The sequence below is a fragment of the Benincasa hispida genome, chromosome 1, assembly GCF_027475165.1.
Source record: "Benincasa hispida cultivar pf3 chromosome 1, pf3_genome.v1.1, whole genome shotgun sequence".
In the NCBI taxonomy this organism is placed as follows: Eukaryota; Viridiplantae; Streptophyta; class Magnoliopsida; order Cucurbitales; family Cucurbitaceae; genus Benincasa; species Benincasa hispida.
The window spans coordinates 23,217,819-23,321,229 of NC_143478.1; the positions used below are offsets into that span (position 1 = coordinate 23,217,819).

General features: G+C 36.1%; 2 protein-coding genes and 1 long non-coding RNA gene across 9 annotated transcripts; all 3 read left to right on the forward strand.

Annotated features, from left to right (window-relative positions):
- The first annotated feature begins 8,931 nt into the window (after positions 1-8,931).
- On the forward strand, positions 8,932-81,810 carry LOC120073223 (uncharacterized). Of its 7 annotated transcripts, none has more exons than XM_039025949.2 (24): positions 8,932-9,375; positions 36,080-36,160; positions 36,307-36,406; positions 36,618-36,702; positions 36,784-36,833; positions 62,416-62,495; positions 64,486-64,545; positions 65,256-65,355; positions 65,445-65,522; positions 73,703-73,770; positions 73,898-73,966; positions 74,040-74,117; positions 74,192-74,287; positions 74,577-74,647; positions 75,149-75,226; positions 75,333-75,426; positions 78,129-78,227; positions 78,674-78,888; positions 78,999-79,113; positions 79,588-79,719; positions 79,810-79,917; positions 80,005-80,114; positions 80,197-80,298; positions 80,677-81,810. In XM_039025949.2, the coding sequence occupies exons 1-24, from the start codon at positions 9,331-9,333 to the stop codon at positions 81,227-81,229; spliced, it is 2,667 nt and encodes an 888-aa protein (XP_038881877.1). In that variant the 5' UTR covers positions 8,932-9,330; the 3' UTR covers positions 81,230-81,810. The 7 variants fall into 7 exon arrangements, with proteins under 7 accessions (XP_038881877.1, XP_090164135.1, XP_038881870.1 ...); XM_090308009.1 differs by having other exon boundaries at positions 8,951-9,375; positions 62,416-62,507; positions 74,192-74,383; XM_039025942.2 differs by having other exon boundaries at positions 8,951-9,375; positions 62,416-62,507.
- Positions 81,811-84,292: 2,482 nt separating this feature from the next.
- Positions 84,293-96,107, forward strand: LOC120072661 (uncharacterized). The gene is made up of 3 exons (XR_005480563.2): positions 84,293-84,863; positions 84,972-85,083; positions 95,881-96,107. It is a non-coding gene; the product is annotated as an uncharacterized LOC120072661 (long non-coding RNA).
- A 3,421-nt stretch (positions 96,108-99,528) lies between these two features.
- Positions 99,529-102,217, forward strand: NRPB9A (RNA polymerases M/15 Kd subunit). Its single transcript, XM_039024153.2, has 4 exons — positions 99,529-99,871; positions 99,962-100,037; positions 101,308-101,466; positions 101,812-102,217. Exons 1-4 carry the CDS (start codon positions 99,843-99,845, stop codon positions 101,890-101,892), a joined length of 345 nt encoding a protein of 114 aa, XP_038880081.1. The 5' UTR covers positions 99,529-99,842; the 3' UTR covers positions 101,893-102,217.
- Positions 102,218-103,411: the final 1,194 nt, after the last annotated feature.

Below are 103,411 nucleotides of genomic sequence, written 5' to 3' on the forward strand. Positions count from 1 at the left end.
CATTTTACTTTATCAACGTATTTTTACTTCAATGCAATTTACATTTTTGTACAAACCAAAATTCTTTATTCATTATTAAAACGGTCGAATGTATCATATAAGTATCGCATTTAACGACAATAATCCCCGTGTTCGACCTCGGATCACTTTGAGAAACTTGTGTTAGAATTATACTTGGTTTCAGCGCAAGGAAACTTGTGACATGCACTACTTCATCGCATACTACGAGCATATCACTATCAATGCATACACATAGAACTAGTATCACATAAAATTTCTTTATCGCAAAACACTTGAGCGCATATAGAGCATCATTCATTCATTCATCAGTGCAATAGATAAATATAGCATTCCATTTTCACCGTTACAAGTTTATGGCAACATGAGCTTGTGCTACATTCATCCATCAGTAATGTGTATAAGTGATACAAAACATAACACAACATAACATTCACATTGTCCATATGCTGGAAAAACTTAATTTTCGTCCTCACAAGTTTATGACACCGTTGCCGGGGATTGGTAACGGCTAATGTTAAATACTTTTGTGGTATTTTGCAGGATAGATCTATGTTGTACTGTCTGTTTATCGCGAAGAGTAGACTGACGGTTTATGAGTACTGAAACTGATCCAGAATTCGAAGCTGACCCAGAGATCGAGCGTACTTTTCGCGCGAGGGCATGCCAGAACAGAATCAAGCGAAGAAGAGTAAATATGGCTAATAACGAGAGGCCCGAAGGAAATCAAGGGGCGAATCGGCCAAGGCAAGATCCTGTCTTTCTTGCTGCTGACTGAAACATCCCTATGAGAAACTATGCGAAGCCGAATCTTTACGACTTCTCACCCAAAATTTCACGACCAATGGTTAAGGAGAATGCACGTTTTGAAATTAAGCCGGTCATGCTCTAGATGATACAAAATGCGGGGCAATTTGGAGGTCTACAAGGTGAAGACCCGCATGCTCATTTGACCAGCTTCGTAGAGATGTGCAACACTTTCTCCATCCCTGGCATCACCCCTGAAGGAATTAGACTTTTCCTTTTCCCATACACACTGAGGGATGAGGCAAAGAGGTGGGCTCATTCGTTGGAGCCAAATGAAATCACGTCATGGGACTAGTTGATGGAACGGGTCATGAAGAAATTCTTTCCTTCAGCCGTCAACACAAAGAGACGAAAGGATGTGCTGAATTTAGAGCAGATGGATAATGAGACTCTAAGCACTACTTGGGTGCATTTTAGAAGGTTGGTGAAAAATTGTCTGTATATCGTGATTCCCGATTGCATTCTGATGGAGACATTTTATAACGGCCTGAATCGATCAACACAAGCTGTTGTTGACACCTCCGCAGCAGGAGGATTTATGGATAAGACCTACACGTAAGCCAAGGTCATCCTTGATCACATTTCGCGAAACATGGATGACTGGGTGGATGACGGGTATGGAGGAAGAGGCCCCGAGAGAAGAAGAACTGACAACGCCATTGTACCAGCAGATACAATGACAACCTTGGCCACACAAATGGCCACGGTGACCTCTCTCCTACAAACGATGGCAATTAATCAAGGTGCCCTCTCTCAAAGTTCAGCGCAACCCAATGCGCCGATGCAAGTGGCCGCAATAAGTTGCGTACAATGCGGAGGTGGCCATGCTACAGAGATGTGCCCATCGAACCTGCAGTCAGTGTTTGCTATCCAAAACAACCCTTATAGCAACACTTACAATCCAGGTTGGCGGAATCACCTAACTTCGGTTGGGGAGGGAATCACAACCAAGGGGGCCCAAGTAATCATCAGAACAACAATTCGGGGAATCGAGGAAATCCTCCATCTTTTCACCAGAATCAAAATTAGAGTTATCAAAGGCAACAACATAACCAACCGAGACAGAATTAAACTCACTTTCAAAGCATCGTGTTCTTTGATCAGTAGTTTGAGCACTAGAAAGTGTCAAACTTATGGGATACAAATAGATATTTGTGAGGAAAATAAATGAAAATAATGTGGTCGTAAGATATAAAGCAAGACTAGTTTTACAAGGTTTTCCACAAAAAATTGATATTGATTATGAGGAGACGTATTCTCTGGTGGTGAATGATATTACATTGAGATATTTAATTATCCGACTGTGTATAACAATCTGGGCATACATATTATGGATGTAGTCACAACATATTTATATGGATCTATTGATAGTGATATTTATGTGAGAATCCTATAAGGATTTAAGGTACCTGAAATATATAAATAAAATTCCCAGGAATTGTATTCAATGAAGTTACAGAGATTATTGTATGGATTAAAGCAATCAGGACGAATGTGGTACAATCGCTTAAGTGGATATTTGCCGAAAAAAGGATACCAAAACAATCTAATATGTCCATGTGTTTTTATAAATAAATCACAATCAGGATTTGTTATTATAACTATATATGTTGATGATTTAATATAATTGGAACTTCTGAATAGCTTTTAAAGGCAATAGAATATTTTAAGAAATAATTTGAGATGAAAGATCTCGGAAAAACAAACTTTTGTCTTGGCTTGCAAATTGAGCATTTAGCATATTAGACATTTGTTCATCAATCAACTTTTACAGGAAAATTTTGAAAAGGTTCTTATGGGGTTGTATGTCCTAAAACTCACAATTTGTAAGATTAAACATATTATATTTTCAATAAAGATGTTATTGAGGTTTTGTTAAATAAAACTGTTATTGAATATGTAAATTGCACAAAATCCAATAAACTAAGACTCATGGTTGTTACATGAGTACTTGGAGTTTATATGGAGATATAAGCATGGATCAAGTTCAAGTAGATAGCCAAAACGATCTACAAGTATACGGATAAAGCTGGGTATCTTATTTTGGAACCACTATCGAATGCAACCCACTTTGTACTCTGTACAAACGATGTGATCCTGAATCGTTCATGTGGAGACATGCAAGTGGAGGCGTCCTATGCAAAGAGTTTGTATAAGACCGGACTAAGAAACATGTCACTCTTACTTTATAATTATGTTTACTATTTAAGACTAACTATTTCAGAGTGATGACCTAGGTAACTTGACCTTGATCATGAGCTAACTATGAACTCTTATTTATTCAGAATTATCCTTAGATTTGCATGGGTGAGGGTTGGCTCAATAAGCCTCCTATTTCAGGTGTAAGATCGGGTAGATAGTTAGGGACATAGGATGCAAAATGAAATTCACTCATACCGGCTTCTAGAGATAGTAGAGAGGTTGTTCCCTTCAGTGCTAAATCCGAGTCTTGAATAAGGGGCCCCACCTCTCTCATTGGCCTGAAAGGATTCGTTTTGGTGATTGGATCACAAACCAATTGTTCATTAGAGAATCAGCGGGACTTAAGAAACAAGATATAATCTCGGGGGTAAAACAACTCTTGACCCAACCGTTATTATGAACAAACTGTGACGGGTTAACTTACTGATTATGGTTAAATCAAACGAACAGAAATATATTCACGGTGAAGGGAGTGCAACTATTGGGCTTTAATGGAGTGACTCAATAGTTAACGAATGTTAATTATTTCAGTTTAAAGAGTTTAGCCAATTAATCTCGGATTATTAGAGCCCATAATCTGTAGGTCCATTAGGTCCCTACTAGCTCACAAACGGATCAAACCTTAGAATAGTATGATGAGTAAATTTGAAATATTCAAATTCGAATTAAGGAAATTGTATACGATATAATTACACGTTTAGTTGTCGAATTAAATGAAATTGGAGAATTAGATAATATTTAAATAGGATTTATATATTTAGTTACATGAATAAGGATTCATATTAAGAATTGGTGTTTAATTAACTCAATGTTTGATATTAAATTAATATAAATAATTGAATTGTTTGATTAATTATTTATTGAGGATTGATTTTATTTGAAATTAATTATTGAATCAATTTTGTATGAAATTAGTGAAATTTTATATAATATTAATTATTGAATTGATATATAAATTTATAATTTCATATTAATTTTTGAAATTTTGATTTCAAAATTTTGAATTCAATTTGAAATTATGAAAATCTCACTGAGTGGATTAATCCCACTTTGAACACCAAATATTCTATTTAGCCTAATTGTTTGAGGTGTCATTCCTATGTGAAATCTAGTGGCATGAGTGGGTTGAATAAAATTCCTACTCATTTTAGAATCCATCTTCCAATCTAAGATCCTAAAGAATAGTAGAAAAGATCAAGTGGTGGTTTACGAGCATTTGAGTAGAGATTCGTGTTAGATTTGAAGTTTAGAAGAAGTTCTTCAAAGGTATATCTCAAAACCCTATTATCTTATTATGAACAATGCATGTTTCTATGCTACAATTGATGGAATTATAGTGTTTGAGATCTTAATAACTTCCATTAATTGCATGCTAACTCAATCAATTCTATATGAACAAAGAACATCCATTGAACATTCAAATAGAAGTTCGTTCACTGGATGTGAAGAAAGATATATTACGACCTCGAGACGATAATCAAGAACTTCTTGGTCCTGAAGTATCATATATTAGTGCAATTGGTGTAGTTATGTACCCCGCTAATAATAAAATACCAAATATTGCATTTTTCAGTAAATTTATTAACAAGATTTGGTTTTTCTCCAACAAAAAGACATTTGAATGAAATTAAGTATATACTATGTTATCTCCGAGGAACGCCACCATGGGTTTGTTTTATTCAAATAAATCAAATTTTGATATAGTTGGTTATGCATATTCTGGATATTTATCTGATCCACACAAAGCTATATCTTAAACAGGTTATCTATTCACATGTGGAGGAACTGCGATATCATGGCGAGCAGTGAAACATACCATAACGGCTACTTCGAATCATGCTGGAATTATTACAATTCACGAGGCTAGTCGAGAATGTGTATGGCTAAGAACAATGACTTAGCACATTCGTGAACACATGTGGTTTGTCTTCTAATAAAAATCTTCTAACAATATCATACAAAGACAATATATCATGCATATCCCGAATCAAATGAGGATATATTAAAGGAGACAAAACAAATATATTTCACCAATGTTTTTTTTACACTCATGATCTTGAAGAAAATGACAACATCACTGTACAACAAATTTGTTCGGAAGATAACATGACAGACTTATTTACAATGACATTACTGGTGACATCACTAGTGCATAACATTAGAATGCGACGACTTGGAGATTTCAAGTGATGTTTCCACGAGGGGGAGTAAATATACTTTTTATGAGTATAAATTATATGAAATATGTACTCATTTCCATTCATTAGGATTTCCCCCCATTGGGTTTTATCCAAGTAAGATTTTAACAAGGTATATTTCATATATATAATGAACATCTAAGGGGGAGTATTATAAATATTATGACAATTGATACCTACTAGATGCCCTTGCTTAGTGTCTATCGACCATGTGTCATGTCATCGTTTCCCAAAGTGTTGTCCATGCGTCTCAACATTACACATTATTAGTGTTTATGTAATCTATCTTGTACTTGTCAAATTGCTTATAAATAATGGCATTTGGTGGGTTTTGGAAGACACACATTGAGCAAATCCCATGAAAATTGGACAAAGTAGGGAATTTAGAGAAATTTCTTATTTTATATTTTGCTAATTTATTTTATTTTGGTCATTTATGTATTATGTTTAATTTATCTTCATATTATATTATTGTTATATTATATTTTCTCCATATCCGTGTTCTCGTTGTGTTCCTCAAATTCACAACACTTCATACTTTCTTATTTTTCATGTTTAGCTTTTCTTTTTATTAATTATTATATTATCTTTATTATTTTTATATTTTTTACTTTAATTTTCTCCCTCTTTCATTCACAACCATCTCTCCCCTTGATTATCTTATTACATCTATTCATTTTAGGTCTCTCACTATATATATATATATATTATCTTTGTATATCGTATAGTTTATATTTTGTTTTTTTTTCTTTAGTCCATAATCTCAATCCTTCTTTACCTCGTCTTTTTTAATTTTGAAATTAGATTTTACTTCTTATAATATACTGAAAATACATACCTTACCAATTTTGATGGTAAATTAGGCCATTAATTCACTTGATTATAAACTCTAAAACCAAATATTTAGTTCATAATCATTTTTTAAATTTCTACTATTTTCATTATCGATCATATTTGACTTCTTACCTAGTCACTTTTTCCTATTTATTTTAAAGTTTTTTTTCATTACAGCTCACTCCTCTCTTTTCTCTTCATCTTTTTTTGCTTTTTATTTTCTCAATATCTTTTCCGTTTCATGTCCTAACTTTTTATTATTAATTATTATATAATCGATACTTCTAAATAAATTTAATTTATAGTTATCTCCCCTGTCTATTCTCTTTTAATCTATTCGTTATTTTAGTTTTCCACTTTTGTTTACATTATATAATATAATTTATATTTTGTTTTGTCATTATATAATGTTGGAATATCCCAATAACATCATATTATTATTGAATTTGAATTATTTGTTGATTCAAATTTTAGTTTATAAATTTATCAAGTTTATTTTTATTAGTACACCTGACATTCATTTTGTATGACCTAAACTTTATTAATGAAATATTCTATGTACGATAATTTTTCGTCTTCACTGTTTTTATTATTTTATCATCAATCATATTTGGTTTCTAATTATTGATTTATATGCTAGAAACTATAGTTTATCACATAAATGAGTTTGTTTTAAAATTTTATTAAAAGTTTTACAATATTTTTATAAATTTTTGTGATATCTATAATTATTTTAAAATATCCATTAATATTTAAATATCTGTTGATATATCTATAAATCTGAGTTGTCGTTATTTATATCGACAGAGATATTTTCGTTCTTCATTAAACCCAACTAACATTCACATGACATCTCCCAAAACCCATAGCCAAAGGCAGCGTCATTCGTTATTCTTTGCAATCATCTGAGTGGTCGCCAATGATTGGACAGAATTTTCATCCATCCTCTTTCTCCAATTTTTCACGTGCCAATTTCTTTTCTCACGTGCGATCCACCCTCGGAGAGTCACCGGTAATGCCATGGGACCGGGCCCCACGCCACCTCCCTTCCCCATTTTTAATTTGATCTTCAAAAGAAAGCGCGTGAAATTTCATAAGGACTCGACCTTATCCAAAACCGTCCTTCTAATAAATTATCATTTTTTTTAATATCATGATTCTTTTATTTATTTTTTAATACTGTTTTTAATATAGAAAATGATTCGACTTGTTTATATATATAGTAAAATATTATGATTTCATTTAGAAGAGTGTTATAATCTATATGGATAAACATTTGGTTATATTTAAAAAATACTTCAAATAGATTTATCATTTAAAATAAATTTTTTTTTATCTATTTTAACTTATTTAATTAATTGTTTTTTTCTTAAGTTTACTTTTAATTTGGTTTCTAATTTCAAAAAGTTATAATTTTATCAATAAATTTGAGTTTTGTTTTAATTTGGTCCTTGAGTTTCAAAATTTACATTTTAATCTCTATTTTCACTAAATATACACCTTCAATAATTAATATTAATGTTTATTAGTTAGGGTCGTCTTCATATATAGAAAAATTAACAAACTTATTTACAAATATGACAAAATGTCACTGTCTATTAGTGATAGATATTGATAGATGTCAATCACTGATAAACAGTAACATTTTGCTATATTTAAAAATATTTAGAGCAGTTTTGTCATTTAAAATAATTACTCTATTAGTTAACCTCAAGTAATTATAATTTTGACTTCTAAATTTATTTTTAATAGTGGTGGGAAATAGTAAGACTTAATCAATTGTAATCTTTTAAATTAATCAATAGACATTCATAGTGAAGGCGAAAAAGCAAGTGTTTAGAGAGAATTCGATGTTAAAAGTTTAAATTTTGGAACACAAGGACAAAATTGAAACAAAACTCAAATTTTGATGATAAAATTGTATCGTTTTGAAACTTATAGGCTAAATTGAACTAAACTCAAAGTTTAAATAGTCAGAGTGTAAGATTTTTACACTTGATGATAAAATGGGAACTAGACCAAAAACATAAGGACCATAAATTTTTTTTTTTTTTTTTTTTAGAGTTTAAGGTGCTCAAGTTAGCATATATTTTAGTTTCTCATACTTTTATTTATTTATGAGACTTAATTTGTATATTTTTAAAAGGTTCACTTTGACACATAAGATTCAAGATTTTGTCTCATCGTGTTTGTAAAATTCCAACAAAATTCAACCATCAAATTTACACCAAATAGAATAAGATAAAAAAAAAATGTCAAATCATCAAATTGAGAATAATTCTTTGTACTAAAAAAAAAAATTAAATAATCAATTTTCATTAGAAATACATGGACTAGACCTTAGATGTTGTTATATCGATCAAAATAGACATCTTATTTGGTTTAACAATACATGAGAATGAAAATTCGAAATTTTGACTCTCATGTAACTATTGATAGAGGAGGATGATATGTTAACTCCAATGAAATATGTGATGGAAGAAAATATGTCCATGATAACTCAACATGTGATTCAATTTCGACATGTTCAATGTTTCTCAAAATGTGGTGACTGACAATATATCCCATTGGACAACGAATGGGGACGAGTTTCATTATTAGTAAAATATTTTTTCTAAGTATTTTTGTCATTTGATTGATATGACTTTGATATCTTTGTGATTGTTTGAAGATTGATTTTCTTAGAAAAAAAACAATAATATGTATATTAATTGATCAAACTATTCTAAACTTGAATATAGTCCATCTAACTAAAACTCCTCTTGAGCCAACGACTCGATTCTCCCTCCCACGATTTTTAATTAAAAGAAATAAAAGAAAGAAGAAGATTTAAAGCTCATCATTATTTACTATTATTACTATTTTAAAAGTTGTTGCGTAGTAGTTCGTTTGGACATGGAGCGCCCGCACTACACAGAATTGTAAATTCCAAAATTTTTAGAAACAATAAAATAGGAGAGAGAGAGAGAGAGAGAGAGAGAGAGAGAGAGAGAGAGAGAGAGCGAAGGAGGGAGAAAATAGCCGCGAAAGAGAGAGAAGAGAGTTGCGAAGCTTCACACTGCTTCTTCTTCGTTCGTCCTCGGCTGTTTCTAGGGTTTTATTTCGACAACCCCTCTCCCCCGTCGACGTCTTCTTTCTCTTCCAATTCCCTCTCGCCACTTCTCCTTCTCTAAACCCTAATTTCGACTTCCATATTCCTTCTTCCTTACTCAATTCCCTCCAACTCGTCTCTGAATTCGAAACTCCGAGCAAAGTTTTTGCAGGACACACAATGGGCGCGCTGGAGAGATCACAAACCAACTCCAATTCGATGCAGGTCAGCTTTCATTTACTCAACTGATTAACTGTACTTTAGCTTATTGCTATTATACTTAGTGTACCCGACTTCAATTTCCTCGTTTTGGAGCTCGAGCTGGTCTTTCAGTAGCTAATTGTAAATTTTAGTTTCTTTTTTCTTCTGCTTTTTTGCGCCGGGGAAGAATTTAATTTTCTTCGAACTTCTAAAACTTCTAAGTTTTAATACGATTTAATTTAGAATTTTACTTCCAGTGCAAAAGCTGTTCGCGAGCGGTTAGAGGGTGGTATTTGTGTGGGGGCGATATGTTGGCACTTCCCAAAGTTTGTATTCGATCGATCGGGGTTTTAATTAATTGTCGCTGGTTGAACTATGGATGCTATTTTGGGTAGTGAAGATGGGAGAGGGTTACTCATTGAGGAATGGTCAATTACATTTTGCTTCATTTCTCTCGTGAGAATTTTTCAGTTGGAGGCCTTTATGTACAAAACCATTGGTTGCTGTTAGTTTTTTTTTTTCTTTAGAACGCTACTCATTTGAATTTTGAGATACTTCTTAAGATCGTTATGCTAGGTGAATTGGTTAGCAATAGTGGGACAAGAGTCGAAGGCCATTGGGTTAAATGTGATGTCAGCAATATTGGTGTTAACGTCGTTAATAGGTGGAGAGAAATGACACTCTACCATTACTCTCCCTCTTGCCTTCTCGTTGCAGTTCAACTCAGTTATGCACTCCCTCTATTTCTCTTTCTTGGCTTGAATATTGTGGTTCTTCTTCAGGTTCTTGTTTTCAATTTCAAAAAGGAGCAAGCCAAGCCTTAATGGGCTTTGTCTGGAATTTTTTTTTTTGTCATTTGGTTTGAAGATGCTTAGGAAATTTGGTGATCATTCAAGTATCACAAGATCTTCATAGAGATAACGTGCTTGGTGAAGAAAAAATCATTAATATGCATGGTTGTTTTGCAAAAGTAACAAAAGGTTACCAAGTTGGGAGAAAAAGCAACTTGGTTGGAGTGATTTTAGTGCGTTCTTAGACTCTTCCCTTGGGGCAATGATTCCTCACATTACTTTGATCCCTGTAGTTTTCTCCAGGATTGGTCTTTTGTGCTAGTGGATAAGGAGCTCTCATGCTTGAATGCCATGAAAGTTCATTTCAGGTCGTAGTTGAGACTTATATTAACTAGTTTTGCGTCAAACAACTTTTAGCATAAAATGGGTCTTTAACATTATTTGGGAAATTACCTAATGCCCAATTTGTTCATAGGTTTTAAGAAGGCTTCTGGCAAGGATATAAAAAGCCCATGTTTGTTTCACGGTCCACGGATGTTTACTTTTTAAAACCTAGGTAATTATTATTATCCCCCTCGAAGGTTGGACTTTTTTCCTTGGAACGAATAGGTAAGAGGGGAGGGGAAATTACTCACTAATTATTAGTTTTAATTGCTTTAAATTATTATTCATTTATGTGATTAAGAAAAAGAACCTGCATATGATCAAGAAGAAAGGACAAGAGAGAACAACCACAACTTCCCTTCGGAGAGAACAACAATTTATTTTGTCAGGGAGAAAAATGCAAATTCAACAATTAAATTTGCAAAAAAAAAAAAAAAAAAAGAAAAAGAAAAAAAGAAACAACTTGCAACATCAATGAAGAACACTAAAGATAGAATTATATATTGCAATATCAATGAAGAAACTACAATATACCATAGCCTTTCGAGAGGGCTAGTTTTTCCAAAATTCTCCAAAGGAAATCCCACAAAATTCTTCACACTCTTGCTCCCAACCCACTCCCTCTATTTATAATTAAAAGACCTAGCAAACTTACTATCTAATTACTAATAAGCCCCTTATAATAACCATCCTAATATTTGCTCAACTAGGGGTCTTACAATACTCTGTCCTTTAAAGACACCTTGTCCTCAAGGGGTGCTCAACAAAATGAAAAGATTCTCTTCAGCCTTGAAAGAAAATGGGCTTTAATTTGTTTGGATTAAGCTCCTTAAGCAGCCCATAAGCCAAACCCATAGGCTTCCACATCTTTTCCAACTTGTTGCTTTAATTCGTTTGGATTAAGCCCATTAAAGTGCCCATAAACAAAACCCATAGGCTTTTGCAACTTTTTCCAACTTGTTGACCCCTCCACTTGACACATTACTTGGGCAAAGATTAATTTTCCCAACACTTCATGAAATTGCAACACTTCCAAGCCTTCATCTCCATCCACCTTCCTCTGCAATTTTTAGGGCATACCACCTCTTCTTCTTTGTTTGACTGTAATTGATTATCAGCATAACCAACTTCTTCATCTTCCTACCTTCATTGCACTTCATGACCATTGATGATATTTTCTTCCCCTCAGTGTTCCCGCCGCTGGTCGCCTCACGATCGCCAAATAATCGTCGGCATCTTCCTCCCCATCTTTTCCCGCCGTCTTTTATAGCTCCCTTCAACAACTTCTTCATTGTCTCAAGCCATCCAATTATTCGTTGCTGGCCATAGCTTTCGTCGGACCATCATCTTTCCTCCATTTTCCAACTCAGCTTCTTCTTCCTCTTTCTTGTAAAATTTCCAATGTTGAAGTCATTTTTGCTGCCACCTCCCTCTTCCTTTTTCATTTGGCCACCCATCCTGTTGATAGTTATTCTTGAGACATAAACAACAATTCTCCCTCGCAACTTAGTCGATGTCCTTCATTTTGTTCCTTGATGTCATAACACCTCTACCTCCACTTTCCGCAACTGGCCTCCTCTATTACCTGCCTCTTTTCCCACCACTGCATCTGTTTTTTTTTTGCTCTATAATTTTATCGTTGTTGTGCCCATCCCCCAAGTTTGTCGAAAGCCAATCATCACAATTAACTAACGAATCAAGATGCTTACCTCAAGGATCAACGGGTCACTGTACCAAACTAACTCTCCAATGTCGAGTTGTTTGTATTCTATCGATTGGTTGGAAAGAAGATTCATGACGCAAAAGGCATTATTCCGGAACCTCAGGTCTTCATCTTCATGAGTACCAAAATTCATACTTTGGCTGACTACCATATTCGAACATTGTTCTTTGATTTTGTGGTGACACACCGCCTATTCCTCTTTTCACATCCTACGACTCCAATGATCATTGTGGAGTTCTCCCTCCAATGTTTCCTTGTCAGTCTACCACCTCATGTTCTCCTCGGTAATGTTTTAATCTTTCTCTCCATTGCTTCTATCTCCTTTAATTGGCATTTCCACTTCCACCAAGTCCTTGTCTCCAACCATCTCACCCTTCAACGCTGGCCACGACCACAATCTATCAAATGTCGTTTCTTCTCTCGATTTTCTTCATGACCCTTCTCCTTCGATACCTCCATCTTCAAGTCACTTTTTCTTTTTCTTTTTCTTGTCCGCTGTGGAACCTTGTAATGCCATCACCCTTTTCTTCCTTTTCTATCCTCTGTATCTCCTTTGTAGTGGTCCACAAAAATTCAACCATCGTGTTTTTCAACCTTCCAACCATTTTCTCGTTTCCTTCAAAACCATGACCTCCAATAAATACTGTGTTCTCTCTCCACCTTACCTTCCAACCAGTTTGTTTCCTTTAATCCCCTTATTGTTATCTTTTATTTCTCTCTTCTTTTATGGTGGACCTTCAACGGAGATTTTTGGTGTACTCCTTTTCCCTTCTTCCTCGATGCTTGTCAAGGTTTGTGAAGGACCTTCCACAAATGAGATTTCGGTTGTAAGCTCACTAGAAGTTTGGGATTCAACTTCTTCTCCAAGTGTTTCCTATTTTTCTTCCCTTGGAAGTATAATTCCTTGGATTTCACCCGCCAATTGTTGGATATGTTGAATTATGGACTGTATCATATCTTTGATCTCAACCTTGGTTCTGTTGATACCATCCAACCTCTCTTCTATTGTTTTTGGACCATTTTTTTCCAGCCTTCCTAGAGAAAGAAAGAGCTCCGATACCAATTTGTTAGGATACTTCCTAACAAGAATATTCAAGAAATACAAAGAATCTAGAGATAGAAATATATATTGCAATATCAATGAAGAAACTACAATATACCATAGCCTTTTGAGAGGGCTACTTTCTCCCAAATTCCCAAAGGAAATCCCACAAAATTCTTTACACCCTTGCTCCCAACCCATTCCCTCTATTTATAACTAAAAGCTCTATCAAACTTACTATTTAATTACTAGTATGCCCTTTCTAATAACCATCCCAATATCTCCCCAACGGGAGTCTTACAGTATCACCATGAGTCTGGCTCTTCAGTAAGGAAGATTAAATCAGGAACCAAGGAAATAGAAGATAAGAAGGTAGATTCATAAGCCAACAACAAACTTTGGGAAGGATGGGCAATAATTTTTGTTCTGACAAGGAAATATATCGTTTCATTAATGAAGAAAAGAGAACGAAAGTAATAAGATCAGTGTTTTAAAAAGCTCTCTCGAGCGCGCGTTTAGGCCCAAAGATCAAAGCCTGTGCCTTGGGGCTTTTCAATTATTTTAAAAAATAGTAATAATTAAGGATTTTCGTTCTTTATTAACTAAAAGGATCAAGTTTACCAAACCTAAATGCAAAGTTTCTTGTGGTTGGGGTCCCCTTTTTCCATATTCCCACTTCAATTATACTCTCTCTTTTTAATGTAACATTTTTATATATAGTGCGCCTCACAAAAAAAAAAAGTCCACGCTTTTTTGTGCACCTTGCGCCTAGGCTCCAGAGGGCCATTGTACCTTAAGGCGCCGGGCATTTAAAAACACTGAATAAGATAGACCGACTACAAATGTAGACCAATAAAAGTAGAAAAAAGATAAAAGAAACTAAAACAAAAGGATAAATACAACCCACCTCCTGGTTATTACAAATATCTTGAAATGAATAGCTTGCAAAAGCTTTGAATAGTGAACATGTAAAACCTCCAATAGTCTACACCTATAAAAGGAGGGGTAAAAAGGGAAGTTCACAAATGAATTCGGTTAAGGGATTAGTGGAAGGGGGTGAAATGGTTTCAACAGAAATAAGAAGGAAGGATTTCGTTGGAGTAGGGACCATGGGAGAGTAATAAAAAAGGGAAGGAGGACGACATCGAGAGGGAGGAAAAATATTCTGAATTAGGAAGAGGCACTCTTCATGGAGAGATTTCCCCAGCATCTCTTGAAAACCAGCTGGGTTATTTGATCTCCTTTTATTTTCGAAGTACTATGTTTTTCTTCTTTTTTCTTGCTGAAGGTGAAGCAGTGTAGTGTGGCTGTCTGAACGTTGGGAGATTAATAAGAAGTTTGGAAAATATTTCGTCTTTCGGTTCTTCCTTTATCTTCTTTATTCTTTAGCTTACTGTCTGTGTGGTTGTTCGAAAAGGGAGAACAAGTTGCAGGATCTTAACAACACACTAGCGAGAAGCTTTTATCTTTATTAGTTTGAAATCGTCTGAGCAAGGATATCCTAAAAAATTCTTTGATATCTTCCAACCTGAGAAGCTTGGCCTTAATAGAATGCGACAATTTTGTTGAGAGATGTTTTGTTTGTCAAAGAATTAGAGAAGGGCTCTATGCACCTTTATTGATTCCACATTCAATCGGGAAAGATTTGTTCATGGATTTTATCCTTGGACTGCCAAAGACCCAACTTGATTCAACTTTGTCCTTGTTGTGGTTGACATATTAGTAAAATGACGCAATTTCGAGCATGTAGAAAGATGTTAGATGTAAGATACATTGCCAATTATCTTTTATAGAGAAATCATTTGCTTACATTGTATTCCAAAAAGAATTGATTTCTAACCAGGATGTTAAGTTCCTAAGCTAATTTAAGAGAGAATTTTGGAGAAAATTTGATACAAGTCATGAATTCTTTATTATTATTATTATTTTGGTAGAAACAACAACTTTCATTGAGAAAAAAATGAAATAATACATGGGCATACAAAAGACAACCCACAAAAGGAGACATCCCTCTATAGGAAGGGACTCCATCTATGCAAAATAATACCTATTGAATCTATAATAGTTACAAAAGGTCTTCAAAATTGAAGCCCACAAAAAAACATGATATCGAATAAGAGACCAAACTTCATTAGGGTCCCTAATCATCCCTCTAAAAGTCCTATTATTCTGCTCACCCCACAAAGTTGATAAGATCATGCATACCCCAACAAGCCGTATGAAGGGACCCTTCTCCCCGCGAGGTGTCGAGGAGGAACTCCTCGATAATACTGCCAGTATCCCTCTGACGAGTATACAAAATGTCAACGTTTGAAAAATAGCTCCCAAACAAAACTTGCAAACTCACACTGCCAAGGATATGATCGAGATTTTCTTCCACCTTCCGACAAAGAATACAACATAATGACTCCACAAGCGAAGGTAGCTTTCTCACAAGTCGATCCATCACATTAGCACGACCATGAAGAACTTGCCAAGTAAAGAATCTCACTTTTCTAGGAATCTTAATCCCCCAAGTAATTGAGAAAACCGAGTCACCTAAGGGAGAATGATCAATCAAACTATGCAGAGGGGACTTACATGAAAACCCCTCCAAAGGACTATTTCTCCGAACTCTTACATCTCTTCTCCCATGTCTAAAAGAGTGACCCTCGAGTAAAGAAAGAAGCGAGGCCATATCCGACGCTTCCCTATTGGAAAGAGAGCTGTGGAACCCAAACAAAAAGGAACACAAGCTCCCAAACCAAACAAAGAAATCAACAATAATGCGGTTTTTGAGAAAAGACAAATGAAAAAGTCTAGGAAATAAGGCCCAAAGAGGTCTCTCCCCCATTGAAGGATTTCCTAAAAATACGTATCCCTCCCCTTCCCCACCACACAATGGACCAAGTGAACAAAAGAAGGGAGTTCTTTCGAAATATCCTTCCACAAATTTTGGTGAGTACCTTTAATCCCCTTAGACAACCACTCAAAAGGATGGAGGGCCATGTTTAGTTACAATGATCTTATGCCAAGGGGCATTAGGCTTAGAGGAGAAACACCAGTACCACTTGGCTAATAAGGCTTTGTTACCTAACCTAAGATTCCCAATCTCAAAGCCCCCCTAGAGATCGACCTCTCTATAATCTCTTACCTTTCCAGGTGGGAACCCTTACCTTTCCCTTCATGGACCCATTCCTAAAGGAATCATGCATCAATCTCTCAGATTCTCCAAGCTCTTATAGACCTTGTGGCTCTGGAAAGGGAAAAGAAATAAACAGGATTCCCGCTCTAGATGTCTTTGATCACGTTAAGCCTTCTCGTTTTAAAGAAGAATCCTTTTCAAAAAAGACTAACCTACTCTTCACTTTATCTAACACGAGATCCCATGCGGTGATCAATTTGGGATGGCTTCCAAGAGGGAGACCAAGATAGGAAGAAGGAAGACCTCCAATCTCACAACCCACCAAATCCAACCACCTTTTAAGCTTCTCATCTAAACAATTAATCCCTATAACATTACACTTCCCCCAATTAATCCTCAAGCCAAAAATCTCCTTAGAAAAAGCCAAAATATGATTTAGAATCAGAAACGAATTCTCATTGCCAGATCAGAAGAAAATCTTATCATCAACAAATTGGTATCATCATAAACAAATTCTTAATTGTTTTATTGTAGCTTATCCTTAGTCCTGCACTTAAAAGGAAAGTGCACAATTTTTCACTTTCTCAGATCATCGGGGATAATACGTTGAATCTCGATTGTGTTGAAGAAAATGTTTCTAGTCTTTTGGCTCTATCTGCCAAGAAAGCTATTTCTCGGCATTATCGTGGACAAGAATTTACTATATTAGTTTCTGATGGTGTCTTCACTAAAGGAGCATTTCCCTTCTCTCATGTTATGTTGGAAATGTTGATGATTGTGATACTGGAGTTAGTTTGAGCAGTGTACAATCTACTTTTAAGTTAAGCAAACTATTATTGACTATATCGGTGCATGGGATTCTTTTGGTAATAATTTAGCATCACTTTTTCAAGAAAGTGATAAACAAATTACCTACTTTCTTCCTTCACCCGTGCCAAGCAAATTTGCTTCTCTTATTGAAACTTGTGGTTTCGAGATGCTTGATATTTCTCCCTTCAATTCCCAAGGTATTCGCTGTTGATGTTTGTTTGCTCTATTGTGTTTGCGATTTGGGTTTAGTGGTTCCTGCTTGTTTGTTTTGGGGCTTAGTTCTATTTCTTGGTGGTTGTTCTTTTGGGTTGGGGCTCAGACCTTTGAGTTTTTCCTATTTTATGTCCAATGCTTTTGGTTCTTAGGTGTTGTCTTTGGTTCAATTTCCAGGGTATAGTCTTTTGTGTTGAGTTTGGTCCTTTAGGCTCTTTATTTTCTAAATTTTCTTTTGTTCAATTCGTTTGGTGTTTCTCATTGTGGAAGTTCTTTTTTTTTTTTTTTTTTTTGTATTTTGTTTTTTCTTTTGGTTCTTTGTAGGGGTTCTTGTGGTCTGTGGTGTTCTTTCTTCCTCTTCTTTATAAAGCCGGTATCTTTCAACACTAGTCTCCTTCCATCTGATGAATGGGAAGCTTTATCTCTTGAAAAAATTGAAATGATCTAGAAAAAGTGACGATTTTTGGATTAAGAGTCGAAATCTAAAGATTAGCCAAAAATGGGCTAGGTGAACAAGAGATTGAATGCTATTATTTATTTCTTCTCAAGGGAAATAAAAGCTTCAAGGGAACTGAGACCAGAAGATCTTGTCTCTTCTTCTTCACGTTGAATAGGGCTGTGATTGTATCTATAATCATGTCGTGTAAGGTCTGCAATTGGGAGTAATACTCAACAATCTCACCCTTGCGGATGATATTCCCATCTTTAGTGATGGCAAGGAAGAGAAACTAATGAATGCCAATTTATTTGGAAACCTATTTTGAAGAAAACCTTAAATCACCCATTGACCCAAAAGCTTAAGCTGATGGGCAAAGGCAAATTTAATTATATATCACTAACACTCCCTCACTTGTTGGCTTGAAATATAAAAAAGGTCTAACAAGTGAAAATCAATATTAAATGAGAAGGAAATAACATTGCAGACGTTTGAACATGAGACCTCCCTGGACCACCTGCTTTGACACCATCTTAAATCACCAATTGATCCCAAAGCAAAAGTTGATGGGTGAAGACAAATTTAATTATATATCACTAATAGAAAATTACAAAGAATAGTATTGGTACTAATCATAATTATATAAAATCTAAAGTAGATTTGTTGACGTGCCTATCTAAGGTTGCCAGGATCCTAATAAAACCACATTTTGGCTCCAATCATCAATAATGTGCAAAATTGATAAATGGAATGTTTTCATCTCTAGAATGTTAGCTAACCTTAATAAAACCGGTTCTTGCTAGCCTTCTTTATCATACTTCTTTGCGGTATTTTAAAAAGCCTTCTTGGCTGCGCCCTAGGCACAGGCCTGGCTCACAAAATAAGGCGTGCATTAGGTGCATGCCTTTTGGGAAGTCTCAAGCCTCAAAGTCCTAGGCTTGGAGCTTTTCCATTATTTTAAGAAAAAGGTAATAATTAGGGTTTTCCCTTCTTTATCAACTAAAAAAAAATTGTACTTAGCCTAAATGCAAAATCCCTTTTTTTAACTCCTTCCTTCCTTCTTCTTTTTCTCCATACCTCCACTTCACCTACGTTTTCTTTATATATAGTGTGCCTCTTAAAAAAAATGTCCGGCTTAAGTCCCAGAAGACTATTGCGTTTTATTGTACCTTGAGCTTTAAAAACCACTATGCCTTTGTTTACGCCTCTAGCCAATGTTTTGAAAAAAAGCCTCGTCAGACTATTGAGGGTAGATTAACTTATGTTTAGGAAAATGGAACATGAAGGTGGAAGAACCGTGCTTCTATTTTTATTTATTTATTTTTTGTTACAAGGACTTCTCCCATTTTTTATTTACAAAGCTTTGTGAAAATCAAAAGTCCCAAAAGAATCAATATTTTGACATGGGTTTTGTTTTATGGTTCCCTTGATTGCTCACTTACTTTGCAACACAAGCTTCATAATAAACTTTTATCACTCTCAATATATCCACCCTGTTTAGCCAATGGAGAAGATTTGCAACATTTGTTATTTGATTGCTCATTCTCAACAAATTGTTGGTGGAAATTATTTTCTTGCTTCGGTTTGCAATGGGTGTTTTTTTTTTTTTAACAAGAAGCAAACCACTTCATTAAGATAATGAAAGATGTTACGAAAACACTAAAAAATAAAACAGAGGATCAACAAATGCACCAGGACATCTCAACTAGGTTGACACCTTCGTAGCATTCTCATCATATCCTAAAAAGTAGAGCGAAAACTCTAAAACTGAGTACAAATCTGACTGGTCCATGCCTGAAACAAAGGCTTACACCAAAAGAAAATCTGAAAATTAAACTGTGGCCAGAATCTAAGCAGTTACAATATCAAGAAAGCGGAAAAATGAAGGCGTTCCAATTGAGACTGATGTCTTGAATGGAGAAATCTGTAAAATCTTTGGAGAGAGAGCACCAAGAGGAGGCATTGATATGCGCGGTATCAAATTTAAAGGAGCGAAGAGATGCTTTGTCATGAAACACTCTTTGGTTCCTTTCAAACCATAGTTCTGATAACAAAGCTTTGACTGCATTGACCCAAAGTAATCTTGGCTTCTTCTTCAGTTTTGGTCCAATAAAAAGCACATTTGCCTTAAAATCATTGTAAAAAATCCAGCTGACATTGAAGCAATTAAATAAACGTATCCAACAGTTTTCTGCAAAAACACACTGGAAGAACAAATGTGAAAGGGATTTTGAACTTGCCAAACATAGAGAGCAAACCTGTGGAGAGATATAATGAGTAGGCAGCTTCCTTTGAAGAATATCTGCACTGTTAAGCAAGCCATTCAACATAATCCAAATTAGAATATTTACCCTTCTAGGGCTCTTGGATTTCCACAATGCTGATTCTAATGGTGTTCCAATTGGGGAAGAGAAGGATAGGTGCATTACGAGAGATTTGACTGAAAAAATCCCACTTGGTTCTAAAATCCACCTTCTTTTATCGGGAAGCAGATTAAGTTTAGAGTGGGAAAGCTTTTTAGTCAGGAGCTGGAAATTTTCTGACTCTTCCTTTAGCAATCTTTGGAAATGGAAAGACCAAGAATCTAATGCCTCGTCCCAAAAATCATGTATTGTACCATCGGGTTTGGTAGAGATGATGAAAAGACTAGGAAAGGAGTCTTTTAGAGGAACAATTTCCAGCCATGGGTCAAGCCAAAAAGCTACCCTTTAACCGTTATTTACTTTAAAAGCTGCCAAAGATTCTACTTTTAGCCAAGTTCTTGAGATGTTGACCCAAGGACTTCTAAGACTCCTGGTAGTTTTACCATTAGTGTGCCAACCAAACTTACTTCTTCCATAGATACTTGTAATTACTTTCCTCCAAAGGGAATTCTCCTCATTGATGAACCTCCACCCCCATTTTGCCAGTAGGCTTTGATTTTTGAGTTTCAAACCACCAATACCGAGCCCACCATCTTCTTGAGAACGAGAAACAAGATCCCATTTTACCAAATGGTTTTATTTACTTCCAGAATGCCCTTCCCAAAAAAATTTCTCAGAAGTCTTTCTATAGTTCGAACCACCTTTTCTGGCATCAAGAAAAGTGACATATAATAAGTAGGGATATGAGAAAGGACCGACTTACAAAGGGTGGAGCGTCCTCCTCTAGAGAGATTGTATCTCTTCCATTTGTCCAATTTACTTTGAATTTTATCAATAACTGGCTGCCAGAAAGCCAATTGTTTGGGGTAGCCACCTAGTGGAAGGCCGAGGTACATAAATGGGAGAGTGACAGCCTTGCAATTCAGATTGGCAGCTTCTGATTGTAGCTTTTTATGATCAATATTGATACCGTTTATAGCTGATTTTTCCTAATTAATCTTCAGCCCTAAGCACCACTAAAAAAGTTCAATTGTTTTCTTTAGGTTTTCAAGCTTTTCCTTGTCATCTTGGCAGAAAATTAACGTATCATCAGCAAATTGCAATAAGGGGACATGAATTCTATCTTTGCCCACTATAAAGCCTTCAAACTTGCCTTTATCATGAAGTCGGGACAGTAATGCACATAGAACTTCACGGACTAATAGAAAAAGGAAGGGAGAAAGAGGGTCGCCTTGCCTTATCCCTCTTGTAGCTTGGATTCTACCACGTGGTCTACCATTTATAAAAATTGAGAATTTTGTGTTAGATCCACAACCCATCATCCTCATTATCCATCTTGAATCAAAATTCTTTTCAACAAGGATCTTTTCAAGAAACTCCCAATCAACATGATCAAAGGCTTTTTTTAGGTCAAGTTTTAAGATCCACCATTTTTTCTTCTTGGAACGATAATCTTCAACCACTTCATTGGCTATGAGGATTGGGTCTAATATTTGCCTTCCTTCAATAAAGGCACTTTGTGAAGCATCTATTATACTTGGCATTACCTTTTTTAGCCTCTCCACTAGTACTTTAGCTACTACTTTATAAGTCAAAGTAGTTAAACTTATTGGTCTAAAGTCACATACCCGGACAGCATCCTTTTTCTTTTGAATAAGGCTGATGAAGTTTTTCTTTGTACATGAATTCAGCTTCCCATTGCCATCAAAATCTTCAAGGAGTTCTAGGAATTTATCCTTGAAAAAATCCCAGAATTTGAGGAGAAATTCAGCTGTAAAACCATCCGGACCAGGGGCCTTATTTTTGCCCAACAAGTTTAAGGCAGATCTGATTTCAGCTATGGAGAATCTTGCTGTCAGCTCTAAATTCTCTGAAGTAGAGACTTTGGACCATTGGAAGTTGATAGGTACAGTTCTTTGGCCGGGAGCCTTGGTGTACAACGTGGAGTAGAAGTCTAAAATTAGGTCTTCAATTTCCTTGAAAGAGTTGGTTGCTACACCTTGGTCATTTATGAGTTCGGAGATTAGATTCCTTTTTTTTTTTTTTTTTGCATCCAAGAATTTGTGAAGGAATTTAGTGTTTTCATCCCCTAAGCTTAGCCAATTGAGCTTGTTTTTTTTCCTTAGGTTTCTTTCATCAATTTTGTAGAGGGAAAATAACTCAGCTATCAAAGAGATTCTCATACTCCTTTCTGTTTCTAGTAAATCATGAGCTTTTACTTGCTGGTCAAGCTTATCTATTTCTCTAAGTAGCACTTCCTTTCTTGATTTCCTTGCTGTTTCAAAATCTGAATGCCAAGATTTTAGAGCTGATTTGACTTTCCTTAACTTGATGGAGATTACAAAATGGGCCCAACCTTGTTGAACTCCCAAATTTAATTTGTCTTTAATAATTTTACAGCTATCTACTATAGATAACCAGCTGTTACAAAATCTGAAAGGGGATGGTCCCCATTCGAATGATCCTGCTTCAAGGAGGATTGGGAAGTGATCTGAACATAACTGTGCCATTCTTACTACTCTGGTATTTGCAAAGATATCATCTTAACTATTAGAGATCAAGAATCTGTCAAGAAGTGAACAAGAAGCTGTAGGACCTTCTCTTGACCAAGTAAATTGGCCATTACTAAGGGGGATATCCATTAATTTTGTTGAATCAATGAATTTGTTGAACTTTTTCATCCTTTTTGTTGGTCTCCCTGTTGGAAACCTTTCTTGAATCCTTCTTGTGATGTTGAAATCTCCTCCTATACACCAAGATTCGCAGCAATATCCTAAAAGTGAGTATAATTTTGGCCATATATGTTTTCTTTCTTTGTAATCAGTGGGGCCATAAACATTCGTAACCCAACTTGTTTTCTTACATATGGTGATGCATTTAACTGATAATGAATAGCCTCCTTTGAGAACCTCTATAACTAAAATTTTACTTTCATCTCACATGGTTAATAAACCCCCTGATCTGCCTTGCGCTTCCACAAACTCCCACCCTATGTCTTTGGAGCTCCAAAGCTCCTTTATAAGTCTGATATCAAAAAAGTCCTTAGTTTCTTGGATTAGGACCAAATATGGATTGGTTTTCTTGATGGTTCTTCTTACTGCCAATCTTTTAGAGGCATCACCCAGACCTCTTGTATTCCATGATATAATTTTCATGATGAACTCTTGGGATTAACCCACGATCAAGTCACAATCTTCCACAAGCAAGATCAAATTGTTGGGAATATCTTCTTTGTCGATGGGCTTAATGAGAGGGATGATGTTGCTAGCCGTTTTGAGTTCTTCTTCTGATTGAAAGAGGCAGTGCAAATCTTGTTGTTGGTCCTTACCGAGATAATCCTCATCTTAGAGGAATTCGGGGGCTATGCTGCGCTGATACTAAGCAAAGAGTCTTCATCAGAGTCGTAGTTTTTGATAGCGGCTTGAAAGGGTCAGATATACCTCGCATAAAAGCCACATTTGAGTCTCCAACTTTGAAATCATGAAATGAGAATGAGCAAGGGTCAAGCGGAGAAGGAACTGACCTATTGATTGGGCCAGTGGGTATTTGCACCATAATACAACAATTCTCCAGAAAGTTTGCGTTTATCATGGAAGTCCAGCCATTTCGGAAAGAGGTTTTCTTCCTTGTGAAATGTTTTTGGAAAGGTTTTAGAATAGAAGGCTTGCTTGTGTTGTTTGGAAGATGACCGGATAGAGATGAGGGAGATATTTTGGCCTAGGGAGGGTCTTTTGATAATAATAAATCAAGAATTTGGGGGGGGGGGGGGAAGACCCTTGGACTTCCTTATTGAATGGTATTGAATTTATTGCAATGGGATCCAAAATATCAGGGCACGAGGGGGCGACGATAGGACTTCCTGCCTATCCATGGCTAATATAACGCCACTATCAGATTTTTTAGACTGTTGGTATTCCTCTAAAAAAGTGATGTTATCCTGGCTTTCATTTGAAATAATTAAAGTTGCAGTTGGTGGAATGACCGAATGCACACCTGTTGGACTTCCCCTGGGAGGAGTTAGAGCATCTATTGGCTCTCTTCTCATTAATGATACTTCCTTCTCTCTTCTTAAAGACATCTCTTCCTTCTCTCTCTTTTTGTTCACACCAAACCCGATAGGAACTTCGGGACAATTCGAATTTGATTGGTCTTCAACAACCCTTACTTTCGGTGGACTGATCACTTTTTCTTCCATTTGAAAAGTCCCTTGAACCACCTCTTCTGGCAAATAAGTCCCTTGAACCTCCTTTTCCGATGAACTATTAATTTTATCATCCGTTTGAATCTTCAAAGTCCTTGAAAACAGGGGATGTCTTGTATTGTTCTCTTTTAAGTACACATCTCTTGTACTTTCTTTTTATGCATTAATAAAAAGTATGGTTTCCTTTTAAAAAAAAAGATTCACTACTGTTTTAAGAAAGGACCATTCTTCAGACTCATTTGAATTAATTAACCTTTCATCGATTATAACTTGGTTAAAACGAGCCATGTCTTCAGGATTTGAGAGATCCTTTTCATTAAAAATCTTCTTGACCTTGTCTGGAGGGTCCAAGAACTCAATATCTCCAAAATGTAAAAATATGCTTCCCCTGTTTTCCTCTGAAATTTCTAAAGTTGCTGGCAAAAATCCACATAGATTCTTCTTTACTTGAATTCTAGCTTCAGCCACATTGAGAAGATTTAATGTTTCTATTGCAATGGCTTCTAACCCTCCGAAATATGAACTGATAGCTTCAAAAATTTGCTTGCACCAAAACTCCAGTGGTAGGTTTTTAATGGATATCCAGCCTCTATAACCTTTAATTGACCTTGGTCGGCTGTGTAATGTAGTATTCCACCTTTCAAATTTCAGATGAAGATGTCCTATCCTTTGCCACACTCCAGGTGGTTCTATCATGTCTTCCAATTTCCCTTTTCCAACTTTATTAAAGCGGATTCTGCTGAGAGAGGATTGATGATAACTTTAGATTTGCTTTACTTCCTTCGAGACTTCCGACCAATTATTGAATTCAAATAACCTAGTGACTACCCATAATTTGTTGAAATCTTCCTTGAGGACATCTTGGTTTTTTTGAACCCAAAACTCTGAGTTGCTCTGTTTTTTGATAACTTGAGGAGGAATATTTCGACCACTGGGTCTTCCGTCGACCTCTAAAAGAAGAGTATCTCCCCTTCTTTTAGAGGTGACTACCCAGGGATCTGCTTTCACAATTTTTATTCCTCATTATTAGTGAGCTCTTTAGTATCCTTATATCACAAATACACAAGAATGGACTGTTTCAAGGCTTTGCGATTGGAAAAGATAAAAGTCCACATTTCCATTTTACAGTTTGCAGATGACACCCTCCTGTTTTGCAAATATGATGATACAATGTTGGATTTGCTTATACAAACAGTTGGCTTTTATGAATGGTGCTCGGGGCAGAAAGTAAATTGAGAAAAATCAGCCCTTTATGGAGTTAATATTCAAGAGTCTACTCTGATTTCTACTGTTGCACGTTTGGGTTGTAAGGCTGGAACGTTTCCGTTCATTTATTTGGGGCTGCCTGTAGGGGGATACCCCAAAAAAAACATGCATTTTGGCAGCCTATAATAGACAGAATTCACTTGAGGCTTGATCGTTGGAAGATATATAATTTATCTCGAGGGGGCGAATTAACACTTTGTAATGTTGTATTGGCAAACCTTCCAACATACTACATGTCAATCTTCCACATGCCCAGCTCGGTTATTGCTGAATTAGAAAGATTAATGTGCAATTTTTTCTGGGAAGGACAAAAAGGCAGCAAGATAAATCATCTAGTCAAGTGGGATATAGCTTCAAAAGCATTGTCAGATGGTGTTCTTGGGATAGGAAATCTGAAAAATAGAAACTTGGCATTGCTTTTTTAAATGAAGGAGCCTGATGCATTTTGGCGCAAAATTGTACAAAGTATACATGGTGTTGATACTTATCATTGGCATACAATTGGAAAATTTGGATCGAGTCTACGCAGCCCATTGATTAATATTTAAAAAATCTGGAACAGTTCCAATAAATATGCAGCTTACATTTTGGGAAATGGTTTGATTATTTCTTTTTGGAGTGATCCTTGGTGCATGGATTGGTCCTTCAAGGGAACATTTCCTCTTCTATTTCGGATTGCCTCCACCCCAAATGATAATGTAAATGCTCATTGGGATACAACAACTTCCTTATGGAATTTACTCTTCCGTCGACCTCTAAAAGAAGAGGAGATTTTAGAATTCTAGCAGCTGTTAAGTAATTTGGAAGGGAAAAGATTATCCCAATCACCTAATTCTAGAATTTGGTCTTTGGAATCATCGGGCAAGTTCACTGTTAAATCGCTTTCCAAACATTTAATCGCTTCATCTTCTATGGATAAGGGCATTTTTCGGGCTTTATGGAAGTCTAAGAGCCCCAAAAGAATTAGATTCTAGTATGATCCATCTACGACACCCTCAATTGTGCAGCCACATTACAACATAAGTAGAAAAGTCATTATTTATCTCCTTCCATTTGCGCTCTTTGCTTAGCATCCAGTGCGGACCTACAATATTTATTTTTTCAATGCCCATTCTCTAGTAAGTGCTGATGGAAGTTGTTCTAATTTTTTAACGTGTCTTGGGTTTTTGGGAATTCTTCTTGAAATAATGTATCGGAATTGCTAAGTGGTCCCTCACTTTCACGCAAAACCCAAGTTCTATGATCAAGTGCAGTTCAAGCTATATGGTCAAAACTTTGGTTTGAATGGAATGAAAGTCTTTCATGACAAACCCATTGATTGGTTAGAGCATTTTGCTTCGGCATGACTTCTAGCATCCTCATGGAAAAGGTATCACTTGTCCAGAGGAGGTCGCTTAACTCTATGTAATGCGGTTTTGGCCAATCTTCCCACTTCTACATGTCCTTATTTCTAATGCCTTGCTTTGTGATTTTTGAATTGGAGAGAATTTTACGTAATTTTTTCTGGGAAGGCCATAAAGGCAGCAAGCTGAATCATTTGGTAAAATGGGAGTCAGCTTCCAAATCTCTAATTAATGGAGGCCTTGAGATTGGTAATCTGAAAAACAGAAATACAGTGTTGTTGTTTAAATGGAATTGGAGGTTGCTAAAGGAACAAGACTCCGTATGGTGCAAAGTTGTTAAAAGTATTCATGGAGTTGACCCACATCTTTGGCACACATCAGGCAATTGTGGTTTAAGCTTGAGAAGTCCTTGGATCAGCATCTCAAGAACATGGAGTGAATTAGGATCCCTCGCTAAGTTTAAACTAGGCAATGGAAGGAATACTTTCTTTTGGACAGATTCATGGTGTACAGAAATACCTTTTAAAGACTGTTTTCCTAAGTTGTTCCGATTAGCTTCTACTCCAAAAGGCAGTGTCAATGATCATTGGGACCCGGTTATTTTTTCTTGGAACCTCTCACTTTGAAGGCAACTAAAGGAAGAGAAGATCATTGAAGTTCAACAACTGCTAAGCAAGATTGAGGGTAGTAGAATTTCACATTTACTGGATTTCAGATTGTGGTCTTTGGATGCTTCAGGAAGGTACACGGTTAAATCTTTGTCAAAATATTTGATTGCTTCTTCTCCAATTGATAAAGCATGTTATAAAGCTCTTTGGAAATCAACGAGTCCTAAAAGAATAAATATTTTGGTGTGAATTCTTCGATATGGTTCCCTCAATTGCTCATCCACATTACAACTCAAGTTACAGAACAAACTTATTTCACCCTCAATATGTCCTCTTTGCTTAGCTAACGGGGAAGAAATGCAACATCTGTTTTTTGATTGTTCCTTTTCAAGTAATTGTTGGTGAAAATTATTTTTTTGCTTCGGTGTGCAATGGGTTTTTGGGAATTCAGTTAAGGAAAACATTCTTCATTTGTTGGTTGGCCCTTCTCTTGCCTACAGAGCTCAGATATTATGGGCAAATGCAGTTAAAGTTTTGGTTTAAACGTAACCAAAGAGTTTTCTATGATAAATTTATAGATTGGCCTGACAGATGGGGTCAGCCTGACTACTAGCTTCTACTTGGAGTTCACAATCCAAGCATTTTGAAGATTATTCTATCTAGGATATTTGTCTAAATTGGAATGCGTTTTTATTCTTTATGTAATCAAGACAAGTGTTTAGTTTGTTCGTAATCTCTGAATTATTGTATCTCGTATTGGAAATGATGAGGGTACTATGAGGGTGTCGACATAGTTGAGATGGTCGGGTGCACTTACTGATAATTAGTTTTTAATTTTCAGTTCCTGTTTGCTTTGGTTTGATATTTTGTCTCTTTGTATTTTGTCTCATTGTAATTGAGCTATTGCTCTTTTCATTATATCAATGAAAAGTTTTGTTTTGGTTAAAAAAAAAAAAAGATTACACAAGATATATGCCTCAATTGGAGTGACTTTATTTCTAACGCTTAATTATGTTGATTATATTTAAGTCTCTGTGATGTTTTGTCAATGACTTATATGTCCCATTTTGAGGTTATTTTGCAATAGGAAATGATGAGGGTGCTAAGATTGTGTCAACCTAGTTGAGAGTTGAGATAATCTGGTGCATCTAGTGATCCTTATTTTTCTTGAGTTGTATGATTTCTTTATTTCCTTGTAATTTGAGCACTTGTTTCTTTTCATTATATCAATGAAAAGTTTGTTTCCGTTTCAAAAAAAAAAAATAATAATAAAAGAAAATGACCGCCATTAGCATAAGACTGGGAGTAGGGTGGTTGGCTCACTAGTCACCACCAATAACCAACATACTAATATGATATATGGCCAAAACTTTTTTCTCAATATAAAATTTGGTTTAAAAGGTGCTACAACTTCATGCTAGGTATAGGAGATCATAATAGATTTTGTGATAACCATTGGTATCTCTCTCTCTCTCTTCCCTTTCTTTTTTCTTCTTCTTCTTCTCGGGATTTGTTCCGAAGGAGGAACGAAGTCACAAAAAACGGAAGAGAGAGTTGTCATAAAAGAGTTGCTTTGAAAATTTGATTGAAGAAGTAACAACTTAAGATGCTGAATCAGAAGAGTGACTTTCCCTAAACAATATCATAGGAGCTTTTATTATTTTAAAGAGACGAAGACGAGGATCTGGTATTTGGAGAATTCAGATAATTTCTTGCTTAAAAAGTGTGGCATTAAATTTTGTTTTCTCAGGAGAATCAAAGAAATTTGGGAACAAATCATGTTCGACATTTCTTTCTTTCTTTCGTTTTAAAGAAAACCTAATTTTTCATTGAATTAATAAAAAGAGTCTAATGCTCCATATACAAGGGAACAAAATATTCAAAGTAAAACATAAGACAAACATAATATCAAGAACAACATTATAAGACATAAGACACGAAATAAGCTAAGCTGAAAAAACAAATGTCCCCCAATTTAGTCAAATATCTTGGATGAAAAAATTCCCAAAGAGCTTAGAAAGAGAGCATCAGGTAGAGGCATTGATCCTTGCAATTTCTTCTTCTTCTTCTTCTTCTTTTAGGGAAATATAACTTTTTATTGATAAAATAAAAGGAGACTAATGCTCAAAGACACAATAATCTTCAATAGGATAGAGAAATTGGGGAAAAAAAGAAGAAAAAAATACTATTGAGATTCAAGGAGGAGAAGACAAAAAAAGCAAACTCTTAAAACCTAACCAACCAGCTCCAGAAAGGAAAGCAAAACTAGAGATCACATAAATCAAAAAGCCAAAGTCGATAGAAGTCCGAAAAGCTAACGAGGTAAGAAATCCAATAAGGTCGGAAGTGCAAGGATCAAACCACAAAAAAAACCAACTTCTAAACTGTCGCTTCCAAGAATATAGCTACTAGGAGAAGAAAATGCAACTTCTTTGGTTTATGAGAAATCCAAAAAAAAAAAAATAGTACAATCCTTGGGCAAAACCGTCAAACTATGCTTTAGCTGAAGGAGAGCAAGGAGGAATTGATTCCAACTTTCTTTCTTGGAACAAAAACAAACTTTTCATTGATATAATGAAAAGAGAAAAATGCTCAGAGTACAAGGAAACATAAAATCATACAACTCAAGAGAACTATGGATCAGGCGATGCACCAGATTATCTCAACTAGGTTGACACAATCTTAATATCCTCATCATATCCTATTGCTAAATAACCTCAATACAGGATATATATAAGTCATTAAATGATACATCAAAAAGACTTAAAACATAAAAATATGTTTAAAACATAAAAACATAATGAACATAATTAAGTGGTGGAAATAAAGGCGTTCCTGTTGAGGCATATGTCTTGTATGGAGTAATCAACAAAGAACTTTGATTGTGAACTCCACGAAGATGCTAGAAGCCGTGCTAAAGCAAAATGATTTGACCAATCAATGGGTTTGTTATGAAAGACTCTTTCATTCCGTTCAAATCAAAGCTTTGACAGTATAGCTTTAACTGCATTCGACCATAAAACTTGGGTTTTGCGCGAAAGTGAGGGACCACCCAACAACTGTGGAACATTATCTCAAAATTAATTCCAATTGAAAACCACATTTTTCAATCAAAGTGGAGAACTTGGCAAGAATTGTAGGAGACAATTCTGCTTGAACATTTTCACCCTTCTCAAACAAAGTATCAAAACCATCTATAAAGTAAGAGTCTCCTCAACAAAAGCATCTTGCGCTAGAGAATCCAAAATATCCTCACTGCTTAAACTAACATATGAATCTCCATCAGAATCGTAACTAGAAGGAGTGTCCTTAGGAGGTGTATGACTATAAACTCCTCTTACAAAAGAAATATTTGATCTTGGAACTTTAATGGTTGATTGGCTGAAGATCGATCTATAAGACACAGGATGTGTCTGTCGGTTGTGAATCAACTAATAGGAGATGTGTACCAGACTCCTCCAAAACATATGAATTGAACTCAAAATATTCTTTTGCGGATGACTGCTTCTTTTTTGTTCGACTGTCAGAAATAGGATAATAAGAAATTAGGGGGGGGGGTGCTCAATTTAGCCAAACGGATAGTGCCAGAATCATCCCTGAATTTTCTCCGGAAAAAAGTATGGACTGGAATTTGCAGAATTTCAGCTAAAGAGTTTTCAACCCAACTCAGATGAGAGAAAGTGAGAGGTATTGGCATATTAAATATTTCTTATACAGCAGCTCAAATAATCCATGACACTCAAACTGAAGTAATAGAGGGATAGACTGGCCAACGTAGAGGGGGTAGGACACAAGCAATTAGCAGCCATAGAAAAGAAGGGAAAAACAAGGAGAAGAGAACGGGGGCAACAAAGGGGAAAGATGGGGAAGGAACAGACGGGTGAAGGAAGAAAGATGAGAAAAAAGAAGGGAGTCGGAGGTTGTTTGGAGAAGAAGAAGGTGGGTTAAAAGCATGGATAAAATACTGCTAGGGCTGGGAGAGAGGTCAGGGCGAAGGTGGTTGGAGGTTGGCCAGAAAGGTATGGAGAGGCTTGAGACGAGCGACGATCGGAGAAGGAACGGAGGGACAGCTAAGTCATTTTCGGGGAGAGAGGACGGAAGATCCGGGGGAATTCAAAGTCACGAGGTTTACCTCCATTGATCCTTGCAATTTCGAAACGATCTACTATTGAAGGATTTATCATAGAACACCCTTTGGTTTCTTTCAATCCATAATTCAGCAAGCAATGCCTTGATAGCATTAACCCATACTAATCGAGATTGATGCTTCAAAGAAGGACCAGTTAATAATTAATAATTGAGATTGGTGCTATGGGTGTGTCAACCTAGTTGAGATAGCTAGGTGCATCTGTTGATCCCTAGTTCTTGTTATTTCTTAGTTTCTTGTAATTCGAGCATTAGTCTCTTTTCATTTCATGAATGAAAAGGGTTGTTTCCGTTTAAAAAATAGAACCGATTAGTATGTGAAGAATGTTGGCTTCAAAGAAGGCTCCAAAAACCGAATGAAGATGAAAAATAACCTGAAGCTTCTTCCAGCAAGCAAGAGAATAGCAGCAATCAAAAAATAAATGTTGAAGATCTTCACTGGCAGCCATACATAACGGAAAGATTGATGGAGAAAGGGAGTGAGATGGAAATTTTCTTTGAAGAACTGAAGAACAATTTAAGTATCCCAAGAGCATTATCCAAATAAGAACGTTAATTCTTTGTGGACTATTCAACTTCCATAAGCGTTTTAAAATCTCCTTATCCATACTTTCTGCTGCTGTTAGTTTCTTGACAAGATTTAACTGGAAAAATTCCAGATGACTCCAAACCCCACCTTCTAGAATCTGAGACATTCCCCACTGACTTACTGGATAACACTTGAAGAAGCTGCTGAAATTTCAGAACTTCTTCTTCTTTGAGTAATCTTCTAAAGTAAACAGCCCATGACAATGTTCAGAAACTGAACCGTTTGGAAACTTCGCTACTCTGTAGAGCCGAGGAAATCTCAGGCTAAGAGCTGAATAATCAATTCGTGGGTCATTCCAGAAAGAGATTTGATTACCATCACCAAGTTTGAAAGAAGCAAAACCTTCTACTTGCAACCATGTTATTGAAATACTGATTCATGAACTTCTAAGGCTCATACTACTTTTTTCAGTTGTATGCCATGAGTAAGAGTCTCTACCGTAAATGGCATATATTATTTTACTCATAAGGCATCTGATTCTTGAAACTACGAAACTATACTTTGCTCCATAAGGTATTTCCTTCAAAAGGAAAAAACGAAATCTGTGGACAAAAGGCTAAAGCGTCCATTCTTTAGGATCTAAGGTTGGAAAGGAACATCATTTGAGGGAGGGTTATGTAGGCAAATTTGTGACTACCCTTTTTGGTTATTTGGTGCTAATTGGTTGCTTTTGTATAAGCTCTTAGGTGAGTTGTGAATAGGGTGTGCAAGATTTGAGTGGATCTAACTTGCTTGGTCCAAGTTCTTAATTTTTTTTTTTTGGTTTTCTCAGTTTAATATTTTAAAAAATAGAAATTTTCTGTTTGATTATCCGTTTCCCTTTTAAAAAATAAAAAAAGTTCTGCCATGCTAAAATTTTCAATTAACTTTAAAAAATCCTCTAAGCAAAGATGATATCTTGAAAGCTTGTTTCTCAAAACAGAAAGAAAAAACTTTAAAAAATCCTCTAAGTTTAGCCTACCGCCAAATATCCCAAAACCCAGCCCGTAGTCCAATCTCATTTTCAAACCCTGAATCTCTCATCTCTCTCTTCCTTCCAATTTCCATCAAACTCTCTTTCTCTCTCCCTTTCCCTCTCTCTCTCTCTCCTCTCCTCTCCTCTTCAAGTTTTCAAATGTCAGCCACCTAATTCACTTTTTTATCCTCCTCTCCATCTCATTGTTGTCGATGGCTCACTCTCTTACTACCACCTACCAGTGCTGCCTCGCTTGGGAGGCCCCTTTGAAATTGTCTCACTGTTCTCATTTCCTCACTTTATACCTCTCTCACCGGCTGTCTTATGGTTGCTTGCTGTTAGGTGTAATGTGAAAGCAAAAGTCGTCTAAAAACCAAACCGAACTACTTGGTTGAATTTTTAATCGAAATTGAGGCAAACATTAGTTTCCTTGGTTTATGACACTTCACAATTGTGGTATATGTTCGGTTATCAGTCTTGGCGAAAAATGGCTAAACTAGACTGTGCACATCCGACTTGTGATGATATCTTTTCCTCTCTTCTGTTTTTTATTTTTTTGTTTTTATTTTTATTTTTAAATAATGCTGTTCCTTGTAAAAAATGTTTAGTTGCATAGAATTTCCAATATTTGTTATTGTGATATAACATTGTTTATAATATTATTGCCAGTGTTTTCTAAAGCTGAAGGTGCAAAAAGAAATGTGGTTTTTTTGAGAGACACTATATAAAAAGTACTACATAAAAAGAGAAAGCATAGTTTTTGTGGGAATATGAAAAGAGAACCTAAAATAAGGAATTTTGCATTCAGGTTTTGTAATTTTTTTTAGTTCATAAACGAGGAAAATCCTAATTATTATTATTATTATTTTAAAATAATGAGAAAACCCCAAGGCTAGGCCTTTGGGCCTTAGGGGTTCACATAAGGCGCGCACCTAATGTATGCTTTGCTTTTTCAACATTCTATCTCACTTGTGGGCTTGGAAATTTATAGAAGGCCAACATGTGGAAATCAATATTAATTGGGGAAGAAATGTTTCATTTTCCCAGATTGCTAGCGGACTACACGGATTAGATCTCCTCGGTTTAATTTAATTTTAAGCCACTTTTGTATTTGTTTGTTCGGTTTTGTTTAGTTTTGGCTTATGTTAAAACTGTGTAATCTTGTAACTCTTTTGTATGGGCTGAATTTTAATCTTGGTCTTATTGCTCTTGAGGATAGTTTGTACGAAAATGATGTGGGTGCTAGGGGGGTGTCAACCTAGTTGAGATGCTTTGGTGCACCTCTTAATCCATAGGCCTTTTAGCTCTTTGTATAATTCTCTTGTATTTTGAGCACTAGTCCCATTTCATTAATATTAATGAAGAGGCTCGTTTCCATTTTTTTTTTTTTTTTTTAAAAAAGGAAAATTGGGGAGGAAATGACTTTACATTTAAACACAAGTCCTCCTATTTTGATGCCATGTTAAATCACCAATCAACTCAAAGGCTAAGTTGATGAGTAGTGGTAAATTTAATTACATCAATACTTCAAAAGAATACAACAATTGGCTTCTTGGTGGGGTTCAAACTCATTAACTATTAGAAATTGGAAGGTCTTCGTGTAGTAGACCTTCTTGGGGTTCTCTCTAACCTGCATTTAGGTTGTATCATGTAGGGATGCAAGTTAAAATTGTCAAAACTGCTCGAAACCGCTGGTGGTTCGAGTGCGGTTTGGTCCTTCCAGTTGCTGACGGTCTGATGGCCGGAGAAATTGATGATAATTGGTTGGTGGCAGTTCTATTAAACAATACTCCGAATGAAACCGAATCAACCGATTACTCGAACAATGAAACCAAATTGACTTCGTTTCATCTTCTTCTTCCATTTATCGCATGTGATGCAACTGCAAACCTCATGACTCACCATCTTCTTCTTCAATCTTCATATTTTCCAAGTAGAGAGTCTATAGAGAAAGATGTTTGAGAGAGAGAAACCAAAAATGAAAAACAAAAGGAATCAGAGAGATGAGGGAGAGAATTGCAAAGATAGCTGTTTTTACCCCTTAATTTCAAAATTTCCATTACCCTTACAAGTTACTAATTTACCCAGCGCTTAGGGTCAAGTAAAATGTTGTACGTTTACACCAGTGCATGTGTCAACAAATAATTAATGAAGTAATTTTTGTAGATAAATTAATGAAGTATTTTTTCTTAGAAGAAAAAAGAATAATAAATTGTATTTTTCAATGTAAATCGTCAATTGTACTTCTTTTTGAGCCAAGTGCCTTTGCGTGTGTCAGTCACTTAATGATGTAGTTTTCATTGAAACCTGAACAAAAACATGTAACTTTTGCAAAAATAAAAGTACGTGCTGGTTGCTGTTCGGTTTGGTTTGAGTATTAGGCGGTTCAGTGTTGGTTTTTCTAATTTTATTCTCTGAATTTTTGGTTCGGCACCGGTTTTGCACAATAATTGAGCCGAACCGAACCGCTTGTGCCCCTAGTATCATGTATGCTTTTGTGGCTTTTGTACAATCCTCACAGTTGCTTATAAAGAAAGCTGGAGATGTACAATTCAAATTGAAATGCTTGATGTGGCCTTTGGTTTATAATTTTTAATGGTGTGCATGAATTGTGTTTTCTTGTTCCTTTTAATATCATTGAGGTCTTATCGTCTAGGATGCCTTGCGTCAGGATGAAAATTGCTACAAACCCAAGTAATTAAATTAATTTAAAATTTTGTAAATATTTTTTCAGCGTGTTAAGGTTTACCGTTTGAATGATGATGGCAAGTGGGATGACCAAGGAACAGGCCATGTCACTGTTGACTACGTGGAGGTTTGTCTGACTTCTTGATCTGATTGATGTTTCTGAAACAATGAAGGGCTTGATCCATACAACTGCCCTGCATTTTGTTATAAAATTTGTAATCATCAGAGAATTAATTTGGCACTTTTGTTTAAACTTATATGTTATTATCATAGAGGTCAGAGGAGTTGGGGCTGTTTGTCATTGACGAGGAAGACAATGAGACATTACTTCTGCATCGTATCAGCTCAGATGATATCTACAGGAAGCAAGAAGGTACTACTGAATTATTCCCTGACACTTAAATCACTTCGATAATGGTTTGGAGGTTTGGCCTCTTTTGCAACTTCTTCCTATTAGGAATATTATGTTTCTTATTCAAAAAGCAAAGGAAAGAAAAGAAAAATAAGATGCAGACCAGCAGCATGATTTCAAAGAGTTAGAGTTAAATATGGAATACACAATTTAAAAAATGTTTACACTGCAGATACTATTATTTCATGGAGAGATCCAGAATATTCAACAGAGCTAGCACTTAGTTTTCAAGAGGCTACAGGATGCTCTTTCATTTGGTGACGGCTAATTTTCTGATTTTACTTTGTTATATTTCTTCTCTTTGCATTAAGTTTAGGTCTAATACACTCCTTATACAGGGATAATATATGCAACGTACAAAGGAATCTTCAATTTAGTAATCTTAGCAGTAAGTGTGTACAATCTTCATATGTAGCCTTTAATTCTTGAAACTATTCATTAATTTATCTGCATGCTGTAAAGTCACCACCATTTTAGTTGTTAAAGCATGCATTTTCAATTGAATGACTCAGGTTGATCTAGTTAATGTCTATCTGATGAATAGGTTTTAACTTTTACTTGATGGTTATGGTTAGTTTATTTTATTTTCACTTCCTCTGGGAGTTTGTTTCCCTTGAACAATTTTTCTTTTCATTATATCAATGAGAAATTGTTTCGTGTTCGAATAAAAACTTGATGGATTGGGGTGGTTTAGGTCTTACAGGATGTTCACATCTATGCCACCCTCGTAGGATTAGAATAAAATATCTTCTTTCCTCGGGCCTTAATATTTTTAAAGCTCCATCAAGATTCAAAAAATATGAATTACCATGATGAATTACAATTTTATGGGGAGAGAGAGAACAGAGTGTTGTGTTTAGAGGGGATGAGAGGGACCCTAGTGAGTTGTGATCCTGGTTAAGTTTTATGTCTCTCTTTGAGCTTCAATTTTGAAGACTTTTTGTAACTACTCCTTAGGTAAACATTTTGATGGGGTTTCGTAGGTTTGGTTATTTTTTTTGTTTAAGCATGTATTCTTTCATTTTTTTTTCTCGGTGAAGGTTGTTATTGCTATATAAAAAAGGAAGAGAAATTAGTATTCTGACCTTAGATATCTTTTTTTTGGGGGTTCTTCAACTTTTCTTAGATGATGTCTGTCACGATGCTGACCTTACTCTACCTTCCAACCCCACCTCTAATGGCTCCCAAACCTTAACGTTGCTTCCATAGCAGTCTATAAGCCCACCATTGCAACACCTATTACTAGTATAGAGCTAGTTTGTAGCACTCACATTCATGCGTGGTAGTAGAACTGAAACTGGCAGACAGTATTGCTAATTCTGATTCTTATAGGGTGTTTGAAGTGCTAAGTTGGTTATTATTATTATTTTTTTTGAAACAGAAACAAGACTTCATTGATATAATGAAAGAGCCTAATGTTCAAAGTACATGAGAGGAAACAAAGTATTAACTTCAAACATGCCAATACAAGGCAATGGCCAAAATACAACATAAAGATGAATACTCTCAGGAAAAATTAAAACAATCCAAATGAACACATAACAAAAGAGAAATCCACTATCCAAATGAACACTTAAACTTGAACAAGCCCGAAACAAAAAGATGAAAAGCTTGCAAGGTTGAACTTGAAACTAATGAAGACCGACTAAGCATGATTGCTGAAAAATCAAGCCCAAAGAACAATAAGACAGCTGCTGCAACAAACCAAATGTTGATAAGGAAGAACTCTGAACTTTGAGCTTGATAGGGCAAGTAACCACTGCTGAGGAGCCTAAAAAATACAACTTTGATGTTGAGCAAAAAAAAAAAAAAATCCCATGACATGAAATCCCAAGCCAAAGATAAGGAAACATTCGCAAAGATAAGAAATACTGAAGCCACTAGCTGATAAAAGCGAAGAACGTTGCTAAATAAGCTTTGAAGAAGAAATGCACCAAAAGAGCTGGGATGAAAATCAAACTCCCATCACAGAATCAAACACTTTAAACCAATTTAATCAAAACCAGCATCTTCAGAAGAATAACCACAGAACTTTTCTGGATATAGAAGAAACACCGAGAATTCAAAATCTAGAAGAATTAAAGTGAATTGTGATGAATAACCCTTCTGTGCTTCAAACCATGAGCTTCAATTAATAGTCCATGGATTACAATGTTTCAAAAGGCTAAAGGCGCCTGAAGCATTTTCTCATAGAGAGACGAGACGTAAGCCTCAAGGCGGTATGAGGCGTAAGCCTCATTTTAAATTAAGAAAATATATTTAAATCATAAAACATAAAATCTCATATATTTTTAACATTATAATATTCCTTAAAAGTACATAACATACTAAAAAAAAATCAAGATATAGAAAAAAAAATCTCAATATTCCACCAAAAAAAAGTACAAAAGATGTGTACTTGAATAGGATCGATACAAGATACAGTATCAAGAGACACACCCGGGCATCTCAACTAGGTCGACACCCCCTTAGCGTCCTCATCATATCCATAGAACTCAGACAAAGACGGAAAATATGAAGCTTACAGAATATTTGAAAAAACAGAGAAAACATCCTCTTTTTTAAGGCCAAAATACAAGCCAAAAGGGAAACAAGAGAATCATAAAATAAACCTAGCTACTTGAGTCTTCAAAATTGGGTAGTAATGATCCTTCTCCTTGAAACATATTCAAACTGGGAAGATGAATGCTTGCCAATTCAAACATAAATCTTGAAGTGAGTAGGCTTCAAAGTGCTGTGAAAGAGAACACCATTGAGAAGCATTAAGTTTGGCGGCCTCATGGTGGAAGAACCAAGTGTGTTCTTTATCTTGAAAGATTCTTTGATTTCTTTCGAATCAAATTTCAACTAATATTGCTTTTACTGCATTGCACCAAATCAGATTTGGGGCTTTTTTGAGGATAGGACCAGTGAGTAACTGCTGAACATTCTGTTTACAAGTAAAGTCGAACACCCAGCTGATATTGAAGGATTTAAAAAGGACTAACCAACAATTTCTTGCGAAGAAACAGTCAAAGAACAAGTGTTGCAAGTCATCCCCTGCTGATTTACATAAAACACATTGATTCGGAGAAATAAAATGGGAGGGCAGCTTGTGTTGCAGAACTGATGCACTGTTTAAGGATCCAAACAGCAAGATCCAGACTATAATGTTCACTCTTCGAGGGCTATTGGTCTTCCACAAAGCTTTTAAAAGGTGGGTGTCAATAGGTGAGGCCAAGGCAAGATGGTTAGACAATGATTTTACCGTGAATGAACCACTTGCTTCTAAAGACCAAGATCGAGAGTCAGGTCTGGAAGAAGGCTTTATGCTGGAAATCAAGGAGAGCAAAGTCTGAAATTCTGGTATTTCTTCTTTTTTTAATAGTCTTCTGAAGGACAGAGACCAAGAAAGTGTTTGTGAATCCCAATGGTCCATAATAGAACCATTTTGGTTGGAAGCAACTCTAAATAAAGAGGGAAAACTGAGTTTAAGGGGTGAATTACCAACCCAAGAGTCGTGCCAGAAAGAAAATCTGCTACCATTTCCCAGTTTGAGGACAGCCAAGGCTTCTACTTTCAACCAGATTTTTGATATGCTAATCTAAGGACTTCGAAGGCTACAAAAGGACTTTTCGAGAGTGTGCCAATCACCAAAACTTCTGCCATGAATACTCCTTATTACTTGTGCCCATAGAGAAGAATTTTCATGGAAAAAACGCCACCCCCATTTGGCAAGAAGAGCCAAATTTCTGTTTTTTAAACCTCCTAGTGCCAGCCCCCCATCTTCAACTTTTTTTGATACAATTTCCCATTTTGCCAAATGATTTAGTTTTCCTCCTTTATGTCCTTCCCAAAAGAAATTTCTCATGATTCTTTCCATAGAAGAAATGACCTTTTCTGGCATTAAGAAAGAAGACATATAATAGGTCGGTAGATTTGAAAGCACCGAATTGCATAGAGTTGCTCTACCACCTCTTGAGAGGTTGTACCTTCTCCATTTATCGAGTTTACCCTGAAACTTGTCTAACACCGGCTGCCAAAAGTCTATTTTCTTTGGATAACCACCCAAAGGAAGACCTAAGTATAAAAAAGGCAGATTTACAGCCTAACCTTGATGCCACAGCTTCTTGCTTGGATTCTTCAATATTAATTCCACATATGGCTGACTTTTCCCAATTTATTTTCTGACCGGAGCACCATTCATATAATGTAAGAGTTTTCCGGAGAATCTCTAACATTCCGTCGTCGTTTCTACAAAATAAGAGGGTGTCGTCTGCAAATTGGAGAATTGAAATATGGATATTATCCTTTCCTACCACAAAACCTTCATACAAACCTTTTTCATGAATTCTTTTGATCAAGGCTGAAAGTACTTCACTTAAAAGGAAAAGAAAAGGAGAAAGGGGATCTCATTGTCTAATTCCTCTTGATGGCATTATTCTTCCTCTAGGCCTTCCATTGATGAATATGGAGAATTTAGGATTGGATATACAGCCCATAATCCAAGATATCCATTTTGAGTGGAAGCCTTTTTCATGGAGAACTTTTTCAAGAAACTCCCAATCAACTCTATCAAAGGCTTTTTCCAAATCAAGTTTTAGTATCCAACCTTGCTTCTTTTTAGCTCTATACTCCTCAACAGCCTCATTGGCTATAAGAATTGGGTCTAGGATTTGTCTTCCTTCGATAAAGGTGCTTTGAGTGGAATTTATTAAGGTTGGCATGATCACCTTGAGCCTTTCCGCAAACACCTTAGCTATTATCTTATAAATAATAGTAGAAAGGCTTATAGGTCCAAAGTCTCTTATCCTTACTGCTTCCTCCTTCTTTTGAATTAAGCAAATAAAATTCTCCTTAATACAAGAGTTGAGTTTACCGTTGAGGTAAAATTCCTCGAAGACATCTCTAAAACCATCCTTAAACAAATTCCAGAAATGAAGAATAAACTCTACTGTTAAACCATCTGGTCCAGGAGCCTTGTTTTTACCTAAGGCTTGAATAGCACTTTTAATTTCTGCCATGTTGATTCTTGCAATCAAATGAGTGTTATCTTCAGTTGAGACTTTTGACCAAGCCATATTTAAAGGAACTGAACGAGTACCTGAGTCCTTTGTGTATAAATTGGAGAAGAAATCCAATATGATAGTTTCAATCTCTCTGTAAGATTTGGTTGGCAATCCTTGGTCGTTGAATAATTCAGCAATAAGATTCTTCCTTTTTTTAGCTGCAAGGAAACGATGAAAAAAAGAAGTATTCTCATCACCCAAAAGAAGCCAATTCAGTTTGCTATTTTGGATTAGGTCTCTTTCTTCTATTTGGTAAAGAGATATTAGGTTAGCCTTTTAAGGATAGTCTCACATCTTCTTCTACTAAAAGGTTCTCAAAGCTATCGGCTTGGAAGTATTTTTCATTGATTTCTTTCAGCAGGGTTTCTTCTCTGATTTTCTGTGTTTTTTCATGCTCTGTCAGTTATTTTTTAACACTCTGTTTTACTCTTCTTAGTCTGGAATATAAAGCAAACCCAACCCAATCTTGCTGCCCTTTTATCAACAAAGAATTTTCAATTATCCGACAACATTCCTTATTTTTTAGCCAACTATTGCAGAATCTAAAAGGGGAAGGGCCCCACTCAAAAGTACCAGCTTCAAAAAAAAGGGAAAAATGATCGGAAATGGTTCGAGCTTGTCTTGATACTCTTGAATTTTCAAAGAATTCATCATTGAGAAACAAAATATCTGTCGATGAGGGATCTTGATGGCATTACTCCTTCTCTTGACCAAGAGAATTTTCCATTGGACATACGGATTTCAATTAAACTTGATTCTCAAATAAACTTATTGAATTTTGTTATTTCTCTTGTAGATCTTTCTATTGGAAATCTTTCCTGTCTTCTTTGGAGGCAATTAAAGTCCCCTCCAAGGCACCATGGCTTATCACAAGATTCTAATGTGGAAGACAATTCAGCCCAAAGGCTGTCCCTTTCTCTGTAGCAATTCGGACCATACACATTTGTTATCCAACAACTTTTTCTACAAATTGTTTGACATTTTAAGGTCAGAGTATGATGCTTTTGAAATTTCTGAAACTGAAATTTTGGCTTCATCCCACATAGATAGAATACCTCTTGCCCTTCCCGAAGCTTCCACAAAAGCCCAACCTACTTCTTTAGAGCTCCATAAGCTTTTAATAAAAGGTAGATCAAAGCTGTCTTTCTTTGTTTCTTGGAGAAGAACTATATCAGGGTTTATTTTTTTCAAAAGTCTTCTGATTGCCAATCTTTTATTTCTGTCACCAAGCCCTCTGATGTTCCATGAGATGATCTTCATACTGCTATTAAGGTTTAATGAGCTTCAGACAATGATTACTCAAAAGTAAGTTCACATTTTTCAATTAGAGAATTGAGCTCCTGAAGTATGCAGTCTTTGTTAATTTCTGTTGAAAACAGTGGAATCTTCTTTTCAATCTCCTGAACTTCCTCTGCTTGGAAGAGAAATTTTAAAGCATCCCCACTACCAAAAAGGTCTTTTGCTGAGATTTGTTCAACTTCTTGAATATCTTTTTCAATTTCTTCACTGCGTACACTTGTTATTGATGTGTTTTCGAAATCATGAGAGAGTCCATGGAGTGGAGAGTCTTGTAAAAAAGAGGAACTTGGGTCTGAAGAATTGGAAGATGGCTGATTTAAAGGAAGCCGAATAAAAGAACAACTATCTAACCTTTTTGATTTGAAGTCTGGGAATTGTAGCCTTATGCAACCGTCCTCAATTAAATCCGAATTAGAAATGGAGGACCATGACTTGATAACTGACTTATTCCTTCGCACAAAATGATTGGGGTAAGGTTTGAAAAGATGTGAACCCTTTTCAGAGGTTGCTGGAGCTTCAAAGTCAATATCTTCCTTATGATGTTGAAGGGGTGTGACTTGTGTAGGGCTGACTGAAGAGGGATTGGCTGCAGAAATGGCTTCAAAATCGAAGTTCTTTGCTGAAATTTCCCCTGTTGTAACTGATTTGATGAGGTTTAAATTGTCAAATGTAGGAGAGAGAGTGCAACGACTCCTATTAAATGAGGGAGAGCCGTTTTTGTTTTGACTTTTCTGCCGAACAAAGGGGGGATTTGATATGTATTAATTCCATAGGTTCCTTCCCTTTCCTCAATAAATGTGGCTGTTCAGATTCTTTATCTACAATTTCTCCAACCGGCTGTATTAATAATTCCTTTTGCTGTAAAAAGAGTGGGAACTCTTCTACTTCCTCTGACACATTCGAGATCTTCTGAAAAGGGAGATGAAAAGACTTCTCACTCTTAAGCCGAGGTGACTTTTGGCCTTCTTCTTGATAATTTCCTTCGCGGGCTTTTGAGATATTTAAAACTTCCTTGGGGTTTTGAAGTGTCTCTTCGAATTCTTTTGCTATTTTCTTGCATATTGAGTGTGGATGTTGCTTCAAAGTTTGTTGATCGGGACTCTTTAATAAGGCTACATATGGATTTCTTGCAAATTTCGGCTTAGAATCTGAGGAAAGAAGAAAGGACCAATCTGATCCAAACTCTTCAAATTCTGCCCCTTCGTCTTTCATGGCTTGTTGGACTCGATATATATCAATTGGATTGGAGAACTGGTTGAGAATAAGATCTCCTTTGCGATTTTTGACAAGCTCATCACATTGTATATCGCCAAAATTTAGAAAAATGTTTCCACACTTTTCATCTTTAATTTCTATGGTTGCTGGTATGAAACCATAGCTATTCCTTCTTACTTTAATTCTTGCTTCCGCACAATTGATGAAATTAAGAGTATCACTTGCTACACTTTCAAGTCCTCCGAAATATGCTCCTATAGCTTCAAATGTGGCTATGCATCAATAATCCAAAGGTAGGTTGTTTATTGAGATCCAATCCCCAAATCCTTTCGCTATTGTAGGCCATGCTTTTCTTTATTCCATCTTTCAAATAAAAGATGATAAGGCCCTATTGACTGCCATTTTCCAGGTGCTTCAATCAGATCTTCTAGCTTCCCTTGGCTTAGCTTGATTAAGGCTTTGTCTTCAAACAGAGGATTGATGATAACTGATGTATGGAAGACTTGTTTCAAGTTTTCTTCTATTTCCTTCCACTCATTAAAAGCAAAGAGCTTGGAGATGATCAAAAGCTGGTTAAAGTTTTCTTTGAATACCTCTTGGCTTTTCTGGACCCAAAAAGCTTGCTTGAGATGCTTTAACTTCGATTTTGAGGTAGGCTGCAGGGTATGACCTCTTTTTTTTCTATGCCCGCAAAATTTTTCCTTCTATAACTGTTTCCTTTTTTCGTGGATCTTCTTTCAATCCATCGATGTTGAGATTTTTGTTTACTATCCTCTGAAATAGGGGGTGCAAGCTGGGAAGGGTCAAAAGAGGGCAAGGAGGTTAAGAAGTCACTTACCATAACGTTGAAGTCTTGCCATCCAGTTGTTCCATTGCCATAAGAGATATGAATATTTTTTCTACCTCCTGTCCACGGTCAGACCGCGCATTCCACGAACCATCCTCTGTTGTCATGAAATTTGGAGAGACGGATGACATTTTGATCAACTCTTTCCTTTAGAAGGAAGAATTCAAACGTTGGTCCATTCAGCAGTTGCTTTAGACCTTCATTTAGCCATTGTAACAAGGGAGAAGAGAATAGGATCTTTTGTCTTTTTTCCATATCTTCTATGTATATTCCATTGAGCACTTTTCACATACAGAAAAAGTGTTCTCCTATTTTGCAACTTTTTATTTCCATTAGGTCTGAATTGGGGGTAAGAAACTGTTTGGAGGGCATCGGAAAATAGATAGAGCAAGGGAAAGAAGAGGCAATGTGACTGATCGGAGAGGCTTAGCATCTGTGAGGGAGGAGGTGGGTGGGGGTGTTAGGATCGGTGAGGGAGAAGGCTAGGGAGGGAGGGACGAGAGGGGAGGAGAGAGGGGAGAGCATTTTTTAGAAGTTTGTAAAACTGCTGGAATTAAACCCTAATATTCCACCAATATTTTGTTACTGAAAATCTAAAGCTCATCCCCAATTTCATTATCACCGTCACTACTATAATCTTCCACAAAGTCATCATCATATCCAATAGTTTCATCTTCATTTTCATTGTCACTTTGAATATCTACTCATTCCTCTTCATCCAATATCGTTGGAGAAAATAGAAAAAGAAAGCAAGGAAATTGAACAAATAACTATAAAGAAAAGGACGAAAAAAAAAAGAGGTAAGAAGAATAACAAGAAAAAAAAGAGGTAAGAAGAATAACAAGAAAAAAAAGAGAAACAAATGAAAAGAAAGATAAAATAATAGAAATTTGATAAAAAAAAATGAAAGAAAAAAAGTAGAAAAGAATGGTAAAACACACTATGAAAAAAATTTTAAAAAAGAAAAAGAAAAAGAAAAACCCAGAGCAAAGAAAGGAAAAAAAAAAAAAAATCTCACCACTTGCTGTGTTGCTTAAAAATTTTACAGTTTCACTTGCAACTTTTTTCCATGGCTAATGCAGATTGCAGGCAGCCACTTATAATCAACTTTATAAAAATAACACAAAGAGCCTTCTGACTTTATTCAACCGATTCAGCTTCTAATTTTCAATGAATTTTCAATGTATTATTGGCCCCACAGTGGTGGCCCACCACCAAATTGAACTAGAAGACATGCAAATTGCTGGCACCGCTTGAAATTAATTCACTTCAGCATGATCCACCACCTGGGTCCATGGCCCACCAACATTATAAACAAGGCGTACGCCTTAACGCCTCAAAGGGACAATCACACAGAGGCTTACGCCTCTCTCAACAGAGGGGTAGGCCTCTTTAGATACCTTCAAGGTGTAAGCCTTAAGGCATCATACTGCCGACTTGCCTCAAGGCTTATGCCCTAATCGTTTTTTGAAACATTGGTGGGTTATAATAGTCTGTGTTTAGGGCAGACTATTTTAGTCTGAGTTATAATAGTTTGTGTTTGGGGTGCAAACTATTTTAGTATGAGTAGGAAATAGTAAACACTGTAACAAAGACGAAAAGGGAGGATGAGTAGGAAATAGTAAACATTGTAACAAATAGTAAATACTGTAGAACAGAGGGATTTGAAATAGTATTATTGTAGTTAATTGTAGGTTATAATAGTTGGAAATACCAACTATTATAATTGGAATCCCAAACATGGAGTGGGGTATAATAGCCCGCTCCACTTGAAGTAGGGGTCTTGAACAACCCCTTAATAGTTCGTGTTGTGTTTATTAAAAAAAGTTTTTGTTTAATTTCTATCAATAAATGTATTATCTTTTATTCAACTACTATTTTTCTACCATATATTAAATGCTAGTCATATTGTAAGGCCCCTAGTTATGGGAATAGTAGAATTATTAGTAGAATATTAGAATGGGAAAATTAGTGAATAGTTAGTAAGCTGATTAGGTTTTGTAGTTATTAGTTGGAGTACGTCGGGCCGATGAGTAGGAGGGCTCGGCGGTCGCTGCAAAACCTTGGGCATGAGCCCGGGCGGAGCGGCCGTTGGTGCAGATCTTGGTGGTAGTAGCAAATATTCAAAAAAGTAGGAGTACGTCGGGATCAAGGGTGTGAAGAATTTTATGTGGAATTTCTTAATTGGGAATTTGCGAGAGGATTCTTAGCCCTCTAGAATGTGCTGAGGTATATTGTAGTTTCGTTTTTGATATTGCAATATATATTTCTATCTTTTACGGTTTTTGTTATGTTCTTGGTGTTCTTGAGTGTTCTTGTTAGGAGGTATTGTATCACATACCTTATTTATATTTCCAATACTTCATTTAAATATGTATCATGTAGTTTTTATTTAAGTTACTTAGTAAATAGTTTTATCAATACATTATATGTATAATTTATTTATTTTATTTTTATTAAGCATGTCGCACTTCACTTAGATAACACAATTTTTTTGCCTCTTGGCTTGAGACGATTTAAAAACTTGTCGCCTTAAGGGGCGGACAATGTGCTTTGAAGACATTGGTCATCATCCTCTTTTAAAACCTTGTTTGATGAATTCTACAAGTTTATCAAGGAACAAGGAGTTAGTAGACTAGATCATTTGGAAAGAAAAACTGAAGTTGCTCTAGCTTTTGTGAACAACTAGCTCTGCACCTCCTCGATAAATTTCTTGTCACCTTGATTGGCTAGGACACAAGCTCACATCCAAGTTTAAAGACTTCAAACAAGTCGTAAAGGAGTGGATCAAATCCTCCCTAAGAGGCTTGTTTCCATTTCGAAAAATCCTCCTTAAGAGATGCTAAAGAACATTGAAATCTATTGATGGCTTAGGGGAAAGGAGCCCCTCCCAGCAAAATAGAGGACCCAGTTAATCGGCTGAATATAAGAGAGAAGCTTCTAAAATTGGAAGCTTTAAATGGTATTTAAGTGGGTGCAGAAGATCCAAGATCCAATTGTTGAAGGAAGGAGATGTCATCACCGAGTTCTTCTATTGTTTTTTATCATTCTTAAAAAGTAAAAAACACTGTTTCTAAATTCCTCTTGAAAGCTGGGCACAATCTCCTTAGCTGTGGAGAGATTGAGGCAAAGCAAAGACTGCTATGAAAATCTCATGCACAAAAGACCCGTGTACTTTTTCTTAGTTATGTACAGCTAAAAATGCATATTTGTGCTGCTTATAATACAACATTTCTTTTGTAATTATCCTTTTTTGATATTACTCCAACTCCACGATTGGAGAAGTTTTTGGGTATCTTCTTTTGGGAGGGGATCCCTATTCCCCCACCCTTAAGTTGTCTTTTGGGAGGGGATCCCTATTCCCCCACCCTTAAGTTGTATCTTTCCTTTAGTAGTACATTCAAGGTTTCATATCAAGAAAATAAAAATATTATACGTAGGTCCCTGTTCCTCAGTGAGACTTATGATGCTAGATCTCTTCAAAACAACATACTAACTGTCCTCATTGTTGATATGAAGCTTTAACATGTACTACTAAAGGAAATCATCCTCACCCTGTCTAACTGTGTAGCATCTCTTATCTCAAATGAGATCGTTGGAAAAAATGGAGGGTCTTATTCTAAAGGGTTATTTATTATTTTTTAGAAAAAAGAAACTATGATTCTTCCATTTCATTGATAGTATAAAATTACAAAAGAATATAATCTTTGTGCCAAAGGAATTACAAAAAATACTTCCATTAGGCAATAAGAAGGCGAGAATTTACATCTAGAAAGAGCAATATAAGTCAGCCCACTTCTGACGATCTTGCTTTCCATTGGCATTGACAAATGGGGTCCCACCTTTTTTCGTTTTGAAAATATGTGGCTTTTACACAAAGACTTTGGTGGCCTTGTCGAATATTGGTGGAAGAACACTCCTTTGCTTGGACGGCCGAGTCACGATCTTATTGTCAAACTGAAGGGTCTTAAAAAAATCCTCAAAGTGTGGAACAAAGATACTTTTGGATGTGTTCACACGCAAAAGAACCAACTCATAGTGAAAATCACATTACTGGACAACAATGAGAGTCAAATGATTGTCTCCCCATCCGTAGGGTGCAAAAAAGTAGCCTAAAAGCTCAACTCCTCTCAATGGTGGCCAAGGACGAAGTTCTTTGGAGGCAGAAGTGCAAATCAATTTGGCTTAACGAAGATGATCTGAACACCTGTTTCTTCCATTGTGTTGTGGACACTAAGAGAAGGTAAAACACCACTCTTGAAATTGTCTCTACAATTGGTATGAGCCTTCTAGCGGAATCCGATATTGTGGAGGAATTTCTGAGTTTCTTCTCCAGATTGTATTCGAAGAGGAACAAACCTTTACTTAATTGGCCGTCCCTCACTATGCAACAACCATCGCAGTTGGAATCCCCCTTCAGTGAACAGGAAATTTGGGGGGCTGTATGTGCTCTTGGTACAAACAAGTTCTCGGGCCTCGATGGATATACTGCTGAATTCTATAAAAAATCTTGGCACATCCTTAAGCCCGACATATTGAGGGTGTTTCAGGATTTCATTTTAGAAAGGTATTGTCAAGGCTAATCTGAATGAGACCTATGTATTTGTTATTCTCAAGCGGGCTGATGCAAAAAGAGTTGGTGATTTTAGGCCTATCAGTCTGACTACTGGAATTTATAAGATTTTGGCTAGAGTCCTCTCTGATAGACTAAAGAACGTTCTCCCTACCCTTACATCAGAACACCAATCGAGTTTTGTTGAGGGATGTCAGATCTTGGATGTTTTGCTTACCGATAATGAGCTTTTATTGATGAGTGGGCTAAAAAGGGTAAGAAAGGCATCGTGATTAAACTTGATATTGAAAAGGCTTTTGGTACTGTCGGTTGGGCCTTCCTTGACAACATCTTTCAAACTCGAGGTTTTGGCTACCCTCGGAGAAAATGGAATTTTTGTATTTCTTCGGCAAATTACTCCATGATTATCAATGGTCATCCTAGAGGAAAAATCCATGCTTCTAGGGGTATTAGGCAAGGGGATCTGCTTTCACCTTTCCTTTTTAATATCATTATTGATACCCTTAGTCGGTTACTAACTCGAGCGGAATTGGATAGAAAAATTTAGGGCTTTGGTATTGGAAAAGTTGGGCTTTCCATTTCTCATCTCCAATATGCAGATGACACTATATTATTCTCTATCTACAATCCAAAGCAAATCAAGAATTTATTTGAAGTTATTGATGCATCCAGTCACCAAAAGTCTGAAATTCTGGGCATCAATCTCACTTCCATATAGCTTCAGGACATTGTGGGGTTATATGGTTGCAAGGTTGGAATATGGCCAAATTCCTATCACGGGATTCCTCTTCATGGCAAGTCGACAACTCCCTTTTTGGGCCTCGGTGATTGAGAAAATTGAGCGAAGAATTAAAACATGGTCATCATCTTACATATCTAAAGGGGGGAGTATTCAAGCCTCATTAAGCAACCTTCCTAGCTATTATCTTTCCCTTTTCGATCTTCCTAGCGAAGTGGCCAATATGATTGAAAAGATCTTTCATGACTTCTTGGGGAAAGGGAAGGAAGGTAGCTATTTGTTGGGACTAAGTTACCTCCCACAATCCATCAGTGGCTTAGGGATGACCAATCTCAAGTTAAGAAACGAGGGTCTCCTTGCAAAATGGATTTAGCGCCTCAGGATGTATAGATATGCTTTATGGCGAAGCTACATTTGCCCCCTACCCTATATATAAGTAGAAATTAGAAAAATCTTTATGTAAAATTTATTAATAATAAAGAAGCAATACCGATCCTCTTGAGATCATGGCCAAATTTGGAACATTCTTGTGCGGTAACAAAGCTGGTATCAAAAGTCCTTGGAAAGCTTAGTACTGATGCCAACCTTTTGTGGATCAACATGTTGCTGCAATTTTAGGCCATGGGAGTTCCATTTCTTTCTGGTATGGTGCTTGGGTGAACAATATTCCATTGCATAGATCTTTTCCCAACCTATTTGCACTGTCTGATGTAGTAGGATTAGGTAAATTAGGTTATTATGGTCAAATCCTTAATTGATTAGGATCGAGATTGGTTTGTCCTATCTCCAACCTTTTGTGGATGAACGTGTTGCTGCAATTTTAGGTCGTGGGAGTTCCATTTCTTTCTCGTATGACGCTTGAGTGAACAATATTCCAATGCATAGATCTTTTCCCAACCTATTTGCACTGTCTGATGTAGTAGGATTAAGATAAATTAGGTTATTATGATCAAATCCTTAATTGATTAGGATTGGTATTGCCCATGATTGATTAGAATTAGATTATTTTCCTTGGTTTATTATGATTAGGATTAATTTCTTTGATTAATTAGGATTATGATTAGTTTGCTTTCCATTTTTCTATAAATAGAGATATTGTCTTCTTGTATTGGCAACTTTTCATTCATAATAAAGACTTTTTTGGATTCTTGGAGAGCTCTCTCTTTTTATCTCTATAGGCTACATCAATTTGGTATCAGAACAGTCGTCTAGGCCAACATTGACTGCCGTCAAAGGAAGACTAGGAACCTTTTGGTGATGCCGATCGCAAAAGGGAGTTTTGTCAGCTGTGTTGGTTGTTGAACAATGCCCCCTTTAAATTCTGGAAAAGAAAGAAAATATCGAGTTTTTTTTTTTCAAGATTTTGTAAGAATAGACTATTATCGATTAAGGAAGACGCCGAAGAAAAAGTATAGTAGTTGGTATAGGCAAGAAAGTCAAATTTACTCTCAAAAGCATGCTGGAATTTAGACTCAAGTGATTTAGAAGAAGAATTTCAACATAATAATTTTGCTCATGCTCGATTTTCTCAAAGAACCTTTCATTATCCACATTTGAAATCTGATTATAGTGATTCTAACAATTCTGATGAAGATACTAATGTAATTTGGAACGAAATAACAAGGCGACATTATCAACAAAGAGCTCGACGATCCAATCAATCTAGTTTCTCAAGAAATTGACATAAGAATTGGGAGTTAGATGATTTAGGAAATGATTTAGAGTGTGAAAGAAATTATTATGACCAACATCGGAGAACACCCATGAATCATTCCAACATAAATTTGGAGGTCGAAACATTTTCAAGAAAACATAAATATTCAAATAAAAACATCTATCACAAGGACTTTTGAAAGAGAATGAATGAAATTTGTGTCCTTCTGGGAAAAAATTCAAGAAAGGCATAATTATAATCTTCCAGATTTTCCAAGAAACCATAAAAAATTGCATTTAGTCACTCAAGAAGATCAAGAACTTGTCCAAATGGGTTGTGAAATTGCGCAAAAACTGAACGGAGTAGAAGAAAATAAAAAATCAATTGAAGACGATTCGAATAAGGAAGGTAGAAAGATTGAAAAGGAACTTACAGAAGAAGAAAAAATTGATGGGACTAACACGAAGGTTGCTCAATTCGAACTAGATGATGAGGAACAATTAATCGATGAAATCAACGATGGAGGTATTGAAGAAGATGAAGCTACTGGATCCGCCATTGTCACTCTCTCGAAGCTCTATAATGGGAGTTCATTTCTTCGCTTAAGGTTCAGTGGAGATTTTGGTGAAGTAGCTTTTGAGATTGAGTTTGTTGGGAGATGTTGTTCCGGCTCCGCCGTGAACCACCGCTGCAAAATCCGTTTTTTGGACTCAGTGGGCTTGTGTTGATTGGTCTGTTTGTCACATTGTCTGCTGCAAGTCTATTGTGATTTTGGTTGATCGAATTTTCTCCATAGCCTCAAGCTGCTAGAGAAGATAACAAGATGATGTCGATGTGGAGAAGACTGGCTTGCTGCACAAGGGATCGAGGGGTCAGCCTGGACATGGATGAGCAAGAGAAGTAACCCTTGAAGAATTCAGATAATGAGACCAAGATAAGGGGGGAGAATTCAAAAAGATTGATCCTTAGAAGATTCTTGAAGAATAGGAAAAAAATGTCTCCCTCCCCTCCCTCCCCCCTCTCCCCTCCCGTCCCAATCCAGCCTCTCATCCCTTCCTCTTTCCATCCTGCTGGAACTCACCATGCCCCCTCACTTTAATCCTGCCTCTTTCCCTCTCTCTTCCCCCACCTCCCGATCACCTTCCGGTGTCTTTCCCTCCCCTCTGCTCTTAGTGCCCTTCTTGGGTGTTCTCTGTCATGGAACTTAAAAGCTGTTGCATCCTCGACCACTTCTTCTGTATGTGGCAAGGAGCCGGTTTCTATGTGGAAGACCTAAAGAGAGGTCAATCCATTTTCTCTCTTTGACATCAGCCCTATGGCTTCAAGAGAGCTTCTGTAGACTCTTGATTGAATCAACTTTTGAATTTTTCTACTTAAGGAAAGAGTGGATCAGAGTTTCATCCAGCTAGCCAAATTTCGAGTCAAAGATAAGTGGTTTATAGAATGTGTTGTTTGGCCACTCACAGGGGGAAGGAAGAACATCCACATTCCATATGGTGATGATAAATCCGGATGGCAAGATTTCAAAGACATGATTGGAGTCTGCATACATAACTTCAAAGAGCCCTCTGTTCAACAGGTTAGTCTTCCTTCAAAAAACCTTCCCCCCGAACAAGTTTTGGCCAGTAACATTAAATCTGTGCTTCTCCCTCTCGGGCCTCATGAAAGAAGTTATTTAGAAGTGTTAAAATGGAGAAAAGAGGTTCCTTATTCGGTCTCTAAGCCCCCTAAATTCAATACTCATTCTCATCCATTGTCCCCTGATCCAAACTTGGTAAAACAGAGCAAGCATTCTTTCTGGATTCAGAAGAACCATGAAGCTTTCAAAGAAGATTTTAGTAGTTTATGGATCATTTCAAGACTGTTAGTCTCTAACGAATGGAAGGAAATAGCAAGAGAACTTAGCAACGCATTCAGCACCAACGTTATTATCAATCCCTTGTTTGCAGATAAAGCATTAATCAAGGTTAGTCAAGGTGATTTAAACGATTGGGTTTTAACTCAAGGCAAGTGGCAACTATATGGTCCTTATCATCTGTTATTTGAAAAATGGAATCCAATTAGACATGGCAGACCCTCAGTAATGAAAGGTTTTGGGGGTTGGGTGTCAATCAAGAGCCTCCCTTCTAGATTATTGGTGTAGAAACACTTTTGAAGCAATTGGGGCCTATTTTGGTGGTCTTGTTTCAATTGCATCAGAAACTCTCAACCTCACCAATTATTTGAAAGCTAAAATTCAAGTAAGAAGAAATCTTAGTGGTTTCATGCCAACCACCATTGAAATTAAAGATGAAAATCGTGGAAATTTCTACTTAAACTTTGGTGATATCGAATGCCTTGAAACACCCTTAAAGTCCTTTGGTAATGTACTCTTTAAAGATTTTTCTTATCCAATAGACTTGGTTCGTTTGAATCAAGTTTTAGAGGATGAAGATGTCAACTCCCAGATTGATGTTTCAGATTGGTCCTTTCTTTTTTCTTCTCAATCCATGCCTAAGTTTTCAAGAAGCCCGAATGCGGCTCCAGAAAAGTATATCTTGAAGCCACAGCTATTGAAAAGAGATGCGAGTACTGCTGAGGAATGTGAAAAGTCACCTCCATTGGGAAAAAACATTGGTACTTCAGCCAACATTACTCTGTTTTTAGCCGAAGAAACCGAACAGCCACATGCACCTGAAGGAAAGTTACCAATGAAAGAAGTCGAAAAGTAATTGAATTTTGATGAAGAATCTGTAAAGGCACCTCGAGTAATTGCTAAGGCCCCTCGAATTCCACGGTCTGAAGATGATTCTCTCTCCGTCATTAAGAAGAAAGAGATTCTGGAAGGTGGAAGGTCAGTCGGCATCTCCCTTCTAGAAGTTGAAAAGCCTCTCGCACTAAAGAAAAAAAAGAGAAAAGTTATTGGGCCCTTACAACGCGGGACTTCTTAATCGTCGATTGCCAAAAGAGCCTACTTTAAACAATAATGAAACCCAAGTGCCTCATAAGTTTGCTCCACTCTTCCCCTGCCTTTCCACAAGTAAATCTTCTTCCCCTGTTTCGTTGAAACAGTTGGCTTCTCTGCCATTTTTAGACTCAGTGCCAAATTCAAGCAGCCCTGCCCCCTCTCTCGTGCCTTCCCTCTCCCCTGCTTTAAGCCAGCACCTAGACCTTACTAACCAGTAACCAAACGACTCTCCAAAGCAAGACACTCCTCATGCCTCTTTAAATCCTTCCCCAAGCACTTCATCAGAAGAGAGTACTTGTAGGAGTATTCTAAAAACACTTGCCTCAGAGTAAAGCCAGCGGTAGAGGCTAGATGCACTTCATCCCAAGAGCAACCTCATTTTAACAGGTCAGATACCCGTTCCTCTCTCCCCCCCTTTTGAACACTCCGTTTTTTCCTTACTTAATTCAGAGCTGTTTTTTCTGAGAGGTTCACCAAGTTTCTCCCCGGATGTCTCTTTGAAAGGAAAGGATAATGGCCTCCTTGACTCCCCTTTCGGTGTGAGTAGTGTTGAAGATACTTGGAACAACATAGAAGGGGATTTGGTGGATCCAAGGATTGAAGCTCCTCTGCTAACTGACCTAAATTCCCTATTTCAGGCAGAGGAGGACAAGACTTCAGAAGCTTTAGTATTCGGCACCATTCCTCTAGCCTTTCCTTCTGATTTTCCAGCACACCTGAAGAGCATAGTCACTGTCTGCAGCCTTTTATTGGATTGACAGCCGGCTGCCGAGGCTGCATTCTAATTATTGATCCACAAGAATGAAAATAGTGACATGGAAACGAGAGGCCTAAAAGATGCTAATAAGAGATTGGCCCTTAAGCGTTTTCTAAAGAAACTTAATCCAACAGTAGTTTTAATTCAAGAATCAAAGAAAGAGAACTTTGAAGCAAGATTTATCAAATCCCTTTGGAGCTCCAAAGAGATAGGCTGGGATTTTGTTGAATCTTATGGAACTTCTAGCGGTTTACTGACAATGTGGGACTCGAGTCTGATTTCAGTGGTTGAAACTTTGAAAGGTGGATTATTCTTTATCAATAAACTGCACCACTGTTTGTAAGAAGACTTGCTGGATCACTAATGTTTATGGGCCAAATGATTATAAAGAAAGAAAATTTGTTTGGCTATAACTCCTCTCTCTAGCAGCTTATTGTGAGGAAGCTTGGTGCATTGGTGGAGACTTTAACATCACAAGGTGGGCCCATGAGAGATTCCCTTTGGGCAGAAGCACTAAAGGCATGAGGAAATTCAACGACTTCATAGACCAAGCCAAACTTCTGGAAGTCCGGTTGAGAAATGGCAGTTTTACCTGGTCAAGGGAAGGTGTTTCAGTTTCAAGATCTCTATTAGACTGTTTTTTCATATCTAAAGCATGACATGAGTTGTTTGAAAACTCTAAAGCTAATAGACAAGTCCGTACCTTCTTTGATCATTATCCAATACTATTAGAAGCCGGTTCCTTCAGCTGGGGTCCCCCCTCTCAGATTTTGCAACAGCTAGCTGCTCAACAAGGAATGTGTCCAAATCATCGAGACAACTTGGTTAAATAGCAAGGTCCATGGTTGTGGTTTTGCCCTTAGTCAGAAACTAAAAAAGTTAAAACAACAGTCAAGAGGTGGCATTCTAAATTCAAAGAAGACCAAAGAAGGAAGGAAGAGGGGCTGCTAGAAGAAATTGAAAAGTGGGATGCTCTTGCCGATAGTTCTCCCCTTTCTAATAGTGATTTTATAATTAGATCCTCTCTAAAATCATATCTAATGTCGCTCTACAAGCTGAAGGAAATTAATCTAATTTAGAAAAGTAAGTTAAACTGGCTCAAGCTGGGAGATGAAAATACAAGTTTCTTCCATAGATTCCTAGTAGCAAAAAAGAGAAGGAACTTCATATATGAGTTAGTAGATGAGCAAGGGGTGCCAACTAAATCTAGTACAAAAATTGAAAACCTAATCCTAAACTTCTATAGCAACATCTTTCTTAAATCTCCAGGGAGGAGACACATTCCTCTGAATTTAGAATGGCCATGTATCAACTTAAACCAGAATTTGACTTTACAAGCCAAGTTTTCAACTACAGAAATTTATTCAGCCAAAAGCCTGGGAAAATGTAAAGCCCCTGGCCCAGGTGGCTTCACAATAGAGTTTTTGTTGAAATTCTGGAATCTAATCAAGACAAGCTTTCAAGCCACCTTTGAGGAATTCTACAAGAATAGTAAGCTCAACGCTTGTATAAAAGAAAACTTCATCTACTTAATTCAAAAGAAGAAATTAGCAGCGACGGTCAGTGATTTTAGGCCAATCAGCTTAACTTTCATAAAATATAAAATCATTGCAAAGATGCTGGCCGAGAGACTAAAATTGGTGATGCTTAGTATCATTGTTCCTTCCCAAAGTGCTTTCATGGAAGGAAGGCAAATTTTGGACCCCATTCTTATTGCCAACGAAGCAATGGAAGATTATCGAGTGAAAAAGAAAAAGGGGTGGATCCTTAAGCTTGACTTGGAAAAGGCTTTCGACCGTGTTGACTGGGATTTTTTAGAAAAAGGGGTGGATCCTTAAGCTTGACTTGGAAAAGGCTTTCGACTGTGTTGACTGGGATTTTTTAGAAAAAGTGTTGAGAAACAAGAACTTCAGCCTGAAATGGATAGAATGGATTATGGGGTACGTAAAAAATCCAATGTTTTCAGTCTTCATTAACGGTAGACCAAGGGGAAGAGTGGTTGCCACAAGAGGCATAAGACAAGGTGACCCCTTTTCACCTTTCCTTTTCCTTCTTGTCAGTGAAGTGTTAAGTGCGCTGGTTTCCAAACTTATTCAATCCGGCCTTGTTGAAGGATTTGTAGTTGGCAAAGAAAACATCCATGTCTCCATACTTCAGTTTGCGGATGACACTTTATTATTTTGTAAGTATGACCATGCTTGCAAAACTTAAGCAAACAGTTGAGTTTTTTGAATGGTGTTCAGGTCAGAAAGTTAATTGGGAAAAATCAACCCTGTGGTATCAATGTGGATGAAAATGAGTTGATTTCCATAGCCGCCTCTCTGAATTGTAAGGCTGACTGCCTCCCTTTCTCTTATCTCGGGTTGCCTCTAGGTGGTTATCCGAAAAGTCTTTCCTTTTGGCAGTCGGTTTTGGACAAATTTCAAGCTAAACTAGATAAATGGAAAAGATTCAACCTCTCTAGAGGGGGAAGAGCCACCTTATGCAAGTCAGTCCTATCGAATCTTCCAACTCATTGTTTGTCCATCTTCCTCATGCTTGAAGGAGTTATCTCTAAAATGGAAAGGATAACAAGGAATTTCTTTTGGGAAGGACACACTGGCAGCAAGCTGAATCACTTGGTGAAATGGGACTTGGTGCAAAAACCCTTAGCAGATGGAGGCCTTGGCCTCGGTGGCTTCAGATCAATGAATTTAGCACTCCTAGCTAAATGGGGGTGGAGATACTTTAACGAGGATGATTCCTTTTGGGGCAAAGTAATCAGAAGTATACATGGCAAAGATTCTTTTAATTGGCACACAGCAAGGAAAGGCAGTAGAAGTTTGAGAAGCCCTTGGGTTAGTATCTTGAAGACTTGGCTAAAGGTTGAATCTTTGGCCAAATTCAAGCTCGGAAATGGCAGCCGGATTGAGTTTTGGTTAGACCCTTGGGAAGGAATGACTCCCTTCAGCACCTTGTTTCCATGTCTTTTTAGAATCACCATGCTCCCAAATGGTTTAGTAGCTAACCATTGGGACAGCCGCTTGGTCGCTTGGCCTCTTGGTCAATTTCCTTCCGTAGACTACTTAAAGACGAGGAGGTGCTGGCTTTCCAAGAGTTGCTGGGGAAAATTGCAGCAAGAAGAATCATAGAGACTTTTGATAAAAGGGTGTGGTCCATTTCAGCCTCAGGTCTTTACACGGTCAACTCTCTTAGAATTCACCATTCCCCCTCCTCCCCTTTGGAAGAGTCTCTCTACTTGGCCTTTTGGAAGACAAAAAGCCCTCGAAGAATTAGCATTCTCATCTGGATAATGCTAATTGGTCAGCTGAATGTAGCCTCGGTTTTGCAAAGTAGCCATCCAACTCCCTATCCCCCTCAGTCTGCCTGTTGTGCCTCCACTCTAGCGAAGATCCTCTCCACCTCTTCTTTATGTGCCCTTACTCAGCTTGGTGCGGGGAGAAGCTGCTGTCCTTCTTCAATTTCTCATGGGTTATGTGCAATGATTTTAAGGGAAATATGCTGCAGCTTCTAGCTGGAACAAATCTTCATAATCCCAGCCGACTACTTTGGTTTATTGCGGTCAAAGTTCTCTTGGCAGATTTATGGTTTGAAAGGAATCAAAGGGTGTTCCATAATAAAGCTCTTGGGTGACAAGATCGCCTCGATTATGCCTGTCGTCAAGCTTCTTCATGGAGTATCCTCTCCAAACCTTTCAATAGTTACAGCTTAATGGATTTCAACCTCAATTGGAGAGCTATCATCTCCACTCCTAACGGTGGATCTTAGCTTAGTCTGTTGTTTGTTCTTCATCGCCTAGTTCAGCTAGTTTTGTTTTTGTTTTTAAGTGTTCCCACCCACACCCAGCCCCCCAAATTTTTGGTACATTCGAGTAATTAAATTATGGCCAAGTTATACTGTTTTGTCTCATGTTTTTTACTTCTCTATTTATTAGTTCTATAGCTCGTTTCTTTGGATGTGATGAGGGTGCTAAGGGGGTGTCAACCTAGTTGAGATGTCCGGGTGCGCCTACTAATCCTTAAGATTTAGTCTTTGCTTTGCTCATTGTATAATCCTCTTGTACTTTGGGCTTTAGCTCATATATATTTTAATATAATGAATCGATTCCTTTTCAAAAAAAAAAAAAAAAAAAGAAAATGAAGCCACTGCAAAGAATGTGTCTATTTGGTTAGATAAGCATACAACCAACCACAACTACCTCCACTGCAAGAGAATAGAGTTGAAATTAGCCTTGGCCATCAAGAAAGACAACAAGAGAAACAACACCAGTGGTATGCAAAAAATGTCCAAGATTTACCAAGAATCGTTCAATAACAACCAAAATCAAGGTTATATCAAAGGGAATATTGGGAGGATGTGAATTCTTCAAGCGTGGAAGAAAAAGATACTCATGGGCAACCTAATTCGAAGAAAATTGAAAATCTTTTTCCTCCATTCTTTTAGGAGTTTGCATATATTATAACATGATTTTTTAAACTTAATTCTTGGGTTAATTGATGATGTTATTGATGGAAACAATTTTCTTTTTCAAGAATCAAATATTCGATATATTGTCGTGGCTTGTGAAAATTGGTTGTTATTGGTGCCCGATGTTCAGAGATGTGTTCGTTTGAGTGGCTCACTTTTTTATTTTTACCTTCATTTTCGTTTTAAAATTCAAGAATGTGTTTTTTTTTTTTTTTGGGAGGGATAGAATGTAGTGGGATTAGGGTAAATTAGGGTATTATGGTCAAATCCTTAATTGATTAGGAGTGGGATTGATTTCCATGATTGATTAGAATTAGATTAGTTTCCTTGGGTTATTACGATTGGGATTAGTTTCTTTGATTAATTAAGATTAGGATTAGTTTTCTCACCAATTCTCTATAAATAGAGAGATTGTCTTCTTGTATTGGCAACTTTTCATTCATAGTAAAGACTTCTTTGGATTCTTGGAGAGAATTCTTCCTTTTATCTCTTTAAGCTACACCACTGTCACTTGCAAAGGAAGCCATGGTCATTGATTTATGGAGGATGGTGAGTGGAATCTCCATCTTCGTAGACATCTAATGGCATGGAAACCGATGAATGGGCAATGCTCTCTCAAACATTCACTACCTATCAAACACTCACTACTTATCAACCTCTCCAATCTGATGACAAATGTTTTGGAAGCTGGAACCATCTGGGATCTTTTCTACAAAATCATGGATTGATTCTAGGTATGCAAACAGTGGTTTATCTTTTATAGGCCTTATCAATGGTATTTGGTCCGATCACTACCCCATAAAGATTAAATTTTTTCTTTGAGAGCTATCACATAAGGCTGTCCTCACACATGACAAGCTTCAATGCCGTAACCCCTCTCTCGCGATGTCTCCCAATTGGTGCACTCTTTGCAAAAAGGACACAGAATCTCAAAGTCATCTATTCATGTTCCGCCTTTTTTCAAGGACCTTTTGGAATCACATTCTTTATGCTTTTAATTGGTATGTGGTCTTTCCTTCAGATATCAACCAATTCCTCTCCCTCGTTCTTGAAGATCATCCTTTCAAGGGTAGAAAGGGTCTCCCATAGAAACATATTGTTAGAGCCTTCTTTTAGTTGGTTTGGCTTCAATGAAAAAATCGCCTCTTCAACAACAAAGCTCAACACTATGAACTCTTTTTCGATCATGTGCTTAGCATTACTATCTCTTGGTGTAAATTATCTAAAAATTTCAAATGTTATAGTTTTGATTCTCTTTTGGCCAATTAGAGATGTCTTTGTAGCTCCTTTGGTTGTGGGGCTTCTTTTCCTCTCTCTTTTGTAATTTCATACATCAATGAAATTGTCTCTTGTATAAAAAAAAGAAAGAAAGAAAAAAAGAAAAGAAAAATCAATAGCTTTATCCTGAAAGATGTGATGATTTCATTGCAACCAAACTGACAAAAGAAAAGCTTTGATGAGATTTAACCATATAGAACCCGTAAAGAAAAATCAATAGCTTTATCCTGAAAGATGTGATAATTTTTCAGTTTTTGGAAACGACTTTTGACAAAGTTGACTGAAAATTCCCAGATTTCATCCTTAAAATGAAGGGTTTTGGAGGAAATGGATCTACGACTGTATCTCAAGTGCAAACAACTCCATCATCATCAATGAAAATTTTCTTATCCATCCTTGGTGGTTTGGAGTTACCTTTACTTCCCTTTTGTAAATTCTATTCCATCAATGAAATTATGGTTTCTTCTTCTTCTGAAAAAAAGCCCAGGTGTTTTTTTGTAATGTATTCGTGGGTTGAAATTATGACCGATTCCTCGAGGAAATTATATTTTCTACAATCCTATTCATTTAGCATAGGCAGTTGAAGCTAAACTGAACACTTATATCAAACAAAAAAAGTTATAAACTACATCAGTCTGTATGTATCTTTGGCGTTGATGATGATACTAACCAAGAGAAGTTCTTGGAGAAATCTTGGAGAAGAGTTCTGGAATTTTATTATATATGTTGAATGACACCCAACCCTCTTTAAATAGACCCAAAGAGGAAGGATTCGTTCACACCTAAACTAAAACTAACTTAACCTCTTTAAATAGATCCAAAGAGGAAGGGTTTGTTCACACTTAGACTAAAACTTAACAAACTAAAAAATACAAAGCAGCTAACACTAAAACAGTAATATAGATGCTGGAAATAAACCCAAAAAGGCCCCTACATCAATTGAACTTGAATATAAGTTCAAATTTTTTGTTTCCTCTTCCTTTTGATTTTGCAATCATGTGCTCAATATTGTACTGGTTGTTGTGAAATATATCATGTGCTTAATGTTGTACTGATTGCTGGAAAATAATGTACAATATATGTTTTTTTTTCCTTCTGGATGGGAATTATTGTGTGCTAATCCCACTCATTTGTTACTATGTTCAGACGAGGCATTTCATAGTGTAAATAGTGAGCTAAGGGAGCTTCCTGCCGTCGAGCTATCTACACTTCCGCTGATACTTAAGGTGTTGGCAGATGTATCGTTTGTCTTTCTCTCTCTCTTGTCTATTTTTTTTCTTGGAGAGCATGCTTTGCTGTTGAGGCTAGATAATGACGAAGTTAAACATTAGGGGTTGGAATGGCTAAAGGACTATTTGATGGTTAAATTGTTATCTGTTTCCTGTTTCTGAAAGATACACGTTTCTAGTGATGTTGTTTTTGAGTGGTGATGGTGGCTATTGTTATTTTTAAAAATTTTATTAATATTTTAGAACTTTACTGATGATAATAATAACAATATATTATTTTCTTTCATATTTTTAAGAAGTTTTTGAAAGATTCTTGTTTACTTTGGAGTGCTTTTGGTTCTTTCAGCCTTATGTTGTATTTTGAGTTGTTTTGTTCTTTTGTCTGTTTAGTTTGTTGCTTTTTGGCTTGCTTTGTATTTTGTTTTTGGCCTTGTTGAGGTTGTTTTGGAAGGGTCTGTCTAGTTGTTTTTTCTGTTTGGCTTGTTACTCATGTTTCTTTTGTTTTTTGTATCTCTATTGTTCTTGGTGCCTTGTATTTTGGAGCGATAGTCTCTTTTCATGATATAATGAAATTTCTTGTTTCCGTTCCCAAAAAAAAAGGGTTTTTGAAAGCTTGTTTAAGTTTTTAAAAATAGAAGCATAGAAAGTAGAAGGTCCTAAACAATCAATTATTTATGACAGAAAATATATATCCAGTTAATTTGTCTTTAGTGACTCATGTCCACTTGATAGCCTTGGTTACATTTTCTCTCTATATATTTGCTTTACAGTGTTGGAGCAGTTTTATGCCTTGAATTTATGAGATTGTAACAATCTTCTCTCTATCTCAATATTACTAAAATGTTCAATATTGAATGAGTCTTCCCTGTACCGGCATATTATGAACGAGTGTCCCCTTGCTGAATTGGATGCATTTATTTAATTTTTTTGTTCCTTTCCTGTCTTATGTTCTCCTTAAATGAATGCTATATGTATATGCATATAAATATGTTTCGTACTATTTTTTTTAAAAGGAAACGATCCTCAATATTCATTATCTTAATGAAATGAGACATCCTCAATATTCATTAAGATAATGAAATGAGACATCCTCAATATTCATTAAGATAATGAAATGAGACTAACGCTCAAAGAACAAGAGAAACAAGAAAATAGGACTAAAACTAAAACTTAGGATCAGCAGGTGCAAAGTATGTTTCGTACTAGTACACTAATGGGGATTTTAAATATATATTATTTGAACCATAAACAAAAACCTTTAGTTGGGTATTTAGAATATATATATTTTTTGAAACAATAAACATTTTCTCATTGATGTAATGAAAAGGGATAAAACTTTAAAAGATACAATCCCTCAAAAGGAGAGAAGAAGAAAAGATAAAAACAACAAATGCAAACCAAACAGAGATGAATGTTCTAACATCTCTAGAGATGCCACCTTCAAATACTTGAAAAACAATGACAACCACAAAAAACACTAGAGAAACCCAAAAAACGGCAACTAATCAACAAAAAACCAACAAAGAGAAAATTGAGAACTCTTCAATTTTGCACAAACTAAAATTGTGATGAAAGAATCTTTTGATGAAGCAGCACCAAGAATTTGGAAAAGAAACTTTTTCCTAATTCTCGAAATCCTTCCAACTGGAGAACGAAACAGAGCTCAAGTTATAGTAGACCACCACCTTGGGTAGTATGAACACATTTACAAAACGTTTTGAGTTCTCTTCTTTTTGGCCTTTTTTCTTCATTGGTTGTGTTTGTCTCTAATATTTGTCTTCCATTTGGATTTCTTTTATTTTGGAAAGCGGTCTCTTTTCATTATATCAATGAAATTTTTGTTTCTGTTTCCCAAAAAAAAAAAGTATAGAAAAAGAATATTATAATAAACAAAAACCATATAGTTGTATTGACATTCTATAGTTCATAAGTGCAGTGACTAATCTGTACAATTCTTTAGTTTAACATATTAATACTTGTCTTGTAGACTGTGGTTGAGAGTGGAATTGCAGATCAGATGAAGTTGACAGAACTCTTATTGAATGATGTAAGAGCTTGAACTTTATGGATTTGGTACTTTTGGCTGTTAGTTCATGTCAATTTGAAGAGCAGCATGTTGGTGGTAAGCAAGCTGCCTAGTTAGGTGTGGTGCTTGGTAGATTCTGAAAGATCTTTTTGATAACTTTCTTTATAATTTCTTATAGGATTGGGTGGAAGTCTGTAGTATTTGTTTATTTGTCTCTGGAGTTTTTATTCCAAAACGTTCTGTAATTATACTCCTCTAATTGCTTCCTGATTAGATAGCCTTTTCTTTATATAAATTTTGTTTATCATAAATTGAAATTACATAGCTGCATCTGTTCTGTTGTTGAGACCAAGTTTTGGTTATCTTTCATTAGCATTTTACGTCAACAGTCAGATTTCCTTGATGCCTAGTTTTTTAGGCTTGTGACTGAACCGACTGAGTTTTGGTGTTCTATGGATTTATAGGCATGATACAACAGTTCTGGATAATGAAACCATTGGCCTTACTGTCTATTAATTTTTTCGCGTGATGCCACGTTTAGATGAGATTTGTGCTTAAGGATTTAAAACATGACTTGTGAAAAATAAAGAGGGACTAATGCATGATATGTGAAAATATATTTCTTTAATGGTCTATGATTTTTGTTTTTTTCCCTTGGGTATCAAGTTACTAGATTAGTTTCTAATACTATTGTAAAATTTGTCTAACTGAAACATATTGCCATAATGCAGCAAGAATTTTTAAAAAAGCTGACGGACCTTTTCCGAGTATGTGAAGATTTGGAAAATACCAATGGTCTTCACACGATATTTAAAATCGTTAGAGGAATTGGTTAGTATGAGTTTCACCTTCTCTGTGTTTTCATGGACTTGTGGTGCCGGTATTGATAAAAGTTATTCTATTTTATTTTAACTTTTCAGTTATGCTCAACAGTCCGCAAATCTTTGATAAGCTATTCTGTGATGAGCTGATTATGGATGTTATTGGTTCACTTGAGTGTAAGTTTTTCTGATGCTTAAAAATAATCTTGAATGACTTTCCATAGTTCAAGTTGTTCTGTTGTAGTCTATTGTCTATACTATATTTGGATGGGGCTGTTACTGTCATGGTTTTGGATATTGCTCAAGTATTAACCATGTATTCAATGGTTTTGTATGCTTCCTGGTCTACAGATCATTTCTCTTTTAAATTTGTATTGATTTATATCGCATCTCAAAAAATCCTCATATTTAGTGGCAGCCATAATCCCTATAAAAGGCCTCTAGAAGCATACTTCCATAAAATTTTGGCCTTTCCTTCCATCTTCCAGCCACCTAAAGACTGTTTGTTTTGAGGGTTGGGTTTGGGATGGGTTAGACATACTAAGCCCAACCTCGTTTGGGGTAAGAGTTTAAAATGTTAGACATCCTAGCCCAACCCTTGTTTGGGGGTAAGGGTTTAGGCAGCGTTATTGAGGTGCCTCAGGTGCACGCCTAAGGCGAGAGGCGAGACAACCTGGGGAAGGAGCGACTCTTGTAGTGGCTGGGCGAGTATCTTCAAAGAGGCGCTCGCCCACGGTGCCTCAGCGCTGGCGAAGGCATGCACTTAGAAGAAAACCCACGGTGCCTCAGCGCTGGCGAAAGCATGCTTGATTATATGACCCACGAAGAAAGTCCACATTCAAACTTTTCAGACCCTTTTTATTCGGTTGGTTCCATTCATCTTCTTCGACTTCTTCCTCAAATGGATTGCACGATTCATGGCATCGTCTTTTACTTCTTCCCTTCTTCTTCTTCAACTTTTCTGTTTTCAGCAAGTGTGAACGGCATTGAAGCCGTTTAAATTGAGTTCATACATATTCTTTTCTTTCAGACTTGTGGGTTTTCATTTTTCATTTTATTATTTTTTTATGAAAGTGGGTTTTGATTTTAACCTAGTGTGTAAACTTAAAAGTATTTTATTGTTTATAATTTCTTCTTGTCTGTCAGTGGATTGTAGTTGGATTTTTTTTTTTTAAATAAATTCTCTCTCTTTCGGTTAGTGGAGAAGATTATAATTTTTTTTAATTGTTTTCTATTTCTTCTTTCTTTGAAACCATTCCATTTTCTGGTGAAATTTTTATATACTATTATTACTAGTATTATATTATATATTCAGAGATTTTATCTTATAAAGAAAATTGTTCGTTGCTATCGTGGTTGCTCTAGGAGTGTATTGTGTAAAATAAATTGGAGAAATAAGTTCTAAGTATAAGTGATGCGTTTGTGCTTCGATGCGTTTAAATAATTGTAACGCGTTGGGCGTTAGATAAATGCACAGAATGCACACAACTCCTTCTAATGACGTTCAAGTTTTCCTAAACCAGACCTAAGTATAAATCTAATTTAGGTTCCTAGTAAGTCCAGGGTCGAATTCAGGGATTCAGTTAACCAAACGCAGACTTTGCGTTGTATCTACTGTAGGGGTTTTCCTAAATAAATGTGAAAAATGTATTATTTACACTAAATTGTTGTGCTTGTGAAAGAGATGCAAAAGAGTTGAGTAGTGAATGATGGATCATGCGAAAATGGAGTTTAAGGTAAGTGGACGCGTCGGTCTAAGACGAGTGTATACAACTAGGATGTGGTGTGAATGAGATGGGATGGTTTGCTTATCTTTTGTTTATGCGTCAGACTTCATTCAACATTTCTCAATGCAAATAACATACAAACCTATCTCTAGGATGCATGCATCTAACACAAAATGCAATAGACACCAGTAAGTCTATCTCTAGCTGTACTAGGTGTCCTACTTAATGCAACTTAGTTATTCTTTCGAACAATCTAAGTTAAAAGATGCTTTTACCAATTTGTCAAGTTGGCTTGAGCTTTAGAATGAAGTTGTGCATAAAGTATTAATGCATTCAACATAAACAAGAAATAAACAATGGCAAGTATGATGGATCAAACATATGAATTTTATAAAGAAACAGAGAGTCTTTACAAAAGCAATATTGAATCAAATGGAATGAAAGTGATAAATGAGAAGAAGGAAACTGAGTCAAGCTAAAGAATACAATCTCTTGTATTTCTTTGGCTCAATCTCGTTGTGTACAATCACTTGTTTAGGAATTGGATGGAGTATCTTTCTCAAGAGTGGCTTCCTTCGCTCCCTGACCGGCGGTGGTGGTGGTTCTTAACCGTTCTGATCGTCTAGCACCACAGCATAGCCTCTACAGAACTAGAATTATAACTACAATATACAGAGAGTAAGGATCTTTTATAATTTTCGAACTTCCTAACTCTGGAGGGAGTTCATCTATTTATAGGCGTTGGTCACGTCCACTTGGTGAATGGGCAGCATTAAAGTCCATGTCTTGGTCAGCATTAAAGTCCATGCCCTGATTAGCCGCCTGACTCTCGGAAGCTTTTCAGACGCCGCCTGCTGCAGGTGCCCATACTTGCAAGTGGTGATGTGACACAATCAATCTGAAGCAATGAATCTTCTCTGCGTTGAACTCCCTCCGACGCATGGCCCATGCGATAGAGCTTTTCCTGCGGCACTTGTCTAATGCGTTAGCGTTAATCCTTGCGTTGAAATCCTGCAATACAATGTGTTAGTGCCACGATATTTAGTAATAAAACTTCTTTTGCATGAGTTTGCTAATGTTTGAATAAATCCATGCGTTTCTTCTAAATATGAGGAGAATCTATCATTAAAACCTCAATTGTTCCAACTTAAGAGCAAAAATAACTTGTATTTCTACAAGTTATCAAAAATATTTAGATTTAATGAGATGAGGTGTAATATTTTGACCTTTTTATCATTTAGTATTAATCTGGAAGGATTCGATAGTTTGAGTATATATAAAAAAAATTATGCTCTTTTTACAAATATATTGTTTGTTTATATATTTATTGCGCCTCGCTACACTCAGGTGACACCTTTTTGTCGCCTCTCGCCTGGAGGCAATCAAGGGGCTTGTCGCCTTGAGTTGCGCCTTGCGATTTGAAAATGCTGGGTTTAGGAAGCATGACTTCTTAAATCCTTTTTCTTGAAATAGTAAACACTATTCAACCCCATGGTTACCTCCTCTTCTTTCTTTTTATTCTTTTTAACTACAATAATATTCAAAGACTAAAATGTTAGTTATTAACAACCCAAATGTCAAATAATTTTATTTTATTTTATGTTATTATTATTATTTTTTTGATTAGATACAAATTTCATTGATATATGAAATTTACAAAAAAGGCCAAAGCCAATCCAACGGAGTTACTAAAGATTCCTCCACTTGGTTAATAGAGAAGATAGATTGTATGAACTATAGAAAGATGTACATTCAGCATAATTAACTTTGAGTTGGTCCCACCAAGCCGAGGCACCGGCTTTTAGCTTCAAGGAAACTAAATGCACCTTCTTGTGCTCGGGTGTTCATGTAGGCGAAGAAGTTCTCAGTGTTTTTGATGCCTCCCATTTTAAGTCTATCTTCATCTAGTAGTCATGAGGGTTACCTGTAGCTTCATATCTTCCTTCTCGTACTTGGAGCATAAAACTCCTCTTCTTGACCATAATCACTCGATGAGTCCCAATCTTGATCTTCCCGATACCTTTCTTGAACAAAATTGGCTGCCTTTGTGGGTTTTTTTTAGAGCTTTCTTTGAATTCTTGGAGGTGTTTCTTGGAGAATTTCTTGCTGGTTTCGACCATTTCTTGGTTGTCCGCCACCTCGCCTACCTCTTTCTCCCCATTCTTGCACAAATGGTTGAGCGTTCTCCCAGTTTTGAGGTGCTGCTGCCAGCCTCTCAACCCTACAAGTGAGGGCTTCCATACTTTCTTGAATGCTAGTCAACGTTCCATGAATTACCTCTAAAGAGTTCTCAACGGCCAGCAAGCGTTGTGTTGTAGTTCTTGGAGAGAGGGTGGGGTTTCTTCCACCTCTTGATTTTGCTCACCGGTCGTCTCCTTCGATTGGGTGATCTTCTTCTGGCCATTGGTCCCTGAATCTTGGAATGCTCTAATACTAAAATTTGGTGCAATACCAAAAGTCTAAATTTGATGAAAATGATTCTCTTCCTCTAAATGAGGGGAGATGCTTTATTTAGAGGTGAAATGGTTACGAGCTTGTAGAATAACAAACTACCTACTTATTTTAACTCACTCACCCTTAGCTCACTACAAGGCTTTTAGGCTTATTTACAAGGCTCTCAATACACCGGGAATGCTAGCCACCACCTGCCTCCCTAATTTATTTTTTTCGGTGGAGAACCTCCAGCACCACTCAGTAAGAATAGCAAGCTGGATTATGCTTAAGAGAGACAATACCCAACGGTCCCAACCCTATTGACAGAGTGGGAGGGAAGTGATTTTCCACTCCCAAGATGACTTCCAGCTGTTGATAACACCAAGAAATTCTTTGAGAAGGGTGGAAAGTAAGGAGCAAACCATCGAGAACCAAATTTTTTAGAGATAAATGTTCCTTCATTGAATGCTTAGAGGTCTCTTTTCTCCTTAGCAGTCTTCTCTTGAAATTGTATACAAAGTTTACCAAAAAGATAAGAATGATGCTTACCTCCGAGGGGGAACCCATGTACTCTATAGGGAAACTCTCAACTTTACAAACCAATCCATTTACATGAGCAGCCACCTCCTGCTCATCAAAATATTAATCCCAATTAGTGAGGTTTTGCAGAGATTTAGGTTAAGGCTCGAATAACAAAAGAAAAGGTAGTTTACCCTTATTGGTAGATTCCACAAAGCTCAAATTAACTTCGGATGCAACATCAGAATCATCAACATAATCTGAAAGAGAGAGAGAACCAGTGGATGCTTTCAAGAATGAAATAGTGGAGTTTCTTGAGAAGATTCTTGTTGAAAAGAACTTTGATTCAAGATGGATCATGTGGATGATGGGCTGTGTTACAAATACAAAATTCTCAATTTTCATAAATGGTAGACCACGTGGGAGAATCCAAGCTACTAGAGGAATAAGACAAGGAGACCCTCTTTATCCATTCCTTTTTCTATTGGTTAGTGAAGTCCTTAGTGCATTGCTGTCCCGACTTCACGAAAAAGGCAAGTTTGAAGGCTTTATAGTGGGCAAAGACAGAATTCATGTCCCCTTGCTGCAATTTGCTGATGATACGTTAAATTTTCTGCCAAGATGACAAGGAAAAGCTCGAAAACCTAAAGAAGACAATTGAACTTTTTGAGTGGTGTTCAGGGCTGAAGATTAATTGGGAAAAATCAGCTATATGTGGTATCAGTATAGATCATAACAAGCTACAATCAGAAGTTGTCAAGCTGAATTGCAAGGCTGTCACTCTTCCTTTTATGTATCTTGGCCTCCCTCTAGGTGGTTACCCCAAACAATTGGCTTTCTGGCAACCAGTGATTGATAAAATTCCAGGTAAGTTGGACAAATGGAAGAGATATAACTTATCTAGAGGAGGACGCTCCACCCTTTGTAAGTCGGTTATTTCCCATATTCCTACTTACTATATGTCACTTTTCTTGATGCCAGAAAAGGTGGTAAATACTATAGAAAGACTTTTGAGGAATTTTCTTTGGGAAGGGCGTTCCGGAAGTAAATTAAACCACTTAGTAAAATGGGACCTAGTATCTCGGTCTCAAAAAGATGGGGGGCTCGGTATTGGTGGTTTGAAAGTCAAAAATCAAAGTCTACTAGCTAAATGGGGTTGGAGGTTCATCAATGAGGAGAACTCCCCTCGGAGGAAAGTAATTTCAAGCATACATGGAAGTAGCAAGTTTGATTGGCACACAAATGGTAAATATTCCAGCAGTCTTAGAAGTCCTTGGGTCAACATTTCAAAAACTTGGCTAAAAGCAGAATCTTTGGCAGCCTTTAAAGTAGGTAATGGTAAAAGGGTAGCTTTTTGGCTTGATTCTTGGCTGGACACTGTTCTATTAAAAGTCTCTTTCCCTAATCTTTTCAACATTTCAACCAAACCCGATGGTTCAATAAATGATTTTTGGGATGAGGCATTAGACTCTTGGTCTTTTTATTTTCGAAGATTACTTAAGGAAGAAGAGTCTGAAAATTTCCAGCTCTTGACTGAAAAGCTCTCCCACTCTAAACTTAATTTGCTTCTCGATAAAAGGTGGATTTTAGAACCAAGTGGGTTATTTTCAGTCAAATCACTTGTATTACACCTATCTTTCTCTTCCCCAATTGGAACACCATTAGAATCAGCATTATGGAAATCCAAGAGCCCTAGAAGGGTTAATATTCTGATTTGGATAATGCTGAATGGCTTGCTTAACAGTGCAGATATTCTTCAAAGAAAGTTGCCTTCTCATTACATCTATCCACAGGTTTGCCCTCTATGTTTGGCAAGTTCAGAATCTCTTTCACACCTGTTATTCCAATGTGTTTTTGCAGAAAATTGCTGGATTAGTTTATTAAACTACTTCAAGGTTAGTTGGGTTTTCGACATTAATTTTAAGGATAATGTGCTTCAACTCCTGATTGGTCCAAAACTGAAGAAGAAGCCAAGATTACTTTGGATCAATGTAGTCAAAACTTTGTTATCAGAATTATGGTTTCAAAGGAATCAAAGAGTGTTTCATGATAATGTATCTCTTAGCCCCCTCAAATTTGATATCGCTCATCTCAACGCCTCTTCTTGGTGCTCCCTCGCAAAAGAATTTAAAGATTTCTCCATTCAAGACATCAATCTCAATTTGAATACCTTCATTTTCCCGCTTTCATGATTTTGTAATTGCTTAGTTTTTGGCTTTAAGTTTATCTTTCAGTTCTGCATATGATGTAAGCCTTTGTATCAGGCATGGTTTCTTTCAGCTTTGTTCTATGTTTAAGCCTCGTTGCTTTAAGAGTTAGGAGATGATGAGAGTGCTACGGAGGTGTCAACCTAGTTGAGATGTCCCGGTGCACTTGTTGATCCTTGTTATGTTATGTTTTAGTGTTTGTTTCCTTTCTTTCACTTGTAACAGCTTTCATTATCTTAATGAAGTGGTTTGTTTCTTGTTCCAAAAAAAAAAAAGAATGAAATAGTTCTTCATTACAAAATACAATACGAAAAACAACATCAAAGATATTGAAATACGATAGTCAATAGAATACAATAGAAAAGGTTAGTGGCACACCGAAGTCAGATCGATCAGAGAATAAGAAGATTAGAGGCAGAAGTATGAAGATAAATGAAGAACTTCTTCGCTAAATTGTCGAAGATTTTCAAGTAGGTTACTTTTTGCGTGAAGATGAAGATTAGATGATTCTAGAGTTCCATTTTTATTTATCTATCTTTTCCCATTTAGTTTTGGGTTGGGGTAGTGGGCATTTTAAATAGTTTTGGGTTGAGAAAGATTAGAGGACCTACTTTTTGTCCAATGTGGCCCCTTCACATATTTGGAAAGGGACACGTGTCTCCGATATTCAATAAAAATAGATATGCGAAATCGTATATTAGATACGTATCTGGGAAGTATTTGGGAGTATTGGTATCTGATACATATCCGATATTGATTCTTTGTCTCACATGAAGTATCTGTGCTTCATAGTCTAGAGGAGAATCTTAATTTTATCATCATGATATCTTCCTTCCTTTCAACTCTCCTAGCCCACCAAAGAGTTTAGGAAACTTCAAAGGAAGGATGGTGTAACCAGTAACCACATATCCTCAAACTTAAAAGCACGTCTAACAACACTTGATGAAATTGGAGCATCAGGCAGTTACCAACTTTTCATAATTTTGCTTGTTTAGGGAAGAGATCACTGATGACATTAGGGGCAATTTTGTATTTTAGTCTTCATTATTGCTGTTATTGTGAAGTCTTCGGTTACTGGTCCGTTGCTTTCTTGCACAACTTCGGAAATTTGGCTCTCTAGTTTGAGACTGCTTGCCCACAAAATATTGCTGTAATTGGAATGTATAGTAATTTGCAGACTTCCCTGTGTAGTATCAGGCAGTTTTTTGTTATCTTGCTCTTGGTAGATCTTCAGTGACTTTGTTGCTACATCAAACAGTGAAGTCCATGCGATTTTTGAAGGAGAGAAAAATTACAGTTACATTTGTTCAGCCCGTTGTTCCCATTTAAATAAAAAAAAAATTACTCAAGATAATGTCAAGACATTAATTACATATTTTGTAGGTTCTTTATTATCAATGAAATGTTTTTTCATCCCCAAAAAATAGGTTTATTATTTACTAATACCTGATTTTTCTGATGCGCAAAACAGACGATCCTGAGGTTCCACATACTCGGCAATTTCGTAATTTCTTGAAAGAGCACGTGGTATTTAAGGAGGTGAATCTTTAATAGTGTTATCTTCTTGTGATGGTAACATCGGGAGGGATGCATGGAACCATCTTGCTGGAATATTTGAACTCAGTTCTTAGACTGATCTTTATCTATCTGCAATCTAATCTTGTAGGCTATTCCCATTAAGGACCCCCATGTTCTGTCTAAAATACATCAGACATATAGAGTTGGCTATTTAAAGGTACGGTCATTGAATGCTGAACTTTATCCTTTCCTGCCTCTTTTTTCATTGAATTATTACTTATCTATTTCAGGATGTTGTTTTGACACGAATGTTGGATGACTCCATGGTTGCTAATCTGAATTCTATAATTCATGCCAACAATGCAGTGGTAAGATTTCGAATGTTGACTAAACTTATTAGATTTTTATACTGTCATTCTCTGAAGGCGATCTTCTCCTGTAGGTTGTTACTTCATTGAAGGACGACAGTACCTTCATTCAGGAATTGTTGGCTAGGTTGAGATCCTCCTCCACATCTGATAACTCTAAAAAAGACTTAGTGAGTATTGGTTATATTATATTGAGTATTGGTTATATTATAGTATTGGCTAGGTTGAGATCCCCCTCCGCATCTGATCACTCTAAAAAAGACTTAGTGAGTATTGGTTATATTATATTATCATATTCATTTGTCTGTCAGTGTGTGATTGTATGTCCCCATTGTACATTGACGTTTCAATGGATACTCAGGCATGGAATTGAAATATGCTATTTATAATTCCATGTATTGAATTTGGTTTTTGTCCCCTTCCTCAAAGGAAATCGTTGGTATTTTGTTTCTGCTTCAGGTTTATTTTCTGCATGAGTTTTGTTGCTCAAGCAAAAGCCTACAAATGGTACAACAGCTTCGATTGTTCAGGTAAATAACTATTAATTTTAAGGTGACGAAGCTATACGTTGCCTGCTGGTTTTGTGTGAATTGACTTAAGTTAAGATGTATGGATGGATGAAACCTGTTTTGGCTCAAATGGGGCCTGTCACAGCCATTTCTCATCCATTTGATTTCATTCCATTTTTTTTTAAAACGAAACAAGACTTTTTATTGATAATATGAAACAATGAAACAAAATATAACAAAATATAGCGATTACAAGCAATATGGCAAAATACACCCAATACGAGAAGACAATACTCTAATCAATCACAACTAAAACCAAAAAAGCAACTACACTTGAAAGGCTCAAAAAATTCTTCTAAAGAGGAACTCCTCAACGAACACAAACTCTGCAAGTGAACAAAACAACTGAGGAAAAGCTTCTAAAAAGGCCAAACAATTTGGTTCCATTCTAGTCATGATTGATTTTTATCCTCAAGTCTTACTAGTTTATATGATTATTGTATTAAACTCCAATTTCTTCAGGGATCTTGTGAGTGAAGGTATCTTTGATATCATTACTGATGTACTACAGAGTCAAGACAAAAAACTTGTCTTAACAGGGTGAGTACTCCAGTGACAATTTAACCTTCCCGTTTGTCTGCATTTAATTCTTAATCCACGATAGTTTTTCTTGTTCTCCTAGTAAAGTATTGATTTATGATTGCAGGACAGATATCCTCATTCTTTTCTTGAATCAGGATCCAACTCTTTTGCGTACTCATGTTGTTCAACAGGAGGGATCTCCACTCTTTGGACTGCTGGTATGCACTGCACCACCCCCCACGCCTCCCACCCTCTCTCTCTATATATATATATAGTATGCGTGTGTGTAAACATAATCTCTAAGAACCCAAAATATGATATTTATCAAGAGTACCATACTCGTTTTAACTCAGAAAAATAAAACAATGTAGAGAGTTTTATTTTTCCCATTGGAAAGAATTTCCATTCATCTTCGTGAAGATTCTGAATCAAGTTTGTGTCCTTGCTGCTCTTGAAATTCTTTAATCAATTATTTATCAAGGATCAGAGTTTTCTGCTTCATTGTAAATTTTGATTTCGTCAACATAATCTTTAAGTTAAGTGTATACCACCTAAAGATTGTGAGGTTAAGCAAAGAATAGTTATATTGTTTCTCCATTGATCAAAGAATTTTTGTTTTTTCAAAAAAATCAGCATGCTTCACACTATCAAAAGAAGTTAAGATGATTTGGAAACCCTCTAAGGAACAATATGCTTCTGACTATCACAAAAAGAATCAAAAGGTGAATCACTTATCCTCAAAAACCCATCAGTTCTTTTCTCTCCAAATTTGCTCAAGAAGACCTCTAGCTGGAGAACATCAAGTAATCTCGTCCTTCCCTTTGAGATTCAATCCACCTAAAGCTTCAATCATCCTCTCGCCTATTCTTTTAGGAAGACAAGGGTCCCCACTTCATTCAACACTGACTTCCAGCCGTTAATGGCCATCAAGAAGCATTCTGTCAAGAAGTTTTTCAACCTTTTTACATGAATGAGATGTCTTATTGATTTTGATTCTAACAAATAATCTCTGAGCTGATTGTTTGGATATTCTGTTTCACGGATTGTGAATCTTTTGGGCCCATGAATGGGAATATTCCCTAAACTCACAGTTGGAATAATCGAGTCAAACAGCAGAAAGAAGGCATATCTAGAATGTGTTTTTGATTCAGGACTATTTCCATTAATTTTTCTTTGGTAGGAAACAAAGCATCTCGCTAGGAAAATTACAAAAAGAGGGGTAGATATACACCCCTAGTAATGACAATAAATTTGTAAGGAAGCCCGTGAGGAACCCCTAATGAGAACTCATCTTCAGGATTTGTTGAAACACCTGACCCATCTTAGAAAAAATGGTTGGATTTCATAAATAATTTTTTTAATGATTGTGCTCCAAATGATCTTAAGACTTGTGCCTAACAGGCTGCTCGCGTAATAGTTGCTCAGTTCTTAATCTTAATTTTGCTCAGGGACACTTGGAGAGACCAAAAATACCTCGAACCTTCATTCAACATCTTTGAGAGAAGGAACTACCATAGGTTGGCCCCATGGTGACAATCGAATCGTATGAGTTACCTTGGCAATCAAATATTGTAAGATTAGGCAATTGTCTATTAGAGTAATTAAAGGTGTGGTCAGGTTCAGCCATGCATTCATGAATATGAAAAAATCCTCTCTCTAAGCAAAGGGAAAATTAAAAAATAAATTATCATCCTTGCACATAACCAACCAAACAGGCGTCTTCATTAAGATAATGAAAAAAGATAGTGACAAGAAAGCTAAAGCCAATGGATCAGTGAGCACCCGGATATCAACTAGGTTGACACCCCCTAGCACTCTCATTATGTCCAATAAATGAAAGAAACTAGCCAAGACCAAAAACTTTGTTAGCATACTGAATGTTATTTTGTAGAGAGGTTAGGGAGTTTTATCTCCATGTTTGGAGTGCCTCTTTGGTGTTCTCGGGATGGATTTCCCTACTATTTATGACCATTGATGCCATCTTTCCAAATCTGCAATGTCTAAAGGAAATTAGGAGCTTTCTCAGACCAATCAGGTGGTGGTGGTTGTTTGTTTGTTTTTTTCCCCCCTCCTCAAATTAGGAAAGCCTTGAGATCAATTGAAAGAATTGAAGGGAATACAATAAATGAAGAAAAAAATAAAAAGAAAAGGAGCCCAGCTAGAAAAAGGGGCTCCACTAGTAAAACCAATTACCTGTGGTTACACAGTCACAAGAAGAATTCTGTACTTTCAGGGGATTTCCCCCTTCAGATTACTTTAGCTATCCTGCCATTTAGGATCTCTATTGTTTAGTGGAGACCATTGAATACAGATCTGCAGTCCACCTTATTATATAATCCTCCTGATGTGTAATCATTCCTTTGTCAATTACCACCTTAACTATGTCGTAAAAGGAATAAACGTGCCAAGCACTGTCGTGCTTCGGTAACTCCACTCCCACAGCTTAACTGGGCTTCTTGGGACTATCTCGGAATCCTAATCTTCAAAAGCTTTCTTAAAATCCGATGATCATGTTAGAAGCTAATCTGATTCCCTTTACCTCAAGGCAAAATAGGAGTGGGAAGGTTTTTAAGTTAATCTCCAGTTGTGGAGTTCTCACCTGTTCCAGACTTCTAGAAGGTAAAATAGGTGAAGTGAATCAATTATATTTTGATATGCATAACAAACATTGATTTCATTGGTCTTACTATAAGCTCCTGGAAAGAAAGATGATAATTGATTTTGTTGTATTGTGGTTGTGGGTAATGTGAAGTGCATCATGCATGTTCATGATAGAATTGTTGTTCTTATGCCACTGGGAATTGACTTCTTTGAGTCCTTCGATGAACAGTTTCAAGGAATTAATGCTTGCCATGTGCAGAAAAAGTTGTTGGGACCTCCATTTTTCTTTAAGTTACAACAAAAACTTGTTTGATTGCAGGTTAAAGGTATGGTAACAGATTTCGGGGACAACATGCACTGCCAGTTTCTTGAAATTCTTCGCAATCTATTGGATACTTATGCATTGCCTGGTGTCCAGGTGCCCTTTTAACATTTTCTCCCAATAATATCCTATCTATATTATTTTAATGCAAGTATAGTTGTGTTCTATTTAGAAATGTTTGTTGCTACCTGCTTTATGATATCTTGGCATCTTGCCTTTTGAACTTCTTCAGTTTTTTTCTTTAATATATAACAGATATATTATGCTTTGCATTTCGTGTTGCAACACATTTGAGTTTATTTACGCAGGTTTAACATTTTGATTGCTGATTTCTATTTTCTTATATTTCTGCTGAAATCTTGGAAAAACTTGTCAGTAAAAATTTCATGTAAGAAGTGATTGTTTTTTCTTGTTTCTCTTTTTTTTCTTGTTTCTTTTTCCTTTTTGCTATTGCTTCAATAGTTTTCTCTGTCCATTTTGTCATGAAATGTGCTACTGTTTTTTTTTTTTTTTTTTTTTTTTTTTTTTTTTTTTTTTTGCAGAGAGATACAATTATTGAGATTTTCTATGAGAAGCATTTGGGCCAATTAATAGATATTATAACAGCATCATGTCCTACAGAAGGTTTTCAATCAGCCAAGAAAATTGAAGGTGCTGGTGGAAGTCTTGGAGATACAAATAGCGTGAAGCCTGAGATTTTGTCAAACATATGCGAATTACTTTGCTTTTGTATTCTCCAACACCCATATAGAATAAAGTAATCTTTGTGCCCTACTTGTCTCAAGGACCGAAATTGAATTCCCTCTATAATCTATTTATATATATTTTAAAGACTACATGGCTTATTTGTGTTTTATTTTATTGCAGGTCTAATTTTCTCCTAAATAATGTGATAGATAAAGTGGTGCTATTAACACAACGGAGGGAAAAATACTTGGTTGTTGCGGCAGTTCGATTTATTCGTACTGTTCTTTCACGCCATGTAAGTGTGAATTTATAATTATGAAAGAAATAATGTTCACAAAAGATTGACCTTTAAACTGGCAGCCATAAAATATTGTGGATGTAGCCCATTGCCCATCTAGCCCCATCACCTTGCCACTATAATTTTAGTGCTCGTGGAAAGTACAGGTAGTCAATGGCCATTAGTGCCAATTTAGATGTGGGCTTTCCGATATAGCAAGAAATGGGATCTCCATAGATGATAGATGAGTGAAGAATGTTCATCATATATCTTCTATTATCCCGCCTTGGGTGAAAATCCCCCAAATTTTCTCAAGTCCTAATAAGCATACCCCTGCATTTCTACTTTCTAGTAATTCTTATAGTTTGTTTTGGATTGTTCTTTCATTTTTCCTTTTTTGTTTTTTGTGTCATTGACCTCTCTTCCAATGGGCAGTTCATTAGTATTTATCATGGGTAATCTCCCTAAATCTTTTACTTGGTTCATTTACAGGATGAACATCTGATAAATTATTTTGTCAAGAACAGCACTCTCAAACCTATCATAGATGCTTTTGTTGCTAACGGAAGTCGGTATAATCTGCTTAATTCTGCTGTCTTAGAACTTCTCGAGTTTATCAGGAAGGTACATACACTTGCATCATCTCTCTCTTTCTTTCTTTTGTTCTTTCTTTCCAGAACTCAGGTGTCTTTCGTTTATGCCTGTGTCATGCAGGAAAATTTGAAGTTATTGGTTAGATATATAATTGATTCCTTCTGGAATCAGTTGTCCAAATTTGAAAATTTGTCTTCCATTCAAGCTTTAAAAGTTAAATATGAGCAGGTAAACTATTGTCCTTCCTGATTGGCTACATCTCTTCAATTTATTTAAATTCTATTTTGCCCCCCCATCTGATGTGGGTGCTTGCAGTGCCTTGAAAATTGTGAAATGAAAGGCACTTTGAACACATCAGATCCTCGAAAAAGAAATGATGAGCGTGCTCCAGAGAAAGAAGAGGAAGACTATTTCAATGGGGACAGGTATACAATTTTCTTCTCGCAGTATTTACTATAAAGTATAACATTTCTTTCTGGGACTTACCGTTAATCTATCCTATTTCAGTGATGAAGAGGATACTGCATCTGCATCTGTTGCTCCCAAACAGAATGTAGAGTCTCATCCTGCTTTATCTAATGGCGTTGCTACAAATTACCCACCAGCAAGGTATGTTCATGTTATGAGCCATCCCATTTTGGGAAAAAAAGCAAAAAAAGCAGGGAAAAAAAAAGAACTTTTAGGTGATACTTCTTCCGTAGGCACGCCTGGAAGAAGTACAAATTAAGGGAACTTTAAGCACTATAAGTGCCCTGTTATGGCAAGTTGAAATGTAAGCTCTTTTCAGAGACATGCTAATCGAGTGTTTCCCACCAAAGCACGAGTGTTCTTGGAATTTTTAAAGTAACTTCTGTTTTCAAAACTCTACAAGCCCTCTTCAACCCATCCCAAACACACCCCAGACAATCTAACAATGGTTATGCTAGTGATCCTCGAGGATCTAACAAATGGTATATTCAAAACTTATAGCACTTTCTATCTTTTCAGTCTTAGGTCAGGTGGTTTAGTTGATTATGATGATGACGAGGATGATGAAGACTACAGACCCCCCCAGAGGAAACAACCTGACACTTCAGACGAAGACAATGAAGTGATGGAAGCACTCAGGCATAAGCGGAAGTTGGCTTCTCAAGAGGAACCTGAGATGGCCAAGAAGCAGCGACCAATCAAGAAGTGCAAGCCAAAAGATGGTGTATTTGCTTCCTTATGTACCACATTAAGTCAGGCCGTCTTACCTGGTAAGAAGACGACAAACACTACTCAAACCAGTCTCTGCACGTCTTATGAGAACAAAAGCTTAGGTGAAGAAAATCACGAGACAAGTCCTGTTATTTCTAGCAGCTCTTCTGATAGTAGTAGCAGCAATTCTGATGATGAAAGTTGCAGGGAAAAGGAATCTAAAGCTTCTATAAGGTACTCCGTCTCCAACAGTAGTGTCATGCATATTACTTCAGAAAACCGTCAGTTAGGTGGGGACGACTATCCATTGATACCGGCAAAATCCTCACCCGAAATGACTGTGAATGGATCTTTGAGTTAGTATTAGCATTAATCTTCTATCTTTGCCTGTCAAATTATTATGATTTTCAACTCATGGATGTGCTTGGTGGTGGGAAATACATGGCTCTGAGATTCCACGAAAAGAGATCAACGCACTCCTGTAAAGAAAGTAAATCAACAGAATGGAAATATAGTTGGTTTTGGGGATTTCAGTTTCAGCCGAAGATGAGGACGTCTTACTGTATAGTGCGACTGAGTGGGGAAGATTTCTTCTACTCTCAATTTTACCTCTAGCATTTTTACTCTGTAAAACATTTGGCCGTATTAATTTTGCTGGTTAGCATTATCACCCTCCTCTCTCTCTGTCACAATTTACTTTGCTCCCTCCCTCGGGGATTACAGCGTGGTATAATTTAGTTCGAACCAGACTTTGAAATGTTACAGAAAAGGGCATAAAATTTTGCCCTGTACATTTGTCTTTTAGTTTAGGGGACTTAGTTCTGAAAGGTAGAGATGAATATATACATATATATAGTCGATTGGAGTTCAAATTCTAAAGATGTAGAGATGAATCTCATTTATCCCAAGTGTAAATTAAATTTTAGTGGGTTCACTAGCTAATTTTGTTTGTGAAATTATTCTCTCAATTTGTTGAATTCTTTAACTGAATCAAACAGATAAAAGATAATAACATGATCAAAATTTTACTGTAAGGTGTGCAAATGTTTGCTGTTGGTCACTTGAGATGTTGGATTAGCAGCTTCTCTTGCAATCTCTAAATTTTAGACAACTTATTGATGATTCTTCTTCTATAGGAGTATTCTTGGTACCCTTTATCTCTGGTAGAGTTTAGTTAGCGAACAAACATCTAGAATTGTTTGTTTACATCCTCAAGATTTTCATTATTTGCGTCTTTAAAGATTTTAATCAAAGGATAGTCCAAAGAGTTAAAAGATATGTATTCAATCTAAGTTTAGAGATCCGAATCTCTATTAATAACTAGTGTTAGAACTCAAAAAATAAAATAAAATAAAATTCGTCTCATTCATAAACTGAACTTATTGGAGAAATGATGTAAGAGGTGGAGTTGTTGGAGTGGGCAGAACTGTGTACAATTATCAGGTTCCATTGACTACTACTGATCAAGTCCTCCACAGTCCACATATTTGGAAGAGTTTTCCATCTTTAAAATGGATTCTAAACTATTACACAATTTGTGCTCCAATGATTGCAAAGAGCGTGCATACAGATTATGTGTATGCATATATGTCTGCGTGCACATACATATGTATATATATATGCTATCATATCCAATTGAGATATGTATTTATTCTATTACAAATTTTGTTGTATTAAAATATATAGTTGGTATATTTGTTTGTCACTACCATCATGTGTCATGTGCAAACATATATATATATATATATATATATATATATACTAGACATAAATATATGTTTCATATTATTAAATATAACAATACATTTAAGGAAATATATACATGGTATGAAACAACTATATTAAATAAAAAAAAAAAAAACACAAATCCCTCTCTCTCTCTCCCCCACTCCCTCTCTCCTTTCTGTAAATCAGGGAAATCCTCTCTCCTAAATTTTCTCCAGCTTCCATCACCCCTCTTCTCCTCTCTTCCTCCTCCAACTTACTCATATCCCCATCCCTCTTCTCTGTCGTTACATTCTTTTCTACCTTACATTGTTCTCTCTCTCTCTCTCTCTCTCTCTCCTTTTTTTTTTTTTAGGAACTTTTCTGCCTTTCATTTTAAACTCCGAATTTATACAAGATTGCAACAATTGAAGGGTAAAAACCAATCAAAATCAAAGAAAAAAATTTTGAAGAATAAAATTGAGGAATGTTCACGTTATATTTCATAGTTCTTAGGTGAAGAAGAAAGAAAGAGAAACCCAAGCACAATTGCAAAGGCTAAAGAAAAATAAATTGAGAAACAACAAATCATCGTGAAATATTGTTGTTATTTGAGTTTCTTTTTTAACATCTGGATCTATGCTCTGTTCCAATGGAAGAAGAAGAGAGGAAAGAGGGAAACTGACTAGAAATAGAGAGTGAAGTATTAAACTAGATTTCAAGTGTGTTAAGAAGATGGAAGTGGCACCGATGCCGGCGAGGAGAGTGTCGGAAGAGGAGGTTAGGGGCAATGGTGTTGGATGCGGTGAGCGAGGACAAGAATGAAAATAAGATAGAGCTGAGAGAAGGAGGGGATTTTGTTTTTTAATTATTAATTTAATTATTGGTTACATTTTATTATTTACATGTCATCATTAAAATAATAAAAATATTATTTTGTTACGGAAGGACTTTTAAACTCATTTCTTAGTGAGAATCCAGAGGTGTGGGCTCATTAGACTGGATATTCGATTGTTTAGTATCGAGGAGCTATCGTCTAGCAAACTCGGTCCTTGATCGTGTACTCTCTCAAACTATTGTATAGTTTTTTTTTTTCTTTTCACGATTGGAACGCGTTTAATCATTGAAAATGAAAACGATTTTCATTTTATTCATCAGTTATCAAAACGGAATAAAACCTCCCACTCTTTCGGTCAATAGAGAAAAATAACCAACAAAAATTATCTCATAATTGTTTTGTTATAAATAAATATAATAACCAATTTATCATATTATATTTATAACCTATAGTTTTAATATCACATCATATGCAACATATAAACTATAGTTTCTTTTCTCCTTTATTGTACTTAATATAAATCATATTTATATTAATTCCTCCAATTAATGTATCTAATACATCAAATCAATTATATAACATATAATTGAATTAATTTAATTATATCATATATATAATCTGTAACACTCCGTATATTTTTAATAATAATGTAATTTTAGTAACTTTATTATTTGGAATTTCAGTAATTGTTATTAGTTGGAGGGCATTTTTGGGATTTTGAACTTCAAGTGTAAGTGCAAAAATTTAATTGTTGGTGTGAAATTATTCAATTTGAAAATTAATGGTAGGAATTTATTTTCTTTTGAAAAGGAAAGAAATTTAATAGTATAAAGTGGAATAAGGAAAAGAATTTTTTTAGTTTTTATTATTATTATTATTTTTATAAAAATCAAATTCCCTTTCTTCCTCACGCATCCGACGCCCGCCCCCCCCAACAATTTCTTTTCCTTCACAGCCGCTCGTCGTCGAGGTTTTGCCCAGCCAACGCCCACCTTTGGCGAGGCCCGATCGCATTCGAATCCCCCCACTCAGCGCGACAGCCAATCAGAACCCGACGCCTCGTCCGCTTCGTTCCGCAACTCGTCGTTCGCCGTTGACTGCCAAGCCGCCCGCGCTCGTGCGCCGCCAGATCTGCTCTCGCCTAGCCAACCTTTCGACCGCGAAGCCACACCATACCGCCACTTCTCCGTCCGGCCAGCTGTCGGTCCGATCTCTGTCACACACCGCTCAGCCCCTCCCGCCACCGTGGTTGTCGTCGGATCTGTCTTGGGTAAGTTTTTCGTTATCATTGGAGTTTCACTGGATTTGGTAGTTTTTGGTAAGATTGAAGTTTTGGGTAGAAGATTAGGCCCCATTAAGTTTGGAATGAAAGTTAATTTATTCGAATTATTTTTTGCGGGAAACTATTGGAGTGGCTGTCAAGCGAATTCGAGATCGTTTTCGACAAGTTTTGGTAAGCTTGGAGGTTTCAAAACCATCTTGTTTTAGTTGATGTTGCTGTAAAAATTTGGATTTGGAAACTAATAATGGTTTATGTTTTTTGTTGGCTTTATTTGCAAAGTTTGAGTTTGGGAGCGAGTTCGGCTTAAACTTCAGCTTTGGAACTTTGATCCAAGATTATTCCATTCTAAGGAGAAGATAAACTTGTTAGTTATTTTGGGCTTAAGTCTGAGGTAAGTAATCTTACTACTGGAACTGTCCACGGGCCAAACATTAGATGTATGCTAGCATGATAAATGAATGTTATGGCAGAATGATAGCATAATAGACTGATAGTATAATATGATCAAAGTATGTTCTAGTACGAGATCTGAATTATTTATTTATGCACATAGACACTTGAATGCTAGTATAAGATGGTCTGTGCTTCCATGTGGTTGTATTTGATCTGATGATGTTGAGGTATACATGTATGTTGTAGAACCATGATGTTGAGGTATATGTGTATGTTGTAGGGCCATGATATTGAGGTTTATATGTACATAGATTCGTTCAGTGATGATTATGATGTTGAGAGTGTGCAAATGTCCTTACTGATTAGTTAGATGCCCATTAGATTTTATGTTTCTTTCGGGATTCACCAGTTTGTGTTTCCTTCGGGATTCACTAGTTTGTGCACCAGTTTGTGTCTCGTTGGGATTCACCAGAGGTAGTGGGCATACTTAACTACAGTAGGATAGGACTTAGTCTCCTTCTTGTTTCATGTGTATATGTGTCCTATGAGGACTATAGCAGTTTATATGTTTCACTAGAGGTGGGTATCTAGAGGACATAGATGCCTAGCCCGACCCCAATAGTGGGATTACTTACTGAATAGGTAGAGATGCACCAGCGATGGACAAGTGGAATTAGTGATCGAGCCACTGGGACTAGTTTTTTTCGCTTCCGCTCATGAGATTTAGAGTTCTTTTCATGTTTCTCTTAACTTTTAGTTTTGATGTTTAAAACTTACTTTTAAGAATCATTTTTCAGACTTATTTATTATCCTTTATGATTTATGGGTACCCTACTATTGTTTTAGTATTTGAATTTAATGAAAGTGTTTTGAACTTACCTTATTTAATTAGCATTTTTTTCGCCATAACCGAGTGTCGTTTTGAGTTCTATGCATGCATGTATTTAGTAACGGCCTAACTTAAGTCTTAGGGGGTCGGGTCGTTACAATTGGTATTAGAGCCCATGTTTTGGGTTCTGTAGACTGACTTACTATGTAAGTCTAGATAGTCCCTATGGCCCAGTAACGGATCCCCATCATCGCCAGGTACATGCTACTAATGAAAGTTTCAACGCATATATGAGAACAGTGATGTAGTGTTTTAAATGTATGATTTCTGAAAAAGACCCAGAAATAGCTTGTTAACGTATGAATTTATGATGGCACCTAAACCTAGAACAAGAAAGACAGTTAGAGAAGAAATGCAAGTAAAGAGAGCTGAGAATAGCCAGACTGTTCCGGCAGCTCCAAATCCGCCTGTGACCCAAATTGATGAAAAGGCGATGGAAGCTAGAATTAGTGAAGCTGTTGAATCCTCTCTAATGGGAAAGCTACAGAAGTTGATTCATAGCACGATAGGAGGACAGACTGCCCAGACCTAGGCTCAGGAGGAACCGGTGCCACCCGAGCAGTTACAACAGACCCGACTGCAGGATAGAGACATGCAGGGCCTGTCTCTTGAGGCTAAACATCTGAGGGATTTCCAGAAGTATGACCCTCGCTCCTTTAATGGATCGTTGGTAGACCCTACCAAAGCAGAGATGTGGTTATCATCTATTGAAACAATATTCCGTTTTATGAGGTGCCCGGAAGAGCACAAGCTTCAATGCGCAGTTTTCATGTTGATTGGTTACGCGGAAATCTGGTGGCGTTCAGCAGAAAAGATGATTGATACGAGTGAGATGATTGATACGGGTGGTGAACTTGCAACCTGGGAGTAGTTCAAAGAGCGCTTTTCTTTTCGGCCAACACCCGATTCAACAAACAGGCAGAATTCTTGAACTTGAGGCAAGGAGTTATGTCGGTGGAGGAGTATGAGCAGGAATTTGATAAGTTGTCTCGCTTTGCTCCTGAACTAGTAGCCACCGAGGTAGTGAGGAAAGAGAGATTTATTCAGGGCCTGAGGAGCGGACTGTGAGGGATGGTGCATGTCTTGGACCTCAAGACATATACTGCGGCACTATAGGCCGCCGTGAGGATTTATGTTGACTCCCAGGTGGGAGAGGAATATAGGAGGTCGCTCGGGATTGGGACCTCTGCAAGTCAGAAAAGGAAGGTTGAGCCCAGGGCTTTTGAGCATCAGTAGAGGAACCATAACACAGTGAATGATCCACGTCAGGGAGGATAGGCCGATATGTACCACTTGTGGTAAGCGACACTGGGGATGTTGTCTAGTCGGCTCTGGGATCTATTTTCGATGTGGCCAAAAGAGGCATATGTCAGATAGATGCCCGAGGAGGAACGCGCCTGAACACAGGGGCCAGCCTGTAAGTTCGTTTCAGGAAGGCCCAAGTTGTCAGCAACAGCAGGGTAGGGCAGATTATGCACAAATGTTAAATTACAACATGCTTCGAAATAAAATCAAAGGATTAAGAGACTGTATCTTTAAAGAACTCTTCTTCAAGTATAATCCCTCAATCGTTCATCAATGTGTCGAACAATACGAACACAGTGAAAAACTCGATATCCCTCGAACAAGTAGTAACTCAATCCTCGAACAAACTAGACACTACCATTGGATTACCTTGGTATTCTCGATGTGAGAATCCAGGAGAGGTGGGCTCTGGCTTATTTCGGTTTGAGGGAAAGTTTTGTGTGGAGGAGGAAGACGATCGAGTAAACGAATAAGTCTATCGCATAGACTAGCTACTCGATCATTTAGATATTGAAACTATCATATAATCTCTTAAAGTGATCGTGTAGGCACTCGATTGATAATCTCGTTAGCTTATCAGTTGTGTTTTGGAATAATTAAAAAAAAAAATTATTTTATTCCATTTTGCCATAAAACCATATAACTACCCACTAAAGGTGGTTATGGAGAAAAAGAAATTAATTATCGTATAATTAATAAATTATAAATAAATATGATAACTAAATTATCATATTATATTTATAACCTATAGTTTTAATATTGAATCATATACAATATATAAACCATAGTTCTTTTTCTATTTTATGGTAATATAAATCATATTTATATTAAATTTAATAACTATGAATCTAATTCATAGAAAATATATTTGAATCATATTCAAATATTAGTTCCTCCAATCAAACAATAATGTATCAAATACATTATATCAATTATATGAATTTTTTTTAAAATAATGTTTTTTTTAATAAATAATGACAAAAATAGGGTTGGAGGGAAAGTATTCCCAAAAATAGGTGTTTTGGGGAAAGTATTGACAAAATTAGGGTAGTGGAATCGTGTACCGAGTACACGATTTCTATGTGGCATTCTCGTGTACCCGATACATGAGTACCATTTCAGCTGACTGGTTGACCGGTCAAGCAAACTCGTGTACTCGGTACACGATTCGCTTATAAATTTTTTTCTTTTTTTTTTTAAAGTTAATTGTTAAAATTAATTATATAACTTAATTCCTTCATTATTGCTTATAATTATTTTTTTAATTATTAAACTTAATTCTTTCATTATTAAACTTAATTATATATTTAATCTACAATGAAAATATCTTGCACTCATATTAAAAAAAAAAATCATGATATTAAAGAATATTTACAATTAGTTCTTTAATTTACAATTTGAAAATGATACAATGTGGGATTTAAAAATGACCCCCCGGCCCTTACTCCTCATGGGGGTTGTCTTCGTGTCCCTCTAAATTAGATTTACCCCGTTGTCGCTGTCATCTACGACGAATACATTTTCGATCGGTGTCAGCAACATTGAGTCGTCTTGTTTGTTGAATAATATCTTCTATATTGACCAATGTTTGCAGACACATTGAACCTAATTCTGGTAAGTTGTTTTGCACTGAATATTGTTGAATATCGCCAATAAAATTATTTTGTACAATAAAAAAATATATTAAACAATATTCATATTATATATATGGAAAATGTCTAATTTTAAATCTCTTACCATGCAGTAATAGTAAGCACTGTCAGGTGAGATAAATCGCCTCGTGATCGAATTGTACCAGGAAAAGTAGACAGCTGGCTCATTTGTTAATTCTCCCTGTGCATAATGATCAGGTTGTCCATGCCAGTAGGATAAATATTCTGCATGGATTTGACGCCAGTCTTGGTCGTGCTTACCTCTTAAATCGATCTGGTGTAGTGCTGGGAGTGTATAGGACAACGAAAGTATCGTTTGTCACATACCGAACTGTCCAGCACACGATCTGGATGATGTCACTCTACTATATGGAAGCATATAAGAGGACTAACAGTCAACTAGATGTCTTCACCATCACGACAATAATCAGGTAAGGATGACCAAATCTGTGTGTATGGCGCCCAAATAAACTGACAAAAAAAAAAGAGTATACATATAAAATTTTTTAAATATTCATTTATATACATATTTACTACCTGATTGTGCGTCAGCATGTCGAATATTTTTCTGTGTACGAGCAACATATTTGCTGACTGTTCAGAGGTAGCTAATACACCACTCCATCTAAAATTATAAAAAATACAAATAATATATATTCTTACATAAAATGGTAACGAAATAAATATATAAATAAAATAATACCTAGCACTAAGTGGACGATGATCTAGGGCCTGTAGTTGGACTTGTGGTGCTATAATTGGAAATCGATTATAAGCCCATACTTGTAATAGTATCAGTGGCCCTGCTATTTCCAATGCTTGTGCATTGGAAGCCCGAAAAAGTTCTCTATACAACCATGCAAGACATACACCACCCCACGAGTACGTACCAGTGTGCTCGAAATCAGACAATAATGGGAGGAACATGAGATGCACCAGAGTATTTGACTTGTCGGCAAATAAAAATTCTCCAATAAGCTGCAGGATGTATGCTCGTGCGTACCTACGTACGCTGACGTCGTCGGCATCGGGAGGTAATTCAGGAAACTGGGACACTAACAAAGGGATACTCAATCTCGATCCCTTCAGATCCTCTGGTAGAACGCCTAAGAGCTCTTCACAAACGTTCTTCTAGTCATACTGTAGTGAGCCTGTCAGTGGTTGCCGTCAACTTGTAACCCAAATTGTACGGCAACATCCTGCAACGTAATCGTACATTCTCCACCGGGCAGGTAAAATGTGTGGGTCTCTGGTCTCTAGTGCTCAACTAGAGCAGTAATCAGGTGCCAATCAAGCTGGATGAAACCAATTTGTGCAACCCCAAGAAAATCTGCCTCCTGAACATATGGAATAATACGCTGATCAAATAGGATAGTATATTGTGCAGTCGCCTCTCTCTTCCGACAACTCAAACACTATGGAAGAACTATCCCATACTGTCTGTGAACGATGCATGTTTTGTTGGTACAATTGTACAGGATTAGAAGGACTAGGCTCCATTACCTAAAAAGTTCAAATTATATTACATAATAGAATCCATGACATAAAAGATACATAAAAAGTACATAAAAAAAATACAATAACATAAAATAAGTTTATTACATAAATTCATTACATAAATTCATTATAAATACATAAAGAATAAAAATACATGAAATATACAATTACATGAAAAATATAAATACATAAAGAATACAAATACATGAAATATACAATTACATGAAAAATAGAAATACATGAAGAATACAAATACATGAAATATACAAGTAAAAAAAAAATACACCTAATGACCCGAAGACGACGAAGCACCTAGTGTACGGTGTGGACAAGTGCGTTATGTCCTTCTCTTTTACAAATTGTACATCGCATTTTTTGGCTTGCTTCTCTCCAATCCATTTCATTATGAATGCGCGTACTTTTTGGCTGACCTTGTTCTCTGAGTATGTCCGCATTTGGATGAACTTCTGTAAATGATAATTCTGGCCAATAATCTGGGTGTTGAATTGGATGGAAGCGGCCTTCATAATAACGGACAATTTGTAGCATTCGTCAATCAGTGGTAGGTATGTCATATGCATGTAATTACAAACTGCAATTACATGAGAGCATGGAATCTTGAATGATTGCCACTTATTGCAAGAACATGTCCCTTCTTTCAAGCTTAAAACTTGGGTGTGTTGTCCTTTGTAGGGAGAAATCATACTTATGCTAGTTTGTACTTCGAAAGTTTGACTTTCCCTGTCAATGGATGTCACCGTATGTGCCGATGCTCGTTTTTCCCACCTCTTTAGTTTCTTTAGGGCATATTTTGTATATATATCCCCATGATCGAGTGCTTCACTGATTTCTTATCTCCAGCGTTCCAAATACAATATTGTGCGATAGAATGTTAGCCTAACCAAAGAAGTAATTGGTAACATTCTAGCACCTTTGAAATCGTCGTTCATGCATTCAGCTGTATTGCTGGTCGTCCACCTATAGCGGTACCCACCGTCATGTGACTGTGTCCATTTTTTCAAGTAAATGTCTGAAAAAAATTCGAGACATTCAGGGTACAATTGTTTCAATTCTTTCATGCACCGAGTGAACCTACGCCTTTGGTGTTGATTTCCGACCTTAAACACCAAATTTTTTAATTGCTTCGATTTGTATTTTGTATTGAAATTACTGGCAACATGGCGAAGACAATATCGGTGGTACGCTCTAGGTTCACTTCAACCAATTTCTTCATTATTAATTGCAGCAAGAATGCCCTTATGTCTGTCAGAAATCAAGCAAATACCCTCTCTTTGGGTAACATATTCACGCAATACCCACAAAAACCATGACCAACTAAACGAATTCTCACCTTCTACGATAGCAAAAGCAAGGGAAAATATATGTCCATTTGCATCAATAGATAAAGCTGTCAATAATTTCCAATACTTTCCGTAGAGATGAGTTCCATCAATCTGGATTAATGGCCTACAATGGTTGAACCCTTCTCTTGCAGGACCAAAAGACCAAAAAACTCGTCCAAAAATGGTCTTACCTGGCACATCAGAGGGAAGGAAAAACTAATCTGTTCGTGTTCCTGGATTGTAATGAACAACACTCAGCCAATACGGAAGCTCCGAATATGATTTCTCCCAATCGCAAACACGGCAATTAACGCTTGTCTCTTGGCTTGCCACACCCATCTATAATTGACATTATAGTCATATTGTCTTTTAATGGCTTCTTGAAGTAGGGCCATAGGTACTCCAAGATCAGCTCTAACCAAATTTTGAATTTTGATATTCATAAAATTTGAATCTAGCTGTGAATGATCCTATGTCAATTCTGAAAACAAACATGAGTGTTCTCCTTGAAGTTTTGTGATTTCGAACATCCCATGAGTTTTTCGTTGACATGCCCGTAGCCTCCAAGCACAATCGTCACTCTATGATTTACATTTAACCTATTAAAGATCCTGATTTGATTCCACTACGACAATTTCGTAGTGTTCTGTCACACAATATTTTTTTACAGCAAGCTGTAAATCTTCTTTGGTATTAAACAACATTCCTTTTGGTATTAAACTACAATTATCTACTCCTACATTCCTTTCTTCCAAAGTAGACCCTAGTTCACACGTTGAATTTGTCATTTCCCAATCTATTTGGGTGAACATTTCTGACGGTACCAACTCAAGATCATGTTCACCACTACTGTCGTAATTTCCAAATAATTCATCAACTTCAACGTCAATGTCACTATCTCCATCATTTCCAGGTTCAAGAATTACTAAATCTTCAGGACGTATCGACATATTTATTATGTTTTTTTCAACTGTTATAATTGACAAAAAAATATGTTAATATGTCAACCCAACAAACTCTAATTTCTAAATTTAACATATAAGATCTAAATATTATATATTTAAATCAGACTAAATCTAAGATTTATAAATTATATATTTAAATCAGCCCAAACAAATAAACAAATATAAGATCTAAGATTTAAGATCTACAAACATATACATATAAGATCAACCTAACAAATACATATAAAAAAATAAAAATAAAAAATGTAAGATCAGCCCAACAAATACATATAAGATTTCTAAGTTTAAATCAATCCAAACAAATAAAAAAAATGTAAGATCGGCCCAAAAACATACATAAACTAAATCATACATAAACTATACATAAACTAAGTTTAAAATAAACTCAGCCCAAAAACATGCAAAAACATACATATAAATACAGATTAGCCCAACTAGAGAAAGAAATATACCACAGAAACGAGCAAAAATCGGCATCCAAAAAGGTATAAAAATCGAGCAACACGACCGCTACAATGGAGGATTCGGTGAGGATCAAATGGAGGACTGAAAATCGAGCAAAATCGAAATTTTGGAAGATTTCGGTGAAATAGAGGCCTCGGTGAGGAAAATCAACGAGATTTTGGAAAGTAGAAAGTAAAATAGAAGAAGAAATTGAAAGCAAAAATCGATGGTCTCGGTGAGGAAGAATAAGCGGCGGTCTCGGTGAGGAAGAAGAATGGACGTTTTGATGAGGAAGAAGAAGGGGGCGGGTGGAGGTTTTAATGCGAGGAAGTCGTGTACCCGATACATGACTTAGGGCGGGTACACGATTCCCTCAGTCAAACCTACATGACTACCATGCCAGACTGGGTGTGCCAGGTGGCCAGGTACTCGTGTATCTAGTACACGATTTAGGGCTTATCGTGTACTGGGTATACGATTAAGGTGTAATCGTGTACCCAGTACACAATTTAAACATCTATTTTTGGAAATACTTCCCCCCAACCCTATTTTTGTCAATATTTATTAAAAAAACATTATTTTAAAAAAAATCCAATTATATCATATATAATTGAATTAATTTAACTATATCATATATAATCAATTCCCTTTTATTAATTTCAACATTTCAAATTAACTCAAAAACTTATTCTCAACTTAAATCCATTGAGCTACCAAGGGTCCATTGAGCTACCAAGGGAATCTTATGGACCTGTAACTTGAAGCTTCAACGGTACATGAATAATTGACTAAACTCTTTAACCACATTATCCACCATTCGTTAACTATTGGACACTCCACTAAAGACCGACAGATGCACTCTTCACACTACAGATATATTTTTGTATCCATTATATATAACCAATCAATAGTATGATGACCCTTCACAAATCGCTTTAAGTACAATCGGGCCAATTTACCGTTTTGCCCCTGTAGTTACATCTTACCACTGATTCCTCTAATGAACAATATATCATAGTCCCATTATGACTAAACTTCTCTCAGGCCAAGAAAGGGTGTGGCACCACATTGTCCAAGACCCGAAATCAGCCCTTAAGGGAGTAATTTATCTACTTACCTCTGTTTCGGGGAATGAATGAATTCTATCTTGTGTAGCTGAGTTCCCAACTCCCCAATCAAACGAATCCCCAAAATGGTAGGCTTGTTGAGTCGACGATCTGGCCACTCTCACCCATGTAAATCAAATGAATTAAGGTCATGTTACCTATGGTCATCCTAGTGAAATGAAAGTCTCAATTATGAACGGCGTTATATAATGAGACTAAACATTTCGTGGTCCAGTCTTGTACAAACTCCTTTATGTAGAATATCCATGTTCGCAAGTCTAATACACGAATGATCAGGATCAGATCATTTGTAGCACTTTACAACATTTGTAACACCTACAAAACGGGTCATACTCGTAGTGTCACCAGGATAAAGTACCCAATCTTATCCATATACTACAGACCATTTAGGTTATCACTTAAAACACGATCCACTTGAATGTCTCCACATACATGTTTATGTTACAACGATAACCATGGATCTTGGTTTATTGGTTTGTGATTAATGTAACTAAACTATCATATATTTCATAGTCAATGTGAACAAAATATCATATATTATAAATCCCAAAATGTTTGTTCATACAAGTGTTTACAAACTACATGACCCTACGAGATTTAGGGCTTCAATCCCAACATGATAGAGTTCTATCACTACTATCATTTTGCGCTTTTCTTGTTTTGTGTGTTCTTTTCATTATTTTCTCATTTATATGTTCTTTGTTTTTATTTGTTGGTATGATAAAATGTGATAGTATCAATGTCTATCGCTGATAGACATTGATAAAAACCCTTATGACAAATTGATAGACAGTGATAGAAATTTATCTTTGTCTATCACATCATTTTGTTCTCCTTAGCTTTTTCTTCTTCAACTAATTGAAATATAATTCCAACGCAAATTCAATTCATTTGAATTCAAAATGATAGTACTCTTATGAAAAATTGAGTTCGCAAGCAGCATGTTGTCTGATAAACAATTAGAACTTTATCACAGTCTATCACTGTCTAGATAGACTGTGATAGAGTTCTATCACTGTCTATTTTATATTTGTTTGTATAATCTTCTTTATATTCTTGATTAATTTTGTTTACATTCTTCTTTATGACAAACGTTATCTTTGTCCACCAATAATATTTGACAGTGATAGATGTCTATCTTTATCTATCACTTTGTTTTTTTTCCCTATCTTGTTATGAGTTGACTTCAGTATAAATGATGTACTTGATATATTAATGTATTATATGCTTTTCTTTCTGTTTTAGATTTGTTAGTATTGGTTTGTGTTTGTGTCTATATAATGTGCTTATTATTCTTCCTCTTTGATTGATTAAATTTGTATACAATTTTCTTCATGAAAACTTTATCATTGTTTGTATCTCTATCTATCACTAGTAGACAGAGATAATGTTCTATCTCTATCAATAACCAATAGACTTCTATCATTGTCTATCAGAGATAGACACAGATAGATTATTATCATGGTCTATCATAGAAAGATACTGATAGATTTCTATTAGGATCTATCTCTGAAAACTCTCATTTTTCTTATACACGTGGATACTCATTACAATTCTCGTTTTTATCTATTAGGTTGATCCCATTAACAACACTGAATACAAGGTAATGAATGGAGACAAATAATTCATAGTGAAGCTAAACTTGGGATCTTGTAATTGTTGGGTATGAGATCTTGAGGAAATTTCATATGCACATGCATTTGTTGTTCTTTGGATGCTTTATTTGGATACTTATTCTTACATATCTTAGTGTTATTATTCAAGAACATTCTTAGCAACATATAAATATTGTGTTCGACCTATCGAAATTCATTTATATTAGAGGGTAGAAGATGATGTCATGAAAGCATTACGCCTTCTATTGTTAAACATCAAGCTAGAAGACTTAGAAAACAAAAGATTCTATTTATAGGTGAATTTAAAAGAAAATATAGACGTTGTAATCGCAAAGGTCACAATAGTAGGACTTGAAAATTTGAACCAATTAATAATGATGTAATATATTGGCTTTTTTTTTTTTTTTACATGTATTGACAAATGGATTGATATTAGAGTTTTTGGAAGTTATTTTTTGGTTTTATTCTGTTCTTGAGTTGTAAATAAATGTAATAGTATCTTTACTTTTTAATGGAACAAACTAACTGTCCGTGATAAACACTGATAGATGGACATCTGTGTCTATCACTAATAGACATTGATAGATAATGATAGTTGTCTATCACAATCTATCAGTAAATAGACATAGATAGACAACTATCAGTGTCTATTATTGTGTACATAGACTATGACATGTACCTTTGAACATATCACTGTGTATATAAATTGTGAATTATGAGCAACTATCACTATGAACTATTAGTGTCTATTGCAAACAAGGGGTAGTTGAACTTCTACAAGCAAGAGGTAGGTAGAGGTAGAGGTAAAAGTTGATAATATACCTTATTTCATATAAAGAGGTTGATAATCAACCTTATTTGATACCTATAAACAAAATCAAAAAATAAATAAGTAAAGGCTCGATGTTTTCTTTTTGGTGGTAGATCGATTAATTGGGTAGCTTTGGTTGTCAATAAGCCAGGAACAACAATGATATACACCACATGGTCATTCTATTGATGCTAAAGTTCCAATAATAGATAGTGATAGTTGTCTATCACTATCTATCAGTGATAGACATTAATAAAATATTATCAATCAATGTTTATTATTGATAGTAGTCTATAGTAGATAGATACAGAAAGAGATGTCCAATTTCCCCACGAGGACGGGGATTCCCTGATTAGGCGGGAAATGAGGGAGGGAATGGGAAAAATCCCTGTGAGCTAAACAGGGATGGGGAATGCATTCCCCGTCCCCACTCCCAACCCCGGCCCCGCCTCGATTAGCTTTTACATATTTATTTAGTATAGTTCTCTAATGTTATGATATTATTATTATTATATAAATATACAGTTAAATTTCAAATTTGATTATTTATTAGGAAAGATAATGAATATGTTTAAATTTAGATTATATTTGTGAATAAGTTTATTTATATTTATTTCTTTCTACTTAAAAATTAATTAGCTTTTCTAGGCCAAAATTTGAGGAATTTATTTTTAAATTCAAATTGTCATATAAAACTAACCATAATAAATAATTTAGTGATAAAGTTAATTATTTAATTAAAATTTGCTCACATTAGTGATTTAAATTAATTGGCGTTTTACAAAAAAAAGTAACGGAAAAAAATTCCGCAGGAACCCGATCCCTGCGAATTCCCCGCGAAAAATCCCGCCCCGATCCCCGTGGGGAATTTCACGGGGATGGGGAATAAAATGGGAAGCAACAGAATGGGGAATAGCATCCCAACCCCACACCGTGGACATCTCTAGATATAGATAGACAACTATCACTGTCTATCACTAGGTATATAGACTATGAACATATCACTGTATATATAGACTATGAACCATAAACAACTAGGGGTAATTGAACTTCTACAAGCAAGGGATAGGTAAACTTTTATCATTGTGATAGACATAGATAGATGCCTATTTGTGTCTATCTCATAGTAAATGATAGTAGTCTATCACTACCGATAGACAGCGATAAACAACTATCAGTGTCCATCAGTCATTGCAACTATGTACAATCAAGAAAACATTATCTACATCAACTGCCAACAAGAACATTATCTAATAAGTATCTATCAAGAATAAGATAATCAAGACAAACATGTTAATTTTATAAATTTAAGTAGTTGATTGTCAACAAGTATAGAGAAACTTTTCAAAATAATCTCACTATATATCATTGATATAGAGTGTTTGAATATCGTGATAGACGATGATAGTGTTCACCAAGCACCAACTGAACGACAGAGGAATCATCCGCCAAATACCAACAATCTCCGCTTGACGCCCACTTTTCCAGCCAAATCAACCCTACGTATCACTACTCCATCCTTAAATTTCGAGGAATCCAAGACCACAACCTGCTTCGAAAGCGGCCTTGACTATCATCATCATCAATATTATCAAGAAGAAGCTTCAACCCAACGGAAACTTCTCAATTTATTCGTCTAAGAACAGAATTTTTCAACACACATTTGACTCGTTACTGTGAATTGGAGGTTCACATCCCTAGAGTCAACCCTTAATTAGGCGATTTTTTAAGAAAAATTGTGGGTTTAATTTAAGGAAGAAAGTCTGAAAGTGAAGTGATCGGGAATCGATTCTGACGAGTTTTTGTTGATTGTAATTGTAATATTTATTCCGCCAGTAGAAGATTTCACTCCTTGGTCGAGGGTAAGGGGATGGAAGAAGAAGAAGATGAAGTCGACTAAGCCATTGGAAGGAAGAAATCCAGGTCTTGGGCTGCCGATTAATCACGGGTCGCACACAAGGATGGGTCGCGCGTGGGCCAGGCTTTTTGGGAATTTCGCTAAGCTGTAGTTGGGTATAACCGATTATGTCAAATTAAATATAGCAAAATTTACGGTTATCAATAGATACTCTTCTATCAATTGAAATAATTTTTCTTTTATTTACTTTTATAATTTTTTAGATAATTTATTTTAAACAACTCCTAAAATTAATATTTAAGTACCTTAGAAAGAAAAACTTTCCTAATTCGTGAGCCTTCACAGCCCCGTTCTGTAACTTCCCTTCTTTCGTCCGTCCACGAAACTGTAAAAAGAGAGAAAGGGGCGGCTATCTAGTGGGAGTCGTTTCGGTTGTATGCCACGAGTCCAACGTAGCGTTGACAAGAAGAATAGACGGTTAAAAATTGAAATTGAACGGTTGATTTTAATCCAATATATGAAAATAATTAAATAATTTTTTTACATAGCAACATTTTACTTATTTTTAGAACAAAACATTAAATAGATAATCACCTACTTATTTTTAATTTTCACTTATTATTTTATTTTTTTAAAAAAATAGAACTTTAATTTATTTTTTAACCAATCAAATAAAATTTGCTAGTAATTAAACGAAGTAGTCTTGTCATCTCATCCACGATATTTAAATAATCTCATTTCATTAGCTTAAAAAATTAAGAGACGGTTTAGAATCATTTTGCTAACTTAGAGACTAAAGTGTATATTTTGAAACCTCAAAAATCAAATAAACATAACTCCAAACTTAGGGATCAAAATTGCATTTTGTCGTGAATAATAATTTTTTATTATTAGCTGATAGTTTTGGTTATAATATAGTCTAATTACCCCCTATTTTAGTGGACTACCAAATTTTGATTTGGGCTGTGGAATTCGAAGCCCATTTACAAGTTCTGTAGTTTCTCCCGCCATTGGAACAAAAGTCTTAACTCTTCTCTTACGCCTGATCGACGTTTCTAGAACTGTAGGCGATTTGGGATCGTCTCTTCTTCCTTACACTCTTCACTTCACACTTAAAATCTCTCCTTTTCTTTCATACACTCCTAGATTATCCCGCAGATTCCTTCTGATTCTCAGCTGCTAAAACCCTAGGAGAAATTTTACTTATCATTATTTAGCTCAGGGTTTTCTGTTTTTCCACCTTCTGCAAGATGAGTACCATGAAGTTTTGCCGGGAATGGTATGCATTATCATAATCACACACTCCTTCTGTGTTGATTAATTTAGGTTTTTGGAAAATTTTGTAATCATTGAAATTGTTATGTTGCAGTAACAACATTCTCTATCCGAAGGAGGATAGAGATGAGAAGATTCTTCTCTATGCGTGTCGCAACTGTGATCACCAAGTACCTTTTTCTTTTTCTTTTGTTTTCATATTTTTATTCTGATGTTGTGAACATCTTAGGTTTGTTAGTTAACCTTTCATTTCTATTGTATAATAGTTTCGACTTACGAGCACGGTACTCTCTCTTTGTAATTTTGTCTGGTCTCTGGTGAAACCCTTTGTTATGGTTTTCTTTCTGTAGTTAATATCATATATCAATTTGTTTTTTTAATGTGAATTGTCTTGTTTTGTTGTAGTTTTGACCTAGGATAAGGTTATTTGGACCTGATTCATGATTATGCCCTTAAATGCTTGAGGTTGCCCCTTTAGTTCGTCACCCTGTGCTAAAGTTTTCCTTATGGGGTCATATTATCTCTGTTTTTTAGCTTACCCTTCTCTGAAATTGGATGGACCCTTTGTTCTTGGCTGTTTTTGTAGTCCATTTTCATTTCAATAAAGTTCATGAAGGGAAGATTTATGAACATTATGGTTTAACTAGTTATCATCTGTTAATGAGATGGTAACGGATCCTTACAGTCCTTAGTTGAAGATATGCATGTAAAACTGTGAATATAATTCGAAAAAAATGGTAGAAACGACCTCTTGTTTCATTTAATCTAGGAGAGCGAGTGTAACCTTTGTTGGGGTAATTAATTCAGCCTTTATAAAATTATTAGGATAATATATATTACTTATTTAATTCTGAAGGTTGCAAGTTTGATTTTAATTTTTCTTTGATATTAGTGTGTTATCTCACTCCTGGAGATCAGGAAATTGTCCAAGTTAATTTTCACGAGTTGCCTTTGATTCCTCACTTCTGTTGTATTTATTTGTGTTCTTAAATTCCTTGGTATGTTACCTATGGTGGAAGAATGGAAGGTTTTAAGCCTCGTTCTTTACCAATTGAATTGCATATCTTCTGATCTTTTATTCAGTGTATGTTTTCTTGTTGCATCATTGTTGAAAACTTCCTTTCTGCTTTTCGTGTAACGAAAGAAATTTTTATTTCCATCTACTGAAAGATAGACCTGCTTTTGTATTCTAAGATTGATATTTTAACCATAATTGTACCTTATTTATTTGTTTATAGAATTGCAACAAAATCACCCCATTGATGGGAGTGGAAATATACGTACCCATATTTTTTTGCTGCTGTCCTCTCCTCTCACTTACGTATACTTTTCTCTGTGTATTGACATGTTTTGTTTCTAGATATTGATAGTTTCCTCCTTACTTATTCTGCCGGTTAATGTTCATTTTTTAAAAAAAAAAAATAAAAATTTTGTTTACAGGAAGTCGCTGACAATAACTGCGTCTATAGGAATGAGATTCACCATGCTGTAGGGGAACGCACTCAAGTTCTCCAAGATGTTGCAGCTGATCCAACTCTCCCTCGGACTAAAGCTGTCCGATGTGCTCAATGCAACCATGGAGAAGCTGTTTTCTTCCAGGTCCACTTCCTTTTTGCTTCCAAACCGTGTTTAGGGAGGCTTGAACTTTATTTTCCTCTATTCTCTCGATTATCATCATTAGAAATTTCCTACACATGCTTTGTTCTTTTCAACTCCCATAAATTTTAGTTGGCTCTGTTTTACATTTTACATCATCACCACCTTAATACGGTTGTGAATACTGATAAGGTTTTCTTGAATGAGAAATCTGACCTATTAGTTTGCTTGTGTAATTGTGTTGGATATTTTGTCAAGCTGCTTGGAGGTTACAAATTCGAAATTATATAATTTCATCATGTCTGTACGTGTATTTAACCTTGATGTCATTGCGTTGTCTATTGGCAGGCCACTGCCAGAGGGGAGGAAGGTATGACATTGTTCTTCGTTTGCTGCAATCCAAATTGCGGTCACAGATGGAGAGATTGATATCGAATACATGCTGAATATTTCCCTTATGCAATCGAGGTTTTATTGGCACACCAAATGTTTTAACCATCTTATGCTTGAAAACGTAGTTTTTTGCATGGGGTTTACAATTGTACTGAATTGTCTATGTGGGTTGATGAGGGTCATTAACTTTGCAACTTCTCAAATTCTCAATTGCTCAATTTAACTTCGCAGGGATGTGCTGGAACAATGCTAATTTACTTGTCTAGTAGCATGTTTGAAAGTGATTCTAGTTAAAATCACTTGTCAAAGCATTTGTTTTATTTTAATTCATATAATTTCATTTCAAAGTTCTAAGTTTAAATTTTTATGCTTTCTTTCAATAAATTTCAAATTTAGTTATGTTAATTCTTATCGAATTTTGTAAAATAAAACAATAATTTTGCTTCAACGACCATATGAATTATCTTTTCAAAACTTATCCATGAAAGTCTAACCAATTTTTTTTGGAGAAGTTAAACATTAACAGTTTTTTTTTTTTTTTACTTTTACTAAATGGAATGAGGGACTAAAATAAAATTTTTCACAGATAAGCTATTGATAGACTTTTATCTCTATTAATGATAGTGGTCTTCAAGAATCAAATTAAAGTCTTTAATCAAAAGTTGACTAATACAAGAGGGAAATTCTCTATTTATAAAGAATGAGAAGAAGCCTAAAAGGATGTCTAAAAAAAAACTAAAAGCTAATTGGGTAACTAAAATGTAATTAATCCAGTATTAACCAAGATTAATTTGAATTTGCCAAATTATCTCAATCATATTACATCATATTCTCTCTTGCCCAAAAGAAACTTGTCCTCGAGTTTAAAAAGGTGGAATGAAAATTGTAAATGAGTCATTGTTGCAAGGATGCTTCTTTTGATGATTGCAAAATACTCCCACTAAAAATTGCCTCTTAAGATCATGAACATGCCGAAGCTTCTAAATTAGTGATTTCTCCAAAGATGTTGAAAATTGGCATAAAAGAGCCTAAAAATTAGTATCCTCTTCCTTGAAAAACACAAAGCGAAATTGATAAATTAGTGTAGCCCATTGGATGTGATGAGGGTATTAAGGGGGTGCCAACCTAGTTGAGTGCTCGGGTGCGCCTCCTGATCCTAAAGTAGTCTTAGTATTTGCTTGCTTTGCTCATTGTATAACCCTCTTGTACTATGGGCCTTAGCTCATTTCTCTAATTTATAATATAATGATCCGTTTTCTTTTCAAAAAAATAAATAAATAAATAAACTAATGTAGCCCAATATCCTCAAGTAACTTCTTTAAAATAGATGGGTTGTGCTTGATCGATAAAGAAAAAACCTTTGCTTGCAAATTTTCCATCATTGTCTTCCTTGCGTGTTTTGTAACAAGTTTGATTTTCCCTCCTTCGCACAATGAATCAATTGCAAAAAATATATTTTTCTCAATTTTCTCCCTAGATTTTTCATTCAAAATTGGTTGAACAAGCCTTGATTTCGAAATTGTTTTATTGACTTCATTTCTATAGAGTATTTCTT

Coding starts and splice junctions, on each gene's coding strand:
- LOC120073223 (XM_090308009.1), top strand. CDS start 9,331: ATGGGCGCGCTGGAGAGATCACAAACCAACTCCAATTCGATGCAG. Junction 65,523..73,702: donor TGTTATTGGTTCACTTGAGT/GTAAGTTTTTCT, acceptor TGCGCAAAACAG/ACGATCCTGAGGTTCCACAT. Junction 80,115..80,196: donor GACTATTTCAATGGGGACAG/GTATACAATTTT, acceptor ATCCTATTTCAG/TGATGAAGAGGATACTGCAT.
- NRPB9A (XM_039024153.2), top strand. CDS start 99,843: ATGAGTACCATGAAGTTTTGCCGGGAATG. Junction 99,872..99,961: donor ATGAAGTTTTGCCGGGAATG/GTATGCATTATC, acceptor GTTATGTTGCAG/TAACAACATTCTCTATCCGA. Junction 101,467..101,811: donor GAGAAGCTGTTTTCTTCCAG/GTCCACTTCCTT, acceptor GTCTATTGGCAG/GCCACTGCCAGAGGGGAGGA.